Below are 138,230 nucleotides of genomic sequence, written 5' to 3'. Positions count from 1 at the left end.
ACAAAAACATCAATCAAAAATTGAAAGAGAAGGAAAAACTATAATCAGCTGGGTAAAGACGAAAAAAGAAAATCAAACAGCACATTTTACAACAAAGTTTTTAACTTGAATTCCAAAAAAGGAATTACCCAAACTTTCTGAACAAGTTACACTGGTTGTCAGAACAAGCCAATGAGCCTTCCCTCTGCTTTCTCATTCCAACCATCTCACCTCGGCTTCATCTTTACCTGCCAATCACGGTGCGTGGGGGCGGATGGGAGGAAGAGGGAAGGGAGTGTAGGAGCGTGGGAGGGAGGGAGAAAGCATGGGTTTTATTTCAACTAGACCTAAATAGAAATATTGGTCATCTCTGAAGCCTCCAGCGCTGGTTCCTGCTCCCTTAACACCTCTTCACTGCAGCCCCTGTCACCTGCCCCCACCATCACTACGGATGCAGTAGCCTTGCCCAGTCCTGCAAGGAGTGTTTTGCAAATAGTGAGCAGGCTGTATTTGGAAGCTTCCTGGCTACCTCAGGGGAGTTAGCTAGACAAGCACCCCACAGGCATGGTAGGTTCTTCCCTGAATCTGACAGGCCAGGAAGCCACTGCTGTGGCTGGCAGCTCAGCGATGTGCTTTCCGGCTCTCTGCTGGGAGGGGCAGGTGTGTTGGCGGCCTTGTATCTGATTCCTTGGTCTGAACAAAGTTAGAGTAAAAAAACCAGTCCCAGATCTGAAGTTTCTCTGTGGATTTAAAAGTAGAAGGAACCGTGTGCAGGGCAATGGTCCCAGGAGGAGATACCCCGGGGAAAGTAGAGACTAATGAAGAAGCCTTCTCTGATTGCGTCCATTGCATGCCAGCTTGTCTTTCCTAAAGTTCAGCGATTCAGACTTGAAGCTCACCATGTGCACTTTTCAGAGAGCAGCAGGGAAGTTTTTGCCTGGGTGCTGGAGGATTTGAATTCAGGTCCTCATGCTTGCAAAACAAGAACTCTTCCTCACTGAGCCTTTTTCTCAACCCCTGTGTGTATTTTGCAAGGCTCATGTTATTTAAAATGTATTGCAAATGTATGCAAAATTCATAAATCTTACAGAAAACCTTGATTTTCCAGGGCAAACTGGGCCTCTAATCGGTAGGGTGACTACACCTCCTTAGAGAAAGGAAGCTTTCCAGGTGGCCAGGCCCTCGCTGTTTCCAGATACACTCAACCTACAGAATATTGTCTGTTTGTTGCTGATAGTTTTTACCAGTCCTCACTGTAAATGGGAAAGTGCAGTTCCACAGGGGGACACTTGGGTCTCCTCAGACTCTTTCCAGTCTACCTCATCCCTGCTGATGTCACACTCCTGCTGACTGGTGTGTCCTGACCTCCTACAGGACATCTCAGAACCATAGCAACACTGTTCATTTGGCCTGAAATGGGTTTTTCCTTCTATTCTTCCACCCAGAACACCAATGATATAGGCTTCCAACGTTGTCTTAAATGCAAGCTTCTTCCTTTGTGAAGAATTCCTGGAGGGAAAGGCTATAAGTCACATGATCTGGAGCGCCTCCAAGATGCAAAGGGCTCAGTTAAGACTTCTTTTGGGGCTGGGAGCCTTCTGACTGGTGACAATTTGCAAAAAAGATTCAGTTTTCATAGTGAACAAGAACAAAATACGAACATTAAGTGAAGTAATGTCTAAGTGACTTGCAGAAGGAATGGTGTTACCATGCTCAGTAGGCACTCTCTATAATCCCAAGTGTCATTGTTATCGATGTTCCCAGTGTTTGGGACTTCAGCTAGGATCAGCAGGTGGGAAATGTATTCAAAAAAAGACTGATTCAGGAGAAGGGGAGTTCAAGGTTACCCATAGCTACAGAGTTAGTCTGAGGCCAATCTGAGCTATGTGAGACCCTGTCTCAAAATAATCTAAAATCCGAACAAATAGAATAAGCAAGCAAACAAAACCCAAAGTGTATCAAGAGCGATAATCTTAAGATAGTTGTAGGGAAGAGGGTTGAATGGTAAGGCATGGTTGGAAAGGGTGGCTGCAGCCAGAAAGGGCTTTCCGGCTCCCCACATGGACCTTCTGAGGCACAGTAGTTGACATCCTACAGACACCTATATCTCATTCTTCTGCACACAGGTCTTCACGGCTCCTGTCACAATGCAGGAGTCAGCCTGCTTCTCAGGCTTCACATCCTACCACTTGCCCTCTCTCACTCCCCACTCTCTCCTCAACCCGCCTTAGCCACACTGACCTCTTCTTCTGTCATGAGCACACAGGTACACTCCCGCCTCAGGCCCCTGGCACCTGCCTGCCTCTCTTTCTGGGATGACCTTCTTTCAGATACGGTTGGGAACAGAGAAGACCTTCAACTTGTCTGCTGCTCACCTGGTGCTTTTCTCCCCTGAAAACTCCTGTGGTTTTCTTGCTGCTCTTTGGAGTTACAATTTACTGAGACTTTTATCTTGTTCATTACCTATCCCCTCTACAAGAACGTAAGTGCCTTGAGAGTAGAAGCTGTTGCCTGTCTGTCGTAATTACTGCTATACTCCTGCCACCAACAACAGAGCCTGGCACATCTTGAGTACGTGAAATATGTTTGTTGGCTGAGTGGATTCATTTTCTTGATTTGGGAAATATTAAGCAGTGGCAGAAAGCTCGTGAGCTGGAGAATGATGGGCTTGGAGCCGATGAGGGCTAAGGCAGAGACTGGAGTGTGTCTTGGAGGTGAGTGCAGTAACAGGAGATGAGGAAGTGATTGCACTTGCAGAAGAACATAGAAGTGGAGACAGAGAACTTTAGTGGGAACAGAAGACCACAGGAGGGAGGAAGTTTCTCAAGGGAGGGAATCCCCTGGTGTCCAGCAGCTGCCCAGTGACTGTTTCCCAAATGGTGAATGAAGGGATGTGTCATGTGAGGTAAACCCAGGGCTCTGGACTGGTCCATCCGTGAGAGGTCTGAAGCTCTGTAGCTCAGAAGGGTTCACCCAGCCAGGAGTTCTAGGACATCACCAGTGAGCTCCTGTGTTCTTGTGGACTTTGAGACCTGCACTTGGACAAAGCTGAGATTTAGGCTGTAAAACAGGTAGGGTCTGGGTGGGTTGTGAGTGTCTATGGGCGGGAACTAGATCAAATGACTCCTGGAGCACTATTATACTAAAGCTTTCACCAATATGGGGAACAAGAGTCTGGAGGGCTCTCTGTGGCCGTTCCAACAGAGTGGGAAACCCTGCAGACACTGTCTTTGCCTTCTCCATGGAACCTTGAGGTTACTTCTCAGAAGGCTGGAGAGTGGACCAAATTAAGAGAAAGCTCCGAGGTGGAGGGGTGAAGGGTGGGGCTACTACTTGGCCCAAAACCTCTTAGTTATCCTTCTCCATTTCTGTCCTTCAGAAATATTCACTGGGCTCTGAAATTCATGCTTAGGCCCATTCCTGGTCCAATCTACAGAAGCCAGGTACCCCGTACTCTCTGCCCAAGCATCTATGTGCGACTCCTGTTTTGAGATTTCTCAGGTTTTTATTGGACGAAGACTAGAGCCTGGAGCTGTGCTTGTCGTGGCCTAAAGATGGCAGTGTGGATGGGGAACAGTAGTAGTAACGAGTCACATTCGCTGAGCACCATCGTGTTCCAGTTATTCCGTTTGATTCTTTTGTCATCCCCAAGAGACAGTCAGTGCTCTCATTATGAGGAGAGTAAACTGAGGCAGATACAATTAGGAGACACAGGAAAGGGAAGTTGAGGCACATCTGAGCACACTTCATTTTTCTGAGGGTCTCTGTGCTAACTCTGAAATGTAACCACAGAACACATGTTCAGCAAAGGAAATAGAAGTTCTCTTTCTTCTTCCCTAAAAAGGCAATTTTAAGCATTTTGTTGGGGGATGGAGAAATGGCTCAGCAGTTAAGAGCACTTTTGCTCTTGCAGAGGACCCAAGTTCGATTCCCAGCACCCATATGGCAGCTCACAACTGTCTGTAACTTCCAGTTCTAGGGGATCTGAAGCCTTCTTCTGACTTCCTCGGGCACCAGGAATGCATGTGGTGCACATAAATATGTGTAGGCAGTCCAAACACTCACACGCATAAAATAAAAATACATGAATCTTGGGGCTGGAGAGATGGCTCAGTGGTTAAGAGCACTTACTGCTCTTGCACAGGATGGGAGTTTGGCTCCCAGCACTCACACAGCAGCTCACAACCATCTGTAACTCCAGTTTCAGGGGATCCAAAGCCTCTTCTGACTTCCATGGTCTTCTGCACACACGTGACACAATGCATACAGTCAGGCACACACATTTTTGTGTGTGTTAAGTGTTCTGTGCATCGGTGTCCAATAGTACTGAAAGGTTTGTACTCAAGCAGCCTCTTCTCTGTTCTTGATGAAGTAATAGCTTGTAACCTAATATTTGGTTGACATCATTCCCTGTTCTTTTTTTTGTTGTTGTTAGTGTTTAAATCTCTCTGTATGTGTACATTTATATGAGTGACTATTGGCAGGTATATGCCATGGTGTGTGTGTGTGGAGTCAGAGAACAATTTCAGGTGTCAGCCCTTGCCTTCCACTTTGTTTGAAATCTCTTGGTGTCCACTACTGCATATGCTAACCCACGAGTTCCCACAGATTCTCCTGTCTCACTTCACCTAAGGAACATGACCTTGTTGGGCTTTACATGTACTCTGGGGATTTGAACTCAGGCCTTCATGCTTGTATGGCAATTGATTTACCCACTGAGGCACGTCCCAGCTGCTGTGTTTGATTGATTTGTTCTGGTTTTTCTTTTCTTTTCCCCCGCCAAGAGACAGGGCATCATGTAGCCCAGGCGGGCCTTGAACTATGTGTGTGAGAATGACTTTGACATTCTGATCCTCCTGCCTCCACACCATGACCATGAAAGCTGGCATTATAAGAGTGGGCCACCACACCTGGTGTTAGCAGTGCTGAGGATCAAACCCAGGACTTGAAGCATGTTGGGCAAGTACTCTGCCAACTGCGCCATGAGTATAGCCTTTTCCTCTCTTCCTAGCTCCTCTCTCGTGCTTGTTGCTCTGCCCTCACCCTGTGGGTTAATATTTATGTGTCTCTAGTCCTCGTTGTCATTGTACTGGGGAGGTCCAGGGAACGAGAAGAAAGAAACATGTCTGGCTACTCAACTGGACAGATGTCCAGCTTCTTGTTCCACTTCACCACCAAAAAAGTTGGTGTCCACACACACCTCATTTTTCTACAGTCAGTGAACGGCCTTGAGTTATTCAGCTCACACTTAAGTCCAGTCCTATGCCAGGATGGCCAGCTAGAGTTCCCATCTGGTTGTCTTTGGAAAAGGCCTGGTGAGTATGGCTGTATAACAGCTTGCACGGCAAAACAGAGAACAGCCAACAACAGTGAAGGCAACCCTCGCCTCAGCCACTGGCCACTTTCAGGACACTTGCTTATCTACCAGCATCTGGTGATGGGGTAGGTGTTTCCTGTTGACCATTAACCCCAAGTCAGGCCACAGCACTGTCCCTGCGGACGCATAAGCCCTCACACTCACAGCGTCTGTTTGGTGGCTGTAGATGGAAACCTCTCACATTAGGGTGAGCGGGAAATGGAATCTCAGCTTCGCGGGGCGGGGAGGTGGATGGATGGAGAGTCCCGGGGTGAGCTGATTAGCTTCTGGGGGACCCACTTAGTCTTCTTTTCCCCCTGCTCTTCTTGTCCAGGAAGAAAGATGCTTCTCTGTCAGCAGTTGTCAGAGTTGTGCTTAACTCAAGGCTAGAGACAGTTAGAAATGAATAACTGGACACCTTAGTGGGGAGGCCTCCTAGAGCCTGAGCCAAAGTCTCTTCACGGTCCAAGGCAGAAGGTGAGGTTTGTTTGTGCGTTGGCTTTTGCTGCAGCTCCCTGCCATCTTGAGAATTCTAGGATGCTGTGCACAGGGGTCAGAGGGCAGAGGAAGGGGTGGTAAGAGAGATGAGTCATGTGCATCACCGTTGGGAGGGGCTTTGAGGTAAATAAGTAGTCCTGAGACCTTGAAACACCTGGATGGAGGCAGAGGTGGCCAGGGCCAAAAAAGGATTTGGGCACAACCTCACGGGCTATGGAATGCCCTCTAGAAGACTCACTGGGGCCTGTTTGTTAGGAGAGCGCAGAGCTGGATTGCTTAGGTAGGTGTCCTCCTGCAGTCTTCAGCAAGCCACTCCACTGAAGACAGCCTGGGAGAGCGGCTACTGTCACTGACTCCCGTGAGGTGCAGGCCTCCCTTGCACAAGCTTCTGGCTGGGGTCCCAGTTTTACCTCACCCTTTGCTCTGCCAAGAAGAAAGGGAAGATTGGCTCTCATTGCTTTATTGTCACAGGGACAATATTAATAGAGGTTGACGTCTCCAGCATCAAGGGAAACTCCTTCCCACAAGCTGAGAGGTGACAGGAACAGAAGTGACAGGGGCAGGAGAGAGGAGGGACTTCCCCGGATCTCTGTGCAGGGCTGTGAGTCAGGGCCCCTGTGCTGCAGCATCAACTACTGCCTGAAACTCAGACTCACGGGTGAGTCAGCACCACCCCACCTGAGCAGCTACACAGGGCAAAAGGAGCAGGTCAGGCCCAATCACACGGGAGGCGACGGAACCTCCTGGGAGGACATAGCATCCATTCCTGCAAGACCTTGGAGGAGCTCACGAGATACTCTGTCCCTGGCCCACACAGATGAGGCTCGTCTCAAGCGGATTTTCTATCGTCAAAGCCAGGGCTTCTTCCTAGTAGCCGCCCTGGCTTCCTCCTCCTGTCGATTCTTCAGGAGAGTGAAAAGAGAGCTGGAATTTTGTGTTATGCACTACGTTAACGATTGTGCCTCCATCCATGTGTGATTTGTGGTTTAGTAGTTAGCTGATGCAGCACTAGTCGGGATAAAGCCTAGCTGGGGTGCTGAGCAAGGTCCAAGTAGAAAGCACCCAGGTCTGAGTTCTAGGCCTGACCTTGCTGCTCCATGGCTGAATGACTTTGAGAAAACCACTTGGCCTCTCTGAGGCCTCATCTAGGAAGAGGGGGGGATCTTGAGCTCCAAACTTTAACACACAATTTCATATAATTAAGCAAGGGAACCCAATAGGGAATGGTTCTCAACTTGTGGGTCTCAACCCCTTTGGGTCACATATCAAATATCCTGCATATCAGATATTTGCATTACAATTGATAACAGTAGCAAAGTAACAGCTATGAAGTAGCAATGAAATCATTTTATGGTTGGGGGGTCATCACAGCATGAGGAACTGTGTTAGAGAGTCACAGCATTAGGAAGGTTGAGAACCACTGCTCTAGGGTGTCCTGTCCTAACCCTGATACACAGATTTCCCTTTGCATGGGCAGCTCTGGTCAGCTAGAAATGCTGGCTGGGTGTCTGTCCACAGTGTGAACTCCAGGGCTTATGTGAAACTTTCCTGCACTGAGAACACAGTGTGGACCAAACAAACATTCTAAGCCAATCTCACCCCTAAACTAGAGAATTTATTGACTTTTGTGGTGTTAGGGGTAGAACCCAGGGCTCTGTATATGCCGGGCAATACTTTACCAGTGTGTTATGTCCCCAGCCTTTGGACTAGAGAATTTGGACTCTTCCATCTTAAATTTTCCTCACTCTAAAATATGTGTCTTGTTTTTGGGGCTAGACTCAACCTTACTATGTGCCTAAGGCTGGCCTTCAAATTCACTATCCTCCTGCCTCAACTTCCCAAACACTGGGATTACAAACATATGCCATACCCAACCCCCAACACTTCAAAATACTTCTAAAGGAGACTCTCAGGCATCACTTTAGTCTTGGGAGTTTCAGCCAGGGCAAGAGTGAGTGCCATCCATCAGCTCCTGGCTTCTCTCGGGTGACATGCCTTGGGTAGTCTTCTTCTGCACACTCACTTTAAAAAGCATTGCTTGGTCTCAAAGGCCAGCCTCCCCTTCTCTCCACAGGGAAGACCTGAGCTTTCCTGAGCATCAGTCATAGAGAGTGGGTTGGACTGATGAGCAGAGGGAAGAGTGGCCACTGGCAGTGATTGAAACGGAGGCTGGCTGAGTCATGCCTCAGGGCCTCCATGCCTTCCTAGGCCTTTGCACTGGTGACATCCTGAGCTGAGTTGGGACTGGGAGAAAACTAAGTTTATCACCAATCTAGGGCTCTCCAACCAACGTATATTAATTTACTACATTCACCAGAATAGATATCATAGCCAGGTGGCTTATTGTCTTGTCATTCAGGATTTTGGAAGGGCAATGCTGTGGTGTCTTTAAGCCAAGGACTGTAGGAAGAAAGTGATTCCAGGTCTCTACCTTTAACTTTCAATGACCATCTTCTCCTTTATCTCTGAATCATATTCATTCTATGCTGTCTGTGTTCAACTCTCTTCCTTTTATAATGACAGCAGTCATATTTAATTAGGGCCAACCCAATGACCTCATTTTAACTCCATCACATCTTTATGCAACCAAATAAAGCTGCACTTTGATCCTGGGGGCCAGAGCATATGGTTACAGGGCCCCACACTCAACTCCTCACATCACTACTCCACAATTTCTCCCTCATCACCTTACTTTATTTTTTGAAACAGGGTCTCACTATGGACCCCAGGCTGGCTTCCAACTCGCTGTTTTATTTTCCTTCCCATTGTTGTGATAAAATAACCAGGAAAAGCAACTTAAGGGGAAAAGTTTTATTCTGGCTCCGTTCAGGAGTGCATACAGCCTGTTGCTACTGGGATTTCAAGGTCTAGGAGCTTGAAGCATCCTTAGTCAGGAGCACAGAGCATTGAATGCACACATGCTAAAGCTAGGCTTAGCTTCTCCATTTTGTACCGTCCAGAAAACCCTGCTCAGAGAATAGTCCTGCTCACAGTTAAGATGTGTCTTCCCATATCAATAAGTCTCATCAAGGCAATCCCTCACAGACATTCTCAGAGGCTAAACTTAATCTACACAATCCCTCACACATGTGCCCAGAGGCCTGCCCTCTGGTGTCCGGATGACAGTTATCATTAATCTTCACAATATGACGTATCCTGCTCGTTTGAAGTCTCAATCTTCTTGCCTCAGTCTCTTGAGTGGCGGACGTCATTCATTACTGTTATTCTTTTGGTGGTGTAGAAGAGGTTCTCACCCGGGGCCTTGACATACTAGAGAAACACTCTACAAAGGAGCTATGCCCCCAGCCTCCCGCCCAGGAGCCTTTCCCATGTTCCATCTCCTGTGACAGAGGTATTTGGGGGTGAGAGAGTTGCCTCACTGGATTTGACACTACTTCCATGGGTGATCTATGAATGGGGAAGGTGGGTGACACCCTTCAGGCGTACAGGACTTGAACTCCAGGTGACAGCAAAGACACCTTACTCTGCAAGGCACTATGGGATATTCTACCCTCACTTCAATAATAATTGAGAGTGCTAAGTACTTTAGACACTTATTGAGTGCCCACATCATCCACGAGGCAGGCACCTTTAGAAATCTCAATCCACAAAAAAGAAACAGAAGCCCAGACAGTTGAGAAAACTTTCCCAAGTCTCTAGTGCCTGATAAAGTTGGGAGTTTGAACCCCACAGCTGACTCCAGGGTCTGTGCTTTCAACTAGGGCTTCACGGAGAACGGAAAAGCAGAAATTGCAGTGTTCTTTGAATAGATGAGAACATAAGGTGGAACCCGGGTTCACACGAACAGTCCTGGAGGCCTCATTGACAGGTCCTGGAGTAGCTTCTCAGAGTCCACTTAACGCAGGTCTCTGAGCTAGCTGTGGGGCCCATTCTCAAAACCCGCACTTGTGCAGGGTCACTACGGTAGGGGCGACGCCCTCCTATTTCCACGTGACCTCCTAACCTCCCGGGTCCCCAGGACCATCAGACACCCGCAGGGCGAGGCCCACGCAGGCACCGCTCCCTCGATCGGTGGCAGGGGCGTTGGGTGACGAACAGGCAAGGCGGGGCCCGCGGCCCAAGAACGCAGAGTATCAGATTTCTTGCAAGGCACCAATCCTGATCTCCGGGGGATGTGGCCACACCTGGAGGGTGTGGCCAGACCGCTCAGGGGCCGCGGCAACCTGGGCTAGGCGCTGAGCTCCGGGCACCTAGGTGGGCAGGTGCGGGCCTGTGCGGGCCGCTGAGAAGCCTGCGGTTCCCAGGCGCGCCTAGCTGTCCGGGGAACTTCTGTGCCGCGGCGGCGTGAACTCCTGTGCACCTGCTCCTGGACACCGACTGAGGCCAGGTAGGGACACTGGCGTCGGCAGGCCACCGGGAAGGAGAAGAGACACCTGACGGGTGGGGCCGGGCCCACTGGAGTTGATGTGGGCGGGGGAGCTGGCTTGGGGACTGTTTCGTGTCCCGCACCAGCCTGGGTGCTGGGCACCCTTCCCCATGTAGCTTTAGGGCGGCACCGGGTCCCTCCTGATCTCACACCGACTGGACACTGTTCCCTCCCACGGAAAGAGCTCGTTCTCTGCCCCGCCTGCTCTGCCGTTGAATGGAGTGAAGGCATCCCCCACCCCAGCCCCTCCGGTTTTAACTAGCTTGTTCAGTGGCTGGCTCCTGTGTCCCAGCGGGGACTTCCCAGGCCCTGAGGCCCTGGGTCCTAGTGACGGTTTAGGGGAAACTGAGATAAGGATGACCCAGGGCTTTGGCGGATTTGTTTTCCTTTTTCCAAGTGTCTTAGCACAGTCCGGCCTCTCACGCTGGGAGACGTCCGTGGAGTTCCAGGCAGCCAAGCTAGGTGCTGGGGAGGGTGGCGCCAGGCGTGGCTGCTCTGCGGGCGAGGCCCTCTTGGCCTGAAAGGGGCTGGAGGCGTCGCAGGGAAAGCTTCCCATACTTGCCTGGAAGGGAGGCCTGGACTGCAGTGCTTCGCTGGAGCCCGCTTGGTGGTAAAGTGGTCACCAGCCCTTCCTTGTTCTCTTGGTGGGTATCAAGACAGAAGCTAGGGAAGGGAGAGGGCGAAGGTGCTTGGGCAGGGATTGGTGAAGCTGGAGCTGTGTGTCACTCTGACAGCACAGTGGCTTCCACCTAGGCCCTGTCATCCACCAACTCCAAACCCGTAGGGAGGAGGGATGTGAGGATGTGACCAGACGCCCAGATTTTACTCCCAGGCATGGCTAAAATCCACGGAGCTGGCATTTCCGTTCCCACCAGGAAGAATGGGACACTAGGACAGCCCCAACAGCTGCCTTTGAAAACCAGCTCAAACTGTGACAGCCTTCCAGCTCGAGGTCTGTGGTCCCAGAAACTGACCCAGCAGGGGCTGCAGAGGTGGTGGAATGTTTCTTATAAAGGACTTGCTCTTGGAACAGGCAATGAGGGGACAGTTAGTGCCCCAGGGAGCCTGAAAGTGCCCCTGCTTCTCTGCTCACAGTGAGAAGGTGGGTGGTGGCTTTGTCACTTGGATGGTTCCTACCGCTCAGAGGCACAGGGCTTTCATTTTCCTGTGACAGCTGGAGATGGCCGGGCTCAGGCTCGGTGGCATGAAGGTTTAGAGAGGTGTGATATAGGTGTTTTTAAGACTGGGTGTCCTTAATTCCTTGTTGGTTTAGATTTGACCTCTTATGTGTAGAAGAAGGTGTGTATGTGTGTGTATGTGTGTGTGTGGGTGCTTAGAGTGCAGGGCACAATGGCAGGGTTTGGTGCAACCCAGAGGTAAGGAAGGGCCACTTAGCATCCCCGTGCTTCAGTTAACTCAGCTGTCAAATGGGGCTGACACCACTTCTAGGATCCTGAGGGTGATCCACAGGTGACACCGTAAAGCCTTGTTGATGTGGAAGATGGTACTGCCATTCTTCCTGAGATGTGTCATTGTCCCGTGGCATAGAAAAATGCTGCTGCAGTTTTAAAATAATTGGGAATTGAAACATAGTGTCCATAATGTATATAAAAGCATATAGAGAATTGTACAAAGTGCTGGGCATTACATATATTGCATACATTGCATATATCGTGTTGTGTCGCAGTATCTTCCCTGATTCGTGTCTGTGTGTGTTACAGAGTGGAGAGACTGCTGTGCAGTCGTGGCTGTGGCCTTCACAGCCTCTTCCTCTCTGACATCTTGGCTCTTTTTACCTTCCCCCCATACCTGTCTTAAGAATCTCAGATGGCAGATGAGGATCTCTTGGATGACTTTAGGAAAGGCATAGAGGGTTGCAGAGAAGGGCAGCTGAGGAGCCACACTTGTGTGGTCCCATCTGGGGAGAACATGGAGATCCAGGTGCAGATCTTAGTCACCAGTGTCCAGGGGTGGCTTTTCTTCTTGCCTTTTAGTACAGATCGCTGTCATGGGCTGGTTGCCTTCATTTTTTTTTTCTTGATGGCCATGAATCAGCTATCATAAGCCCTTCAGGTACGTGGTCAGACAAGAGGTGGATTTCGCGTGTGTGACAAATCAGAGGAGTCAGAACTTATCAGGCTGCCGTGTGACTGCTCAGAGCCCAGTACTCGGTTAATAGGTCTGCTGTGCCCTCCTTGTTCTGACTCTCCTGTCCTTGCCTCATCCTCTTCTACAAGGAATGGGACCTGAGAGGAGAAGGTGGCACTTGCCGTTGGGGTATGGATATTTCTTTTTGAGGCAGGGTCTCATGTAATCCAGTCTGGCCTTGATCTCCCTTTTCACTGGGTGTTCACATGCTCTCTGGTTTAATGGCTCCATGTGATGCCCTGTGAAGCATCCCAAACCAGGGTCAAGAGCAAGAACTCTAGAAGGCTCTGTGCCCTGCTCAACTGCCCCAGCAAGCTGTACTCCCAAGGGGAAGGTTTCAGTTGCAGGACTTGGTAATTGGGTCAGAAGGCTCAGGTCCTACCTTGCTCTTAAAGTGCCAGAAATTGAGTTGGGTTGAGTTCCTCATATTTGGGGGGAACCTGGTCAGGGAAAAAAGTGGTGTTAGAGGTTCACCCATGGCAAGGCTTCTCTAAAGGCAGTCTTCAGCCGGCTCAACTGGCTTTGCTCCAGAACCATGACCCTGATAGGAGGTTTCTGGAGTGGAGAAGGCAGTATTTGCAGGCCATCATGGGGTTTACGGTTCCAGTATAGATTTCTTCAAGAAGGAAGGACATGGGCTGACAACACTGAGCGATGTTTAGTAACACAGTGCTTGGCACGGGGCCGTTCGTGAACAAATATTTGTGGAATGACTTACTTTTTCCAGGTGTCCATTTCTATCTTAAGTAAAAACAAAACAAGGACACTAAAACACTGGAAGAGTCTGTGGCCATACTGCTCTGAACACACCTGATCCAGCGTCACACCACCAGCAGACGGTTTCCCCTCTGGCACGGGGTCCAGGGCCTTTGTTTTGGGCTGTGAGTGCTGGCTGCTGTAGAATGTTATCTGCAGCGTCCATGTTTCTGGGAGAATCAATCGCAGACTTTACCCAGCCTGGCGCCTGGAACCAGTAGGCTTCCTCCAGCCTCTGTGCGGAGATAAACAGACCCAAGTGAGGCCAGCCTGGCTGTGACAATGGGGTTTGGTTGTTGTAGGGATTCTTAGGGCTTTACCAGGCTCACCTTGGGGAAGTGTCCCCAAGCTGTACCTTGGGCGCTGGAGACCAGCTGGGATTCCTTTTGCTGGGAGCCAAGGGAATTTCGGAAGGCTGTCTGGGCACAGCTCTTCCGATTTCCGCACACAGGCTGCCTGCCCGCTCACCCGTGTAAGCAAGGACTTTGGAACCGGCCCGCCCCTCACCTGCTTCTCTCAAGGAACCATCTCACTCATTTTCCATTGTCTTCTTGGAAAGACGACATGTGTTTAGCTTCTGGCCCATATGCTTTCTGTTTCCAAAACTTGACTTCCCTCTCCCGAGGTGAGGTTGAAAAGAGCAATCGCCTCTCCTTTGCAGAATCCCCCCCACCCCCACCCCCCAGGAAGCTCTGCTCCAGCACAAATGACATCACCTTTTCATTACTCCGCTCAAGGACTTAAACAGAAGAAATGTGATCTGCTCGCATGATAAGTCTGATATGGCTGGAGCATGAAGTATAAACGGCTTTGCAATAAGAATCAAAAGAGCCCTTTTACCTCGTTTCTTTTCCTCTCTCTGGCACAGGTTATTGCCATATTTAATTTCTTTGCTGTAATCTAGTGAAACTGTAGCCGCAGCACATGGGAACAGTGGCTGGGAAAGTTCCCAGTGGTTAACCCCATTCTCCCATCCTCCTTACTCCTAGATCATGGCTCTGCACCCTCGAAGAGTCCGGCTGAAGCCCTGGCTGGTGGCCCAGGTGGACAGTGGCCTCTACCCTGGTCTCATCTGGCTACATAGAGATTCCAAACGCTTCCAGATCCCCTGGAAACATGCCACACGGCACAGCCCCCAACAAGAGGAAGAAAACACCATTTTTAAGGTAATGAACTTCCTTCTGCCATCTGAGTTGAATTTTGTTGAGGCCATTCTGGGTTTGTTTGCTTTCTCTGTTCTGGTACAGTGGGATGTATACAACGAGATGCCCAAATTGTGATTCCTCTTCTCAAGCTGTGTCTATGAGGCTGAAATCTTTTACATTCCCATTGTTGGAAGATACTCAGTTCATATCCTAGTGGATCTGGGTGAGGGTGTGTGTGTGTGTGTGTGTGTGTGTGTGTGTGTGTGTGTGTGTGTGTATGTCTGGTGTGGTGTGTTGGAGGCTCAACTCCCAGAGAGCATAGGATGTGGCTTCTCTAAAAGAACTAAGGTCATCCACCAACTCACCCAGGGCTCTTGCCATGAAGAAAGGTACTTGGGCCTATGGATGGCTGACTTGACAAAGGCAGAGTTTTGGTCATCAGTGGGCTTGTACATCACCATAAGGAAATGCAGAGGCCTTCACTCAGGAAGCTATTCTTTTAATCTTAAATAATGTGTCCCACTAATAACCTCTGCTTAAAAATTAAAGGTGCATGACTTAAATTTTATTCCTTTTTAAAGATTTATTTTTATTTTTAATTATGTGTGTGGGGTACTGTCTGTGTGTGGGTATGTACATGTGAGTGCAGGTGCCCTTCATGGTCAGAAGTGCTGGATTCCTGGGAGCTAGAGTTACACATGATTGTGAGATGTCTGATGTGGGTGCTGGGAACTAAACTTAGGTCTTCTGCAAGAGCAGTGCGTACTTTTAACTGCTGAGCCATCTCTCCAAACTCAGGTTTTTATTCTTTAAATCTCTTCCTTCCTCCTTTCCCCTTTCTTCTCTCCTCCCCATTACCCCCCTCCCCTTCTCTCCCCATTCCTCTTGTTTTTCTTTTTCATTCCTAAGGATCAAGTCCAGGGCTTTGTACATGCAAAGCATACACATTACCATCGAGCTACATCCCAAGCCCTAATTACGTTTTCTTAAATAGCGAGTAATTCTTCTATGATCCCCACTGTAGTTAGCTGAAGATGAGATTAAGTCACACAGTACTTTACTAAATTTAAGTGAAACCAAAACTTGACTTGAGACAGAAGTAGGTGGGCAGCGGTTATGGAAAGGTTTCATTGTGGTTGCAATTCTAGGAGCTGCCTCTCCACTCTAGACCAACTTCTCCCTTCCATCTCAGGAGTAGCTTTAGTTCCTGCAGCTCAAGATGTGAGGTGAGCTTGTCCTTTCTTCCATGCTCATAAGCTAGAAGCTGAGCTGTGATCCAGTCCTGACTGTGGGATCAGGAAAAGGCAAAGAAGGCAGGTCCAGGGCTTTTGACGATGGTATTTCCCACGTATGGTCAGGTGTAGAGGGGGAGAGGCAGAGAGAAAATGGGCTTGAGAGTATTTTGAAAGTGTGTAAATGATACATCTTAATTTAGATACGAAGATTATGAAATTGTTAAGGAAAATACCTGTAGACCAGTGTCCATTACTGGTGGAGCTGACCCTGAGAAAGGGACAGGCTTGCCCAGGCCCCAATGGCATCCCTTGAAGCCTTGCTCTCAGTCCAGTTTGCTGTTGAAGTGTATGGTTGGTCTCAAGAAGAGGCTGATCCTGCAATCCCCGCACATGAGGGTATGAGGAAGCTTTGCATTGGTGTGTCTGTTTGTAGAATGCTTATGGAGCATCCGAGCAGTCAGAAGAGAGAGGATACTGTCACAGATTGCTTGCTCTGATGAACTTTTGGTAAGATACAAAGATGTGGCACCGAATAGGCGCCTGTATTCCCTATGTCCTCTAATTCTCATGATGACCGTGCAAGGGAAGTCTTTCTTCCACCCCATGCTGTAGGTATAGAAGCTGTGAGTGGGGTTGTGAAACATCTCCCACATCATACAGCCAATCAATGGTAGCCCCAGGATTTGAACCCATATCTCTGTCTCTGTTTCCTTTGCCTCCTTCTGATTTTGAGTGGGAGCTGGACTGTCCAGCCTCAACTTCTATAACTACCAACCTTATGGGAGGTCTTGAACAAAGCACACAACCACTTTGGGCTCCAGTTTTCCCTTTGGTAAGCTGGGGCGGAGCCAGTCTGTCTGCTTCTTAGAATTGTCATGAAAATCAAGTAAAGTATGGGAGGATATTTGTAAAGTATCTATACTATAAAAATGTAAAGATAATAGCCATTTAGGAAGACAAAGAGGGCCTTTGCTGTGACCCGGGGTTTGAACAAGTAAGTTTGTATATCACAGCATTTGCCCACATGGTGCTTCATGGCCCTCCCTTCTTGATGCTGAAGATGTGCTTGTAAAGGGTATAGCCCTCTGCAGTGTCAGCGGGGTTTGATGAGGAGATGGCTAGGTGTGAGCAGGAAGCTGGGGCTAGGCAGGGACACAGTCTAGCTGTGCTGTGAAGGAGCAGAGTTTAAGAGAATCACCCAAATGTACAGACTTCTTCCAGAATCTGGCTGGAGTCAGCTGGGTGGAGTCAGCGCCAGTGTGAATACAGAGGGTAAAGACAAGCTGAGGGGACACAGGGGAGGCGGAAGGCCGGAGCACCAGGTAATGGCAGGTGTGCGTCTCAGATACTAGGGACAGTGGAATTGAGACTCCCTGTGGGGGTTAGTTAGATAGATGGAGCCAGCCTTAGCCTCCCTGGTGCTGCTGTGCCACACAGGGCAGCTCAGCTTTGTTGGTATTTTTCATCCTGTACTGCAAAGCACACAGAGGAAGCCAAATCAGAGAAGGTGGCTAGAGGAAGCGAGCCTGAGTCGGAAGAGGAAGAGGACCTAGATGAACCCTGGACCCCACTGCTCTGCAGGGTGGGATTGAAGAAGATCAGAGATCTCTAAAGAGGGTGCAAACGTTCAGTTTCAGCTTAAGGAAAAAGTTTGTGCCTGGCGTGGTGGTACATGTCTATAATCCCAGTACCCTAGAGGCTAAGGCAGGAGTTTTTGAGGCCAGCCTGAGCCACACAGTGAGAGCCTGTCTCAGAAAATCAAAAAGAAGAAAAAAAGTCCTCTGTGGCAAGAATTTGGACAAGTAATCTGTCCTGTCAACTTGAAAAGGTCTAGGAAGGGCTGGTGAGATGGCTCAGAGGGTAAAGGCACATGTCACTATGCTTCATGACCTGAGTTTGATTACCAAGACCCACATGGAAGGAGAGAACCAATTCCCATCTATATACACTAAATAAATTAAATGTAATGAAAATCAAAAATGAGAAAAGGTTAATGTGCTCTTCTTATGCTCTAATGAGGTCTCCTCCTTCCACATTAGAGAGAGAAGATGAAGAAAGCTTAGTGATCAGAGGGCACACGGCCCGTGGGATAGTGGGCAGCCTTTGAGTGGGGCACTCCTGAGGGGCTGAGTCTGTTCCTCAGTGGCTTTGGTTTTCCTCTTCTCACTGGGCAGATGATCCCTTCCTCTTATCTGCAGCGGTACTATGAGAGAGGAAGCTTCAAAGTGGTTTTTAGGCCATGCCACCAGGCCACTGTATGGAGTTTCCAATGAAGAGGGAGTTTGAAGAACCAGGAAGAGATGTGCGTAAATTTGTTAAAGCTTGAGGCCTTCAGGTAGAGGTGGGGGCAGGCTGAACTCCAGAGCATGCTTCCTGAAGGACTTTGGTTTTATTGAAACAAGGCCTCACTGTGTAGTCCAGGCTGGCCTTGAACTCACTCACTACCTTCCTGTTTTGGCCTCCTAAGTGCTGGAGTTACAGGCAAACAGCACCATACCTGGCTCCTGAGAGTCTTTATGTCATTTGCTATTGCCCCTGTCGTACTTATTGTGTGTAAGATGTTCCTGTTTTAAAGGAGAATGGTGAGGTGGAGCACACTTCACATCCATCACTGTGGAGGCTCAGGAGGGAGGACTTGGAGCTGAGACCAGCATGGGGCTACAGAGTGAGATCTTGTCTTTTAAAAAAGAGACAGGCTCAGTGGTGAGGAGAGCATACTGCTCTGTAGAGTACCTAGGTTCAGTTCCCAGCACCCGTGCAGGGCACCTCACAACAGCCGTAACTCCAGCTCCAGGGGATCCTGCCATCTCTTCTGGGATCAGAGGGTACCAGCACATACATGAACACACCCATGTGCCAAATAGACATAATTAAAAATTAAATCTTAAACAAAACCTCAAAAAAAAAAAAAGATGGGGGATGGAGGAGAAAAAGAAGGAAGAAGAGAGGGTAGAAGAGGAGAAAAAGGCTGCCTGAAGCCCTGCTGTACAGTGTTGCCCCAGACTTCAGATTCAGCATTGCTGTCTGGACAGGTGCTGGTGCTAAAGCCTGAACTAAGGCTCCTTTCACAGGTGTGTTTGCATACAGCTTGATTTCCCTTTGGCCTGCCTTGGCTGGTCCTAAAGTCAGTATGTGCAAGTGTGTGTATGCATGTGTGCACATGTGAAAAGGTTGTATACATGCTTGACAGTGGTTCTTCATAGTGGTCAGCACTCACACTGTTTCATTCCTCAGGCTTGGGCTGTGGAGACTGGAAAGTACCAGGAAGGTGTGGACGATCCTGACCCGGCTAAATGGAAGGCTCAGCTCCGCTGCGCTCTCAACAAAAGCAGGGAGTTCAACTTGATGTATGATGGCACCAAGGAAGTGCCCATGAATCCTGTGAAGATCTACCAAGTGTGTGATATCCCCCAGCCCCAGGGCTCTGTCATTAACCCAGGTGAGGCTCGAGGCTTGGACAGACTCAGGGTTGGGCTCCTAAAGAGAGAGGTTGAGATCAGGCCTTTCCCTAGGAAGAGCTCAGAGAGCAGATGGTGTAAAAGGTTACAAAATGAGTGCTTCAAGCAGATGGGGGTACAGTTCTACTGGTAGGACAGCCTCTCTGGGGTGTGAGGGTAGGGGCGAAGGAGTAAGAACTAGAGGGCTTGCATTCCAAACCTGCCTGTATCACTCTACTGCTGTTGGACTTGAGAGTTATTGGGCGTTTGAGCCCGTTTTTTCTATTTCTAGATGTGAACTCTCCTCATTCTGTCTCTTTCAAAGGATCTGTAAAAGTTATTGTGTTCTCTATAGATGATGGGCGAATGGTAGTTTAGTTTGTAGAGTACCTTGGCTGAGAGCATGCCACCCAGTCCGCAATGCATAATGAATACAAAGAACCAGACATTTAGCCTTGTCATCCAGGGAGGCCCAGGCATGATGCAGGGTTTGTGCTTCCCTCATATGTGGCTCACAAAGATGAAAAGTGAATATTCTGGAGCCCTTAAAGGAGATGCTAATGTGTAGAAAGCTACTGTGTAGCTATAGTAATCTCTTATTTTAAAAATGTATTTATTATGTATACAGTGTTCTATCTGCAAGCATGCCTACACACCAGAAGAAGGCATCAGATCTCATTATAGATGGTTCTAAGCCACCATGTGGTTGCTGGAATTGAACTCAGGACCTCTGGAAGAACAGGCAGTGCTTTTAACCTCCGAGCCATCTCTCCAGTCCACATGTATAGGGATTTCTAAGGCAAGATAAGAACAGACTCTGTAGAAGGAATTAGAACTAGCTAGGGCTTGTGGGTGCATACTGAGCCTGAGGTGTCTCTAGCCTGGGTGGTGGGTCAGCTGTTGAGATGGCAGTGAAGCAAACTGCCCTTCCATGGGCTCATGTGTCGTGGGTAGGCTCCACAGGGTCTGCTCCTTGGGATGAGAAAGATAATGATGTGGATGAAGATGATGAGGAGGATGAGCTTGATCAGTCGCAGCACCACGTCCCCATCCAGGACACCTTCCCCTTCCTGAACATCAATGGTGAGTGGGGTGGCTGGTGGTGCTCAGGGGTGAGAAGGATGTAGCTGGCTTTGGCCTTGGGATTGCTGACCTATCAGCCACCACTGCTGGGTTGGGGAGGGCAGTGGCAAGCCCCACTGGCCGGACTGCTAGGGTGTTAGTAAGCAGGCATCACAGGTGGAAGACCTCTGATGCCTCAGTTATTCCAATGCAGACAAATGGGTTCTAGAGAACATTAAATTCAAGGAAATAAAGAGGCATAATTCATTCCTGGTGAATGATAAATTTGGGAAGTTTACTTCAGGGTAAGTGATATATCCTGTTTATGAATTGTAGTTAAAGTCTCAGTAGTTTTCCCTGGTGAATTCTGAGTCACGTCCTTAACAGAATCCGCTCTGTTGAAGCATGTCATGGAAAACTTGATTCTAGCTGATGGCACTTGGCTCCAGTGGGTTTATCTATAAGAGTCTTCTTTTATGGGTTTTTGATTTTGAAAGCTTTTTGACAATTTTATTAGCATTTAAAAGAAAACTCCCTGGACAGGCAAGCTGTAAATCTTGACAGATGCCAGGAGCTGGAAGATGGAGAAGAGGATGAGATTTAGCCATGCTGTTTGAATTGAGCTGGCTTTTTTAGCAGTGGCAAAGTGGTGGTCAGCCACACGGTGGACAAACAGCCACATGGTGGAGGATGAGGGACTTCAAGGAAAGAGTAAGAAAGCCCAGAGTGTTAGGGAGAGTATGCCAGGAGAGAGAGAGAGAGAGAGAGAGAGAGAGAGAGAGAGAGAGAGAGAGAGAGAGAGAGAGAGAGAGAGAGAGAGAGAGGAAAAAGGAAAAAGGTAAAAGGAAAAGTAGATCTTTCTGGGTCCCGCCAAACAGCCTCATGGCAGTTCTGTAGTAACACCCTCTCGTGTTGGACTTTTGAATTCAGCTCTTCGGGAAAGAGGAGTGGAGAGGTTGGAAATGCTGTGTGGCAGCAGGGTCTGAGTCTGTAGATGCTCCTCCAAGGATCCCCAGCGTGCCCTGGATTGCCCTTCTGAAGCATCCTTACTACACCTGCCCATGGAGATGCTAGCTGAATGACTGGCCATCTTACTCTATCTGCATGCTGTGGGTCAGATGAGATAACTTTTACCACCTAGAAAATTCAGTAAACCAAGATGCCACCTTCGGGTTTGGGGGTGGCTTATTCTAGCTCTGCACCTAGAACCAGGAAATAGCAGTATTTGTGCACAGCCTTTCCTTATCCTGCTCCCTCCCCTTCCTTCTTTTTTTTTTTTTTTTGAGATGGGATGCTATATAGCTCCCTGACTGGCCTAAACTCGCCATATAGACCAGGATGGTCTGTAACTCATAGATCCACCTGCTTGTGTCTCCCAGTGCTGGGGCTAAAGGGGAGTGCTACCACTCCTAGCTGCCTTTTAGACCTTTGCAAACAAGTGATGGATAAAGAAAACTTTCATGGGAGCTTGAGAGATGTTTCTGTGGTTAAGAACATGTCCTGACAGACTCCATTTCAGGTGGCTCACAATTATCTGGTTCCAGGGGATTTGATATCTCTGGCCTCCTTGGAGACCTGTATCCATGTGCCCACACACATACACACAATTAAAAAATAATGAAAATAAATCTCTAAAAAGAAAAAAATCCATGGAGATCCAGACAGCTTTACCACATGCTGCTTTGTCACGTAGTGAAGTTCGAAGAGTTGAACATCTATCTGAGGTGAGTGTGGTCGCAAACGCCTGTAACCCCTGTAGCAGAGACAGGAGGATCACTACAGATTCGAGTCTAGCCTGGTCTAGTGAGAGCCTATCTTTAAAAAGAGAGAAAGAAAGTCAAAACAAACAACCAGTTTAGAAGAGTTGGAAATGTGGGGCCCTTTCCCAGACTCTTGGCCCACTAATTCTGCTGCCATTCCTTGAAAGGCTGTAACCTGTTTCCAGTGTCCCGATTTCTTATTTGAGATTAATTCTGCATTCCCTTGTGTTGGAGGCCACCTTGAATCTTTTTGGGAAAATTGTAGACTATACATTAAGAACAGAAATGTAAGATGGTTTCGTATTTAACACAAAGGGTCAAAGAACATCGGCCCCTGATTTCAGACCTGCTGGGGCACAGGAAGACCTAAGAGATGAGGCCCAGATGGAGCCTGTGGGCCTTAGGCAAGCCAGCACTGATGGCAGCAGGAAGTAGAGCTGGGTGTTCTTTCCTTTTGTTTTTACAGGTGGTTCAGGGTGGTTTGGAACAAGTGCCCCTTCTGTGGCAGCCTCCTGGAGCTGGGGCCAAAGATGTGCACCACCGAGCCTGTCAAGGACTAGGCTTTTCATTCTCTTTCTTTAAAAGCTGTAATTGGACTTGGTTGGATGAATAACACTTTTATGTGCTTTTAAAATTTATAACAGTATAAGAAGATAATCAATTGAAAGGCTTTCCTTGCATCCTCCATGAGCCTTCTAGCTCATTCACTGATATAGACAAATCTAGCTAGGTTCTCAAGTATTGATACTTTCCAGGCATTTTTTCAAAAATTTATTTTTATTTTTAAATTTTATGTGTGTCAGTGTTTTGATGGCATGCTTGTGTACCACACATGGACCTAGTAGTGCTTGTGGAGGCCAGAAGAGGGTATTGGATCCCCTGGAACTGGAGTTACAGGCAGTTGTGAGCTGCCATGTGGGTGCTAGGAATTTAATCCATATCTTCTGGAAGAGCAGTCAGTGTTCTTAACCACTTAGCCATCTATCCAGCCCCCCTTCCAGACATTTTAACATTCTATTGCATTTTTTATTTACTGTGTGTGGATGGACACACACACACACACACATACACGGAGGTCAGAGGCCTGCTTGCAGGAGTCACTTAGGTCTGTGGACTGAACTCAGGTTGTCAGGCTTGGCAGCCGGTGATTTTTACCCACTGAACTATCTAGCCAGTCTTCTTTTTAAGACAGTTTATGGCTGTAAAATGCATTTGTTTTACTAGAACAGCATGTTGTACATTGACTGTATATTGACACTCACTTGAAGCCAGTTGGCTGAGTCAGTGGCACTTCCCTTATGATACATCAAGTCACCATGAACACACTGTGAAGTGCTCCCCTTATGAAGACATTGAGTCACCATGAACACACTGTGCGGTGCTCCCCTTATGAAGACATTGAGTCATCATGAACACACTGTGCAGTGCTCCCCTTATGAAGACATTGAGTCATCATGAACACACTGTGTAGGGCTCCCCTTATGAAGACATTGAGTCATCATGAACACACTGTGCAGTGCTCCCCTTATGAAGACATTGAGTTATCATGTACACACTGTGCAGTGCTCCCTTTATGAAGACATCGAGTCACTGTGTACAGATTAAGCAGCAGATCATCTTTCAGTTATGCCTTTCCAATTCAGTTTCCAGAGAAAGCTCCCATATCTCCATCTGATCTTTAGCAAATAAAGAGCCATGAATTTATGGGAGAAATAAAATGATTAGGAAGCAGGAGCTGTGATGGCCACTGAGTCATGAGTCATGAGATCTGTGCTAGGCTGAGAGATCATACCAGGTTTTGGCTCAGTGACTCCTGTCTACTGACCTTGCCTGTTCTCTAATCTTCAGACCAGGTGATATCATGCCTCTGTGTGCTCATTCACTTCTTCTGTTCTAGGTTCTCCAATGGCACCAGCCAGCGTGGGCAACTGCAGTGTGGGCAACTGCAGCCCTGAATCAGTGTGGACCAAAACAGAGCCTCTGGAGATGGAAGTGCCCCAGGCACCCATTCAGCCCTTTTACAGTTCTCCAGAGCTGTGGATCAGCTCTCTCCCCAGTAAGCGAGCCTGCTTTTTATTGCTGGGGCTTCATCTCTTATTCCATCGTCTTCCCTCTCTTGTCTCCCACTTCCTTCTCTGTTCTTTTCCTGAAGTGCAAGGACTCAGACTACAGCTTCTTGCATGCTAGGCAACCACCACGCCGCTGAGTCACACCTCCAGACCTCTTCTGTCTTCGTTTTTTGCTGTGTCTAGAATAGCTACCTGCACAACCTGTGTGCTTTCTGTGTGAGCTGTCAAATGAGTTACCAGGGAAGTAAAGAAGTGCCTGTGTAGATGTTCTGATTGGTAAGAGCTTCAGGTTGATTACTGTTGTTCTGACTTGGGGCTTTAGTGACAAGGTCTGCTATAAGACAGGGAAGTACTAGGCCATGGATTTGGTCACCCAAGGTTTTTGACTTTGAGGGACTTTAGGGACTCTCTTAATTAGGTACACATTTATCTTGGTGAAGAATCAGCCTCACAACTCTGTCATCTTTCACATTCTGCATGATGGGGCATGAACCTGGAATCTTCTTTGAGAGACTGAGTAGCTTTGATGAGGCCTGTTGGGGTCAGTGGAGACTTGCTGAGTGAAAATGTACTTCTCAGTGAGCCTCCTTGTATAGCATGCATAGAAGAGGTTCAGGATGTGTACTAACATGCATGATTTTCAGAAGGATGGCTTGGTATTTCTTCTTGTTTCTCCAGTTATTTATGAAGTGAGATGCAGGACTAAGGGTGTAGCTCAGTTGGTAGAGTGCTTGCCTATGGTGCAGGAAGTCCTGGTTTTGATTTCCAGCACTAAATAAAACCAGGTAAGGTGGCATACACCTATAATCCCAGCACTCAGGATCTACAGGCAGAAGGATCAGGAGTTCAAGGCCATTCTTTGCTATACAGTGAGTTCAAGTCTAGTTTGGGTTACACAAGACCCTGTCTCAGAAAAAAAGTGATATGTAAGCCAGATACTTTAGTTTTTAGCTCCTTGTGTTGCCTAGTCTCTGGAAATATGATTGGTACGATCATTCTCCATCCATTCAACAAACACCAGTTTCTATGCTGCACAATAGAGTAGCCACTAGCTGCGTGTGATTATTAATTAATTGATGTCAAATAGATCCTTGGTCACATTAATTACACATGTGGCCAGTAGCTACCCATTCCCCCTCAAGTGTTGCCAATGTATGTTTAATTTGGTGTGACCTGGGATACCAGGCCTATCAGTGTATGGAGTTAGGTTCTAGCCCTGAGGGTGTGGCGACTGAGCAGAGTGCAGCAGGGCCTTAAGCCCTGCTGCAAGGCATCCTTTTGTGAGGCCATCCCGGGGTATGTTGACATCTCCCTTTATTGCAGGAAGGATAACTATGGCAATGGCCTTCCTGAGAGCTGGTTGAAAGATGGCTTGATCTTGGTGGACTCACATGAGTTAGGGACGGACAGACAAAGCAGAGCAACAGAACTCACTGTCATCTCTCACCTTGTAGTGACTGACTTGGACATCAAGTTTCAGTACCGTGGGAAGGAGTATGGGCAAACCATGACGGTGAGCAACCCTCAGGGCTGCCGGCTCTTCTATGGGGACCTGGGCCCCATGCCTGACCAGGAGGAGCTCTTTGGTCCCGTCAGCCTGGAGCAGGTCAAGTTCCCAGGTCCAGAGCATATCACTAATGAGAAGCAGAAGCTGTTCACCAGTAAGCTGTTGGATGTCATGGACAGGGGACTGATCCTGGAGGTCAGCGGACACGCCATTTACGCCATCAGGCTGTGCCAGTGCAAAGTGTACTGGTCCGGGCCATGTGCCCCCTCACTTGCTGCTCCTAACCTGATTGAGAGGCAGAAGAAGGTCAAGTTGTTTTGTCTGGAAACATTCCTGAGTGGTGAGTCTGTTTTTAGAAGATTGATACTGGGAGATGCCCCTTGGACATTTTTCTCCTTCTGCCTTCTCCTCCTCCCTCCCCTCCTAAGCTTTCCTGGCATGGCAAAACGTCAAGGGAGAAGAGAGCCCTGGTTCTAAGCCAGGACAGGGACTTGGACAGTCACAAAGGGAGGTGCGCTTCAAGGCTGTCTGCATGGAAGGTGTTTTGAGGTTGGTTATGGATCCTTCAGGGACAGAGAAACAGTTCTGCTGGTACCTCCGTCCCCTGGTTCCCTCAGGGACAGAGGAAACAGTCCTGCAGTTACCTCCCTCCCCCAAATGTTAGGTTATCTTTCACTCCAGAAGGTTCACCTTGTTCATCATGGTCCGCAAAACTCACAGTCTTCTTTCAGGAAATATTTGAGTGGTTAATTTAAGGAGGCAAGTTTAGGAAAAGTATTGAGATATCAACTTACAATGTGGTTTGAATCCCAAGTCTATATCCTCAGTGTCCAGTAGAACCTTCTGAAATGATAGAAAAGTTGTATTTTTGTCCTGTCCAATTTGGTAACCATTGGTCACATATGTCTGGTGAGCATATAAATATGAATGATATGACTAAAGAGTTATTTAATTTTAATTAATTTAAAATCAATAGCCCATGTGGCTTGTGGCTACTGTACTGGGCTGCATGAAGGATGACGTTTATTGACACGGATAGAGAACAATCCAGAAGTATTTTCCCATCTTCTACAGAGCTCATTGCCCACCAGAAAGGACAGATAGAGAAGCAGCCACCATTTGAGATCTACTTATGCTTCGGGGAAGAATGGCCGGATGGGAAACCCCTGGAGAGGAAGCTCATCCTGGTTCAGGTGAGGAGATAAGACAATGTCCGCAACTCTTTGTGCTGGTGCTTCAGCCCTTCATCTGGGACGAGTCTTGGCGGAGCATCTGCTGGTGCATGTGTATTAATGCCCTCAGAGAGGTAGCAGATTTATGCTTTGCACAGTAGGACTGTGCTGGATAAGAATACCACATTCTGATCATGGGCGGACAATTTAATGGACACTTTGCCTTTTTTTCTCCTGCTGATGTTAGGGTCTCGCTAAGTTAGTTTTGGCCAAGTTTGTAAGATGTAGCCATGTTCTACTTGGTTCTGGTAGCAAGTCTACTGGGGTTGTGCATGGAGTTAGGCACCAAGTTAGGCAGTAGATGTCACTTGATTCACAGTTTTGCTAAGCAGCTATCTAGTTAGGCATGTGGAATGATGCTTGCATTCAGGTTTCTTACCTTGAATTAACCAATTTCTAGGGTGAACCTTGACTAGGGAAAATACAGCCCTTCACCAGTATCTAGATGTTTGGGTGGGGAGGGGCCTTCTCAGGGACTCAGTGGTTCTTCATCAATGTCAGGGCTCTCCTGCTACTTAAAAATACCTGTTCTTCAGCAGAAACTCATGTGCTCTTGCCTGAACAGGTCATTCCAGTGGTGGCTCGGATGATCTATGAGATGTTTTCTGGTGATTTTACCCGGTCCTTTGACAGTGGCAGTGTCCGACTGCAGATCTCCACTCCAGACATCAAAGATAACATCGTTGCTCAGCTCAAACAGCTGTACCGCATCCTTCAAACCCAGGAGAGCTGGCAGCCCATGCAACCTGCCCCCAGCATGCAGTTGCCCCCTGCCCTGCCTGCCCAGTGATCCTGACTGCCATTTGTGTCCTCTTCTCTCCTCTCTCTTTTTTATATTGTACATATGGATTTTTTATTCACATTTAACCAACTTTTAAGTCTCCTTTCTCTAACATCACTAGAGGTCTGTGACTTTCCAAATATGCCTAGTTTTAAGTTGCTCTAATTTATCGAGATACTATCTCTCTGAGGGGTTCCTCTTAGATCTCCTACAGTGGGTGTAGGAGAGATTTGATTTGGAAGTTTAGACACCAGAGTTCTAGCTGCAGCTGCACTTCCATGAGGCTGGTCATTTAACCTGAGGGCTTCAGATGTATCACATGTAAATAGATAAGGTTTGGGATGATGCCCAGTTGCATTCAGCCTTAAAACTCTGACTTGATTACGTTCCTCTACTTGTATAAAACAAAACTGCCTGGAACAGGACCCTTCTGCATTATTCTTAGACCATGTTTTCCCCCTTCTTGCTTTCATCCAAGTTCCTGAAGCACTGATCTGTCCTGAATTGAGCTCTGTTTGACTTGTTCTGCTAGTACAGTCAGCTGGCGCCCTGCTGGGGGAAATAAGAGGGAGAGGAGCTGACTGGTTGCCTAGGAACCAGTTTGAGATCTAAATAGAAATGGGTGCCAAGGTCTGAAAGTCACCTAACCTGTGGAGTTAAAGCTCATAAAGTGAGTGTCAGAGGGGAAGCTGGTGACAGGGAAGGCCTGGAATTCCACGAAAGAATGGTTGTCAGGTGTGATTTTGTCACCACTCATACTACCTTCTGTGTGGGGTGGGTGAGTGCATGTGACTCCATGGTGGACTCGGGGTAGACGCTCTCCTTTTTCTCAAGTCCTTCTCTGAAGATGACCTGGAGGGAGTTGGGCATCTAGGATACACTCAGACAACAAAAGGGATGGTTCCTGTGTAGAGACTTACAAGGGTCTTCCCGACATTTGTTTTTTTCCAATTGGGAAGAAAAAGGTCTTACGTATGTTAAAGGTCTGGCCAGTGCTCTTCTGGGGAAGGCTCAAACCTGCTTATATGTCTTGCTGTGAGCAATGGAGACTAGCAGTGTAGAGCACTGCACTGTGTCTCACAGAATATCTGCCCCAGTCCCTTCTTATAGTTTGAATTCCAAGACTCAAATGAAAAACATGATGTGTATCTCTGGTTATAGGCCCCAATCCTTTTGAACACTGATGTCCATTTGTTTCATGTAACAGGGCTCATGCCTGTGTGCATAGTCTGCTGCCCTTAAACTAAGAATAACACCTTCTACTTTTCAAGCCACTGAAAGTTGGGATGGATTTAGAGTCTAAAAGTTCAACCCGATCTGGGTGACAGTGAGGCTTACTTACTTAGGCTTACTTTCTTGTCTTGCATCTTTTTTAGAATGCTGGGAGAGTATATGACATGCAGGCATCTTCTCTGATCATATTCAGTAAACTTTCTCTGGTTTTGATACACATCAGGTATCCTTTCTTATGGCTCAGTTTCCTGCCTCTTCCATTCACTTCCTAACTGTCTTCTCCCTTGCTCTCCTCTCAAGACTCAGAAGGGAGGAGGATTTTCCCTAGCTCCTCCTTTTCCTCAATGTGTATTCTAGATTAACTCAAAGTTAAAAAGAACCCACTACAGTTAAACTGGGAAAGCAAATGTCAAATCTGGTCTCTTCACCATAATTAGGTCCCTGGTTGTATGTTTGCATAGCATCTCAAACTTTCAGAATAACTATGTTCTGTGTAAATTCCTCACCATCTGCATCCTACATGACTGTTTGTCTTGGATTTACTGTCAGGTCTTCAGCAGTGTCTGATACGGTGTGTTCTCAGATATTTGTGCTGTAATAAATGAACTAAGTCTTTTAATTTGGAGATTTATTGGTAACTACCATGGGGATATAAAATAAACTTGGAAAGGGAAAAATATAAAGCTAGAGTACTGGTTGTATCGATTTTGAGTATCTGATTCCCTCTGAGCTAAGAACCTAAGTTGGATTGGTAGGCCCTGCAACTGTTCTTCCATAGGTGCTGTTGGTCCTTTCCTATCTGAAGGTACCAGCAAGGCAGAGCCAACCTGCAGTCCAGGTCTCCCTTCTGCTGCTCACAAATGGGAACTATTTTTCCAGTCTAGAGTTTTCTTAAGATTTCCCCTCAAACCGGGCAGTGGTAGAGCACGCCTTTAATCCCAGCACTCAGGAGGCAGAAGCAGATGGATATCTGTGAGTTCGAGACCAGCCTGGTCTACAGAGCGAGATCCAGGACAGGCACCAAAAGCTACACAGAGAAACCAAAGATTTCCCTTCACAGAGATATAGGTTAAATTGCTGGTAGTTTAAAAGGCTTTAGTTTTTTATGTCAGTATTTGTCCTTCCTAACTATCTGTTGTGAGATTTTTCTCTGGGAAAAGGGACAAGGCAACATCTACTTCCCTTCTTAAGGTCTCAGTGACAAATGAGGGTACATTTCCACCAAAGTCAATCTGGAGAACCAATGAGTCTATTAGGCTTACTTACAAGTGAGGGGTTATGGGCAGGAGTGTGGGTGGCCTAAAGCAGCCAAGCTGGGCGCAGGCCTTTAATCCCAGCACTTAGGAGGCAGAGACAGGCGGATCTTAGTGAGTTTGAGGCCAGCCTGGTCTACAGAGTGAGATCCAGGACAGCCGGAGCTGTTATATAGAGAAAACCTGTCTTGAAAAACAAAACAAAACAAAACAAAATGCAGTCTCGTTGGAAGTTCTGCATCCAGTATGGATGTTAACTCTTCTATGGCTTCCTAGATGCCGTTCCCCTCCCTAGTTTTTCCCAGCCTAAATACCTCCTTGAGGCAACATTCAGTTAGGGCAGAATCACACACAACTGGCTGGGAGGAGTGGCTAGATACTCCAGTGAGGGTCCCAAGACCCTCCTTCTATACGGGAATGTCAACAGTTAAGCCTAGTTGCAATGATCTTTTACAAGACCACACAGCTGAACTCATGAAAATGGCAGCACTTTGGCTCCAAGGATAGGTACACCACCATCTGATCCACACGGCCTCTGGATCTTCACTTCTTGTTTGAATCCCCTAATGTGGTGGCATGGTGGCACACAGCCTAACCTCAGCACTCTGGAGGGTGAGGCAGGAAGACTGTCATAAGTTTGAGGGGCACATAGCAAGACTTTGTCTCAAAAAAGCACAACAGTGCGGCTATAGAGATGACTCAGTGGGTAGGAGTGTTTGCTTTTCTTCCAAAGATTTGAATTCAGTTCCCAGAACCCACGTTGGGCAGCTCACAACACTTTTAACTTCAGCTCCGGGTGTTCCTACTCCCTTCTCTGGCTTCCTAGGCACCCGCACATATGAACATATAAATGAAAATAAAAATAAATCTCTTAATAAAATGATCAGCAAACTGGACTCTCAGGCCTTGAGGTCCATTAGATAGGGTTGCTATTTTGTACAATGCATTATCTCTCCCGCCTAGGTACACTGAGAGTGAATGAATACCCAGGGTTGCAGAGGTAGCTCAGTTAGTGTTTGTCTAGTATAAAGTCCAGAGCTCAGTTCCCAGCACAGCATAAACCAGAGTGAGAAGTCCCGTTCCAGGTCAGCCCAGCTACACAAAACGCTGTCAAAGTAAAATAGTACAATAAAATAGTGGGCTAGTGAATTGGCTCTGTAGTTAATGGCACTCGCTAAGCCGGCTGGTTTCCTGAGTAAATCCCCCAACCCACTTAGAAGGTGAAAGCGAGAACTGACGCTGCGCTGTAGCACGCGTCCACACAAGACATTTTTTAGAAAGGAGTGAATATTCACGGTCTCGGCACTCAACCTTTCACGTCCAGGATTTAGGGACATTTGAAAAACAAAACAAAACAAAACAAAAACAACTTTATAGCACTACCCACAGAAGCGGTGTCCCCGCTATACCGCAGAGTGACAGCAGCAGGTTCCGGATACTACCTTCCACTTCCGCCCGGCCGGCCAGTCGGCTTCTGTTCTACCGGAAGGGGTGGGTCTAGGGTGGCTGTACTTCCCATCCCGTTCACGGCCTCGTCGATGGTTCCGGCTTGCGTACGCGCTCTGAATGACGTCACGGAAGGACCGAGTATGGCGGTGCGCATGTGCGTCAGGCTGTCTTTCCCGGGGCTCCTTGTCATCTGTGGGGTTTTCGCAGTTTTGTGTGGGGCGCCTTCCTGCCCGCTGGCAGGGGGCCAGAATGACTTCCTCCTGCGTCCCCGAACCTGCAGCGGGAATGCAAGCCCAGCGTCTTGAGTCAGAGCGCTACCTTATGTAACTAGTCTCTAATAATCTCACGCGTGGGTACATGTGGTGGAGGGAACGAGTCTTCCCAGAAGGGAAGGCGGGCCCAGCAGTGATAAAATGTGGCCCCTCCCCACCTGTAGCTGCTTTCACTTCCTGTGTGTCTAAGGGTGAGGCGGTGGTTACTCCGCATTCTTTCTTATGCTGGTTTGATCAGGCTGCTGAGAGAACTCTTCTTACTGGGAGAAAGGGGGAGTTGGCAGTGGAAAGCTTAGGTTCGGAGCTCAGAGCTCTGTCTCAGAAGGGCAGTTTGGGGAGAAATGGCGGTAACTTTTACCAGAGACCATGCCAGACGCATTAAGGTTTGAATCCCAGAGCATTAATCGAAGTTAGAATCGAAGCCAGAGACAATATAAATGTGGCTAGAAGCCAGAAGCATGGCTTCGGGAAACTTAAGTCTGAGAGAAATGGGGTGTAGCACTGGTATCTTGACAGCGTTAATGACTCCCCCTACCACATTGTTTTTAGGCTCTCCCTCAAGTGTTGGAACCTGAACTGTGGTTCAGGGAAGGGAACCGTGGCTAGCTAAGGAGGCCATGCTTCATGTAACTTCTTCCAGAACTCATGTCAACACCACGCCCTCAGCTGCTGGTGGCGGCTGCTCAGCAGACCCTGGGCACAGGAAAGAGAAAGGGCCCACCTAGAGCTGTCTGTCTTCACCTAGCCGGAGAGGTGCTGGCTGTGGCCCGCGGGCTGAAGCCAGCAGTTCTCTATGATTGCAACTCTGCTGGAGTATTGGCGCTCCAGAGCTATCTGGAGGCGCTGCAGGGCCTGGGCTTCCTGACGCCGGGACTTCACATTCTTGAGATTGGAGAGAATAACCTCATTGTCAGTCCTGAGCATGCCTGTCAGCATTTGGAGCAGGTACTGCTGGGTACCACAGCTTTAGTGGATGTTTCCTGCTCACAGCCCCATCCTTCTGTCTGTTCATTGGACCAGCTCCAGGATTTGAAATCTCTCATCGCTGAGATCATCACACATTTTCAAGGACTGCAGAAGGATGTGTCTCTGGGAGTCTCCTACAGCAAGCTGCATTCCTCAGATTGGAATCTCTGCACTGTATTTGGGATACTCCTGGGCTATCCTGTCTCTTACACATTTCACCTGAACCATGGAGGTGGCAACTGCTTGGCTATGACCCCCTTGCGGGTGTTCACTGTTCAGATTTCATGGCTGCCTGGTCAACCTCCAATTCTGCTCTACTCCTTTAGTGTTCCCGAGAGTTTGTTCCCAGCCCTGAGGGACTTTCTAAGCACCTGGGAGAAGGAGCTCAGAACCCGATTTAGGACTCAGGGTGACTTTGGTGCCCTCAGCATCTCCTCTGAGATAGTCACACTGCCTGCTGTGGCCCTCTGACCTAGCTCTGCCGGTTGAGAAGGTATCAGTGAATGCTCACCTCTGGGTGGAAGATGTCAGTTAGCATCCTCCGAAGTGTTCAGTCACTCGGCCACGTGTGTGAATGGGGATAGCTGTTGGCCGTGGTATGTTTTCCGTTTCTATATTAGGAGTTCACACGTACTTAGCAGAGGTGTCTGTTTGTTAGTCATTGAATAAGAAACAGAAGAAAAGAGTGGGAAAAGGAGCTATGTGGAGACTAAGCAATGTACCCTTGGATGGTGGCATGGCCTGCCCTAAGTGGATATTCCCTCGGGGAAAGGAGGAGGACTGGGTACTTGGAATGTTTATGTAGTTCTAACTGAATTAGGATATGAGACTGTGATGTTTAAGTGTCGTACTTGTGCTGGGTTTTTCAGGAATAGACAGTTCTGAAGAATAGTCTTGTGAGATAAAGTTTATTTACAGTGTGATGAGAAAAATTAAAACTAGGAATCTGGATTTTCTTGGAGAACCCAAGTTGTAAGGTATCAAAACTCAAGTTTTTCATGGAGTTGTTTGCTTCTGAACTTTACCCCAGACAGATGCCAGAAGTTACTCAGATCGCCAGGCTGTCTTTGTTTGCCAGGAACACTGCCAGTGCCGTAGCAATCACCACCATCAGCACTGGGAGCCATTGGCCACATTGCCGCTGTGTGGAAGGAGGTGGAGACAGGAGAGAGCATCTGTGAGTTAGCTGGAGGAAATATGGGCGAGAATAGTCCTTTGGTGTTCTAACCCATTAGAAAACCTCACATCGGTGGCAAAAAAGACTTTTTCTGTGTCTCCCTATGTTCTGTCACTTCCCTTGAGATAAAACCACTTTACTAGTGGCCTAGAGATGCATATCCAATAGGGGACAGATATTTAAAGGCTGATATGAATAGATATAAAGATATAAAATAATTCAGCAAAATAATACTCTCTGTGTGCCTCAGTGCTTTTTAAGTCTTCCTCTTGTCATTTTGTTCACAATAAATCAAAAGAGAACGCTTTCATACTTGAGCCAACACAGGTTAAGTATCATTTTTCTGAAATGCTTGGGATTAGGAGTGTTTCAAAAAAAAAAATTGGCATTTTGTAATATTTGTATAGACTTCACCAGTTGAGCAGACCTAATAGAAAGGCATCCTAAATCCCACATCCCAAATGCGACAAAATCATCTGCAGCCTTTGAGCATCATGCTTGTGCATGAACAGTATGTTTTGGATCTAGAACATGTCAGGTTTTCAGAGTGCGCCCCATCTAGTGTCTTACAGACTCAAGAGATGCATGAAAATTGGGCAGATCCTAGACAGCGGTTCTTTCCCATTTATTCATAAGATTTATATTATTTCATATTGCTATTGTTGGCACAATGTAAATCAGGTGGAACAGGACAGAATGACCAGATGTTGGTGTGGACTGATATAGACCGGGCATTAAAAAGGAAAAATGCCCCAATGTCATAGAGGGCTATAGAGAGGAATGGGCCCCCTTACTTGGGGCAGCAGCTCCTGGCTGTGGCTCAGGGCTTCTTGACAGTGCTGTAACTTTCAAAGACAGGAGAGGTACTTGTCACTGAGGATGTCTAACTCTGAATGCAGCTCTCTGCACTGGGGATGACAGAACAGTGTCACCAATTCAGTTTGGGACATGGCTCTGGAAGAGGACTGGCCTGAGTACTATACTCCTTCACCTGTTTTGAGTGAACCATTCTTCCCATTCTTCTCAGAGGTTTTAATCTTCCTCCCATTACATAGTTTATCTGGAAAATGTTGAGTTATATGATTGGTTATGCTGCATATATTACATTTTACACATGGCAATGCTTAATTTTTTTTACATTATTTGTTGTGTGTGTATGTATGTATGTACATATGCATGTATGTATGTATATATGTATGCTAATATCACAGTGCATGTGTGGGAGTCAGAAGACAACCCTGGGAGTTACTTCTGGTCTTCTACCATGTGGGTCCCAGGGATTGAATTTAGGTCATCAGGCTTGACAGCAGGTACCTTTACCTGCTGAGCCAGCTTACTGGCCCCAATACATGCAAATGCTTTTATACATCTTTGTGAAAGTGCTACAGCACCATAGACTTAAAAGTAGTTGGAGGACAAGCCTCTCTTTCTTGGGGGCTAGTTTCTCTGTACACTACCAAGGGAAGTATATTCCTAGGAAAGTGTTTGCTACTTAAAAGATACGATGTAAGATAAAAGCACTGCCGTACATAGTATGTGATGGAATTTAAGAAGGGAATGTGTTTGCCAACTGTTTTTATCTTCTGGTTGACTTCCTAATAGGCTACCAATATAACCTTGTAGGGGTTGTTATAAATTAGGAAGGAGGAAGATTGCAAGTCTCTCTAAGAGCAAAGACATTTTGTGGAGGAAAATGAACACCTATGGGCATTCAGTCACAATTTAGGCTTGGGAGTTCCTGTTTCCCAGTTGCCTCCCAGAAGGTTTTCCTGCTTCTGCCAGTCTAGATCAGCGGTTCTCAACCTTCCTAATCCTTTAATACAGTGCCTCATTTGTGGTGACCCCCAACCATAACATTTTATTGCTACTCCAAAACTGTATTTTTGCTACTGTTATGAATCATAATGTAAATATCTGATATGCTACCCCAAACAGGTTGTGACCCACAGTTTGGGAACCACGAACCTAGATGAACTCTCACAATCTGGATGAACCCTCACAGTCTGGATGAGCACTCATAGTCTAGATGAGCACTCATAGTCTAGATGAGCACTCAGTCTGGATGAGCACTCATAATCTGGATGAGCACTCACAGTCTGAATGAGCACTCACAATCTGGATGAGCACTCACAGTCTAGATGAGCATCCAGTCTGGATGTGCACTCACAGTCTGGATGAGCACTCAATGTGGATGCACACTCACATTCTGGATGAGCCCTTACACTCTGAAGTCACTTCCTCACCTCCTTTTCCTTGGCCTGGAGCTGAGTTGACTCCTTTTGTAGCTGGTCTCTGAGCTCCCAGTCTTTCTCCTCTCCTGTACTCTCCGGTTTTGCTTCAGCAAGGGAGCGCTTTGGATTCCACACAGGTAAAGCCTGATCTAAAAAAGCAGCCAGAGTCTCAGTGACAGTCTTGTTTGTGAGAGCTGACCCTGTCACTGAGAACCTTAGGGTTTTGAGAATAGGGAGATGGCAGGTTTGTCCTTGTCTTCACTGAATGGAGTAGAACATTCTACATTAAAAAACTCTGATGTGCTGGGCATAGTGATGCACACCTTAATTCTAGCACTTGGGAGGAAGAGGCAGGTGGATCTGTGAGTTCCAGGACAGCCACTCTGGTACACCCTGTGGCCTAGATGCACAGCTGGGCTTGGGCTCCTTGAAGCAAGGTTGACATCTTATTTTTCTTTGAATTTGTCTTAATCTGTTAGTTTTAGTGAGTGCTTACTAATTGAAATTGTTTCATTATTGGCATGAAGTATCTAGTTTCTCATGTAGGTTTGCCAATGCTTCTGTATAATTCTGTGTCCTTTGCACCCTTTTCACCTTTGTGCCCTGAAAATGGAAGTCATTCTAGACCCCCTCTTAATATTTTAAAGCTGGGTTTTCAGCCACCTTGTAGTCAGTTTTGGAGAAAAGAGCACTGGACTAGAGTCAAGTTCTGGGTTATTGTTTTAGTTAAGTCCTTAATTTATATGATCAGAGACCTTTATTTTCTTGTCTGTGCTATGTGGGCACAATCATTTCTACATTCTCCTGTATTACACCCAATAGTTGTGAGAATATAACAACAGACTAGGTATTGTGGATAGCTGAGGAGCCACCGGGGCCTCTGTGTGGTTGATGAGAGGACTCTGGTGTGCTGTGTGGTTGGGCTGAGAAGCTGGATGTGATTTGTAAAGTCAACTGTGTAAAAACTGACATGAAATTCTGAGTTCAAAATCAATTTATTGAAATGTTCAACATAGACAATGTTTTCAGAGAAAGTAGAAACCCTTTCCCACAGTTTATGTACCTCTCAGAGTAGAAGGCTGACTAAAGTGTCCAGGTCAATGAGAGTTTCTCAGAACATTTCCCTACCTCCCTGACTTCACAGACTCTCAGCAGTGGGTAGGACCCCAAGAAGCCATGTAGTCCATTCCCAGACTCTAGGCAGACAAAGGAAGAGCGACATTAGTGGGAATAAATTTGCTGACCTTTCTTTAAGAGTTTCTCCTGTTCGTGATGGTGTAAGGACTGTTTCTGAAGCAGATCTGTTGGGAGACAAAAGGAAATTGTCTGTGCTAGCAGACCTACTGTAAAGACTCATTGCAGATGTTACCATTTGTCAGGGACTGAATATTGTTCCTCAGAATTTTTATGATGAAGTTCTTACTCCTGTAATGTGACCTTCCTTGGAGATGGAGTCTTTGAAAAGGCAATTGAGTAAAAATACGGCCATTAACATGGGCCCTAGTCTGGATAACTGGTATTCTTATAAGAAAGGGGATCCTTAGACCCACATGTGCTCCAGGGAAAGTGATGTGAAGACACATAAGACAGCCGCCTGCAAAGCTAAAGAGAAGCCTGGAGCAGGCCCTCACCTCAGAAGGTGCCAACCCTCTGGACAGCCTTATAGTCCTGTGAAACAGCTCATTTTTGTCCAAGTCACTTAATGTGGTCCTTCATTAGAAATATGCCAGCCGGGCGGTGGTGGCGCATGCCTTTAATCCCAGCACTCGGGAGGCAGAGGCAGGCGGATCTCTGTGAGTTCGAGGCCAGCCTGGGCTACCAAGTGAGTTCCAGGAAAGGCGCAATGCTACACAGAGAAACCCTGTCTCGAAAAACAAAAAAAAAACAAAAAAAAAAAACAAAACAAAAAAACCAAAAAAAAACAAAAACAAAAACAAAAAAAACCCCAAATATGCCATCCTTATATCAGCTCTTACCATGTCTGTGAGTCTGCTTAATTGTTACTTTAGAAGGAACATGTTCTCAGGTGACCTTCTATACAACAATACTAATTTGACCTTTAATCTGCTGCTTTTTCTCTATAGTAGTTATTGTGTCTTAACATACATTGATTTCTTTTTCATGGAACCCCACCCATGGACTTGCTTAGAATGGCAGTTTCTTAAACTATTACCTTTTGCTTATTGTGTACCCCAGTGCATATGTTCAGGATGCCTGCTCTTATATAGGGGTTTGATGAATGCTCATTTTCTGAACCACCTCTAGTGAAAAGATCTGAGTGACATGTTCATGTGAATACATAGAATGTGTAAGAAAACAACCATCTTAGAAAGCTTAACATTTCTTAGAATGGATAGTTCTGGGCCTGGGGCAATGGGTGAACAAGAGTTCTTGCTGTACACACATGAGGACCTGATTTAACTAGTCAGCATCCACGTAAAAAAACTGGGCAACACTACCAATCCCTGTTACCCTAATGCTATCAGGTCCAGGGGCAGAGATCACTGGGGCTTGTTGGCTAGCCTAGCTGGAAACAGAGATATACCCTTTCTCAAGGGACTAAGGCAGAGAGTGAGAGAGGAGATACTCAACACCCGTCAGCCCCCTTGTGCGTGTTTCATGGGCACCCATACACACTACACATATGTACACCACACATATACACCACACATGCACACACACTACAATACACATGACAACCCTCCCCACATACCATACATGCACACGTTACACATACACATCACACACACAGCTGCAGATTCTTGTAGAAATGTAAATGGTTGTCATTGACGAGGAAAACAGAGAGGAAACACAAGAACAGATGTTAATATACAACTTAGGAAAGAAACAAACCACATAACTTGTGAAGAGCTATGCAAATGACCCTGTTTTTGCAGGAAGTGGGCCCAAGAGTGCGCCAAAACAGGACACACCAGAGCCTGGAGCCCAGCCTTCCTTCGAATGCCTTTTGTGGGCAGGCCTGCCGGAAGCCACCTGTGCAGGTTGAGGACCGAAAAGGACACTTACTCTGCAGCTGCTGTACTCTGCTCACCAGGACCTGTCTCTCCTCCTCTGACCTCTTTAGCTGATCTGAAAGTGAAAGAATGGATGCAGACTGAAATAGAAGCGCAGGAGGTTGGGACCGAGAGACGCGTTCTGTCCTCTCTGTGGCCTCTGAAGCGTCAAGTGTCTTTCAGTTCTGAAGAGGAAGGCCACCATCTGCACACAAACATCACAGTGCTATGTACACACACTCGTGGGTCCCTTCAGCCCACACCAGCACTGCTGGGAAACCTTCATTCTGCCAGTGTTTGTGCTAACCTTTCCCTTTCAAATTAGGAATATGGCCTCGGCATATGACTAGTTTGGGAGCAGCTGTGGTCTGGCCCACAGGCATGGGCTGGAGAAGAGAGCGTGCAAAGTCCTAGTGAAGCACAAGTGATGTTCGTTTAGGGGAATGAAGGTAGAGCCCTGCCTTTCCCTCACAGAAAGATGCAATCATAAGGCCAAGCAGAAATGAAGACCAGAGCTTCTCCCCGCAGCTTCCCCTCTCTGAACTCATACAGCTGTGGTTTTCATGATCCTGTGACCCCCAAGAAGTACCTTGTAGGTCCTGGGTGTCAGAGCTCTGCTGCTCTCTGTCCCCTTGCAGGCGCTTGATCTTGGCCTGCAGTTCCTGGTGCTCATTTTCTAAATGTCGCAGGGCCTGGTTCATCTGTGAGTCTCTGCTGTTTGCTCCCTGAGAGGAAAAGGAGGTCAGTGTAGGTGGAGACAGAGCGGGTGCCATGGAACAGAAAACAGTACAACTCTAGAGAGGGGGATTCAGGGAAATGGAAACTTTCCTCCACTTCCCTTTGTTTTCTATCCTACATGTTTCTAAAGTGCATTTGACTTGATATTTATAGGGGAGAATGTCCTGATGCCTTGACAGATCTCCACATCAAGGCATACCAAGTCAGAACTTTTCTAGATATTTCTCTTTGTCTTTACTTTTAGCATGATCAGTTGTTGAGGGAGAGGCGTAGTTAGGAATATTTTCACAGAATTATGGTTTATAAACCTTACAACACTTTCCTAAGAATTGCCTTATATATGATTGGAAGAAGACCGCAAAGGTTGCCATGTGGATGCCGTGTGCTGTGTGGCCAGTGAGATTTGTGCCTTTAAAAGTCTCATACCTTCTCTCATCAACTATGTTTTTCCTGATTCCTGTTTGGGGGAATTTATAAAGATCCACTTTGGGGGGCAGATCCTCAAAGTTCCAAACTAAGTCAGTGAAACCTATGTGTTACTGAAGATTTTGGGGAGCCCCACCTAAGGTGCCATATGTTATTGAGGAAATTGGGGCTTCCTCTCTGAGTTCTTAGATTTGTTAATAAAAAAAAATTAAAGAACACATCAAGGAAACTTCTCTTTCTTTTTTTTTTTTTTTTTTTTTTTTTGGTTTTTCAAGACAGGGTTTCTCTGTGTAGCTTTGCGCCTTTTCCTGGAACTCACTTGGTAGCCCAGGCTGGCCTCGAACTCACAGAGATCCGCCTGGCTCTGCCTCCCAAGTGCTGGGATTAAAGGCGTGCGCCACCACCGCCCGGCGAAACTTCTCTTTCAATAGATGGAGCCCACTACAGAAAACCACAGCCAATCAAAATGCTTCTTGTGGAGCCCAGTCTCAATAAATGTACAAAACAACTCCAGCACCTAAGGAACATTGCAGGAGAGGGGCAGAAATACTGTAAGAGCCAGAGGATCAGGGGGTTTGCCGTGAGAGGGGGCAGAAAGATCGTAAGAGCGAGAGGATCGGGGTTTGCTATGAGAGTCTGTCTCCTAGTAACATCAGAAATGACATCCATGAAGTTTCACCAGCATGACTGCTCGAATGTGAACAGGGAAGACACCAATAGACATGCCACACTGGATGAGGAAAAGCCCAGGAGGCTTCAACCCTACACAAAGAACTACAGGCACCTGAGGAAAGCCTGGAGCAGGAGAGGTGGTTTCCCCCAGTGTCAAATGGTCAGCCCTGAAAACATACATACAAGTAGTATATGGACTCAACAGTTTATATTTAGGAATATATATGCATATACATATATGCATGTAATAATAACTGATGAAAAAGAGGCCATGAATTTGAAGGAGAATATATGGGCGGATTCGGAGGGAGGAAAAGGAAGGGAGAAATGTAATTAAAATCTCAAGAATAAAAAAAAACTGAAGAAACATTGTTACCATTAAAAAAAAGAACAGATTCTGAAGAAAGCTTTTGCTTGGCTAAAAAAGAAAAACCAAAACACCCCAAACAATAACAATGATGACAAAAACAGAGTGGGCATACTGTAATCTCAGCGTGCATAGAGGACAAAGGTGGAGAAGAGGAAAAGAAAGCCATGCCTTTTGAGTTAGGGGTGCAGGTTTGGCAAACAGCCATATGGCAAAGGGGATGGAGAGAGAATAACTTGAGAGAAAAAGAGTAAGAAAGCCCAGAGTGTTCTGGAAGCATGCCTTGGCTTTGGCAAGTATTAGAAAGAAAGAAGAGATGAAAGTTGCACTTTTCTGAGAAATTCAGAAAAATGGGCAGACTTAGCCCAGCAGCGTGGCTACGGCTCCGTAAGTGAGCACACCAGGGGCAGGCTTTCTGGGAAGGGAAAGTGCACTATCTTATTAAAGGGATAATTACTCTTCTTTTGCATGGGTTAAGGTGACTCTGCCTTCCAGAGGGGTGGTTCATTAGCCAAATGATTGACAAGCCCTAGTGGATTAACTCTTAAGTTTTAGGTGGCTTGGAATGTTAGGTCTCCACCTGGAGGCAACACATGCAAAGTAATCGCTAACCTGTATCAAGTGCTCATATGTACCAGAAACTATGTGTGGCTATCCATATTTAATACATGCGACAATACTGTGATATAAAGATTATTACCCATATTTTGTTGATGAGGAAACAAGCTTATGGAGGTTAGATTTTCTAAAGTGACAGATTGAAAGTGTAGAACTTTGGAGTATGCCAAGGGTTTACTGTAATTTGTTAAGAAGCACACTGGCAGGATGTGTTAGCACATGTAAATAAATTAGTAACATTTATTGTGTGTAAAACAGTGGGCAGTTGTGCTCTGTGTACTCTGCTGGGATGGTGTTTGAATAGTGTGCAATTAGTAGGCTGATCAACCCAATGACTATTCCAACCCAGGCATTTGCACTTGGTTAATGTTTTTCCAGTGGGTACTTAGTTCATTTGCATAAGCACTGCAGGCATTATTTCTAAGTATAGAATCATAATTCAGAGGCAAATAGTGAGTCTAGTACTAAGTGGGCAGTACTGAGTCTAGTACTAGGTAGGTGAAGACTTGAAAGCTCCTTGTTGCATGTTGGGCCTTTGGGGCCCAACCCTGGAGCACCTTTTCTCACCAGACCCTTTCTCCCACTTCTTGCCTCCCTGCCCTCCCATGCCCAGGGCCTACTACCTGTAGTTTGGACTGAAGCACATGCAGTTGGCTCTCCAGCTCCCTGTGCTGGTCCCCTAGGGTCCTCCAGTCCTCCTTGAGAGCCTCGTACTGACTCTTCCACTCTTCACACTTCTGCTCTGCCAAAGCCAGGGACAGCTGAGAGAGACCAGAGGAGAGAAGTTTCCCAAGGAGCAGGAGCTTAGAGAAAGGGAGCACACCGTACTCTACATTTGTTTATATTGCAGTTTAAAATACAGGGTGGATTTGAGGAGTGTGCTCTCTGGAGTGTGTAGTTGCCCGCCTTCCCTGCTCTGGGGACTGTCCCCAGGGTCCCAGCCCCCAGGACTGCACAGCATCTCCACCTGTGCATTCTGCAGTTGCCGCTCTGCGCTCATTTTCTCCTCCAGCACTTTCTGGAGCGACTCCTTAGCCTTCTGTTCGTAACTGCTCCTCTGGTCTTCCATCTCCAGGAGTGCCTTCTTCATCCCCCAGGGAGTGTATTTCTGTAAACCAGGAGCAAGTCAGCAAATACACGTTGAAGTCCTGCCTACCCAGCAGCTGGGACACACACGTGAGAAGAATGTGGGTCTTGTCCCCAGGGCAGAGATACCAGTCTGGTAGGCCTTTTCTTCAGGCTGGAGCTGAGCAGAGGAGTCTCTCAGGCTATCTGAGAGGTACCTGCCATTGGCAGGGTACTTCTGCCACAGCCTCCTCTATCCCTTTAGCTGGCTAGCCCTCTGCTGAGCTCCAGGTGGAGAACATGAACCAGTTCTGTTAACTCTCCACTAACTCCTCTATCCCTGGCTGTGGTGGCTTTGCTAAGCACTGACGTATTGGCATTCATGAGACTGGGACCCATGTTTTTGGAATTTTCATTAATGCGAGCCTCCCACCTCCCCACCCTCACCCCACCACTTCCACTGCTCTGCTCTGTGGATGAATCTCCCTTACTCCACTTGAAACAATTTCCAAACGGGGAACACAGAGCTGCCCGAATGAAATCCCAGGAATCTGAGGACTTAGTGCTCTAGAAGTAGTACATTTGCATTGAATGTTCCCTGGTTTTGTTTGTTTGTTTGTTTGTTTGTTTTGTCAAAAGAGGGTTTCTCTGTGGTACAGCTCTGGCTGTCCTGGAACTTGCTCTGTAGACCAGCCTGGCCTTGAACTCAGAGATCCTCCTGCTTCTGCCTCTCGAGTGCTGGGATTAAAGGTGTGCACCACCACTGCCCGACAAGGTGTTTCCCCTGGTTTTAGGAAAATACCTCAAACCAGATAAAATATGTTTGCAGATCCACCAAATCGTCAGCCGCCCTTGTGTTTCACCTTTCGGCTTTGTGACTTGGGGGGAGGCAGGAAGCTTTCTAGACCCGTCTGGCTGAGTCCAGAGAATGAAGATGAAGGAATGGCTCATGAGGAGTCAGTTTTGTTTCACTTTGGGATTGTCTGAAATTTTGTATTTGTGTCTGAAAGGGTGCTCTGCTTTTTGGAATTTTCATTAAAAATCAAACCAAAGAGTGACTGGTTGAAGTCCAACATGGTGGTGTCCTAGTTATTGCACTTAACAATAGTAGTCACCGACCAGCTTCATTTCCAATAGAAAATCAGCAGGGTACCTGGGCATAGTTGCTCATGTCTGTAACACCAGCACTGGAGGTTGGTGGGAGGGTCACAAGTTCAAGGCCAGCTTAATAATGAGACCTTTCTCAAACAACACATTAAAGACTTGTATTCTGGCTTGTAAGCTGGTCTCTACAAGTTTGGTTGGCATATTTTAGCTAATAAGATCCTAACATAGCAGCTCACATGGAAAAACAAACAAATATGTAGACAAGGAAACCTATAGACAATATAAACTATTCCCTGCTGTGTATGAACGTACTGATCTCTCTAGCTCTAAATGAGAGAAGCCCACCTTATCCCTGCTTATCTACATTTTCTTTAATGTTTTTAAAGAAACACCTTGTGTGTGTGTGTGTGTGTGTGTGTGTGTGTGTGTGTGTGTGTATGTGTGTGTACTTGCCACAGAGGGTGTGTAGAGGTCAGAAGACAGCTTGTGATGGGGTACAGTTCTCTCCTCCTATGTGGATTCCAGGGATTGAACTCAGATTGCCAGGCTTGGTGGCAAGTGCCCTTAGAGCCATGAAGCCATCTTGCTGGCCCTGCTCTCCCACTTTCATATTCAGTATCTCTCTACCTGTCATTGGAATTGATTTTTTTTGTAACCTGAAATTAGGCCAAATCAAGAGATTACTGAAGCTGAACATCAATAAGGAAAGCCAGGGTTCACTTTCTTACAAACTCTTACGCTTCTTGCTTCCTCTAAGTTGTTGCTAAAAACAACTTGTTCCTGAGATGAAAATCATTTTTGCAGTTTCCTGTCATGTCCTCTTCACCTGCCCCCGGGTTGGGTCTGTGGAGACCGGTTGTGTGGTGCAAACCTTTACCAAGGAAGGGCCTTTCCCTACAGCTCCCTAGGAGCCAACAACATGTTTAGTGCTGGGATTCCTTCCCAGGGTACAAAGAAGGAACAGTGGAGATAGTGACGTGGCAAATTAGGGACCAGAGTGAACACAGACGAGTGAGGAGTGTGGCAGTCTCCAGTTGGTAGCATTTCTAGAAGGCAGGACTAAGATTCAGACATGCTCATTTTATTGAAATTAATGTGCTTACCTGCATGCAGGTGTAGAGCTGGTTTTCTAGGGACCTTAGTTTGCCCTTCAGTTTGTCTTCATTGAGCTGCCCCTAAGGTAAACAGGGTGAGATAGTAAACTAAGGCCAGAAAATACACAAAGAGACTACATCTTCTCCAGCCCAGTTACACACAGCCAAAGCTTCTGGGGCTCCATGGGGCTGAACCCTTTCAGGTACAGTGGCTTAGGAGCTCTGAGGGGAAATTGGTCTCTCTCTCTCCCCATCCAGACTGGCCCCTCTTTGTACTTTGATAGAGTTTCTCTTTCAAATGGCCCAGGCGGCAGAGAAGGCCACTGACAGGACAGGGAGGTTCCTGAGCTGTCATTTCTCTCGCGGCCCCCCCCCCCCCCCCCCCCCCCGCCCCCGCTGCTCTCCCTGCCCCCGTTGCTCCTGGGGAGAATCTGTATTTGCTACAATTCCTTGTTATGGGCTGAACGAACTGTGTCTGCCCTTCCGGCTTGAATGCGGTGGTGAGCTGCAGTGCCCTGATGGAACCATATTTGGAGGTAGGCCTTCAAAGAAGTGAAAATGCAGTCCAGTGAGTCCTAGTCTAGTTTCCCAGAAGGCCCGGACATGCTGAGGGAGACCACCTGAAGACAAGATGGACATCTGCAACCCAGGAGGGACACGAGGGGAGACTGACACCACTGGTACCTCGGTCTCAGGCCAGGCAGGACAGTGGGGCAGAGGTCTTTAGTGGCAGCCCTGGCATCTCATACCCCTCATATGATTAGTTCCTGGAACCCTTCAGATACGCAAGTTCCTTATATAAATGTGTAGCACTTACTGATGGCCTATGTACATCTTCCTATATGCTTAGAATCATCTCTGGCTCACTCACAGTACACTGGAAATACCGTGTAAGTGACATCTATAATGTATTACTTGGACTAATTACAAGAAAGACAAGAAAAACAGGATTTTTTTCTTTCAATTATTCTTGATCCAATGTTGGTTGAATCTGAGGCTGTGGAGCCTGTGGCTGTGGAGGACTCTGACTGTCCTAGTATGTGTCCTTCCCTGCCTAGCAGAGCTCAAGTGAGAAATGGACCTAGAGATACTAAGCAGAGTAGGAGTGGGCGCAGGGAGAGAGAAAGAGGGCTTCTGGGAAAGTCCCAAAGGTGTTCAAAAGCTGGGTCAATCTAAGGTCTGGTCTGTCTGCTGTGTCGTCCTGTGCCCCCTTCCCCACAGCATGCCCCAGGTCTTGTGGTGCGTGATGGCACTTGAAGACATTCCTTGATCTAGAACCAAGCAGAGAAGGGTGGGTAGAGGTGCAGTTCTGGTTTTCAGGTTGTGTGTGTGTGTGTGTGTGTGTGTGTGTGTGTGTGTGTGTTTGTGTGTTTTCCCCCAGCATTTCCTGTACTTCGTTGCTCCTCCTACCTGAAGACATCCCCTTTGCCAGCCTTGAGTTTTACCTCAGGTGTATCTGTCTGGGACAGTGGGGGTGCCATTAATAAGAGCATGTTTCTCAGAGATAGGGCCATGAGCCTGTAAGTGGTTTTCATATTTTTTCTCTGACTTCTCCACCCGAGTTCTGTGAGACTTGGGGGACCTTTCTCCAGGCTTGGATGCTGTGGCCCCTGTCATAAAACGGACCAACAGTTATGGCAGTTCGTGGCTCTAAAGACTAGGGCCAGAAGAGGGCCTCTGGGGTGAGAGTCAGCGTGCCTGGGGAAGGCAGGAAGTGGTATCACAGAGCTCCCATTTTGATCTTATTTGTCTAATTCTTCTAACTGTGGGGATCAGGGGGAGAACCCACCCTTTCTGCTTCCTGTGTTACTCAGCTGGGCCTTGCAAAAGCAAAAACCTGTGCCAAAAACAATTTTTTAAAGTGCCTCCTGCTATTAATGTTTTTCTCAGTCGCATGTGGGAAAGCGTAGAGAGTAAGGGATTTGGCATTTACAGTAACCACAGGGCTTGGGACAAAGGAAAGAGAAGGACAAAGGATTCCACTGTTCAGGCCCAGGCATAACTGGTAGAGCAGGCGCATTCCCCAAAGGGGCTGTTCATTGTCAGTCTGCAGGCGCTGAACTCAGCTGGCCCCACCTTGCCTCTCTCTGTGCTGGTCTTCCAACAGAGTGCAAGCACTTTCCTTTGCCCAGACTCTTTGGGGCAAAAGCCAGCCACTCCCACCAAGTTTAAAGATTGCCTCCTTACAGTCTGGAAGGAATACAGGCTCCAGACAGTATCTTTGAAATGTCTTCTGGGTAGCTCCCTATTCTGTAGTATCACTTTCATTCAATATTTTTCTCTTCCAAGTGTTTATGCATTTCAGCACAACCCCAGATTATTTTTCCATTTATGTTGCAATACAAGATGATTCATGGTAGCCCCTTCAAGTAGGGATGGGGCTGCCACCCAAGTCTAGAGCATGAACAAAATCTCTGTCCCATAGCTCTGCCTTCCCAGACTCCCTAAGGCGAGCAGGAAAGTTGAAGCCAAGTTGCTGCAAATGGAGCACACCGTCCCCCTCCCCCGCCCCTGCCCCGTCTCCCTTCGCTGCCACCAGTGGTAGAGTTTTGAGAAGCTCTATAGGCTGCTTTGGACCTTATCCCAGGAGCCCAGAGCACCTCAGACAGGCCACCCCTGGTGGAGAAAGGCTGTCGGGAGGCCGCACACACCTGGTGCTGGTCTGAGGCCTTCTGATCCTGTTGCTGCTTGGTCCCCTGCCTCAGATCTGTTTCCAGAAACACCACACCTCACCACAGAAGCCCCATCCCAGGGCTCATCTCTGCTCTAACAGAGTTTGCATAGGGCGCAAAGCCAGTCCCCACTGGGCTGTCATCTCAAGTTCTCAGTTCCGCTTTGCAGATCTTAAAGCCCCAGCGATCCACTCAGGCTTCCTCTGTTGGCAGAGCTCCCTTTGTTCTACTGGTCAGACCCAGCTCTGGGAGTGTCGTGGAGGGCACTGACTCTGGGGTTCTAGTGGAGATCTTGCCATGAACATCTCTACAGGAGAAGCTGGAGACTCATACGTGGAACCAAATGGAAGGGACAAAGTGGACACTTGGCTGAGGTCTGAGTCCCAGTTCTGTCCTTATTTCATTCAGTTATTTTCTCAAAATCACCAAATGGGGCCACTGTTTCACTGATACTGAGGCTTTCTTGGGGAGGGATGGATTTGAAATGTTTTGTTTTGGGAGAAGCAAGGACTCTCAACTGAACTGTTAGTGATGACTTTTCTTAAATACAGGAAGCTGGGAGCTTGGGGTGGGAGGAAGAAGAGGAGGGTGGATGTGAGACCTGGGAAGGGTAGGACGGTGGGAGAGAGGAAGTGACAGCCAGAGGAACCTCAGCTCTCTGTCTGGAGCCTGAGCTAAAATAACACCCCCCTCCCAAGTTTATCGAAGAAATGATTTAAAACAAAACAAACACCAGGGTCTCAACATGTAGCCCAGGCTGGCCTGAAGTTTGGAATCCTCCTACCTCAGACTCCTGAGTGCTGCATAAATAGCTCTTAATGTGTCTGCCTCATTCCCACTAAGCACAGCTGACCTAGGCTCCTCTAGGCTTCTGTAGGGTCCCACTCCTCATTCAGAGTCGGGCCTTTGCTTAGAGAAACCATGCACACAGACCTTTCGGTTCAGTTTTGTAGTGACCAAGCTGCTCTAAAGACAGGCAGGCATTTCAGAGTGCAGGACTTGAACTCTGCTTAACTTCTGCCCCTTTCCCCTGTAACTGTGTTTCTCAGCCTGGGGCGGCATGCAATCCCATGGGTCCTCCAATGCAAGATGTCTGCTGTGACACACATGCATACACACATACAAATATGTGAGTGTGTTTGTGTGACTTTTCCTTCAAAAAGGAGTCTACACATTAAATCCGAAACATACCTTGACAGAGAAGGCTCAAGTCTCTTATTCTGAAAGTGTGAGAGAGGTCTTTCTTTGACGCTGTTCAGATAGGATCCCTTCCTGTCCATCACATTGGGCTATATCCAATGCTTTGCCGCACCTAGGCCCACAAACACCCTAACTCCTTAAACACTTTTCTTCATCAAGCTACTTCTGAACTGGTGAGCTTCAGCTCATCCTTTAGGACCCAGCTGAAACGGCCTCTTTCCACAGAGCCTTCCTTCCTCCACCTCAGGCAGAACCGTCCTCTCTCTGTGCCAGGCTGCACACATACTTGCAGCCTCGTCTCACTGGGGTTGTCTGTTCTGTCTCTCCCTTGCTGGACTGTGAGTTTTTCAGAGCAAGGACTCTGTTGCTCCGTGTTCCTGAACCCCCAGCATAGAGTGAACGAATGGGTGAGATGATCGCAATTTAGCTCAGTACTGGAAACTACCTGGCATGCCCTCTGTGGGCTCAGGCCCCTGCTCTGCCAGTGGCAATGACTTGGCAAGCTGAGGCCTTACCAGAGAGACTCCTGAACCCAGGTTCAGTGGCTGATGTAAGGAGGATGGGTTTGCAGGGTGGGAGTGCTGGTCTTTCGTGTCTCTGCAAACTTCTTGGAGTGTTCCACCCCCACTCTCCCTCCCCACTGCTTCACTTCTTTAAGCATAAACCTTCCTACGGTGAGGTGCATGGAGGCCTGTGAGGCTGCCTGTTCTGGCTCAACACACCTTCTGCTTTAGGCTTTGGTGGCACCAACCTGCTTATCATCGGCTGAACACATGAGGTCCTAGGGACTCTTTCAAGGGATCTGCAAGGCCTTTCCCTTTCCAGCACATGTCTCCGTGACACTGACAGATTTCAAATGCTTCAACTAAAAGAGTGATCACAAGAGGCTGAATTTAGAAGCACATAGAGTTTAGCTGTCTTTTGTTTAGATATTGAAAATGTACAGCCATGCAAGAAGCACTGCCTCCTTCTGATCATATAGCCCAAGGTCATGGGCAGAGCAAATACCGCTACACATGCTGCTTCTCTATTTTTCCTTTTGAAAACAAAGATTTTCATTAAAATACATAACTTAAGTTAGCACATGGTGCTTGACTATTGTGATTTCTCAATTAATATTTCTAAATTTCTGTTTTAATTTTTAACATGGTAAATTCTAATATGGTATGCACCAGAAGTTCTTCGGAATTTTTAGTTAAAAATTAGTATAAAGATGGGTTGCCCCATCCAGACTTAATAGGAAAGGAGGTGCCTAGTCTTTCTGCAACTTGATATGCCGTGGCTGGCTGACATACATGGGGAGACCTGCTGTTTTCTGAAGAGGAAGGAGGAGGAGTGGATGGGGGAATGGAGAGGGGAGGTTGTGTGTGTGTGTGTGGGGGGGACTGAGAGGAGAGGAGGAAAAATGTGATTGATCTAGGGAAAAGTTAATTAACTGAAAATTAATAAAAAGAATCCTGAGATAAAAAAGAGTTAGAGAGCCACTGTCCCAAACCAAGCCATGCTCTGGCTCTTGCCAATTCTGTATTCTTGCTTGACAATTGTCCTTGTGTCCTCGTTTGCCTCAGTGCTTTGTAACTGTCCACAGGCCCAGCTCCTTTCTCTGGGTTGTTTGTTCTCTCCTGTAGCCTGCTCCACCCTGGAAGCATTTCTTTTATTTCTCATGTCTGTATTATTTTGGCATGTGACTTGTTTATAAAACTATGAGCTCTCTAAAAAGCAGGAGCCTGAGCTAGGTATGGCAGTGCATGCCTTTAATTTCAGCACTTGGGAGGCAGGTGCATCTCTGTGAGTTCAAGGCCAGCCTCATCTACATAGAGTTCTAAGCTATCCAGGGAGTCATAGTGAGATGGTGTTGAAAAAAAAATGCAGGTGTCTGCCTAAAGAACAAATTTGCAGTGCTCTGTAGCAGGAGCATGGCCTTTGGCTATCTAGAGAATGAACAGACCAACATTGGAGACCTGGACCTTGCTAAGTAGTTATGTGATGATGGGCAAGGCCTTGGCCCATTATGGCAAACAGAAAATCAGACTAGGTCACCCATGAAGTCCTCTCTCGGCTGAGTATTGTTCAGGCTGGCTTGTGTGAGTCTTGATATGGATCTGTGATGATTGAGTTTGATTGCCTGATGGCATTTAGAGTCATATTGAAGACGAACCCCTGGGTATGTCTGCAAGGGAGCTTCTAGATTGCAGAGGTGGTTAGACCCACCTGGTATAGAGGCAGTGTTATTCCACCAGCTGGAGTTTCCAGTGGGGGAAAAGAAATTGGGAAGGGAAGCCAGCTGAACACTAGCCTTTCTCACTTGGCTTCTTGTCTGTGCATGCAATGTGACCAGTTGCCTCACAGTCCTGCAGCCGTGAACCCCCACCATGATGGACTCTACCCTGGAACCATGAACAAGATAAGCCCTTTCTTAAAAGTTGCTTTTGTCAGGTATTTTGGGGCAGCAATAAAAAAGTGACTAATACAGAATCCTGTGTGAACGTCATTGCCTTGACAATTCTCAGTAACAACACTGGGCTGGGCCTTCCTTTCTTCTTTCCCATGGTTCAAAAGCAGGCCTTCTGTCTACTTTCAGTTCTGGGCCTTCCCCAGGGATACACTTACTGTGACCCTTTGGCCTCTGCATCCGAGCACCTCTACCTTTGCCTCTTCCCAGTGGGACAGCCCTTCCCTTGCTGGATGGTATGCCAGGGGAAGAGAGGTGGGCATGCATAGAAATCTGCATACCTTGTCTGAAGATTTTACTCTTACCTTCCAAGAGCTGTCAGAGGCCCGGGTCAGAGCAGGCAGCAGGTCCTGGAGAATCACCATTTTCTGTTTGAGGATCAGCTCCCTTTGTAGGGCTTCCTAGAAGGAAAAATGTAAAGGGAAGGATTAACCTGGAGGAAGAGTGGGTGAAGATGTGTGCAGGCGTCACTGTGCTACTTACTTTGAGGTACTCGGAGAGCTGGATGATGTCCTAGAGAGAAGAAAGAGATTCAGGAGGACTGAAGCAGAGAACCAGAGAGCCCTAGCTGGCTTGCATGTAGCAGATCTCTTTTGCCTTGGGTCTGGCAGGATCCTCCTAGGCCCACATCTATGCTCAGGACCATCTGGCTGTCCTGGAAGAAGGTGTCCCTCCACCCCAACCTGAGTTCATCATGGAATCCTAGAATGCTAGAGCTTAGGCTCCATCTGGCCCAAACCCCTCCAAACGAGGGTCCTCTTACCTTGTCTAGGACTGCAACTCCACAGCTGGGAAGAGAAGGAAAACATGACAATGGGCCCCAAATGAAACCTGCGAGCAGGCAGGATGTCAGCTGCAGCTGGCATCCCTGCGGAAGAGCAGTGGGGTGGGGAGGGGCTTCCTCCTCCTCAGCTGAGGTGGGCAGGATTCTCAGTGGGTCCATTTGGAGGAGAGGAATAAATGAGACATGAAGCGTTGGGGTCAGGAACACGAAGGAACTCACTTGGTTTGCTGACTGGCGTCATTTTTTACTGTTGGCTGTGCCTCTTCTGCCTTTGTCTGAGTACCTGAGAAGTAGGTAGGTGATTCAGCATTCAGGGGAGGAGGGAGAACGAGGAGGGGATGGGAGAGCTGGGATGCCATCTCAGGTCAGGGCTGCGCGCTCACCCCGGTGCTGTCTGAGTGGCTTCTTGCTGGCAGAGTCCTGTGGTGGAAAGGCTGTCCCGTGTGAGGAATGGAGGCCATCCAAATCTCTCTGGATGCTTGAGGAGGAATGATGCAGGCTTGGGGAAACTGCAGAGCTTGTCCCTGTTACCTGGAAAGCAGATGAAGGTTGCTGAACGCCACTCTGAAGGGCCTCTTACGTTTCCCAGACAGAGGCTGTGGCTGCAGCTCAGTGCTAGCGGGCTTGCTGGGCACATACAAGGCCCTGGGTTCCACCCTCAGCACTGGGAAAACAAGCCAAAGTAAAACAAAGCAAAGCAAACTGTTAATCACATCTGTGTGGACTGAGTGGTTTTCCTGAAACTCCAGTGTTGAAATTCTAACGGTGTTAAGAGACGGAGCCTTTGGGAAATCCTTATGTCTGAACATGGCTGCCTTGTGAATGAGGTTCGTGCCCTACCAGAAGAGCCGTGCAAGAGCTCGCCTCTCTGCCTGCTTTCTGCCATGTGTGGACACAGGGAAGAGTCTCCTCATCAGATTCCAGACTCACTGGAGCCTTGGGCTTGGACTTCAGCTTCAAAAATGACAAGAAACACCCTTCTGCTGTTCAAGCTACTCTCCGCGTGGTGAGTTGTCACAGCAGCAAGTGATATTTCCTTCCTAGAAAACCAAACCGCCCAAGGGTTCCCAGCTGTGAGCTGACCTCTGCGCTTGCTCTTCCCTGTCCTGGACAGAGGGAATGTCTCTCCACAGCCCAGACAAGGGACTGGTCTTCCCTCCTTCTTTGCTCTCAGCCACTCAGCCATGTCCAAGAATGAATGAGTGACGGGTGTCAGATCTGGCCGTTTCTAGGCCTCTGGCTCCTGCCTGTGAGGAAGGGCCCAGAGGGACTGCCTGCCTCTCCCTAGAGCCACAGAACCACTGAGCTTTTGTGTTGAAAGAGGACAGAGTAGGGACCTGTTGGTACAATGGGGTAGTGGTAGTCACAAGTTTCTCTGCTCTTTTTATGTTTTCTTCTACAAATAAAAAAGTCTATGTTGGTGACCCGGTACTCAAAGGCTAAGAAATATCTGTAGGATTCCATCACGGGCTGACGTGATAACCATGACACGCAGTTACTTCACTGTCTTTTCTGTTTCCATCTCGGTATCTCTGCCCCTCTGCAGGCCTTTCAGACGCCTCGTTACCATGTAAACAGGCAGTTGGTTCTTTTGAAGTTTTGTTCCAGGATGGTTGTTCTAGGCACAGGCACACACACACACACACACACACACACACACACACACACACACACTATACATGTTGGGACACGAAGAACATTGGCTTGTGTTCCTGGCATATTAAAAGCATTTAGTCAGTTTCTAGCGAATGATGGATAGCTGCAGAAGATGTCACAGAGCTGGGGATGTGACTCAGTGGCGGGATGCTTGCCCACTGTGCATAAGGCCCTCGACATTGAGAGAACAAAAAGAAGTAGAATCTGCGAATTATGGTGCACCTGTAATCCCAGCACTCAGGAAGGGGAGACAGGAGGATCATGAGTTTGAAGCCATCTTGAATTACATGGCAAGGCCCTATCTCAGAAAAAAAAAAAAAAGATCTTATACTAGTTATTGGCTTGGAATTGTTTGTACAATTATTTCCTTTCTCCTAATAGGTAGGTGTAGGACCACCCCCCTCCCTTCACTTCAAAAGAAGTTGAACAAAGACACAACAAAATCCCCGAAAGAGCAATGGGTAATGGAAACTTGATTGCATGGTTGAGGAAGGGACTTACAAAAATCACTTGTTAATGACCTTCAGCCTTTGTACTTCCCAGACCCCCCACCCCTGGGCCTGCAGCAGTGTTTTCTCGGACATATCCCACCTGCTGTTCAGGGAAGGAGGTCTTGTAGTCACCAGGCAAGGACTCCTTGAGGACAGTCACCTGGCCTGTCCCTCCATCTATCTTGCTGGAGGGCCCTTGCTCCCTGGACTGGCCTTTCTTCTCCTCTTCCAGGTTTCTCCTTCTGAAGAACTGGAGCTGCCGAGCTCTCTGAAGCCGCTCCCTGTGCTGGGTCCTCAGCAGCTTCCCTGGCTGGCGGCAAGTGGTCTCATTGCGGCGGCAGCGGCGGCTTTCTCGGGTCTCCTGACGTCGTTCACACTTGGCCTCATAGCTCTCGGCCCACCGAGCCAAGCCAGGGGAGGACTTGGGGTCTGAGCTGATCATGGTGACCTCCCGAGCACCTGTTGTGCTTGGCTTCCAGTTCCTTGAACAGCTGCTTGGATCTGCCAGATGCCAAGAGGGAGGAGTCAGAAGATGGGCTGAAAACTGACAATCTATCTCCCTGGGTCAGGGCAGAAATAGCACAGGGCTCCATCCATGTGTGTTGAGAACCCAGAGCCAGGACTCCCGGGCTCAATCCTGCATGAACTGATGGAATCCAGCAAGGCCAGGTTTCTGCCATTCTCTAGCACTAATCCCTAAAGTGGGCAGGTCTCTCTGGAGCCCCTTCTTCCTTGCTGCCTCTAAGTGAGGGAATACAAGGAACAAATTATAATCGTCATGAGCTTACAGCTGTTTGAGTGGCTTGTAGAACTGAGGACACTCCAGCCCACTTTATCTTCTAGTCTAAAATGAAAGATGTCATCTTTACTGCTCTCTTGCCCACATTCTTACTAAAATAGCTAAGTGGCACTTCTTGAGACCTAGAGGGTTAGCCACAAGCCCTTAGGAAGTGATCAGGTTCGTGACTGGCACCCTCTGCTCCATTCCTAGCTCTCAGCAGTCATCTTGTGGCTCTGGACTGGCATGGCTTGGGGAAACCTGCCCTGATTCCTTCATCACCACATCCTGACCTTTCTCTCTGTCATCTACTGTGTATCTAGGGCTAGGCTCTGACTTTAGTTGCTGATCAAGTCAGTCTATTGGCTGAGGACCTTCAAAACACTTAGTGTTGGTCCATTTCAGAGAACCTGGCTCAGTGACTCAGAGAGGAGGGCTCTACCTTTTTAGGACAGCCTCCCTGCCAGGCTCAGTCTGTTTCCAAAGCTGCCATCTAAACTAGCAAGCATGCAGAGTACTTGCAACAGGAGTCTTACAAAGAAAGCCCTAAGAAACCCGTAATGCAAAGTCCCCAAGGAACTTTGGGGACTGTCTTCAGGACAGGCTTGGTGTCCCACTAGGTGGCCTTACCTACCATCCATATATACCCAAATTCTTATCTTCACCTACCTGTTGTGGGTTTGGCTAGTCTCATTTTGGTCTCTGGCAGCTTGGTGAAGTCAGGGCTGGACTCAGATGGGCTACATCCTAGCACCAGAAATTGTGCCCTGCCTCCTCTGCCCTCTGGAGTCAGACTGGGGTGATGAGGAAGGTCCTCCTCACAGCTGCTGTCTCTTCTCTATTACCCACTCATCCTACTGCCCAGGAATTCAGTTCCTGGGTGGTCAGAGGAAGTGTCCCAGCCTCACTGACTAGCAGGCACTGGCCAGCTCTGACCCCCAAGGCTTGTTTATAGGCGGCACAGACTCTGCAGGCAGAAGCCCTGTGCGTCTTTGTTGGAATTTTGATCCCTATCCTGGCACAAGACAGAATTCTGTGCAGGGCTCCTGCTCTGTCTCTGGTCACTATACTTATTCACAAACCAGTGGGTGGACAGTCTCACTTTCTGAATGGCTCTTATGTGGCCAAGTTCCGTATGGTTTTGGTTATCTGGCTCTTGAGGGCAGAGGGACACCCTCTGCCTTGGGCAGAGCTTACCCCAAGGACTGTGAGGTAGTGTTCGTCCTCTTCCATCACCTCTGAACGTCTTCCTTCAGGCTTTTGCCCTCACTCTCACTCTATGGGGTTTCCTAGACTTCCCACATGTCACTCTGTTTATTAAATTATGTAGAAACGGAGGAAAAGGCCTACACATGTTCTGTGATGGATGGAGGGGACTTGGGATCACACACATGCACCTCAATGCATGTTCTGTGATAAATGAATGGATGGAGGGGACTTGGGATTCCACATACATGTGCACCTCAAAGCCATAGCACCTTACTATTCGGTCTTCACTGGAGGAGGGGAACTCTTGCTTTGGGGACAGACTGTGACTCACTCCCAGGCTGTCACTGCCTACCAAACAGAGGAGAAGGTGTTAAGTGTTGCTAAAGCCTCAGGGTTCTCATTTTTGAAATGGGGCTAAAACTTCCCTTGAAGGGAGATGAGTATTAAATAACAATATCCACACCATACACCTAGCACATGGCATATGATAAATTACAGCTTTAAAAATATTAATATAAAACAATAAAATATTATTTTTAATAATAGATATAAAATATCATACTTATCCTTGCTATGCTAGATACTGAAGACTTGGTGATATGAATCAGATGCCCCAGGCAAAGCCAGACTCTAAGACCAAGAATGCTCAATTTCACCCTCTGATTCCCCTAATTCCTTCTCTCAGTTCTGAACAGGGCTTGTAGCTCCATCTTGGAATAATTTTACTACTCTGGTTCCTGTGGCCTCTGAGTTTTGGTTACAAGGACAAAGCACTTCTCTCTGGTCTGGACATAATCATCAACTCAATTAGGTCAGACAGGAAGGCGAAAAACAGGTGGATGAATAATGGGTACTGTGTTATGAGTGTGAAGGGTTAGGTTCCTCCATGTTGGGCCCTAGTTACATATAGGCTTTGTACTGGAAGTAGCTACCTGGGTTGAGGATCCTCCTGCCTTCCAGATGGGAAGAGGAAAGGTCTTGTGGGGTTGAGGCAAGCCTGTGCTGATGTCTCTTCCTTGTGGAAGGCCTGATGGACAGGGATGGACTGCAGAAAAAGGAACTGGGTCTGTAGTTCAGAGAAAGGTCACAGGGCCACTGCCCAAGGCTTTCTGGAGTCTCTGAGGTATTCTTTGGCAACAGGAGAGGGTCCAGTTAGAGCTTTGGAGGAAGACTTAATACTGGCTAGGGGAGGCTCTCCTGCCCACACAGGAAGACAGCAGGGCACTGTCCCTCACCTACAGACTTGTTGGTGCCTTTCCAGAACTTTGCTCCTACCTCCTGGCTGTGTATGCAGAAGAAATGATGGGTGGTATCCTGCATGGATCTGGCCTTCCTAGTCCAGAGTTCTCAGTGAGAGTTGAGGGAGAAGGGCCTGTTACAGGGATCCCTGCTTTAAAGGGATCTGGAAAAGGTCATTTAATTCATGGCATGGATGCTGAGCACCCCAACACCAAGTCATGCGACTCACATCTAGTGTAAGCTAACAGGTGGAGCAGAATTGGTAGCCGTATCCTAGTGGTTACCCAAGGAATCCAACACAGGATGCCTTCTTGGTCACATAAACCCCAGCACTCAAATTCTACCACCTGCTGCTATGTAGGAGGCTGGCATGGCAGAGAACCTTCCGCTCCACCCCAAAGTCAACAGATCCAAACCTAGATCCCAAAGCATATTCCTCCACCGTTACCTCTGGTCCCAGGTTCTGTCTCAAGGGTCTCAGGAGAACCTTCAGCCCTTCCCGGGTCTCTCTGGTCTCAGATGGTCAGGGAAGCCGTCAATCAGATGTTCTCAGCCCCCTCACCATTTTCCTCTTGTACTGACATTCTTTTTTGTACAGCAGCTTGATGAAACAGGAAATACACAAGCCACAGTGCTTGCAAACCTCAGTTCCTCTCCTTGCTCTTAACAATTTGAGAGGGCCCCTTCACCCTTGGGGCCTCCCCGGGTTGGTGAGGAACTCCACCCAGCCACCCACTCTCTCACTACCTGATTGGTCTGTGCTCCCTAGCAGTTTTAAGCTAATATCCATTTCCAGGGGTTGGTGATGTAGCTCAGGAGGTAGAGTGCTTACCTAGATGTGTGAAGCCCGTATTCTATCCCCAGAACTAAAAGCCAGACCTGGTAGTGCTTTCCTGAAACCCCAACATCAGGAAGTGGAGGCAGGAGAACCAGGAGTTCAAAGTCATCCTCAGCTACTTATTGAGTTCAAGGCAGCCTGTTTCAAAACCGTTTTTTTTTTTTTTAAATAGTTTCTAGGACTACACAGGGATGGGCTTTGGACCAGATCCAAACCTTGCCATTTCTGTGGTAAGATCCAGGAGGGATGTTCCCTATGCCATCTAGCTATCTGTTTGGCAGTCTCTCTTTCCTTTGGACACCTCAATGTTGGTGTTGGGTAGTGTTTCCTGTGGTCTGAAGGCTCTGTGTGTTTTGTGACGTTCTAGACCCTTAAGGGTGTGTGTTCTGGATTCATTTCTTTATGAAGCAATGTGGAGGGGTGACAGTCTGGGCTGCTGGAAGGCAGAAGGCAGATACTTAGCAGAATCTGAAAAAAAAAAAAAAAAAGAAGAATCCCAGTAAGTTGAACTGAGACATTTTGGGAAAAATTAAAGAGAACGGACACATTAAAAAGAAACTATTACAAGTGGAAAATTCCAGAGTGGCTCAGGATAGATAAGCAGGAAACTGGGTTGGTGCAAGTTCACGAACACCTCTGGAATCTTCTGAGCAAGCCCTTGGTATGGAGGGGTTTGGTGGTTGATGTGGCTGCTGTGAATGCAAGGTTTGATGTCTGCGAGGCAGATGTGAGGCAGATGTGAGGCAGGCCATGAGACACTCAAGTAGCTGTGGTAAGTTTTGTTAACATGGAGAAGTTATCACAGTCCTCTTCATGACTGCTACTCCTCTCTTTGAAGAGAAAAAGGGAAGAAACAGGTAAGAAGTGCACAGGCTGGATTCTTACACTGGAACCCAGATCAAGGTAGGACGTGCCCTTAGGGTGGGAGACACTAGAGAATACGGGAAGTCAGGAGATTGTATTGAACTGCTGCAGACTCTTTGGACTCTATTAAAAACTGTACAGAAATGTGTATAGAGATCAAAATCCCTTCTAGGGCTGGACACTCTTTGGGGGCTACACGTGAGAGGCCACAGTAGCACCATGGTGGGCTTCTCCTGGCCCCAGCCTCTACTAGGCCTAAGTTTCAGTTTCTGTTTTGATTTCTGATTAGGCAGGTGTGGGAGAAATTGCAAAGCAGGAATGATTTAGCACTCAGAGCCCCAGCCAATCAGGAACATTAGTGCTGCTGCTTGCTTGACCAATCATGTTTAGGATGACCCAATCCCCTCCTGGTTGTCTATAAAAGGAGCCCGTGAGCTTGTCTGGGAGTCATTGCCATTTTGTTGTGTGGCTGACTCCAGCATGCAGGAATTCTTTTCTTGAGAAATAAACGCTCGGGGTTGGGGATTTAGCTCAGTGGTAGAGCGCTTGCCTAGCAAGCACAAGGCCCTGGGTTCAGTCCTCAGCTCCAAGGGGAAAAGAGAGAGAGAGAGAGAGAGAGAGAGAGAGAGAGAGAGAGAGAGAGATAGATAGAGAGAGAGAGAGAGAGAGAGATGCTCTTGCTTTTGCATATGTGAGTGATAGTCTTTTGTGGGGTGATCTGTGGACCCTAACACACTCATACTATTTGGGCTAATAGGTTTTTATGTGTGCTCAAATTCAGGTTGCAAGGGCTGGCCTAGAATATCAAGGCCAGAACTCTTTTTATTTGTTTGTTTGTTTTGGAGACAGTGTTTCTTTGTGTAGTACTGGCTATCCTGGAACTCTGTAGACCAGGCTGGCCTCAAACTCATCAAGATCCGCCTGCCTCTGCCTCCTGAGGACTGGGATTAATGTTGTGAGCTACCGCCACCAGAGGCAAAGCCAGAACTCTTAACATTGCTCTGAGAATTAACAGTTCATGAAGTTGCCACCGCCTACCAATCTATCTACATTGAAAAAGAAAGGTGTGCCTATTCGTAATAGCCATAACCTGGAAACAACCTAGAAGCCCGTCAACTGAAGAATGGATTAAAAAAATGTGGTATATATACACAATGGAGTACTACTCAGCAGAGAAAAACAATGGCAGCGTGAAATTTGCAGCAAATGGATGGAACTAGAAAATATCATCCTGAGTGAGGTAACCCAGACTCAGAAGGACAAACATGGTATGTTCTCACTCATAAATGGATACTAGATATAAAGCAAAGAACAATCAGACTGTAACCCACAGAACCAGGGAGACTACATAGCAGGGGGGACCCTAGGATGACTGTGGCTTATAATAAGTTTTGGTTTTGCTCCATCACTGGGCAAGCCTCAGTGAAACATTTCACTATTAGGATAAGAATTTGTACTGTATCAAGCTGATAATAGAAAAATAAATAAATAAATAAATAAATAAATAAATAAATAAATAAATAAATAAAAAATGAAAAAAAAAAGAAAGGTGCGCACCCACATGTGTGCACACAAACATACACTATCCCCGAGAATAGAGAATATATCCTATTTTCAAACATGCACGAGACATTACAAGACTGACCATGTTGACAGAAAAAATGTCTTAGCTGAATGTGGTGGTACATGCCTGTAATTCCAGTACTGGCCAGGAAGAAAGTGTGCCTGAGAATAGCCTGGACTAGCTAGTGAGATTTTCAAAAAAGAAAAAGCCTTTGGAACAAGATTATCTGACCATAGTACAATGAAATTAGAAATTAACAACAAAAGTTGGGAATTAAAAAAAAATAGATGAAAAACTTTTCCCAGCTCAGTATTGAAATATGGAGAGAATTGAGTTTTAAATGAAGAATCCAGTGGACATGGTGATAATGGGAACACCAAGACAGAAGCCTGTGAGGCATTGCTGAGGCATGCCTCAAGAGGAACTCATAGCTACAGTCATACCATTGTTTAAATAAGATTAAAATGATTTTATTTACGTTCAAGCAGACTTCTAAAAATAATCAGAATAACCAAGGAAAGTAGGTGAAAATTAAAAAGGAAAGAAGAAAATGTTAAGTTAGAGTACTGAGCAATGAGAATTCAGAAGTTTGTGCATATGTGCAGAGATGCTTGTGTACATGGGTGCATGGATGCTTGAGCATTTGGGTACTTGGGTGCCTGGATGCATGGGATGTACATGGGTACATGGGTGTATGGGTGCATGGATACTTGGGCATTTGGGTGCATGGGTGCATGGATACTTGGGCATTTGGGTGCATGGGTGCTGTGGTGTAGGGGATGGTGGTATAAGTACCAATAGAAAACAAAACTTAAAAGTGAGTTACTGTCTGGTCTGAGCAATGAAAATAAGAGTAAGGACATATATAAAACCCTAGGAAGCAATTTCCAACTAAGGTGGAAATTAATACATTGAATCATTTTCATCTTATTTTATTAACTTTTTAGTTAGTTAGAATGATGTTTCATTATATCATTTTGATATGTACATAATTTCAGTTTGCTCACATCAGCCCCTTGATTACTCCTCCTTGGTTCAACCCCTCTCCTTCCCAGGGGTTGCCCTCTTCCTCAGAAGTAGCCTCTTTCTGCTCTCATGTCTTATATAGAGTACGTGTATTGTTAAGTCTAGATTCTACATGTGAGAGAAAACATGATACTTATCTTTCCTTTTCAACAGTCCCCTCTTTGCCCCCCTCCTTTCAGACCCACTTCCTCCTACTTAGTTCCCTTCTACTTTCATGTCTGTCTGTCTAAACCTAGATTCCAAAGCCAAGTAGAATGGTTCGCACTCTATTCTAAGCACCTGGGAGGTAGAGGCAGGGATGATTGGCACAAGTTGGAGGCCAGCCTGGGATATGAAGTAAGACCCTGCCTCAAAAAAAGAAAAAAAATCTCACAGGAGAGGAAACACATGGTTTTTGATTTTTGAGTCTGGCTCGTTTCACTTGTTTCGTGATCCCTGGTTCATCAATTTTCCTGCAAATGACATAAGAGTCGGTTGTATAACTGTGCTGATGGCCTTGAAAATCAGAGTCAAATGGATTTAAGAAAACCATACGCACAAAGAGATCGTCTCATCCCCAGCTGGCCTCTGAGGATGGAAAGGGATGGTTTAATCAGTGACTCCTGAGCCCTATGTGTCCCTTCTCCTCTCCCGGATCACTGGGGATCTCCACTGCTGGGTGGTTGTTGCTGGAACTTGCAGTCTCACAGCGCAGTCACAGGGTCCACAACACTTGAATACAGACCTGTTGCATTAGTCTGATGTCAATAAGTGTGTTGGGACCATCAGATTTTATGGTGTGGTTCAGGAAGCTAAAGGAAGCCCGTTGAGGAAAAGAAAAGCTCTGCATTGTATTAACACTGGACATGCTCAGATTGCTACAAGGGGCTCCCTTTCCAGGCACTTCTGCTCGCTGCTTGCATCTTTCTCGGAAAACCATAATGTTAATCAGAATTGTTCTTTCTTGGAGTTTCTCCCAACTGACCCGTGTTTCTCAGCAATGCATTCTCAAGCCCAAGTAACTTAGTCTATAATAAATTTTATTAGCATATTAGTATACATGTGGCACTTGCTGTAGTTTGGATCCCCCCAAAGACCCATATCTCAGAGCACTGTTAGAAGGTGGTAGAATCTTCAGAATGGGCACATCACATAAATTGGGCATGGTGGTATACACGTGTAATCCTAGCCCTCTGGAGGTGGAGGCAGAAGGATGAGGCTCAAGATCATTCTCTGCTACATAGGGAGTCTGAAGCCAGCCCAAATACCCTACTTAAAAAAAAAAAACAAAAAACAAAAACTACATCAGAGCTAGAGCCACAAACTTGCACAAAGTCCACTGCAACCTCACACACACACACACACACACACACACACAGACATACACACACACACACACACAGAGTCATACACATATACACATATACACACCCAGTCTCTCTCTCTCTCTCTCTCTCTCTCTCTCTCTCTCTCTCTCTCTCTCTCTCTCTCTCACTCTCACTCTCTCTCTCTCTCTCTCTCTCTCTCTCTCTCTCTCTCTCTCTCTCTCACACACACACACACACACACACACACACACACACACACACACACACACTACAGCTACTGCAAGGGCATCTGCCCTGGTGTTTGTTTAATCTTGGACAGATGCCACCCTTGTCATTGGCCTTTGGCACTAGGATTTTTTTTCAGGGGTGTCATCTAATCCTCATTTTGCTTTTAAAGATTCCGCTTGCCTCCCCTCCAACTACCTCCCGATTTACATGGTTTACTGTTCCCACCACAATGCTAGTTCTGAATCAGCGGAGCTAACTAACTTCTCTCTGCTCTTCAGTGCTGAAGACCTGAAGGCTTGCCATAGTGCACCAATGGGTCTGTCCTTAGGGTCCAGCATTGCAAAGGAGGATAAGAAGGGTGAATTCTTAGCCTTTAATTTCAGTATCCTGCAGGGTACAGCCTCAGGCCTGGGGTGGTGTCTGTAATATATAGATGGGCACACACATATGTATGATGCAATATAGATTAACTGATGGAAAAACAAAGTGTAAGGTAGGCTGACTAAAGTAACCATCTGGGGACCACAGGACAAGGCTGTTTCAGTTTTCAGAACAGCTCAGTGTCTTCGGCACCTCCCCCCGACCCCGGGGGTGGGGGAAGGGCTGGCAGAAAAGTACAGACTTGCTCATGAGTTAAGCATTCCCCCTCATTCTGCACACTGGAAAATACCTCCCCTCTTCTCCAGGGCTGTGTGAGCTCTCCAACAAGCAGCAATTGAAGACCGAGTTAATGAAATTATTTACTTAAGGACATGTCTATATAAATTACCAGGTTAGCAAATCATCCTTTAATCAGAAATCAAAGCTATGAAGTGCTTCCACTTGCTCGTCTCGTATGAGCCGTTTTTCTCATGTGACCCTCACTGGTGGCTTCAGCTCAGAGTCCCAGGGACTCAGCCGAGGTGGCTGCTTATGTATTTTTTGGGGCTGGAGACGTGGGTTCTAGTGTATGATGATGTTTAGTGGTGTCAGCACTATTTATCTAACAGGCTCACCCTCAGTTAAAACTATCTTAATTATGTCACAAATGGTGCCCCACTCCAGATGGAGTCCCCTTCCCCAGAGCCTTTTCCACGTTTTCACACATACCTTTCAAACCTTATTCAGCAAGATCTGTCATGGGTAGCAACATAGGGGAGTTGCCCTGAACTGACCCCACCAAAGCACAGGGGTCATAGACTGTAACTGTACTGTCAGCTTGTGTGGGGGAGGAAGACACACTGAAAAATGGCTGGGAAACATTCAGAATTTCTCTCTCTCTCTCTCTCTCTCTCTCTCTCTCTCTCTCTCTCTCTCTCTGTTTTATGAAAGTATAATGTAGCACCATTAAAAGATTTCTTTTTACAATCTCATTTAGCCCAAGCTGGTCATGAGCTTCTGATCCTGCCAAGCAATGGGATTGCAGGTGTATACCACCATGCTTGGCTTTAAAAGATTTTAAACAGAGAAGTGATGGCACAAGCCTTTAATCCCAGCACTCGGAGGCAGAAGCAGGTGGATCTCTGAGTTCCAGGATAGCCTGGTCTATAGAGCAAGTTCCAGGACAGCCAGGGCTACACAGAGAAACCTTGTCTTGAGAAAAAAGTCCTACTACCCAACACAGAAAGTCCCATGCCTTTGTCACTGTATTTTAATTTCAGTTCGTAGTCACCTGTTTTTTGTTTTCATGTCTTGAGACCCATCATTGCTTTTGTTGTTTAAACTTGGCACTAAGTTATAAATATATTCCATGTCTTCATAATTTTCACCTTTAGGGATGTTTAATGATTTCTTTATTATTGGGCAGCTGCCATGTGCCGTAGCATCACTCATGGTAATTATTAACCACTGGTGAGTCCAACACAAACGCATCTTAATTCACACAGTTAAGGTGAACATGAGCTTTAGCGTTCTAAGGGTACTGTGATGATATTTTATTTGTGCTGAAATGTGGTGATATTTTATTTGTATGTTGATAATAAAGCATGCCTGGAGATCAAGGGGAAAAAGGCCAGCCCTTTTTAGGTAAACATAGAAGTCAGGCAGTGGTAGCACATGCCCTTAATCCGATCACGTGGCAGGCAGGGTCTCTGTGTGTTCAAGGTCACACTAGGGAACAGAGCCAAGTGTGGTGACACAGGCTTGATATAATGTTGTAAGAACCAATCACCTGGAAGATTCATAAACATGTGGCCTCTCATTTCATAGGATGATAGCAAAAGTTAAAACATACTTTTTAAAATTCATCTAACACAACTCAATTAACCAAGTTCTTGTTTTCTCTTAGACAGGATCTCATGTGGCCCAGGCCAGCCTCAAACTCACTCTATCGCCAAGGAGTTTATGATGCCCCTCCTCCCGAGAGCTGGGGTATAGGTGTGTACATCACAGCAGGTTTTATGTGGTGTGGGGATGGAACCCAGGGCTTTGTATGTGCCAGGCATGTGCCTTAGCATCTGAGCTACTCCCTTGCCCCCTAGCAAAGATCTTTAAAGGATGTGTGCCATATGATTGTGTATGGGAGAAAGAGATTTGAAATGCTTCCCAGTGTCTCCTAAAGAAGAGTTTGCAAGAGTCAACTGAGGTAAATCCCGGGGAATCTTGATAGAAAGATATTCAGATAACTCGGGTGGGCAACAGGGATGGAGAGTGGTTTGAGCAGAGGAGATGGGGGTGGCGAATACTGACAGAGGAACACAATTTCATGTCCTTGGAGAGTCAGAAGCAGAGCAGGCGGCCTGGGATGTGCCTGCAGGTGCCTGATGTTCCATTTTGCTCAAGGTTGGCTTTGGATAGAAGCCAGCCTCCTCTCCCAGCAGAGAATCTGTCAATTCTCTCCCCCGGCCTTTTGCTTTTTCATTCTTTGTCAGGCCCAGCGTGCCTTTCTGAGAGCACCACTAAGGGTCGCTATTGAACAGAACTAGCTCCTTCCCACAGCTCCAGGCCAATCTCCTGGGTGGCTGGGGCAGGAAAGTCAAGGTGTTGGAGCTGACTCCCCTCTTCTGGTCTGGTCGTGGTCCACAGACCATGACTCCTTCATGAGCTTTGGCTTGAATGGTGGTAAGTTTTGGAGTAGAACCTTGTCAGAAGGATCAATGTTGTGTGGAGCCACTGGGTGGTGCTGCTGCCCCTGTCTGCCATCAGGAGGCTGGTGATAGTCTTGGTAGTTAATGCCTTGCGCTTTAGGCATGGTGGTGATTTAGGGGTTCACTCTTGAACCTGCTCCCTGCAAGTCTATATCCAAGGACAGTGAGAGAGCCTTGAAATACGCCACCCACCAGGTAGTCACCCACCAGAGACTCAGGAATACTATTGTTTGCTCTGTCTTTTGTAATATGGTGTGGGTGGTTGTGTTTTTTTGTTTTTTTGTTTTTGTTTTTTGGTCTTGTTCCAGTTTCTAATCTCTAGCTTCAGGTCATTCAGCATACCCCTGAGCCCTCTCCTGTGACTCCTGCTTCCTGAAATCTTCTCTTCACAGCCTTTCCTGCTCAGCTCCTGTACATCTGGTGCTTGATTTATTTTTTTAAGATTTATTTATTTATTATGTATACAGTATTCTGCCTGCATGTGTCCCTGCAGGCCAGAAAGGGCACCAGATCTCATTACAGGTGGTTGTGAGTCACCATGTGGTTTCTGGGAATTGAACTCAGGACCTCTGGAAGAGCAGTCAGTGCTCTTAACTGGTGAGCCATCTCTCCAGCCCCCTGGTGCTCGATTTTTAAAGCATTCATTTGTATATTGGCTGAGGATGGCTTAGTTGGCAGAATGCTTGTCTAGCATGCAAGACGTTCTGAGTTCCATCCCCAGCACTGCCTAAGCCAGGTGTGGTGGTGCCCCCCCCCCCACACACACACAAAGGGCAAAAGCAGCCAGACATATGCTGTCTGCAAGGCTGTTTCAGTTAAAGGTACTTTGAAACCAGGGGTGGGTGGGAGGATGGGGGTGAGTGAGAGGTGTGTGTTGGGGGGACCTTGGAGTTTGCCCCTGCCCCGAGTTTATTTTGGCTCACAGTTTCTGTGGATTCAGCCTCCGGTTTCCTGGCCTTATGGCTTTTCTTTAAACCCAAGTTGCCACTCCTGTGCAGAGGACAGCTCGCCTGTGCTGGGGAGAAATTGCCCTTCCCAGATAGAAAGGAAGACCATGGGAAGCCCTGCAAACCAGACCAGTCCTGTCAACACCACCCTCCCTTGCCTCTCTTCCTAGTTAGAGCCCTTTGCTCACATCTGCCACTCATGGATCAACTCCATGCAGATGGAGCTGACTCTTGGAGGTTTTTGTTTCCTTGAGAGGCTCCTGTGCAGGCAAATCCTGTACCAAGTCCAATGGTGTAGGTTTCTTCTGTGAGTCCACCTTATGGCCCCAGCAGGGACCCCAAGAACTTCAAAGTGTAGCAGCTCTCAGGCCTGCTCACCCTGCATAACAATCCTGTGTCAGTCTGGGACTAAACCAAGTTGCTAGTTGTGATCAGTGCAAGCCCATGGCTCTCCCCAATTTATTTACCTTTTTTTTTTTCTAGGTTGGCACAAATGGCTTCATTTTGATTCTTGCAACTTTCACATTCCTTACTTTTGATCCAGACTTTTCTATGAAAACACTGCTGTCCGCTGTCCTGTAGTGAGAGTCTGATTGTTCTTCTCTTGTACCTGTCTTGGGTGGTAGAGTGGGTGGGTGGGGTGTGCATGACTCATGGGTGGAGTCAGCATCGAATCCTTTTGCCCACACTGGATCAACAGAGCGCAGGATGAGCACCTCTCTGCTCAGCTCCTGAGGGCTGAGGCAGCGTTATTTTGTCAGGAATTGTACTTCATTCAGCAGAGTTTTGACTGACAGCAGGTGCAGGGATTTAAAAGGAAAATGCAAAATAAAAATAATTTTGAACCAAGAAACATTTTTTCTGCAGCCATACCAATTTTTTTCAAAGATAATCAAAGAAAAATCAATATATTTATAAAAAAGAATCTAGTTTTACCAGAAAGCTATATTTAAATATAGCTTGGGATGTTTTTAATGAATCTGATTGTAGATGTTTCCAAGAGAAACTAAAATTACATAACAAAAGACTTTGAATAGCCATGGGGAAAATCCTTAGTGAGTGTTCGGCAACTACAAGAAAGTAGAGTTATTTTCATGACCTACAGGATTTTAAAGGTAACGGGCATGACCAACAGCATCATTTCAGGGCTGTCAGACTTTTGTAAATTTTATGTAAACTTTACCTTATGTTTTACCTAAACATTTATATCAATAATCTATGTGATGTTACTGTAAAGTAATTGTCACCCACTTAAACTTTTATTAAAAGCAAATCAACATTAAAAAACATTTTATTCTTATAGAGAATTATAGTCTTATATCACTTTAGTAATATTCAATTTTTAGTTTTTTTTTATAATTTGCTCTAATTGTAGCAAAATTTATACATACATTTCTTTCCCAAGACTCATCCTTTGCCAACTTCTGTGACTTGCTCAGAAGGCACTTTGAAAAATGTCTCCAAAGTTAAAAGATCAGTGATTGTGTGTGTGTGTGTGTGTGTGTGTGTGTGTGTGCAAGGGATGCCTGGATGGGGCACAGGGATTTATGAATGAGTCTGCCCCACATGCTGGTGGACACACATCACACATTTGTTGAGACCTACAGACTATACCACAAAAGAGTGAGTCCAAGTGTGAGTTCTGGCCGCTGGACCTGCTGCTGTAGGATGACTGGTTGTAGCAAGTGGAGCACTCCAAGGGAGAACCTTCCTCGGGAAGGCTTGGGGGTTGGGGCATGTGGAAATGTGGGAGTTGTGCTATGAACCCCAAGCCTGAGCTAAAAACAAAGTTCATTCACAAAGGCACAGACTTCCTGATGTTCTCATGTCCTTATAGGTTTCACTCAACATTACTGTTTTAGGACCAACAGTTCTACACAGGCCAACCCAGAGCTCCCCCCACCTCTTAAGAACTGGGACTGCAGGAATGAGCACCACCATGCCAAACTCAGGCAGGTTTAACAGCTGGGCTTGGGGAACACATTCAAAGTGTAGCAGCTGTGCTTCGGTGGGTCTAAGACAATGGTGGCCCAAAGCTCTCGGGAGAAGTTGGTGGTCAGGTGAAACCTCACTGTCCTGAGGAGTAGCTGCTTGTGAGAAGCAAGTGGGGAGCTGCGAGTCTCCTCCTCAGGGCTCCCCTTCTACCCATGTGTAGGCCCGTGATGAGCCCGTTTCCCAAAGGCAGTCTGAGACCTGGCCTAGTCCCCAGCATGTGCTGACAGCTGGTGTGTGTCGAACATGTTAGGATCCTAAGCACTGTGTCCTGCTCTGGCTGTCTCTCTGTGTCTGTGGTTATTATGAAATCAGCCCAGGCTTGTTATGAGTTGAGTATGAATGTCCCCATAGGCTCTTGCTGACAGCCTGTTCCTCAGCTGCTGGTGCTTTTCTGGGAAGTGTTGGAATCTTGAGTAGGTGGGGCCTGGTTGGAGGAAGTAGGTCATTGTGGGTACACGAGACAGGGTCTCATGTAGCCCAAGCTGATCTGAACTTGCCATGTAGCCAAGCATGGCCTTGGATTCTTGATCTTCCAGCCTCACCTGCCCAAGTGTTGCAATGACAGGTGTCCTGTCCTGAGGGGCACCTCCTGTCGCTGGCCTCTTCCTCTGTGTGTGCTTTCACAGAGGGTAGGCAGCTCTCCTTCCAATACTTGCACCATGATGCTCCACTTCCCCACAGCCCTGCATCGAGGGCCAGGTGCTGTGGATGTGAATCTCTGAAGCTGTGAGTCAGAAGAGCTCCTCCCACTCTGAGGGCCTCCTTCTCGATTTCCTTTCTCTTCCTCCCTCTGCTCCTCCTCCCTCTGCTCCGCCTTCCCTTTCCTCCCTCTGCTCCTCCTTCCCTCTCTTCCCTCTGCTCCTCCTTCCTCCTCCCCCCCCCCCTTTTTTTTGAGACAAGGTCTCACATAGCCTGGGGTTGGCCTTGAACTCCCTGTGTAGCTGAAGATTACCTAGGACTTCTGATCCTCTTCTCTCCCCCAAGTGCTAGGATTACAAACATGTGCTACTGTACCCAGTTTCTGGGGCTGTTTCTGTCATGTGTTGTATCACAGTGATGAAAACTCACACCCAGGAAGGCTTGCAGCTGGCCAGCTGATCCTGGGAGCTGAGAGCAGATGAGAAGGAAGCAGGATAGTTCAAAGGCCAGCGTGTGAAGGGGCCTCTAAGGGCCTGTTAACTTCTTAGCTCCTTCTCAAACTCAAGAGCACAAAGGTCTCCTTTTCAAAGAATGTTATCTTTGGTGAAACTGTTACTTTCTTAATAGTTAACACAATAATTCCTTTGTGCAAAGAAACTATATTTCTGTTAAAAGATATGGCTGGTAACCTCAAGGTATGATCAGCACGGTGTAATGATAACTAAGGGAGAAGGAGGGAGGCTGGACTCTGAGAGGCGCGACCAGAAGGGAGCCCTGTGGCCCAGAGACATCTTCCTATGTTTCTCACAGGCAGCGAATGAGGGCAGTCTCACCTTCCCTTTTCTCTGACATACTAGGAAGATGCTGCATTGCTCGCTGATAATTTCAGTAAGAACTAAATTACTTTCGGAACCCACAAAGTGAGGTTGAGTTTTTATGCCAGTGTAGGCAAGAGGTGAGTGATAATGTGCCATATGAGGTACACACATCCTCACACACTGGTCCCTGTGGTGACAAGGACTAAGAAGGACAGGTCCTTTTGAGCTGAACCTGACTAATGGCAAGGGCTTTTGTGAGCTGGTACCGATGGAGCTGTCACAGCCAGACCCTAGAAATGGGGCTGATAGTTAAAGGGCTGGGAAGCATACTAGCAACTGAGCGAGGACTCTTATGAGGACGCCTCAGGTGCTGGGGCATATAGTTAAGGTGGGAGAATGCTTGTCTAACATGCACAAGGGCATGAGTTTGATCCCAGCACCACACACACTGGCCATGGTGGAGGCAGGAGGATCAGAAGTTCAGTGTCATCTTAAGTTATGTAACTGGTTTGAGGCCATCATAGTCTAGAGAACCTGTCACAAGAAGAAGGAGGAGGAGGAGAAAGGAAGAAGAAGAAGAAGAAGAAGAAGAAGAAGAAGAAGAAGAAGAAGAGGAGGAGGAGGAGGAGGAGGAGGAGGAGGAGGAGGAGGAGGAGGAGAAGAAGAAGAAGAAGAAGAAGAAGAAGAAGAAGAAGAAGAAGAAGAAGAAGAAGAAGAAGAAGAAGAAGAAGAAGAAGAAAACCACCATGCCTCCTGGTATGGGCCTATGGACTGCCTGCTCCCTAAGAAGACACAGAAGTGACTGTTGATCAGGCATACCTGGTGTATTGCCTGGACAGGCAAGGAGAGCATGCCCAAGAGAGTTTACTGCAAGGTTTGGTGTCGAGGCTCTGTGAGGATTGGGTCAGATCACCACACAGTAGGTTGGGATTGGTAAGCACAGGGCAGTCAAGGTTTTGGTTAATTAACTTTATTCTTTGACAATTTCATGCATGTATGTGGTGCATTTGATCACACCCTAACCCTCTCTTATCCTTCTCCAGCTCCCTGCCAGTCCCTCCCCTTCCGAACAAGCCTTCCTCCCACACGCATGTCCTCTTGTTCATTTTTGTCTTGTGAGCTGCTGAGTTTGATTAAGGCTGCCCACATGAGCACGAGCATGGTGTACTCAGTAGTAAGCTACACCACTGAAGACGATGACTCCTCTTCCACAGCAGCCGACGGTTCCCCCATGACCCCATCCCCAACCCATGCCTGAATGTTGATAGGCCCAGTCCTGGGCGGGCCCTGTGCAGACAGCTCTTAATAAGGGCAGTGGCTATGCCATGCCCAGAAAGTGACATTTCAGAGCCCCCTCTCCTGTCCTCTGGCTTTTACATTCTCTCTGCTATGTTTTCCACTGTCTTTTCTGAGCCTTGGTGGTGTCCCTTTTAAGGCTGAGCCTTTGGCAGTCACTTATTTCTATCACTGACAAGTTATGAGTCTTTGCCTTACACATTACCCACTCCAGAGAAGCTTCTTTTACTAAGGCTGAGATCAGCACTGATCTATGGGTATAAATATAAGTATTCAGAAGGAGGTCTGGCTATGTGTCCATTTAACAAAACAACAGTAGTATATAGTGGTATTTGCTCAGCCCATGACCTTGGACTGTATGGCCCAAAGGAGGTGGTGCTTCCTGCCATTGTACGAGACCTCTTATAAGGAGTTGGAGAAGGGTCACATGCCCCTTTTCCCTGCTCCTGCCTGCGAGGTGGATTCGCTCCCGGTCAGATCAGAGGACGACTTCAGCTGTCCACTCCATTCTGTATTTGTGAGTGTATTTCCTCAGTTTATATCTTAATAAATTCTGTTATCCATTTAATAGACTCATGTGGATTGATCACAATAGTAGTAGATTCCTCAATAGGGCCTATGATCTTCCCAGTCATAGGCTTTTGACCAGCATTACAGCACCAGGCATGAATTCCCTCCTGTGGACCAGGCCTTATATAAATATAGATATTTATATTTACCTTAAATCCAACCAGAAAGTGGTTGGTTCCCTTCACAATAGTCAAGTCTCTATTGCACCAGTGAGCACACATTGCCTGGCACGTTGGTGTTGTAACCTCCAGGGTTCGTAGCTGGAGGGACCATTGATGATCCCCCTGTTCCCCACAGCTGTGTGCATTGCACTTCCTGGCACTATGAGAGCTAGCCAGCAGGGAAGAAGCCTCCAGATCAGTTGCAGCTTGATTTTTCTGTGTCCTGCGCACAAAAGTGTCTTATTTTCAGCGTAGAGTCTTCCCATGTAGTTCTGGTGGGCAGCATAAGCAACGGGAACAGCCTGTGTTGTTTGGGGAGCGTCTGGAGTTTCCCTGACCAACAAGTCATAGGGGGGATCCCACACCTACACTGAGGGTTCCAGCATCTTTGGGAGTGACAGTCAGTGTCACTGAAAAGTTAAGCATTTACAAATGGGCTTGCAACATTTAAAAATGGGCTTGCAACATTGATCTTTCTGGACAAGAGTGTCCTGGCATGAGAAAGTGTGCTGATAAAGATGGTGGAATTTTAATGGCATGCTAATAAATACAGCAAGCAATGGAATGTGGATGGTTTTGTTCTGGGATCTACTTTTTGAGCCCTTCCTTCTGGATTCTGGGGAAAAGCCTCATTAAGAAAGAAATTTCTTCTGTCAGGTGTGTCGAGCCCATCTGTCAGGGCTCAGGAGGCTAAGGTGGGAGGATGGGCCATCTAGGTGACAGACATTGTAAGACTGTATCCCAAACAAACATATAAACACAACAACAAAGTAAAACAAGGGGCTGAAGAGATGGCTCAGTGGTTGAGAGCATGTGTTACTCTTGCAGAGGATCTGAGTTCGATTCCTAGCATCCATAGTGTCTTAAAACTATCTGTAACTCCAGTTCAGGGGATCCAAGTACTTCTTCTGACCTCTGCAGGCACCAGACATGCATATGATACACATACATACAACAGGAAAAATACTCATACACCTACAATAAAAAATAAAATTTAAAACAAATAAAAAAATTTAAATTAAGAAAGGTTTCAAGGGGCTGAAGAGTACGTGTTGCTCTTGCAGAGAATCTGGGTTTGATTCCCAGCACACACATGATGGATCACAACCATTCGTTACTCTGATTTCAGGGGATCCAACACCCTCTTCTGGCTTCCGAGGGCACCACATGCACATGGTGCACATACATACAGGCAAAATACCCATATACATAAAATAAATACATCTAAAAATTAAAAGGTAAGAGTTTTTAATCTGTCTCCAAGCAGATCCTCTCTCAGCGATCTTGTCTCATCCTTCAGAGGAGTCTCCGTGCTCTGCCTCCTCACCGTGAAGGGGAATCCTCATCTGTCCAGGAGGATCAATAGGTTGGTCTGATTGGTGTAAAGTGGCAATTCTGTTATTGGGGTAAGCAATCACTTTCTGATTGGATCTGGAGCCCACACCACAGGGGGAATTCACACCTGGTTCTGTAAACTTGGTCAAAAGCCCATGGCTGAGGAGGTCACAGGTCCTAGTGAGGAAGTGACAGCTGCTGTTTTGCTGAGTGGATGTGATGCACCTATCACATTGCCTTCTAAATAATTATATTTACCCTCATAGATTCGTACTGTTGCCTGCTTTGATCAAAGAACTTCTTTTTGTAGTGGGCAGTGGTAACTGAAGAGATTCGAAACTGGTCAAAATACTGAGGACAAGAGATTCTGTCACCTGTTCCAGTGCTCAGAGAGCATCAGTGAAGAGAGGCCAGAAGGACACTAAAGCCAGAGGACAGTCTGCAGTGGTGTAGAGTGCTGTCTTTCATCGGTGAGACGGCCATGGTGTTCTTGAATTCATAGCAACTGTGATTTCCTGCACAAGATATGCATGAGACTGGGCCTGACACCACCAGCCATGGAGGGAGGAAGGGCTCATGAGATCACCATTCCTTAGGATTTATACAAGAGAGGGACAGACATTTTCTTCACTGGGATAGCTGAAATGGGGGTAATTGGTGAGATGTACATGATCCTGTAAATAACCTCTCACTCACAATTCTGTAGGCAAGTCTGATGAAACTAATTGGAGAGGAGAGGGGAGGGGAGGGGAGGGGAAGGGAAGGAGAGAGAGAGAGAGAGAGAGAGACAGAGACAGAGAGAGACAGAGAGAGAGAGAGAGAGAAGTATAAAGGGACAGTTAGGAGGAAGGGGTCTGTGTGAGTGGGAGAGGGACAAGAGGGAATAATGGGGGTGAATATATATGATTAAAATCCACTATGCGCATGTATGAATGTCATAACCAACTGTATTACTGTGTTTAAAACATGCTAATGCTCAACCATATTTGAGACCACAATGTGCTGGTGTGGGTGATTTGTGCTTGTGGATTGGTATGTGATCTATCTATCTAGTCAGGTCCCAGACCTCACATTGGTCTAGTTATTCACACACAGGTGCAGTTGAAGCCCTCCTGCTGACTTACATAGGAAGGGCATCTCTGTATGAAGAGGGTAGACATATACACACTCTTATCTCCTTGTCATTGGGGCTGGCAGGCACTGTTGACTGTGGGTTTTTCTTCTTTTCCTTTTTTAAAAAACTTGAAACAAGTTCTTACTGTGTAGCTCAAGCTGGCTTCCAACTCACCATCCTCATGTTTCCATCTCCTGGAGCTTAGATGACAGCCACACCTGGCTTCTTATATGTTCTGACATATCATTCTGCTTAGATATTGGGACTGAGGCAGGAGAATGAAATTTCCCCCAAGCTTCCAGGTTCCAGCATCGTTTACCAGGGAAGCCCCACGCTTGGGAGAGTTGAGATTTTACTGATTCTATATGCCCACTCCCTCCCTCAACACCTTCCATCTTTCACCGCCCTGCTCAGCCCCCAGGTCAGGAAGGCTGACCTGCACGTCCTACAGTGGTCTGCTCCTTTGTCTCCTCTGCAAATGGTCAGCACTAGCCAGGGATGACAGGGAGAGGAAGGAGTGAAGTCATGCATTTGTTCCCCCAGCCCCCGCTGCTTCATGGACCTGAGGAGGGTGACTGCTTCCTCCAGGGACTGTCAGAGATCCTGTCCTGTGACCTTCTCCAAATGGTCTTTCTGTCTCCGGTCACAATTTTGTTCTCTGGGTGGAAGGAGCTGGAACTGACTGCAGATACTGCTCCGTTGTTTGTACTTCCACACGACTTGCTTTTGTTTTTCTAAGTCCATAAGTCACCCCCAACCTTTAAAACTGTTTATTTTTTAAAACTCTTCTGTGTGTGTGTGTGTGTGTGTGTGTGTGTGTGTGTGTGTGTGTGTGTGTGTACGTACACGCATGTGCACACCATAGCATGTGTGTGGAGCTCTGAGAACAACTTTATTTGATTTGTTTGTTTCTTTTGTGACAGGGTTTCTCTGTGTAGCCCTGGCTGTCCTGGAACTCACTCTGTAGACCAGGCTGGCCTGGAACTCGGAGCTCCACCTGCCTCTGCCTCCTGAGACAAGGGATTAAAGGCATGGGCCACCATCACCTGGCCTGAGAACCATTTTTGAGAGTCTTCTTTTTTCTGTTGTGCACTTAGGGTATTAGGCTAAGGTTGTAATGCTTGTGTGGTGAACACTTTTACCCATTGAGCCATCCCGCTGGCCCAGTGGCCCCTGTTATTAGATGGCACTGAAATTATCCACCATGAGGTGCCATCTCTTCCTGTTGTAGCCTGACCAGTTGAGGGCTTTGTGGAATCATTAATATGGCTAGTGTTTTGTCTCCCACTTCACTGTAGTCCCACAATGCTTGGCAAGTATTTGGTGAATTTTTATCGAATGAATGACAGGACCCCTCCTCTCCACACTTCTGATATTCACCTGAGCATCCTCATGCTATGCATAGATGCCCAGTAAACTCTAGGAGCTGTTGGGTTAAGTGGCATAGAGCAGGCTAAGCTGAGACTCATATTTCCCATGAGCTCCAGCCCCCTGAGTCACCTCAGTGGTTCACGCCCAAATGAGCAATATGTGAATGTATGAGGAACATCTGAAATACACAGAGACAGTAAAGATAGGATGCTTGCCAAACAAAGGATGATGTGATTTCTCTAATTCAGATTAAAAAGTCCAGACCACAAAACAGGAAATGAACATGGGAAATTTTCATTTGTTTAGGTGTTGGTTTTAAAGGAAGCATGTTGAGCCGGGCAGTGGTGGCGCATGCCTTTAATCCCAGCACTCGGGAGGCAGAGCTAGGCAGATCTCTGTGAGTTCAAGGCCAGCCTGGTCTACAGAGTGAGATCTAGGACTGGCACCAAAACTACACAGAGAAACCCTGTCTCAAAAACAAAACAAAACAAAACAAAACAAAAAAAGGAAGCACGTTGAGAAAACTCAATTTATAGTTACCAGTTTTGCATTTATAAAATTGACATTACCTTTATTATATTTAATGTTATATTAGGCACCATTGTATTGTTTAATGTGAGGTAAAGTTGATATAACTACCTTGTATTTATATCCATGCTTACTATCAAGTTCACAACTTCAGGCTCCAGAGTGGTTCGTGACATTTATTATAATTATGGTTTCACTGTGCAAGTGTCAGAGGAACTTCTTCTCATGATGAGGGGTACCCCACGATTTATATATCTCTGGGAATATTCTTTCATGGGTAGGGCTCACAGAAATATCAGGTAGAACTGTTCCAAGACCTTTACTAGGCCTCAGAAGTTCCTAGTTGCTTACAAATCTAAGTTATAGTTCTTTTTTGAAAAAAATTCCAGGATCCTCCTTCCTGGGTTACTAAGTAGGATAGGGCTCCATCTCCAAGTGCCATAGTACACATCATTTTTCCGCAGAGCTGCGCCTTTGATGATCTCCAGGGCACATTCCTCCTTGGGAGCAGCTTGCATAGTTAATACACCAGAGGTTGCCTTCATGGCTGTTTCTGTAGGACCACAGGAAAGACTGGAGTTATCCAGGGTTAGCAGAGCTTGTGTGATGGAGAATCCCAGACCCCTAGCTGTTAGGTACTCTGTGCCTATGTCTGAGCCCCACAGGCCCTCTGGGGACCCTTGGACAACAGGATATGTCCAGTGTGGACAAAGGAAAACTGGCTGGCAGATGTCTGACTCCCTGAATTGGGGATCTGTGTGGCAGTGGAGGTGACAGCTTGGGGGTCCAAATGATCTTCTCTGGGTACTTTGGTTGGGGTGACACATTACCATGGGGGTGATGCAGAATGAGGACTAAGTAGCTGATGTAAAATGTAGATGGCAAAGGAGAATGTGATGAGGCTGTGACCCACTGCTTTACAGATGGGAAGAGTAGAACCAGGCTTTGGCTCCCTCCCAGCACTGACCACTGTACAGAGAAGGAGCTGGCAGGAATTATGGTTTGTCTTCCTCCATGGTCATGTCCTTCAGACATGCCTTCCCTCTCTTCATCTCCATGCTGTTTGACTTCCAGTTTTGTTCTGTAATCACTACTTAATTACTTTTTTTTTTTTTTTGACAAGGTCTCATGTAGCCTAGGCTGGCCTGGAACTCAATATATAGTTGAGAATGACATTGAACTTCTGATCCTCCTGTATCTACCTCCTGAGTGCTGGGATTACAAGTGTGTCCCTCCATACATAGTTTAGGTGGTGCTAGGAAGCAAACCCAGGGCCATATGAGTACCAGGCAAGTACTCTAGCAACTGAGCTACAGCCCCAGAGCATCAATCACTCCTTAAACAAGATTTTCTCACAGTCTTAGATGTATGCTTTAGATAAATGTGTAAACACTGTACTCACTGTTCCCATACACACCTCACCTTTCCTGATTGGTCACATCATGCATAACCCTGTGTAATGGCCAGAAATGATGCATCACAATGTTGCTGGCTTTTTTTTTTTTAAACTAGTGTCCCCTTTATACTTGGATTGTGTCCAGGAGCATACTCGATACTAATTTCTCCTATTTTTTCTTAGTCTGTGAAGGTTCTTTTCTTTTTCTTTTCTAGTCTTTCATGGCCTTGATTCTTTGAAGAGTACTAGTCATTGTTTCTAAGGACAGTCTCTCAGTTGGATGCTGGATCCTCTCAGTGTGCCACATTGAGGGGCTCATGAAACTACCGTCTCCTTACTGTTGAGTCTAGTGAGAAAAGTACACAGGTGTTTAGTGTCTTTTATTGAATAACAGTGGTCATGGGGAGTTCATGTGGACATAAGGAGCTCAGAGTAGAATCTGCTGAGTGTGGTGTTCAGACTAGAAAGGAGGGTCAAAGCTGACTAGCTCCACCAGTGACAGAAGTGCCTCGCTAAATGACAGGACTGATGCTTCTAGCTGTGATCTCTAGTGTATTGCCACTGAGAAGGAGAGAACCTCAGGGAGACAGAACCCCTCTTTTTCTACACGGTAAAGCTGACAGACGAATTTAAGGCCATTTATTCCAGGGTCTTTTCCTTACCTGTATTTATGAGGCCAAGAACACAGAGAGTGATGGACACGTTGACCTTAGTCAATAAGTATTCTTCTCTAATGGTAGAAAAGAACCCGTCCAGAGCAAACTTGCTTGCAGAGTAGGGAGCCATCATTGGCTGGGCCATTTTCCCTAAATGACAGGTGGAAGAAGTTTGTTAATGAGGACCCAGTTTGACCTCAGACAGAGCAGGGCTTGACTTGGAGGGGGCTGGCAACCCTTGAGGGGTCTCCTTACTCACTGAGTCTCAGTTTCTCACTGTTCCCTGAATTATCCTATGGCATTATGTTTCTGAAGGAATAGAAATCAAGTTTGTGGTTTGGATGAGAATGCCCCCACCTTACCATCAGCTCAGTCCCCAGTTGGTGAAATGCTTGAAAGGGTTAGGAGGTGTGGCCTTGTTGGAGTAGGTGCTACAGGGGGTGGGCTTTGAGGTTTCAAAAGCCCATACCAGGCCCATTGTTTCCCCCTCTAATCTCTCTCTCCTCCTTCTTCTTCTTCTTCTTCTTCTTCTTCTTCTTCTTCTTCTTCTTCTTCTTCTTCTTCTTCTTCTCTCTCTCTCTCTCTCTCTCTCTCTCTCTCTCTCTCTCTCTCTCTCTCTCTCTCTCTCTCTCTGCCTGCCTCAGGATCAAGATGTAAAGCTTCAGCTACTTCTTCAGCACCATGCCTGCCTGCTCCCACCATGATGATAATGGACTAACCATCTGAAACTGTAAGCAAGCTCCCAATTAAATGCTTTCTTTTAGAAGAGTTGCATTAGTCATGGTGTCTCTTCACCACAATGGAGCAGTGACTAAGACAGGAGCAATAGTGTATGGGGTGAGCTGCAAGACAGGTTTCACTGGAGAGAGGTGCTAAGTAATGGTAAGAAGTGAGCTGGGCTTCAATACAGCTATGTAGTCTCACAGCTGCTATCTCCAGCTCTGATCCTAGAGGGCCAGCTCAGTGACCTGTCTTCTCTCTGCACAAAGGGGATAAAACACTTGTGTTTGAGTTTTACACAAAACTGGAATTTTCATCACATCAGTCAAGACAGGTTCCAGTCTGCCGAGGGATATGTGGACATAGACATAATGGGATGAGCTTTTCACATGCTCTATGAATAGATAGAACAGAAGTGAACGAGACCGTATGTGCTTCTAAACACTGATAGAAAGACTATAAAATCTTTGTCTGCTAGGTCTGGAAGCTGAGTCAGTTTAGGGTCCATTTCTGTGGACAGCTTCCCTCCTCTTGAACGTATAACACTTTTCCCTTGTATCCTGAAAACTGTGATCAGTGCATTTCAGACTCTCTGGATTTTGTCTCATTCCTCCAAAGAGGGTTAACTGTTCTGTTAAAGTAAGCAGTTAACTTGGTTGAAATATATCTGGCCACTTGGTATCTGCACCACTGTGAACAATCAGAAATCCAGGGAAAGTAATATACTACAGAGACCCAGGATTTTGTGATGTTTCTCCAAAGAATACTCATTTTTTTTCTTCAAAAATTATAACAATTACAGACTTCTGACAAAATGTAAAATGCAGCCATTGAAAGCACTAGCAGAGACTAACAGCAGACAGTTTGCTGCTCTTCCTGTCTCATAGACCTTCTAATAAATGCACGTTTCTACTGGTCATGGTGCTGCTGCTGTTCTCTCAGTATGCCTCTGCCTTTTCCAAGGCAGTGGAACCCCAATTCCTACCTGGGTACAGTTATCCAGAGTGAGGTGGGTGCCTCACACTCCTCTCAGCCAGTTATTATTGGGTGGCTAAGCTCTGTACAGTGGTAGGTAAGCAGAGGCAGAAGGAAGTCTCTCTGTCTTCCACTCTTTCTTCTTAGGTGGCTGTGATAGCCACGGTTCCTTGAACCATGAGGTAGAAAGGCACACACTGAAGAGGACAGTGTGGAGACACAGGGGAGACGCGGTGGCCTGGAGCAGCCTCGCCAGCTCTGCTCCACCGTCAGACAGCCCTGACTTACTTCTCATCTGCTTAGCCCACTGTTGTTTTTAACTTTCAACACCTGAGAGCTGGGCCCAAACCTCGTTATAGATAGTGCTGTGGGATGTTCTGTATGGCAAATGTGTTGCTGATTAGTCAATAAATAAAACACTGATTGGCCATTGGCTAGGCAGGAAGTGTAGGTGGGACAAGGAGGAGAATAAAGCTGGGAAGTGGAAGGCTGAGTCAGAGAGACACTGCCAGCCGCCACGATGACAAACAGCATGTGAAGATGCCAGTAAGCCACGAGCCATGTGGCAAGGTATAGATTTATAGAAATGGATTAATTTAAGACATAAGAACAGTTAGCAAGAAGCCTGCCACGGCTTGTAAGCAATATAAGTCTCTGTGTTTACTTGGTCGGGTCTGAGAGGCTGTGGGACTGGCAGGTGACAGAGATTTGTCCTGACTGTGGGCCAGGCAGGAAAACTCTAGCTACAAGATAGACCATGTGAGAGAAGAAACCTGACATCCCTGTGGCTCCATCCCTTTACTCAGGTCTGCTACAGGAATGGGTATGTGACCCAGTTTGGACCTATGAGACAAGGAAATTTTTGTTGAGTGTCTCAGAAAGTTCTTTTCCCTCCTTGGGGTTTCCTGAGAGTAGCAGTCCTTTTTTCTCTCCTGATGGGCACTTGGTGCATTTATATGGGGCTAGAACTACTGCAGCTAGCTCATTGTCAGCTGAGTGGGAAACCACACGGGAAGGTGGGGACACAGCTTGAACTGGGTCAGCTGTGAAGCCTGCCCTACATCAGAACTCCAATTCTGTCAATAATTTCCATTAATGTTTAAGCCAAAAAGAGATCCAAAATGTTTATAGGAATAGTATATGATTAAAATATGAGCTTTAGAGACAGGTGGCATGGGTATAAATGGGTATAAATCCCAAGCATGGCATTTCTTAGCTAATTGTGGATAATGCCATTATCATGCTGGAATAACTACATAATATGCTTAGCACAGACTCTGACTCCGAGAAGGCATTCAGAGAATGCTGTTGTTGTCAACAGAATTAGTATTCAAATCAGCAAGAAATGTATGAACTATTCAAAAAGTCATGTTGGGACAAATAACTAATTACTCAGGGGAGTGGAAAAATGCCACTCTAATAAATTAATTCAAACCACACTAGAGAATGTGTGGAAAGTAAGATCATACAGTATGAGAAGGATGAGTTTACCATTTCAAGAAACACTTAATCCAGGAAAACAGGTGCACTTGGGGAAAGGAAGGGTGGGTGGATGGAATGCAAAACTTGAAAAGCTGCTTGGTGCTGGAGACGCCCACCCACCTTGCCCTTTTGTATGTACATCTTTCAAAGACATCCCTCTTCTAGCCTTAGAGGGCTGTCCAGCCACAGACGTGTGCACACCAGCTTGAACACATGCCATGGCCTCTTTCAAGAAACTGCAATATATGACAGAAGGATTCTAGTTACTGCCATTTGGTTTTGAGCTAAAAGGTTATATAAGGCTAGGACTGAGAGATCCACTTCCAGGCATTATGAAGGGTAAGTCAGCAAAGATCACTCATACAGAGGCCAGAGATGTGGAGCAGAGGAACACAGAAGCTGAGCTTAAATAGGTGCTAACTTTCTTTAAAGCTTGTATATCTCACTCTAAAGTTCTAAGGCTGAATAATTGTTAAAAGTTGAAGGATTGGTGAAAAAAACAAGATTCAGATCTGTTTCTAGTGGCTCACTCTTACACTCTTGTTTCCTCTATAGTTGCCTCTACTTTCCTCCTCCTCCTCCCCACTCCTCCTCCCCCTCCTCCTCCTCATTATTATTGTTATTAGTCATTGCTGGGCCCCCTGTTCTTTATATTCACATTTTCCAGGAATCATGTGTCAAATCTAGTTCCAATGCCCCTGTGTAGATGAAGTTTTCTTTGGTCTGATGTTCAAGCCCCAAACAGACAAGCTTCATAACTACCAGTATTATTTTTACTTTCAGACTGACAGGTGAAGGTGTCCACAGACAGGCTTATCACTCTTAGCCCTTTAGATTTGTGTCCCAGGGCACCATAACAAATCAGTTACCACAAGCATGATATGATCACAGTATAATTCAGTGGTTCTCAACCTTCCTAATGCTGTGACCTTTTAGTACAGTTCCTCATGTTGTGGCGACCCCCCGAACCCCCCCTCCGCCCAATCATAAAATTATTTTGTTGCTACTTCATAATTGTAATTTTGCTACTGTTATAAATCGTAATAGAAATTTCTGATATGCTACCTCTATGAAAGGGTCATTCAACACCCTCAAGGGGTCGTGACCCACCACAGGTTGAGAACTGCTGGTATCATCCCTCCTCCTACAGCTCAGTGGGCCAAAGTCCAGGTGTGGTCCAGCCCCTCGCATAGATGCTGTTGTTGGTGCTCCCGACTTGTAGATACCCTGATCCCATTCTGCTGCCTTCACATGCTTTCCTATGTGCCTCCTCTTGCTCTGCCCCTTTTATGTTTCTACAAGGACTCTTGTTATTGGAGTTTGGCTCACTGAGAGAATCTGAGATGATTTCATCTGGATATCTGAGTTATGTCTTTGAGGATCCTTGCTCAGGTAAGGTCCTGCTCATGGGTTTCAGGGGGACATTTCTTCTGGGGACACACTCTTGTCACCCACTACACCTTCCTTAGTGTAATGAGGATACGGACTGTGGCATCTGATGTTTATTCTTGGATGGTAACAACTGAGCTATAGAAACAAGAAGCCATGCACAGCTGTTTTTGTTTTGTTCATGATACTCCATCTCATGCCCCATCTTTTAACAAGCTGTAGGTTATACTCACAGTACAAAGTTGCATCCCACATGAGGAGAAAAGGAGGGAGGTGAGAAAAAGAGGGGGAAAGGAGAAAGGAGAGAGGCAGGGAAGGAGTCAGAAGTGGCCTGAGTTTTCCTGAAGGAGTCACAGCACCACACATGGTATCTTATTTTCTTTTTCTGTTGCTGAGATGAAACTGACAAAAGCTACCTGAGGAGAAGAGGCGTGTTCCAGCTCACAACACACTAGGAAGTGTCAGGAACTCGAGGGAGCTGGTCACTTTGCATCCGTAGTCAAGAATCAGAGATGGGGAATACACACATGCTGGTGCTCAGCTGGGTTTTCTTTTTGAGCAGTCCAGAACACTCTGCTAGGGAATCTTCCTACCCACAATTCATATCAATATGATCAATCCCACACAGACTTGCTCATCTCCCAGGTAATTCTAGATTCTGTCAATTAACATTAATCATCACGTGTGGTTTATAATGTGCCTTTAAATGTTAAAAAAATTATTAAGCAAGGGTCAAGATGAGGTGAAAATTGCTGAACATTTATTAGCCATTATGACGAAATGAGGTTCCCCTGTGCTGTGGCCACTGTGGCCGCACCTATCACTGACATCTACTATAACCACATTTTGCCTTTTGGGTTTCACAGCTCACCTTTGATCTGTTAAAATAAACAATTCTCAAACTCAGTGTATGCTCACATGGATCAGGTTGGAGCCAGTTAACCCCAGGACTCATGCCTGCAGCTCCCCTGGTTCTTCCTGAATGTTCCGGAGGGAGAATGGTGTTGGACAGTTCTGTAGGAAGTGATGTGTGTTTATGAACCATAGTTGTGGTGGGTTTTGAGGGTGAAGATGGGAGCAGGAAAGCCACGTGGCACAGGTTTGTGGAACCTGGTCTAGGGACCATGAAAGAAATCGTGAGGGGAGGCCGGGGTGGGGGTGGGGTTGCAGCGCCAGCTGAGAGAGTTCCCAGTCACTAAGTTGCTCTCAAGCTCAGACAGGTTTGTCAGGAGCTAGTGTGCTCTAAATCCAAAGGGCTCTTCAGGACTAGACTGCTGGGAAACTCAACCTGGAGGAGGCAACTTTCGAGTCTTTGAAAGGTGAAATGAAGAGCACAAAATACACAGGAGGAGGGGAGCAGGGCAGCTGCGAGCACAAGAAACAGCAGCAAACCTCAGGCATCCTCCACACCAAAGACCAAGTATGCACCGAAAATGCTCAGAGACCAAGCACACACCTAGGATGTTAGGACAATCGATAAAAGTGTCTGGATTTGAGAAGGTGACGTGGGTGCATACTGAATGCTATACCCCACCCCCCAACACACACACACACACACACACTGTTCCTGCCCTGGAGGAGCTGGAGACACCTGGGAAACCAGTGTTATTATTGCTGCACTTAGATAAAGAGGTCTCACTTCAGGTCAGCTTAATTACAGAGAGGAAAATCTTGATTTCCAGAGCTTCAATTCTTTTCCCCCAGAGGCTCATAAAAGAAAAGCTGGGGCAGACCACAAAAGCAGGAAAAAGAGAAGACAACCGCCCCACCCCCAGCACATCCATCACAACCTTGGGCATTTAATTAAAGTTTGTTCCTTATCCCAGGAACTATCTTACATATTTTCCCATGTAATACACCACGTAAACCATATATGGTGGTATACATGCAACCTCAGCACTCAGGAGGCCAGGGGTTCAAGGTGCTCCTTAGCTACATAGCAAGTGTGAGGCTACCCTTGGTTACACAGGACTCTGTCTCAAAAGAAAATGAAAGAATCTAGATTTTTCAAAGGAGTTTTGCCCTTTCTAGCTTTCGGAAATGTCTTAATGTATTTTACTACATGTATATGTGGACGTTTCCTCACACAAACTGATTAGCATCCTGTGGGAAAGGCATTTGCTAAAGTTAAGTGACACATGTCTTGACATTTTAACTAGCCAAGTGAGACCATTCTTGAGACACAAAGCAGCCAGAGAAAGGGCTTTATCATGTCAGAGTCATCAGGTCATGCGTGTTCTGGGAAGGACAGGTTCCCACTGAACAGGGTTGGGTGGGCAGTAGAGGGAAGCGTCACATTGTTCCCAATGACACCCTGTAGGAGCTTCTTGTATAACTTCCAGTCAATCAGAACCTCATTAGAAGAGGTAATATGTGAAGAGCTCATTCTAAGAAGCTCGGAGCGTTGTAACAGTGATGGTCTGAGGAGCCTGTGAGTGCTTTGCTCAAGGTCAAGTTTTAGTTGACACAACAGCAGAATAAGCTGGGCAGTGGTGGCGCAGAGGCAGGCAGATCTCTGTGAGTTTGAGGCCAGCCTGGTCTACAGAGCGAGTTCCAGGACAGCCAGAGCTGTTACATAGAGAAACCCTGTCTTGAAAAACACAACACAACAAAACAAAAACAAAAATGACATAAAAACCCAGACAAAAACAAAATACCCCAGAAAACCTGAGCAGAATGCGCCCGCGCACCAACACACCAACGCACGCACGCACGCACACGCACGCACGCACGCACAGTTGATTCTCTTCCAGGAAGGTCTAGGCACGAAGAGAGCTGTGGTGACCATATTGTCTGAAGCAAAATATGGTACAAGGAGTCTGATGTCTGAGTGCAGATGTGGTAAACGGGACAGAATGTCTGTGATTAGATCTATCCCCAAACACTGGGTTTCAGCCACTGCAGAGCAGCTAGAGTGGGCGAGCTGGCAGACAGGCTGTGCACACAGGCTTTTTAGCTGAACACCAGAAGTCAAAGGGAGGCTTGGAGTGCAGGGTCTAGGAGGATTCTAGCTCGGGCCATGGAAGTGCTGTAGACTCCAAGAAGGAACTTGCTCAATTGGCGACTGAGCAAATGATTCTGGATCATTTGCCTGGACCCCTCTAAAAGTCTGAAGAAGGGCAGGAATGAAGCTTTTTGGTGTATTTATTTTTCTTTCTGAGCATTCAATTACAGCAGTAAAAAACTTGCCCTTGAAATGGAAATCATTTGAAAATCCAGCCAGGCAGTTGTTGATGGAAGGCTAGAGAGGTCAGACCAAGCACACCTGGGAACCCTTGGGATGGATGGAGTGTTTCCCATAGGGATCACCAAACAGCCCAAAAGAAAACTCCCAAAGAATTCACCCCTACACTTCCTCCACTTCAGTAGGTTCCTAGGATGGAGAATACTTTTGTCTTTTGAAATAATTTCAAACTTTAAGAAATGTTTTTTTTCCCTGAGCCTCCCTTTAGACAGGGTCTCATATAGTTCAGACTGACCTCAAACTATTGTGCATTGAGGGTGACCTCCTAACTCCTGATCCCCCTTCCTTACTCCCAAGTGCTGGGATGACAGGTGTGCACCACCGCACATGGCTTCCACAAGTAATTCCTACAACTGAGGTCAGGGCTGACCCCATGTCCCACCACCTTGAACACTCCAGTGTCCATTTCTCCCACAGAGGGACACTGTCCTACTGGTCACAATATGAGCATGACAGTAAAGAAGTCATCCATCCAGTTCTTAGGGCTTCTGTAACAACTAGTGACAAAGTGGGTAGCTTAAGATAGCAGAGATTTATTCTCACATTTGTGGATTAGAGATGTGTGAAATCAACAAGTTGAGAGGACCATTCCTTCCTGGATGTCAGCATTGCTGATGGAACCTCTGCTCAAGTCTCTGATAGAAGATACTCACATAGCCTCTTACCTCCATCTTTTGTTCTCTGTCTCTTATAGGGTGCTTATTGTTGGATTAAGTGCCCATGTGGGTGTGGTGATGTTTTATTTGTGCTGAAATGTGGTGATATTTTATTTGTGCGTTAATAAAATAAAGCTTGCCTGGAGATCAGAGGAAAGCCAGCCACTATAGTAAACACAAAAGTCAGGCAGCACATGCCCTTAATCCCTTAGCGGCAGGTCTCTGTGTGTTCAAGGCCACACTAGGGAACAGAGCCTAGTATGGTGACACACGCCTTTAATCCCAGTACCAACCATAGAGACCTGGCAGTCTGTACAAACAAATAGAAAGTGACAGAGCTATGTAGGGAGAGGAAGTGAGGTAGCTGGGCTGAGAGTCAATAAGAGGGCAGAACAGCAAGGCAATAAAGGTGTGGGTAGACAGGAAGTAACTCACACTTGGAAGCTGCAGAGTTGGTGAGGTGAGGTTGGCTTGTGGCTTTCCCTATTTCTAAGGCTTTCACCTCTATATTTGGCTCCGTGTTTTTTATTTAATAAGACCATTTTAGAAATTCATCTACATTTGGGTAATCCAGGGTGATTCTAGCTGAAGAGTCTTTATTCAGTCAAACCTGCAAAGACCCTTCTAAATAAGGTCATATCCATAGGTTCATAGTGTTGAGATGTAGATGTCTTTCTGGGAGCCACCATCTAGCCCATGTCAGGAATGCTAATGGATTCTTGCTATATAATTCACAGACCCCCACAGAGAGCCAATGCTTGTCTCTACCATACCTTTTATAGCAAAAGCATCCCAAAGACCACAAGTTGCATTACATGTTGGAACTTGTCAGTCCATTTGTATTTGAAACAATTCCTCAGTGTCATTGGATTCCACGGCTTTAACACTGTTGGGAGATACAAGTGCTTGTCCTGTACAGTATGCTGTGTCTGGCTTCTGCCAGATACCAAGAAATGATGGCTTAATGCTTACAAATTTTGCAAGCAGGTTGGTGTCAGGCTATGGCAATCATGGGACTATTTACAGTACAGAAGTGCTACCAATCAGGTTTAAAAATTTTTTCCCTTCTGGGAAGCTGGCCACTGAATATACACTAGCACACTTCTGGCACCTGTCCTGCCATTTGGATTTGTCTGATATTCTGGCATGATATGATTTGAACTATGCAGTTCTGGTAGTCTCAGGAGTAATTCTATGCTCTTCACATCCAATCCCACCAGATTGATATGTGGTTCCAGTTCGTTCTGTGGCTGGTCATGTGAATCAGGAGTCATTGGACTCAAGAGGAACACTGAGGTTTCTCTAGCATAGAACTGTTCTTTCTCCTTGCAGTCAGTAATTATGTTAAGTGGATTTTTTTTTCAAACGTGTACTAACCATCCTTAAACACACTGTTCAGTGGCATCAGGCACATCTCTGTTGTGCAATAGCTTCTACTAACATCTACAGAACTGTTTATGTTGCAAACTGAACTCTACACTATTAAACAATAACTCCCATTTTCTCCCTCCCCTAGACCCAGCTGCCACTAGTCTACTTTCAGTACACGGCTTCTTACTTAGTTGCTGCCTGTGTATGTCAGGATTTCCTCCAGGTTAGGACCACACACCATCCTATTGTTTTGTCATGCTCTCGTCTGTCTGTGGAGGCTTGGGCTGCTCTTGCATTTTAGCTGTTTTCAAATCTCTAAGACTGATTCTAACCCTGAGTATCTACCCACAAGGAGAGCTGTGGGGTTATGTGCCAATGGTGTTTTTTAAATGTTTTGGGGAATGACTGTGTTTTTTCCCCCACATAGCTGTACCATTTTACATTCCCACTACTATTATACAGGGCCTCCAAGTTTTCTGTATTTCTCCCCCTCCATCTTTCTCTCCTCCTTCCCCTCCTTCTTTTTCTTTCTATCTTCCTTCCTTCCTCCTTGCCTGTCATGGTAGCAACATGCCAATGTGTATGGGTTGATGCCTCCTTACACTTGGGTTTTCCCTAGTGATTAGAGATGTTGAACTTCTTTGCATGTTTCTGTTGGGTGTTTGAATATCTTCTTTAGGGAAGTATCTTTTCAAGTTCTTTGGCCAATTGAATTTATTGTTTGCTTTTTTGTTGTTGAGTAGGTAGCACTTTGAGATTAATGCATATTCTCTGTTTGTTATTTAAACATTCATCCTCTGGTTTTTAACATTAATTAATGTGTCCTATATAAATGATTACCATGATGGTTGCTAACTGGTGATTCTTCAGTGTCCTTGTTCCCTTTGTGTTTATCATTTGGCCTTCTACTATGTAGGGGAAATGCCTCCTCTCTCTATTTGTTTAGTCATGTGATTATGTAATAGTGAACTCATTGTTTTCTGTGGCTTGTAATAGATTATAATTCATTTTTGTTATTGTTTGGAGTTAGGCTTTATTTTTTTTCTATTTTAATTGTCCAGTCTTCTGTCATTCTAAAGCAGCTTGATAATGCATATAAATGACCTTAAAATGTTCCCATTGTTCCACTCATCCCATATTCCACTCAGATGAGTGCTACAAATCTATAAAAAACTATCAGTTCAGGCTCAGGTTCAGAAAACTTTATTCTCTCTCCCTGTGTAGCAGAGAGTAGCTTTGAACTTCTGAACTTCCAGTTAAGATTACAGGCGTGCAGCCCACACCTACTTTGTACAGTGCTGGGGATCAAACCCAAGGCTTCTTGAATAGAAGACAAGTACTCTGCTGAGTTACAAGTACTCTAGACATATTTTTTGGTTTTCTGGTTTTTTTTTTCTGAGACAAGGTCAACTTGACACACAAATACATCTCTATTAAACCATAACCTTTCCTTTCTTGTTCATTTCCAAGATCTCATGTTAACAGCAATATAAAACACTTAAAAGTCCCATAGTCCTTTCCGAAGTCTCAAACTCACAGTCCTCCTGTGTCAGCCTTCTAAGTGTTAGGGTTATAGGTCAATGGGTGGAGGCCCAAATTTCTCAGGGTCAGAGAATCTGAAGGGGATGATTTGACCACAGGCATGGTTACCAGGTGTTTGGAAGGGTCTACACTTGGCTGTATCTAGCAAGGGGGAGGTCTTTTGCCTTGCTTCTTGGCATTGTTATAAAAAGCCCTTTTGAATAAGTTCTGGCTGTTGGGTATTGAACCAGGTCCTCCCGAAACTATCCTGTGTTTCTGTCTTTCTTTGTCTGCTAGGCCTATCATTCTTATATTATATTATATTGTATTGTATTGTATTATTTTATTTTATATTATAATATTTCATATCCCTCTCTCCTCAAGAGTATCCTGGGAAAAGTGGGGAAAGGTCTCCCACATCAGCGCTACTACCTGTGGCCCTTACAGGAATTTTAGGATGCCAAAGCTTGTTTGGGACCGTCTGGACATTCAGGACAACCATGAGTTGCAGTGTCCTGTCAGTCTCTTTACAGCACTGAAGTTTGTTCCCTGTGGTTATGTGGATCCTTCAAGGGCACCACTGACTTCTGTTTGTAGTTTGTAGCTTTAACATATCCTTCTTTTTTTTTTTTTTTTTTTTTTCCCAGAGCTGAGGACCGAACCCAGGGCCTTGTGCTTGCTAGGCAAGCGCTCTACCACTGCGCTAAATCCCCAACCCCTATCCTTGGTTTTTACTGTGTGCATGCCATCACTTTCATATCATAGAAATAACTCTCAATGTTGATGGTATTGCTTTTCCTGTTGCTATTGCCTTCTATTCTTAATCTTCATGAGGAATTCATTTCAGAATTCCCTTGTTTCCCTCTCTGCTCCCTTTTTGAGGACAGTCTTATTTCACAGCATACGTTTTGTTGAGAAATTCAGGAGGCAGATTTTAAGCCTAAGTACGCATCTGTGTTGAGTTTGCTTTGGGCACATGCATCTTCTATTTGTGTACCTCCAATAAGATGTATTTGCTGGCAGCATTCTCACACCCCTCACCCCTGAGGAGGAGGTTGATGTCACCTAGAAGTGACTTTGAATAAAGCCATGGCCACAGTGAGGCAGCTTGGAGGGTTTCAGTTCCACCGTACTTTTGTTTGTTTTGACTTTGAAACTTGCAATGTTTCAGACCAGAGTCCACACCCTGCCTCTACCTCCTAAGGTCTGAGATTGCAGGAATGCGTCACCATACCAGGCCACCCAGCCTTGTAAAGAGAAAACTTGAAGCAGTCATGATAGATAACATGTTGTCCTTAACCTACAAAAATTGTTACTATTTTCACCAGAGAGACTTTCTGATTTCAAATCTCCCTGTCTCATTTTAGGGGCAGATAGGACATGATTCATAATTCAGTGGGTACTGCCTTAATCCTTCAGGTCTTGCCCAAGTGCAGCACCTTAAAGTCTATCTACAGTGACTCTTGGAGGCGTTAGGTCCTCGCTGAGTCTCACTCTGACCTCCTTGGCGTTCTTTCAAGCCCTGTAGATGACCCAGCTACTAATACACAGCTTTTCCACCTTATATTTCTAGCCCCCACAATACTCCAATTCCAGAATACCCCATAAGGGCTTCCACTCACTTTTACAATTATTTCTGGGTTAATTGGATTGAAAGGTAAATGGGAATATTTTCTTAGAGCAATCAGAACAGGTTGGGTGAGGGGGGAACATGACTTCCTACTCTGGTACCCACACCCTTTTACATTCTCCTTTGGATCCCTACCACCTTCCCAAGCTAGAGCTACAGCAGCACATTGAGGAGCTGGCTTACTTTCTGGAAGCCATAGTAACAGGGCTGTATGAGATTCACATCTGTACATTCTCGTCTTTATGCAAAACATTATGGAGATGCTGAATCCTGCTAGGTGATCTGTGCAGTTGAGAAACTTGTTTTTTTTTCCTTCCCTCCCTATAATGTTAAATTCTTGAGCTCGCTTTAGACCACACAGGCAGCCCTCAGCTGACACAAATGTTACAGTCCAACAAGTGACCTCATTCTTACTAATGTACTGACCTGGGGAATATTTAACCTTGACAGTGTGCCTGAAGTACTTCACAACTACAGTTAAACATTGCTAAAATCTCTGTAGATAGTTGAATAAGCCAGAGAACAAATATGTTTGGATAGGATGGAAAAGTAGATTTGTCTCTCCACCCATTCATCAATCCATCCACCCATAGGTATATTAAAAATTGATTTTTAAAAAATTAACAGTTAGGAAGCTTTGAAAGAAGGATCTGAGTGTTTAGAGGCCATTGACAAGGTCCAGTGTTCTTTCAGTGCATTTTCATTTTGATCTAAGAAACCCAGTCCTTTATTATCATGTCTGGTTTCAGTTTAAGCTCTTCTTTTGTTTTCCTTGATATGAAGAATTTGTATCTGTTCACTTATATCTACTCAGGTGCTTATTTGTTTTATGGATAGTGGTAATGGGACATTGGGTAGGGGGAGAGATGGACACACACACACACACACACATACACACACGAGAGAGAGAGAGAGAGAGAGAGAGAGAGAGAGAGAGAGAGAGAGAGAGAGAGAGAGAGAAAGAGAGAGAGAGAAACAATTTCTGAAGGTAACCTTTCAGAATGCAATGAAGACAGGATTTGTTTAAATTTCTCTGGTGCCGCCTGAAAAGACTCCCTGAGACATGGGTGTAGACAGACTTAGGGGTAGAGGGAGGGTTGGAGGGAGGAATGATAGGCCTGTCCCTGACTCCTCTGAGGGACCACACATTGAGGAGGGGTAGGAAAGCCACACAGATGCCCAGTTCCTGTGCCATGCAAGTGACTGGCACAATGGGTCATGGTTATGGAGCCCATTGAACCAGGGGACTCAAAAGTGGAATTAGCTTTACCTTCTAGAACAAAACAAAGAAGGGACATTTTAACCAAGGGCAGACAGGCTTTTCCCAAATATCTTCTAGTGTTTTCTTCAAACCCAGTGATTTTTTATTTTAAGTAAAATTCAGTGACTAGTATCTCAGTTTCAGAAATACCAGCTGAGCATGCTTTTTCTCCTGCCTGCCTGTCCTCTGCACCATGTTTGGTGGCAAGGATTCATTCATGTGGTAGTCTTGAATACAATAGAGTGGGTGTGGGAAGACATTTTTTTGTAGCTAATTTTTCTTTTTCTTTTTTCTTTCTTTCTTTTCTTTTCTTTTCTTTTCTTTTTTTTTTTTTTTAGACCAAGTGTCAGTCTGTAACCCAGAATGGCCTGGAACTCATGGCAATCCTTTTGCCTTGGTGTCCTGAGTGCTGGGATTTACAGGCATGCTTGGATCATTTTCTTCTCCTCTTATGTGTTTCTTGGCATGGATGGTGTGGGAGGGAATGATTCAGCAATGTTTCTGCTCTTTTGTAGAAAGAGAAGCCCTGATTTTTAGTTAAATATTGTTCAGATCCCATCTGCATCCTGCTGTGGTTGACAGTTACAGGTTTCAGAAAGTGTCCTTCATTTTCTGTAGCTAGAATTCAGACATAACAGCAAGCCTTCTTAGACATGCTGATGAATGTAACACCACAGGCCTGGTAGTCTTGACCCAGTTGGTTCTTGGACAGCTTCATGGGGTAGGGACTATCCTATCAGCCTTGGCTTCCTACCTTGGGCTGATCACAGGAGAAAATGAATTTAGATTTGCTTAAGGCATGATAAATTTGGGCCTTAGTTATAGGAGCTGAAATTATGTTCTAGGAGCCCATGGTGGGAGGAGGGAAGACTGATTAATAAAACAGCATGTGATAAAGACAAGAACTTGTTCAGTGGGGCCAGAAAAGGTGCTGGGCTGTGTGTGCAAACATCAGCACCATCTCAGAGGACTAAGGAGGTAGCCAAGCTTGAAGAAAGAATACAAGCCCTCTGTGAAGTATGATACCCAGAAATGCATCAGGAAAAAGACAATTGCTTTGCGTTGTAACTTAGCGAACCGTCAAAGGCAGTGGAAGTGAGAACAGTTCTGACTCAGTGTATTTTTTCTGACTCAAGATCAGTTTGATGTTTAGTGAGATGTTTGTGAGATTCAGATTTTTAAAAGTAAAGATTACTGAACATACTTCCTGATTGCTTTAAAGAAGACACCAGGGTTGGGGAGACAGTTCCATCAGTTCTCATGCTTGTCACTCAAGCACGAGACCCCGAGTGCAGGCCCCCAGCACTACATTAAAGGGAAAAAAAAGCTGGGCATACATTTGTAACCCTGATACTGTGGAGGAGAAGGCTTGCTGGCCAGCCAGCCAGTCAGTGAGCTCCAGGTTCTGGTGAGAGACCCCACCTCCAAAAAGAAGGTGCAGAGTGATTAGAGAAGGTGCCTAGTGTCAGCCTCTGGCATCCATACACTTGTTCATGTACTTAAACACTATACACATGCATAAAATGGAAACATAAATAAAACAATACACCATGGAACATAATACTCTTCTTAGGATGAAAAATTAATTTGTAAATTCAGAGATATGTTTTAAAGCAAGAAGGCTGAACTCTAGGCTACACAAATGACAGACACAGGAAGAGCTACACAACTCTATTTCTACCTCCCAGACCCCATGGAAATTACTGTGTCATTCTGTAGATGCCCATGATGTACAGAAACATAAGTTATCAGAATTCCATTAGACCCTTAGGGTCTGTAGTAATCCTTGCTCCTTCCAAGCACATCTGGATTATATACATTATATAAGTTAAATTCTCTAGGCAAAGGTGAAACAGCTTTTGCTTGGACTGCATGTTTCCATTCATCAACAGAATCAGGAATCGTTGGAGCCACCCACACTATGACCAGTGTGTGTGTGGGGGAGCTGGCCAGTGCAGAGGATTCACTGGGTATGTACCCAGCACCCTCCCACTCAGTATGCATCTGGAAACTCTCCTTTGCTTTCAGCCCAGCATGTCTGTGGGTGAGGAGGGGCCAGAGTCTGTGCTGGCTGGAAGCACAAGGGTGCATATCAATCACCGTGCTCCAGGGTGGCACAGACACACTGTCCCTTTATCCAGTCACCATGCAGGCCTTTCCTGGGCCAGAAAGGAGAGTGCTTTACTGCATCGATGGCCTTATTCATCCCTAGGAGAACTGGCATCTTTGAAGTATTTAACAGTCCATGGTCTCCTAGGTCACTTGTTGTTTTGTTTTGTTTTGTTTTGTTTTGTTTTGTTTTGTTTTGAGACAGGGTTTCTCTGTGTAGTTTTGGTGCCTTTCCTGGATCTCGCTCTGTAGACCAGACTGGCCTCGAACTCACTGAGATCCACCTGGCTCTGCCTCCTGAGTGCTGGGATTAAAGGCCTGTGGCACTACCACCCGGCTTCTATTCTAAGAACTACACTTATAAGACGGGTTTATATCTCTGTTCTGACCTTTCAACCACATCTTTTACTAATCAGCAAACGTGTAGGACTTCTGCCCTAAATCCAGGAGGAATCCTCACCTCTGGAGACTCTCAGTGATGTTGTTGGATGCTGCCACCATACAAAACATTGAGGACCCCTCCATGCCACAGAGCTATATCTATGAGATTGTTTCTTTGCATATATTTCCTACCTGTTTAAATATCACTTTTTTTTGAGACAGGATCTTTCTTACTATATAGACTAGAGTGGCCTGGAATTTGTTTTCTAGACCAGGCTGTCCTTGAGTTCACAGAGACCCACCTGTCTCTGCCTCACAAGTGGTGGGATTAAAGGCGTGTGTCACCACACCCAGCCTAAATTTCATTTTTAATGCTACAAATTGAGGTTAGAAGAACATCCTCAGTATACATTGATATCCCTGCCCCTCCCCACAGTACTGGGGATTGATACCAGGGGATTGACAGAAGTGCTGTGCCAACCCTAGAGTGGCAGTTCTCAACCTGTGGGTCACCACAACTTTGGGAGCATGGGGTCACGTATCAGGCATCCTGCATATCAGATGTTTACCTTGCTATTCATAACAGTAGCAAAATTACAGTTATGATGTAGCAAAGAAATAATTTTATGGTTGGGGTCACCACAACATGAGGAACTGTATTAAAGGGTCACAGCGTTAGGAAGGCTGGGAACCACTGGTCTGGAACAGTCTTCCTCTGTTATTCTTCAGTTCGTTTTCTAGCTAACCATCTTACTGTATGTCCTTAAGGTGTTCTATTCTTACTCCTGTTTTTGTACCCACTGACCTCACCACCCTGTGGCTTTGGGTTATGATGGAAGCAAAGTCTTTTCTATCCAATAGGACCAGGTTTCTTTTATGAAGAGACTAGACTAGCGGTGCAGCTCTTCCTGTCCCTGTTGTCTCCCAGGTGTGGCTCATACATCAAGTTTCCCATGGGCATCCCGGACTGTGGCGTTTGTGTCTTCCTTTCTGGGATTTTGTAGTCCTACTTTGACCAATCCTTACTTTGGGGGCCACTAGTTCCTCAGTGTATCTTTTCTTCAACATATATGTCCCTAAGTTGATACCCCAAGTCCCTCATGAGTGAACCTGCCTGTGTATAATATTACTGTGAGCTTTCAAGTTCATGCAGTGTGACTTCCCCGCATGGAAATGGACACCAACATGTGCCCACCACAGAGCCTAGCATAATCCCAGCATTGCTTTGTTCTGGACTTCCACCCTGGCCGCTGGCCCACTCACCGGCCATGGAGGAGATGACGACAATGCTGCCATTGCTCTGCTTCAGCATGGGCAAGGCAGCGACGCTCAGGACCACATAGCTGATGAAGTTGACCTCCATAATTTTTCGCAAAGAGTGGATATCATTGTGGAAGAAAGTCATAGAGGAGTAAGTGATGTGGTTGAGAATGAGCATGTCCAGTCCACCTGCAAAGAGATGGCTGGGTTGAGAGAGACCACTTGGAGGCAATCCTGTTCCCTCCCCGCTCCCGAACTCTCTAAGACCAGAGGAGGAAAAGGGAGGGGAGCCTTACCCATGAGCTTTCCTGCTTTGAGAACAAATTGCTCTGCAAATGTCATGTCTTCCATGGTGCCAGCAATGTAGTGAGCAGAGGCTGCTCCAAGTTCAAGGCAGCGAGACACCACCTAGAGAGACACAGCAGAAATGGTGGCCATCTTGGCTGTGGGCTTTCATGTGTAGTTTTGGAGTAACTGGGGCTTACATGAGAGTTTGTTCACAGAGCTGCTTAGAAGAAATTGTGTGTGTGTGTGTGTGTGTGTGTGTGTGTGTGTGTGTGTGTGCACATGCATGCATTTGGAGGGGTGCTTAAATATTCTTAGATGATCATTGTTCTCTGACATATCTTAAATGGATAAATCATTGTTGTGTTAGAGTTTAAGTCCATGATTCATCTCTGCAGAGTTTATGAACAAATGTTTCAAAATGCATTATGGGCGTGGTTGCAGGTTTCTATGGGGATAGATTAGGGTTTGTTAGTGTTGGTATGACCTAGAACTTTCGAGTTCGTGAGTCTATGGAGCATGACAACATAAATGCATGAGCAGGTATGGGAATTCCAGTTCCCGGATATATGCATCTATACAGGTCTGTGTGTGTGAACAGGTATGACTATGAACATATACAACCAAAGAGCTCTGTGGCTAACATAGTGCACATGTGAGAGAGAGAGAGAGAGAGAGAGAGAGAGAGGAGACAGAGAGAGAGAGAGAGAGAGAGAGAGAGAGAGAGAGAGAGAGAGAGAGAATGCATGCTTAAAAGCAGCAGTTTTATACTCCTGGGAATATTTGTACCTGTATATGGGCATGCATCCCATAGGGGAGGGGGGCAAGCCTTTGTGTATATGTGTGAGGCCATAAGCTGGGTACAGGAAGGCACACTTATTTGTGGGACAGAATGCTCACCTTCTGGAGACCTTCCTCAGACCTTGCAGTCAATACCACATGGGCTCCCATCGTTGACAGATGATATGCCATTTCTCTCCCGATCCCTTTGCTGGCCCCCGTGACAATCACTTTCTTCCCTTGGAGCATTTCTGAGAACCACAAAGGCTGTGAGTACCCCAAAGCCTTGTTGCACTGTCCAGATCAGTTTGCCTCACATTGTAAATCACTGAAGCAACACTCGGGGTTGTTAATAGACCGGCTCTTAAGATGGCTTTGGCCTGGATGTTCAGAGCCAGGCCTTCTTGCCATTATTCTTAAAAACCTCCATGTGCAAGAATGTAGAGACAAGGCCAGAAAGATCAGAGTTTGGCTAAACTGCCAGAGTTCGACACTTTTGACATGATCTCATTTTGCTATATTGAAAGGGAATTTTAAAAAGCATCACAAAATTTGTTCAGAGAGATTTCAACTGTTCTACTTAGTCATCAACTTCATAGCCTTTTTTATTTATTTATTTATTTATTTATTTATTTATTTATTTTTATTTTGGCCTCTCAGCTATCAGTATCTCCATGGAGCACAGTATCTCCATGGAGCTATCTGGTTGAGCTGCAGATCTGGGTATTCCTACACTTCTGTGGATCTGAAACTGCTTTCCAGCCTGGGTGCCAAGTGAAGCCTGGCCTACTTGGCTATGTGGCTTTCCCCTCTCTGCCCCTTCCTTCCCAATACTTGTAGCTGGAGGATACAGACTTACAGATCCACAGTAGGGTTCCCTCTTTCTCAGTGACGTAGGGACCAAGAACATAGCTAGGTCTTTAGGAACATTCCAGAACCCCTGTGTTTTAAGCCTGTTCCTCCAAAAGAGACACATTTGTACTCACCTGGTCTGAACTCTTCTTTTGTAGAATAGTAGTAGCCCAAGAAGAGCACCAGAATGGGGAGGAGGTATTTTTTCATAAGCGCCATCAGACAGGGACCTGGCTCAGGGAGCCCTGTAGACACACAGAGAAAACCTGCAGAGCTTTCTACAACTTCCCAGGCAGGCAGCAGCCTCTGAATTGTGACATCAGGGACGGGGGAGGCTGGAGTAGTCTCAGGCAGCACTAGCCAACTTCCCTGTCAGAGCAGCGATTGGCTTTGGGTGGGATCCCATTCGTCCCTGGCAGCCTGTGTGGTGGATTTCATAATGGACAATGTTTACTCCATTTCATTGAGTAAGAGGCGACTTCCAGATGGCCAGGCTCATGACTGCGCAGGGCTGAGTTCCTGAGCATCTCCTACTGACGTCTTCTGCACATGGCATCAGTGGCCTTGCAAGAGTGGTTTGTCAGAGAGAAGGGGGGATTGGAGAAGGGAGAGAGGAGAAGAGAGAGAGGAGAGAGAGCAAGAGAGAGAGTGCGAGCATGCACCTAAGAGCTCCTAAGAATGTGGGACTTTGGAGGGGGAATGTGAGTAATACCAAACAGAGGCAAACTCAAGCCAAATCTCACCCTCAGCCCCACCCCCCGACGGAAGCAATTAAAAATAACAGCACAAAACAGCAAAATAAGCTCAAGAAAAAATGTGCTTGTCTTAGGAGAAAAAAAAATAAAGCAAACAAGCCATGTAAGTGCCACACTCAAGTTCAATGAAAAAGCCTTACAACATCAAAGAGAAGCTGCAACCCAGCCAGACCCAGATGGCGGGAAACCCAGGCTCAGTTCAAGACTCTCAGGCAAGTGCAATGGAACATACCCTTATTACTTTAACAGAGAATAAAGAAGGGACAGAGGGTGCCAAATCAGGGAGAAAGGCAGCAGGTTGTTAAACTGGGTTATGTAAATGCTCTGGAGGAACAGGGACCACAAGAGGATGCTGGGAAAAGGAGGCCAGACCAGAAGATCTAGACTACCCGAGTGCTGGGTTTAAAGGCCTGCGCCACCACTGCCTGGCCCCCAGCCTTCTTTTTAACCTCTACTCTGAGACTGGGTTTCAGTAAGTTGCCCAGGTTGGCCTTGAACTTGCTCTGTAGCCTCAGACTTGTGATCCTTCTGCCTCAGCTGCCTAAACAGCTGGGATTTCAGGACTGTTACCATAAGGTCCTGAGGGACCCAGTGTGCTTGAAGCAAAACTAGCATAGAACATCCAGGTCCCAGGTCAAAATGATCCAAAAGAAGGACCAAGAGGGGAGACACCCGAGCAAATAAGAATGGATTGTCATGACGAGACAGAAATAACCACCTTTGTATATCTGTAGCAAGATTTTATTAAAGAATTTAAGACTTGTCATTGTTAAGTTTTTCAACATAAAACCAGTCATCCAAATTATGAAAGTCATCCCAGTACCGAGCAAGTCCTGAACTCCAAAAGTTACAATAGGTCTAGAGTGTAGGAGAGGTGGGGGTCGAGGGTGGGAGAGACTGGAACCACTCAGAGTTTGGAGAAATCAAATTATGACCCTAAAACAGTGTCTGGAAATATCTAGTGACTTTTCACTTCAGAGAAAATAATTTAAGGCCCAGAGGAGATGAAACAATTTGTCAACAAAAGCCACAGCTGTGAGGGTTGCTTCCAGAAGACAATAATGGTTTGAGAACAGCAGAGAGCTGGAGCCAAGGGCGCAGCAGACAAAAATAGAAAGGCTGAAATGTAAGTGGGAGTGGTGTTCAGCTGTCAGGACTGCCAGGCATCTGAGCGCCTTCAGGAAAAGAAGCTTTATGCTACCAAGACTCATGACGGACAGGCCTCCTTTTTCTTCCCTACAGCAGAAAATAAGGCCGATTTCTTAGCCTTATATGATTAACAGTGAAATCATTGAGTTGGAGGTAGAAAATAAGATAATATATTTAAAAAATATTTTAAAAGTGAAATTATAGGGAACAAGAGAGTTGCTTAAACGCATCATTATGCTGATACAAATGGAAGGCGAGGCTTTTGAAAAAACCAGAAAAACAAGAAGGAAAAGAAAAAAAGAAAAAGAGAAAGGGAGAGAAGAGAAGGAGGTGAGAGAGAGAGCAAGTGGGGAGAAGGGAGGGCGTAGTTTAATATGTAAACACAAACACAGGCTGAGTGCGGCAGGCTGAGGGCGCAAAAGTCCAGGGGTGCAGCAGGCCTGGCTGATCAGTGGCTCCAGTCAGTGAAAGTCCAACACGGTTGTTTAGAAGACACGTTAAAACCCCAAACCACAATCGGATCATCAGACAACTTAGTAGCTACCATGAAAACAGGAAAACACCCACTGCTCTGGTTTCTATGACTTAAAGAATTGTCATATAAGATACATTAAATAGAAAAATATGTGACAACAGAGATACATCTGCCCTGAGCTGTTCTCAAACACTTGAGTCACAGAACCTCTTTACACTCCCCCCTAAAATTTATCAAAGAAAGTTTTTTTATTCTGTGTGTGTGTGTGTGTTATCTGGTACTTTGAGACAAGGTCTCGCTGTGCAACCTAGGCTGACCTTGAATTAGTGATCCTTCTGCCTCAGCTTCCTAAGTGCTGGGGCTACAGTTGTATGCCACCACATTTGGTGCCAAAAAGTGTGTGTGTGTGTGTGTGTGTGTGTGTGTGTGTGTGTGTGTGTGTGTGTGTGTTTACATACAAGAGCCTGGGTGCAGATGCACATAGAGGCTGGAGATCCTTCCTCAGGAGCTGTCCACTTTGCTTTTTGAGACAGGATCTTGCTCTGAGCCTGGAGCTCACCAGTTTGGCCAGGCTGTCTGACCAGAGAGCCCTGGGATCCTCTTGATTCTGCCTTCCTAGCACTGGGATTTCAAGCACAGGCAACCACACCAAGATTTTTATGTGGATTCTGGGGATCAAACTTGGGTCCCATGCTTGCAAGTCAAGCGCTTCACCAACGAAGCTGTTTCACAAGTCCCCAGTGTCAAAGAACTTTCACATGTGATTTCCCTATTTGTACTGATGCAGAAATTCAGTCAGTGTTGTTTAAAAATAACAAGGCTGGCTTCCACTCACAGTCAGGGCAATAATGTTACAGTTCTTGCAGTCTTTGGAAAAGTTTAAAGTCTCAGCATTGTAACAGGTCCCCAGACTCTTGCATAACTGACTCCATGATAGAGATACCATTCAGGCCATAAAACTTAGCACGTAGACAGTACCACCTGCCAAAATGAAAACAAAGACCTAATCCATCAAAGTCCATAGTTCTGGGAAAATCTTTAAATGTGCTAATCCTGCCTTTTGGCTTCTGTACTTCTGCTTCTTACTAACTGTTCTTGTTAACTGAAGTATATAAACCCAAGATACAGTTTTTGTGCTTAAAGGCTCACTCTGAGAAAAGCTCAGTGCTACACTGGGATCCCAAACACCCAGTGTAGTCACTGGATGGCTAATAAAGACTTTCTGTTGGCTTAAACTTATGTTTGAGCAGTGCTCTTTGGTGAATACCCCACAACATTTCTGGAGGTCCTACCAAGGTACCCAGATATCAGAACTTGCGTTGTGGAATATTACTTTAAACCATGTAAAGATGTGTTACATTTGTTTATGTTGTAGAATATTTAACTATGCAAGGTGTGTTGATTTGTTTATGTTTCATTTGTTTAACCAGGCAAAGATATGTTACATTTGCTTATGCTGCATTTGTTTAATTATGCAAAGATGTGTTGCTGTTTTACCTTGCCTGCCTAAGGCACTGGATTGGTCTAATAAAAAGCTGAGCAGCCAACAGCTAGGCAGTAGAGGGATAGGCAGGGCTGGCAGACAGAGAGAATATGTAGGAGGAGGAATTTAGGCTCAATGAGAAAAGAGAATGAGAGAGAGGGAGATACCCAGGACTAGCCAGCCAGGCAGCCACCAACCAGCCAGACACAAAGTAGGACATACAGAATGAAAGAAAGGTAAAAAAGCCCTCAGGCAAAATGTAGATGAAGAGAAACAGGTTACATTAAGTTATAAGATCTTGTGGGACAAGCATAAGATAAGGCTGAGCATTCATAACTAATAATAAGTCTCTGTGTCATGATTTGGGGGCTGGCAGGCCAAGAAAGCCTGTTACAACCTTGAGACATTGGAGGTCACAGAGTCCCCAGGGTGAGGGAGAGTGCAGTGATCAGGGAACTCCTCGGGGGTGTGCAACCTGGTATTTAATACATGATTGATAGAGATAGACAGATGATAGATAGATATAGACAGACAGACAGACAGACAGACATCATTGTTCTCTGTTTCCTGACTATATAGCTGCCTCAAGCTCCTGCTACCAGTGCTTGCCCACCATGACGGACTGTACCCTGGAGCTGTGAACTGAATAAACCCTGCCTTAAGTTGCTTCTGTCAGGGTGTTTTATCTCAGCAGCAGGAAAAGTCACTAAGACAGAGTTTTGGCAACACTGAGAAATTATGCCTTAGATGTGGGCAAAAAACATTATGGGCCATGGCTTCTAAGAACATCTCAGCTACCTTTGCCATACTAGAGCCCAACAGTGTGGCCACAGACAGGACCTCAATAGGAAAAGAGGAAGTGGGCACTTTGCCCATGGAGGCTGACATTTATTAAGGCGTTTTACCGTGTGTGGTGGTTTGAATGAAAATGCCCCCCATAGGCCGGCCCATAGAGAGTGGCATTATTAGGAGATATGGCCTTACTGGGGTAGGTGTGCCTTTGTTAGAGGAAGTGTGTCACTGTGGGGTAGGCTTTGAGATTTCAGAAGCTCTAGCCAGGCCTAGTGGCTCACTCTTTCTTCCTGCTGCCTGCAGATCCAGATGTGGAACTCTCAGTTACCACTCCAGCACCATGTCTGCCTGCATGCTGCCATGTCCCACCATGGTGATAATAGACTCAATCTGTGAACTGTAAGCCAGCCACAATGAAATGCTTTCCTTTGTAAGAGTTGCCATGGTCATGCTGTCTCTTCACAGCAATAAAAACCCTAACTAAGACAGAAGTTGGTATGAGGGACTTGGGTATTGCTGTGATATGCCAGACCATGTTTTTGTTTGGAGGAATGTGGACTTTGGGACTTTGGGTTAGGAAAGCAGTGGAATGCTTTAAGTGTGGCATAATAGGCCATACGCATAGGAGCATGGAATACAGTGGTGCTGAGGGTGATCTGAACCTATCTCAAGAGATTTCAGAGGAGAAGAATTTTAATATGTGGCTTAGAGATAGTTCTTGTGATATTTTGGTGAAGAATGTGACTGCTTTCTGCCCTTGTTTAAAAACAGCTACCTGAGGCTAAATTGAAATGTTATGTATTAACAGCTTTGGCAGAGAACATTTCCAAACAACCTAGCATTGACTGTGTTGTGTGGCTATTATCTTATGTAGATATACAATGAAAATATATTTGAATGAGGGGGTCGTGTTTCAGCCCCACCAAGCAGCAGAACTTGACAGCTGCAGTCACATGGTTCTGGCTTTAGAGTCAAGGATACAGGAAGGGGCTATGGAATCTCCCTCTGTGACTGAAGAAAGCTGCTGAGGCCAGGCATGTGTCAGGGGTGTCCCTGCATGTAGGCCTAGAGAGGCCACTTTGTGTAGCTGTGACAGTGAAGCCTGGATTGCCTTGGAGCCCCCAAGATGTTGGAGATGCCAGAGCCATAGGATATCTGCTGAGGAGAGCTGCTAACAGGGAGTGGAACCAGTCCACTAGAAAGAAGTGTTCTGCAGTGAACAAAGCTGAAAGGAGTTGGAGATCTGAAGAGTACTTTGACATCAGACATAGAGATGCAGAGTTTGGAGTTTTCCTAGCTGTTTTTGGGTCTTGCTTTGGTTTAGAATTTCCTCACTATGCTCGCTTTCCTCTTTTTTGGAATGGTAATGTATATCCTGTGCCATTGTATGTTGGAAGTATGTGATTTGCTTTTTTCATTTTGATTTTACAGAGAGTTACAGGTAAGAGATTGCCATGAGTACCAAAGACCTTGAACTGTGAATTTTTAAACACTGTTTAGACTGTGGGGACTTTTGAAGTTGGACTGAATGCATTTTGCATTATGATATGGCTACAAGCCTATGGGGGCCACAGAGTGGAATATGGTGGTTTGAATGAAAATTGCCCCCATAGGTCCATAGAGAGTAGTGCTATTAGGAGGTGTGGCCTTATTGGGGTAGGTGTGGCTTTGTTGGAGGAAGTGTGCCACTCTGAGTGGGCTTTGGAGTTTCAGAAGCTCCAGCCATGACTAGTGGCTCATTCTTTCTTCCTGCTGCCTGATGATTCAGATATGGAACTCTTAGTTACCTCTCCAGCACCATGTCTGTCTGCATGCTGCCATGCTTTCCGCCGTGGTGATCAAGGACTCAATCTGTGAACTGTAAGCCAGCCCTGATTAAATGCTTTCCTTTATGAGTTGCCATGGTCATGTTGTCTCTTCACAGCAATAGAAACCCTGCCTAAGATACCATGAGTCAAGCGCTATGAATGAAAAGACCAGGCCTTACAGGAAGCCAATGCAGAAGATTATATATATAAATGATTATTTATATGCACTGTGGGAAGTCTACAGTGCAATGGGCTATCAAGAAGGAAGCAGATCATCCATGTGTGGGGTTGGCAAGCAGGAAAAGCTTGGAAAGAACTCATCCTTGATCCACATTGAATTGTGTGTATGCAAAGGAAGAAGGGTGAATATGAACACTGAGTTGGTGCCCAGAAACATGTGGGGTAGAGGGGAGACTTGTTTTGAGAACACTCCATGTAAAGGAAGCTGTGGGAACAAACAGAGGGAAGTGTGAAAGAGAATGGCATGTTTGGAGAACTGCAAACAGCACCATATGTTGGACCATTACATTTCACATGGTGGTTCCAAGGTGAGAAGCATGACTGGAAAGGAAAGCGGTGGCCAGACCTTTGAGGGTCTTAAGTAGTCACCTCTGGAATGCATAGTTCTGGCCATTTCTTTCCAGTTACATAGATGTGAACTCAGTGCCTCTTCATCTCCACCGCAGGGTGCTGCTGGTCCCCTGTCCCTTTGTAACTCCTCATTGTTCTTCAGGCTCATCCATCCCTTCCCTGCTCTCTGGAGTTTCACTCTGCCCACCGTGCCATCCCTGTGTGGCTGTGTCCCTGGGGTATGCAGCCTCCTGGAGCTATGTCCAATCTCTCCATCAGGATCCCCAGGGCCCACCAGATTCTGCTGCCACACCTTGTTCTGTTGCCTGACTCTTGGTGACCCTTCTTATCTCTCTCTTTCCTCCTTTCTCCCTTCCCCTTCCTTTGGCCTGGGTCAGTTTTCTGCTGGTTTATCTTCCTGTCTCTCTGACCCCCAGCTTGCTCTATAGACTTTCTTCCCTGATTTCTTATTTTAAGGCTGTTCAGCTCCCTCCATTCTGATGGCTTTGCTTGCTGTCATTTTTCTCTTGTGCACTTTCTCAGCTGTAGGGAGCACAGCCCCTATTCACACAGCATCTGTTTTAGAATGCCTCATCAACACCTCAAATCCAACATGCTGAAACTGACCTGTGTAGCTAGAGTTTTCCTGCCTGGCCCACAGTCAGGACAAATCTCTCTCACCTACCAGTCCCACAGCCACTCAGACCCAACCAAGTAAACACAGAGACTTATATTGGTTACAAACTGTATGGCCATGGCAGGCTTCTTGCTAACTGTTCTTACAGCTTAAATTAATCCATTTCTATAAATCTATACCTTGCCACATGGCTCGTGGCTTACCGGCATCTTCACATGCTGTTTGTCATCGTGGCGGCTGGCAGTGTCTCTGACTCAGTCTTCCACTTCCCAGCTTTATTCTCTTCCTTGTCCCGCCTATACTTCCTCCTGCCTGACTACTGGCCAATCAGTGTTTTATTTACCAACCAATCAGAGCAACACATTTGCCATACAGAACATCCCACAGCAGACCTGTTTTTAATTTTTTACATATTTATTTAGTGTGTGTGTGTGTGTGTGTGTGTGTATGTGGGTGTGTGTATGTGGGTGTGTGTATGTGGGTGTGCATGCCACAGTGCACATGTGAAGGTCAGAGGACAATTTGTGAGAATCAGTTCTCTACCATGAGTCTTGGGAATTGAACTCAGGTTGTCAAGCTTGGCAGCAAATACTTTCACTCACTGAGCCATCCTGACAGCCCAAACTATTTTTTAACAGTTCTACTGTTGAAGTACAGTATTTATCAGAAAACTACCTCATTTTATGTTTATGACTGGATAATTTTTAATAATCTGTTAAGAAACTATCATTTTGTGAGGCATGGTGGCACATGCCTTTAATCCCAGCACTTGAGAGGCAGAGGCAGGAGGATCTCTGTGAGTTTGAGGTCAGCCTGGCCTACAGAGTGAGATCCAGGACAGCCAGGACTATACAGAGAAACCTTGTCTCAAAAAACAAAACAAAACAAAATAAAATAAAACTAAAGAAAGAAAGACTGTCATTGCAACAACCCAACTTTAGAACATTACTATTACCTGACAGACCTTCTTCTGCCACTCATTGTAATTGATAGTCCCCAGCTTGGACTGGGTGACCATGGCCCCTCTTTCCACCTTTGTGGGCTTGTCTTTTCTGGACCTTCCCCAGCAGCGGCAGCAGGGCCACCAGATAGGTCCTTTCTGTGTTTGACTTCTTTCACCTTGTGTGATATTCTGAGGGTCAGGGCTCAGCACCTTGTCCCTTTGTGCTGTGGTGACTCCTGCTTTTGCTTGCACTCAAGAGAGTATAGGCCGATATTTCTCTCCCACCTGGCAGTTCCCAAATAACCACTCAGAGGCTTAAGATTACTTGTAAATGCTCCTCTGCCAATAGCTCAGGCTTGTTTCTAGCTAAATCTTACCCTTAAATTAACCCATATTTCTAGTTATGCTTTGCCACATGGCTCATGGCTTATTACTTCATTTTCTACACGTTCTGCTTGCTGGGTGGCTGGCTGGTGTCTCTCCTGACTCTGTTCTTCCTCCTCCCAGAGTCCTCTGTGTCTGGCTGTCCCACCTAAACTTCCTGCCTGGCTACCAGCCTGTCAGCTTTTTATTAACCAATGAGAGCAATACATATTCACAGTGTACAGAAGGATTATTCCACATCAAGAGAGGACAAGTAGTTGGAGCTATCCACTTTCTGTCTGCCAGGAGCAGCCCAACAGGGAATTGGCATGAACATGTGTGGCCATTTGGTTTTATGTCCTGGCCTGTGGAGTGATGTTGCCTGCATGGCCAACTTATGTCTAATGTTTTAAGGACAGAAGCCTGATCTCCATCATCTTGTAGTTCTCTGGTTCCTAGTGATGTTTGTTTTGATGGATGGCCCTATCATCCATACAGTTAATTATCTAGATCTCCATGAGTCCTTTTTATACCCTCCTCTTCATAGCCTCACATTTCTTCCTGCCAACTCTGCCTCCCAAGTATCTCTAGAACCACCTTCTAATTCTGCTTCATGGGGATTGCTCTAACTCAGACTGCCACTCTTTCTGCTTATGCAAACTATTCTACACTCTGATATGTCGTCCTCTCCAAATTCAGACCATCTCTCTTATTTAAAAGATGATTGCAAAATACTTAGTATGTGCCCCCAAATACATAAAAACATAACTTATGACATCTAAGAATACAAAGGAATCCTGTGGACCTGTCAGCTTGCTACATAAGCATCATCAGTTCCCTGATGTTCCACCCAGTTCACACTGACCCATCAGTGTGTTTCTTGGTATGAAAGGATCCAGTGGTTCCTTGTGGTTCTTAAGATAAAGTTCAGAAGACCCATCTTCTCCCCAGGAGCTTCTTTTCCACTTAGTTAGTCTTGTCCTTCATACACTACCCCTCAAAGTCCCATGAGGAAGCTTGCCTCACCTTTCCTGGGCCCAGACAAACTGTACCCAGAACTGGCCACTTCTCCTCCCAGCCAGATCTCCTTTCATTCCTAGATCTCCTCCATATCGATAGCTGAATTTCTGGGAGGGCCAAGAGCCAATGCCCAGCCCACCTCGCTGGCACTCATCTCTAGTGTTAGCACCCTGCTTAGGCTTGTCTTTGGTGTACTGATGTGTGACATGGCTCAAATGCCAGGTATCTGGTAGATATTTTGAGTTTAGCAAAGGTTCAGTCTACAGATATAAATTTGGTAGAATTAACAGGCTGAAGTTTAAACTACAGGCATACCCAAGACAAACAGGAAGAGAGAGAAGGCTGAAGGGTTTATTATATGAACATTTAAAGTCATGAGAAGAGAGCCAGTGAAGGAAAAAAGGGAGAGCCAGGAGCAGGTGGACTTGAGGGAATACAGACGGTAACGGTGACGAATCTCAAGGAGTCACGGAGTTCAGGCAGAGCGGGGCAAGACAAGATCACAAGATCATAGTCCACAGAAGTCACTGAGCATCTGTGAGGGGAATTCTGAAGGCACTAACGGAGGAATGCCAAGCTGAGGAGTGAAGGGGTGTGAGGAGATATGATAGTGTGTGAGTTTGTGTGTGAGCCTTGTGTTTGTGTATGTGTCTATGTGTATGATTGTATGAGTGTTTGTGTATTGTTTATATTAGGAACATGTGTTTTTGTGTGTATGTGTATCAGCATGTGTTTGTGTGCATTGTGTATGTGTGTGTATTGTGTATGTGCGTATGTGTGTGTGCCCTTTAAGAGACCTTCAGAAGCAAGAGGCACTAACAGCTAAGCTTTCATGTGACTATTTCTGGGCCACAGGCTGAGCATCTTCTAAGCTGAGAGAAAAATCCTGTGGAGCATGAAGTCAGAGCCCATGGTAATGATTTATGGGTCTGATTCCAGCCGACATGGTACATGGCGCTGGCAAAGAAGCCCACTTCTAAGTGTCGAGGAAAACAAGTGTGGACATTGAACCTCCGCTTCTGCTTCCAAGTCTAGGGAGCTTCTTGGCTTAACTCATTTGCTTCCTCCTCTTTTTGGAAAACAAATGAATGCAGCTTCCCCAGACACCCATAAATCCTGCAGAGAGTGAAGAAAGGAGGGAGAGAAGTTCTTCCGTGTTTCCTCCTTCGCCCTGACCACCGCGTGGATCTTTCAATCCTGTTTCTGCTGTGTCCCTTGCCTTCCCAACCTTAATGTGCTTTATCTGGAAAGAAAGTCTTTCCCATGTTTAATTTTCCATTTTATGTCTGACAGGAAGGTCCGTGAAGTTTGAGAGCCTGGCAGCAACCCTGAGAAATGACCTAACAGGGAGAGAAGTAGGGGCCATTTCTGGGCTAAGGATGCTGGAGATTTAAGGATTTTTTTTGGGGGGTAGCATACAAAGAAATGGGTTTCACTGGGTCATTTTTATACGTCATTTTATACATGTCATTATAGTTTATTCTTATTCCACTCCCTTCTCTGCTCCTTCCGCACTTGCTGACCCTTCCACATTTTCATTCCCCAAAATGTCCCCTTCCGTTTTCATGACACATATTCCATTACCTTCTCCTTTCAACCTCTCCTTCCCTTTAGACCTCCTTGTCTCTTCTCACAGCCCCTTTCTACCTTCATGTCACACACACACACACACACACACACACACACACACACACACACACTTCTCTCTCTCCGCTCCCCTCTCTCTTTAACTCTCTATTCCACATATAAGGTTTTGAAAACCTGTTGTCTCTCTGATGGTTTATTTTATTTAACATAATGCTCTTCAGTTCCATCCATTTTCTGCAGATGCCATAATTTCATTTTCTTTTTGGGTAAACAAAATTCCACTGTGTCTTTACCCATTCATCACTGACAGACATCTAGGCTGACTCAGGATATTGTGTATAGCACAGCAATGGACATGGGTATGCAAGTGTCTCCCTGGTATGCTGACTTAGAGTCCTTGGATAAATACCCAGAAGCAGGATAGCTGAAGAACTACTACCCTGTTACTTTTTGAGGAACCCCCAAACTAATTTCCACAGTGGCTACACTAATTTACATTTCCACTTTCCCCCACAACCTCAACCAGCATTTGTGGTATTTGTTTTCTTTACGATAGCCATTCTGATTGGAGTGAGACAGACCCTCAAAGCTGTTTTAATTTGTATTTTTCTCACACCTAAGGATATTGAGGGATTTTTAAAGTATTGACTCGTCATTTGTATTTCTTCTTTTGAGAATTGTCCATTCAGTTCACCATCCCATTTATTGACTAGATGACTTGTTTTTTGCATGTTTATTTTTTGTAGTTCTTTATACATCCTAGATGTTGAGCACCTGCCCAGCAGATTCTCTCCTATTCTGTAGGCCCTCTTCATTCTTCTGATTATTTCCTTTGCTATACAGAAGCTTTGAAATTTCATGCTACCTCACATGTCAATCTTGGAATTATTTCTTGAGCTATTAGAGTTATTTTTAGAACGTTCTTGCTTGTGCCTATATCACGAAGTGTTTTGTTTATGCTTTTCTTGAACATTCTTGTAGTCTCAGGTCTCTCATCCATCATTTCGTTTTGCACACGGTGAGGGAGAAATCTGTTTACTTTTATTCTTCTGTGTGAGCTACCCAGTTTCCCCAGCACCGTTTGCTGAAGAGCTGTCCCCAGCGTACGCTTTTTGTACCTTTGTTAAAAATCAGGCGGTTGTGGCTGTGTGGGTTTGTACACGAGCCCACTGGGCCACCTCTGCGTTTGTGCTGGCTCTGTCGCTGTGACCGTGATGTGATTTGAGATCAGGTGTTATGGTGCCTCCTGCTTTGTTCTTTCTGCCTGGGTTTGCTTTGGCTTGCCTAGAATCTTTTGTGGTTCTGTATGAATTTGGGCTTTAGGGGTTTTTTTTCTAGTTCTGTGAGAATGTCATCAGGATTTTGATGGGGATTGCATTGAACTTGTAGATTTCTTTTGGTAATAGCCATTTCACAATATTAATTCTGCCAGTCTATTTCCAAGGGTCTCCTTCAATGATTTCTTCGGTGTTTTGAAGTCCACATCTTGTTGTGCAGGTTTGTTCTTAGGTGTTTAATGTTTTGGAACTATTGTGAACGTGTATTTTGTTTTTCCTGATTTTTTTTTTTTTTTTTTTTTTTTTTAGCAAGTTCATTATTGGTGTATTGAAAATGGTTGTTTTTTCTAGGCTGATTTTGGATCCTGAAGGTTTTAACAGACTTCTGGCAGGAGAGGGCGCCCAAGGGCTGGAGGAAGAAAAAGACTGTGGCAGTTTAAAGCCAGAGACAGACACAGGGACTTAATTTCTGGCGATAGTTCTGTAATCCAGAGGGACTTATGGGTTAAGTCAGGACGAAAGAGGATGAAAGAGAAGGGAGGAGAAAGACTTATAAACACTGACACATGCTCAGAAAGAGCCATGTGCAGGGAACCAGTATCTCTGACGCCCTCCCTGTGCGCACGCGCGCACACACACACACACACACACACACACACACACACACACACACCACAAAGCCCACATCACACCACACCTGGTCTTTTGGAAAGTGGAGGACAGATTCTCAGACCCTAGCAGGCCTGCTGAATTATATTAGTCCAGGGTGGGACCCAGGAATGTGCATTTTCCAAGGTTCCTGACAAAGAGGCTCCTGTTAGGCTCAGCAGGCTCCTGTGCCTTCTGCAGGGCCCATTTGTGCACGCTTCTTTGCAAAATCCAGCTTTAGCAAGATCCTGCTAATTCACTTGGCAAGAACCCTGCCCTCCCCCAATATCTATTCAACCTCGATATCTGATCAGTCTTTTCGTCTTCCTCCATCCCCAGGTGATGGCAGTTACCTTGGCCAGCCTGCAGCGAGATTTCTGCCAGGTCAGTTCCACTGGAACCATCTTTCTTCCCTCACCCTGATGTTTCCTCATAGTACTTTTCCATCTACCAATCTTCATCATGCAGTTGGCTGCAAACCCTCACTTGTCTGGTCTGTATTTGGAACTGAGCCCAGTTCTGTGCAGAGTTCTTCCTTCACTGATGGCAACAGTCCTGCATGGGATCTGACCTCTTTAATTAGGTTCTAGTTCCAGCTTCCTGTAATATTGTCCAAAGATGTCCAAACCTGCTCAACAAACTGAACTCTGCATTAACTAATTAGGCAATGCCTTAGCTTTAATATAGCTAGTTTGAGGCTTAACTTAGTGACTCCAGGTACCAACATGTGGCTGATAGAACACAACTGAGCCACTTTTAAATTTAATTCTTGATGCTGACAAGTTGGTTCAGTTGGTAAAGAGCCTCTTGTGTAAGCATGGGAGCTGAGTTCAGTCCCAAGCACACATATAAAAAGCTGGGTGTGGTGGTTTTGTGTCTGCAATCCCAGCTCTAGGGAGGTGGACACAGGCAGATCCCAGGGCCTTGCTGGCTAACAGTGAGAGACCTCTCCCAGTGAGAGACCTTGTCTCAAACAATAAGATGGACAGCTCCTGAGGAACCACACTGGAGACTGACTTCTGGCCTCTACACAAGCATGGACACAGAATGATCCATACACACACACATACACACACACACACACACACACACACACACACACACTTGTATAATACACTAAATAAATTTGTATAACTGTCAATATAATGCATTGGAATCTTTAAAAACTCTCATGGTTTCTGAAGACTCTTGAAGCCTCCAGGCCATAGTCCTATTCATAGGCAAAAGCTTTTAAAACTTATTATAGTCCCTGTCCTCTAGGAGGATTCAACTGTATATTTTTTAAACAATATTCTTTTAAGTATTTTTTTGATTTTGCAAATTTAGAAGTTATTTACTGGGGCTGGAGAGATGGCTCAGAGGTTAAGAGCCCTGGCTGCTCTCCCAGAGGTTCCGAGTTCAATTCCCAGCAACCACATGGCTGCTCAAAACCATCTAAAATGAGATCTGATGCCCTCTTCTGGCATGCAGGCAAACATGCAGGCAGAACACTATACATAATAAATAAATACATCTTTTTTTTTTTTTAAAGAAGTTATTTACTGATTTCTCATAAGGAAAATCTGTTTTTTTTTTTTCTTTCTAACAGCACATTCATTTGGTGTCTTCCAGGCCCTAATACTGTAGCTTCACAGTCTCCATGGGATTGTCAATCAGCATTCATGTTCTTAGGCCACGTCAAGGCCACGCCAGTGCTGTGGTTGCATTTCTTTTCTTGTGTCCTTTGCCGTCCCTTGGGAGTTAATAAACATCTCCATCTTTATTTCTCTACTTTCTTAGTTGCTCACATTCTCCAGACTCTCGGATAAGAAATACACACCGAGTAGACAGGTAGTATGTAGTAAGTCCTATTTTCTTGTCTTCCAGCCTGGACAGAGCTTTACAGTTTGGCAATGTGGGGACCTCCCTTTGCAGATACCTGGGGATCCCTGTTTTTCTCTTTCTTGGTGTACCTCCCAAGGATGCCAAAGGATTTTTATGTAAAAAGGACTCTTACATTTGTTTACATTCTAACATTGCTGTGTGGCATGAATCTTCCGTCCTCAGCTGATGTAGCAGTTCCCATATGCGAGCTCGTCCTAACTCCCCTTCACTGTATTTGGCTGAGCAAGGAACTCTAGGTTGGACATGATTTTCTCCCCCTTTGGAGGACACTGCTGTGCGGCTTTCTAGCCTCACTGTCAATACTGAGCAGTGTTAGATCCAGTGTTGATCCTAGCTGTTCTATTGTGGGCTGTCTCTCTAGGACTTCTCAGTTCCGTTCATTCCTGGGGTCTCGCATACCTGGTGTTATATTCGGTGGGGATTTGGTTTCTACTTTGTAGGGTGTGTTGAGAACCCTCCTGGTTGCTCAGATGGAATCTCAAGTACTTTGCCTTAGGAAGCTTTGGAGGAAGTATTTCCTCTTCCACTTTCTCTGTTCGCTCTCTCTCTAGTTCTTATTAAAAGGTGTTAGAGATTCTAGGCTGATCTTTTTATATTTATCTCTCACCCCCATTTCCCCTCTTTCTGGGAGAATTATCTTATCTTCCGATGTTTCATCATAATTGTGTGTGCAATTGTGGGAGTGTGTACATAATGTGTGTAGGTGTATATACATGTGGGTGTGTATACATATATGTGGTTGGGCATAGATATACACACACACATATATACATATACATATATGTACATATATGTGGGTGGATATATATACATGTGGGTGGGTGTACATGCATGCACATTTGGAACTAGGAGAGCGACTCCAAGTAGCTTCCTCTATCGCTCGCTCTCCACTCTGGTATTTGAGGCAGCTTCTCTCACTGAACTTGGAGCTCTCCAACTCAGCTAGGCTGGCCAGCCAGAGGCTCTGGGGACCGAGATTTGGGCACATGCCACAGTGCCTAGCTCTTAATGTTGGGCTGGGAATTGACCTCAGGCTCTTGAGCTTGCTTTGCTTCAAGAAGTTTTTTTCTTGTTCTGTGTGGTTATAAAATGTGTCCTTTTGGTCCTCATCGGTGGATACTCTGTTGTCCCTAATGTCAGAGGACACTGATGCTACTGGGGTGATCTCCCTGGGGGTCTGCCGTATCCGGAGCTTTCATCCTACCCTGGCAACAGTCACGGCCAAAGTCTCTTGCATCTTTCCCTTTCACTGTTTTTTTTTCCCCTGCTGTGGGGTGGGGTAAGTAGGTAAAGGCACACAGGCCAGAGCCAAGAAAGGGGCTGGTGACTTCATCTTTCATGTCGATCTTATCAAATCCCACTGTTTCTAGCTCTGGCTGGTGTTTCAGAGTCTGTTCCTCCTGTGTGTGTCTCCCAGGGGTGGGGTAGCATCTCCCCACGTCTCTCCTGAAGCTTTGTGACACTTTTGCTTCATGGGCATCTGGGCTTCCTAGGCTCAGGCCATCTTTGGAAAGGATGTTGACATTTCTCAAAAACTATTATCTCTGTCTCCACTTTTTCTCTCTTTCCCTTGTGGTACAGCAGGAACACTCTTCTATAACCAGAGAATTTTGTAAGGAGGTAGAAATATTTGTTCAAGTTGTCATGTTTAATCCTGAGTGGTCTTTTCTGAATGTCCCTTTAGGCCCAGAGGGAAGCAAATGTGTGTGAGGGGCCCATAAATCAAAAGCACAAGAAGGAGACTTTGATACAACAGCATCGACAGAGGAAAAGCGTCTGCGTCTCTGGTCCAGGCCGACCTGGGATTTGTTATGTAGCCAAGGATGACTTTGAACTTCTGACCCTCCTGGCTCTACTTCTCAAGTGGTGGAATTACAGATATACATATGCTCCCTTTATGCTGTGATGGTGATCAAACATAGGGCTTTATGCATACCAGGCAAGTACCCTAACAATTGAGCATGCCCCCCCCAGGCTTCATTCATATTTTTTTTTGTTGTTGAAACATTTTTGAGCCCTAACAACTTTCTGAAACTGCTTGGTAATGGGAATATAAAGATTGTGATGTATGGCGCCCACTCCAAAGTACATCATAGTCCAGTATCATGGAAGTGTGTGAGTGGATCCAAGCTCACAGGAGTGAGATGACAGTCTGTACCAGGAGTCTTCACAGAGGGCACTGTGGCTCATGCCAGCCCAGGGTGGCATGACGTACTTCTGGGAGGAGGTATCACCAAAGCTAAAGTGTGATGGTTGTGATTTCTGGATGTGAAACTGGGGGAAAGGCATTCCAAGCAGAGAGACCTGTGGGTGCAGAGCAGGAATCTAGAGACTGAGGAGAAGACTGAGGCAGCCAGAGCAACGGAGAAGTGGGGAAGCCGCTTGGTTATCACTGTCCGTGCTAGGGCACCTGTGAAGGAGGCCATCCCAACAGAAACAACAGCATCTTATTCCCTCTGAAAAGCTGAGCCAACTCAAAATATTATAAAAAAGGACAATTTGAAGATTGCAGAGAGACAAGACATATTAAACGCTGGCTCAATGATAAGAATGGGACTGTTCTAGTTCCCAAGTGACAGCCGCTTCCTGTCCACTTCTGTCCTCTAGTGTCCAAACACTTATGAAACAGGCCTTAGAAAAGCTCACAGTGAAATCTCGCTGTGCTCTTCCTGCCAGCCAAGAGTGTTTACATATTATAGCTGGGTCTCTTACCCCACCGGCGGATGCAGTGTTCACCAGCTCTGGAGATGTGTGAATTTGGGGCAGTGTTTTGACAGATCTCTGTAAGAACTACTGAGGCCCAGTCTCCCTTCTGCCGCAGGCACAGATGTGGCCTTCAGGAAGGCCCTGCCCTGTCTTGGCTCCCGTTGCCTCACTTGGCAAATAGGAGGAGCTGAATTAGATTACCTTCAAGTTTGTTCCCGAACAGAAAGTGGATGCAGGCAGCCTTAGCTTTACAAAGGTGAGTATTAAGAAAGAGGTAAGGTTTTATTTGATTTTGTTTTTAAATCACGCTTTAAACTCTTGATGAGCAAGCAGAAGGGAGACTGCTCCATCTTTCCTTACCTCTCCCATGGTCTGTACAGCTTTGGATTCACAAACACAAGAGAGAAATATGTCACTGAAGGCATACACATGTCACAGACACCCACCACGAATATATGTCACACTACACACACACCAACACACAACATGTAGACCCCACACACTAACATATCACACATACATCATATACTAAATACAATAGCATAATACAACACACACACACACACACACACACACACACACACACACACACGAGTTATAAAATGTATCAGATTCTGTTACACTACTGAAAAAGTTGAGAGAACAGCCCTTCTAAGAAGCCAACTGCTGTGAAGACAACGATGCCCTGTCTAGATGTTTTCCAAAGCTCTTGGTATTTTGAACCCCTCCCCTGCCCCCCACCACCAAGTGACTGGAGCAGTAACATAAGCCCTCTGGACTGGCTGGCAAGTGACAACCAGGGAGTCTGGGTAACTGTGAGGTGAGAATGGCATTTCTTTTTCCTGCTAGGGGTTCTCTGACTCCCTGAAGTGAAAGAAGTACCTTGGGATGCTCTGCGAACAGGCTGTGTGAAGCCTTGGGTGAGCAGAGGCTGGACTGGTGCTTCAGGAGAAGCTTTGGGAGGCTCGGGCCTCCCATGGCTATGAAACCTCACTTCTCACAGCTCGGATCTCAGACCACTGGCCCAGAGGCCCAGTGGGTTGGCTGCAGCGGGACAGCCGCAGACCTTTCAACAAGCCTCGGGAGGAGATGTGGCATTGAGCTTGTGTCTTTCATCAGCTCAGAAGTCCTTATGTCCCGCTAGCCTTGTGTGACTCCAGAAGAACACTCGGAGGCTTTGATTCTCCACTGCCGTAGCAACTTTTTATTCCAACTAACGGTCTGTTCCCAAGTGATCATGCTGCTCATGGTGCCAGCACCAGATGTTCCATCCGCATTTTATCTCATCCCTCCCACGCCCGAAAACTCCCCCAGGATTTTTTACAGCGTTTTTGACCAGCAATTGAAATTGACATTGAAGTTGGTTTCTTTTCAGACCTGATATCCTGTTTCAATAGACCCACTGTTTTTTGGAGGGTGTGTGTGTGTGTGTGTGTGTGTGTGTGTGTGTGTGTGTCCCTACTATGTATGAAGACCTGAATGGTGATAGTACCACACACAACACACAATTTCATGAAGTCTTACCTTGAGGCTTCCGATCAATGCGGCTCCTTTTTATTGGCTGCTTGTTTCCTGTTGTCTTCTCTCCTCCTCTCTATCCTTCTGTCTCATCTCTCTTCCTCTGTGGTTTCCCACTCTTTGAGGAGGGGCAGGATTTCCGGCTCACAAGTTGGTTGGTTTCTGGGAGGAGTCAAAAGACCTGGTTCTAGACTGGAACCAGCTGGTCTGCCACAGGGTACAACATGTTTGAGACCCGTGTGTGAGAGACCCAGGCGGGGAAGAGGACGGCCCAGCCCAGGCCGGGCCACACCTGCAGGAGGGAGCCAATCAGGCAGAAGCATCAGGCTCCCCGAAGGACGGGGACCCCAGGCAGCCTGGCATGGAGATGTTGGAAGTGGTCCTGGTTGCCCTGGAAACTTTCCCGTTACTATTGTTAGCTCCAAACTCGGTGAAAACAGCCCCGGCAGAGCCATGTTCCACCCAAGCAGGTGCACACTTGAGTCTCGGCTTTGCCTCAGAGGAAGTTACTGAACAAGAACTGCGTTTGGGCAGATTTCTCTTCTTCCAGGAGAGACTAGTGACCCAAGGCCTTCCATAAGTGTGTGCTACCCACACTTGAGGTGAGTTTCAGACCCTCAGTATAACCACAGCCGCTAGGGGGTAGAGGAGATGAAGAAGACCCAGAGGAACAGAGGCTCCATTAGCAGAGACACATGACCCCAGTCTCTCTCTCTCTCTCTCTCTCTCTCTCTCTCTCTCTCTCTCTCTCTCTCTCTCTCTCTCTCACACACACACACACACACACACACACACACACATGCAGACACACAAGCACAAGCAGACACACACAAGCACACATGCAGACACATACATTTAGACATACTTGGACACACTCACATACATACACAGGTACAGACACATGCAGACACACATACATGAAGACACACATACATAGACACACAAACAGACACAGACACTCACATACATGTAGACACACACAGACACACATGCAGACACATACACATATATGCAGACACACACAGGCAGACACACACATACACACAGACACACATGCAGACACATACACATACATGCAGACACCTGCAGACACACACACAAATGTCCACTTTCTTACTATTTTTTTAATTCATATATTTAGCAGATATTTGAAGCACACCTACTTGGTCCCAGCACTAAGCCATGTGAAAATCAACTCTTTTCTTCAGGGTGACTTAGCACAGTCGCAGACTGAGCACAGGAGTTAAACAGTATGGCGGCACGCACTGGGCGCTGAGGTGTGGGGTCCTGACCTCACTGAGAGGATGATGTCTCCTATGGGGAAGGGTCCTTTGGGACAGCCCACCTTCTCTTTCTCAGCTAACACGGATGGGCATTGGCTTTTTTCACTGACACTTCATACAAGAGGACAGGACCTTTGTCCTGTTTTCATTTCTGGGGCCACTTATTTTCTCCAGAGTTTTACCTTATTCTATGCAGCACTCTGAAAACTTCTGACCATATATTGGACACTTTCCATCAGGTCCACATCTCAATATTTTTTTAATTAATTTCCCTAATTTATATTCGAGTGAATTAAAAGAAAATGGGTTGGGACGAGATCTCCTTTACTTCAGCTGTTGGGTCCACTCCAGTGTGATTTTGGAAAGTTTCTTAAGGACTATTTTTGTTTTTATTTGTTTTTTTTGGTTCCTATTCTTTTTTTCGGTGGGTCTCCTATTGTCTCAAGGTAAGGTGGCAAGTGGGCATGTTTCAGAGAGACTCTTGGGGTGGGGCATCCTCATCGTGAAATTGCCCACTTCAAGTCCTGAGTGAACATCAGTACAATGCCAACCAGGTTTTTGACATTTGATTTGAAGGGCCAAACCATGTTCAAACCACTGCTGTCCTTCCTTCTGCGCTGGGGATGGAGTCCAGGGAGTTGTGCATGGTGTCGCAGCAGGAGGGCTTCTAGTCTCTGCTACGATTTGGGGGCCATCGTGGCACATGCGGCTTTGCTGGCTGGAATGCTGTTCTGCTGCACACGATCAGAGCAGCACATTTCTGCCTGTCCCCCTGAGGTTTAAGAAAAACCTGAAGTTGTAACCCTACCAAGGTTTAAATCCTGTTTCCTTAGGGCCGCTTTCTGGTTTACTAACCGCTCATTTCCAGGGCAGTCTCTGAAGAAAGGGGTGACTTGTGTGGAAGGTCGGGTAAAGCCGCACAAAGAACGTGGAAGCAGGGTGGGCGCCTGTGGTGAAGACCTCTGTGGTGAAGACCTCCTTGTCAGAAGTGTGCTGACCGCTCCGCCAGCCAGCCAGACCATTAGCCAGGCGTAATGTTGCTCACCCACAGTGCACAGGCTGGAAGCTTACAGCTTGAGAGCGAGGCCAGCCAGAGCTACCACAAGACCTTGTCTCTAGATAGGGGCTAATTATTGACTCAGATTTCACTCTCCAAATTATTCTGAAGTTCCACTTCTCTTTTTGTTCTCTTTTTTTCTTCTTTCATCCACCCTTTCTTTCTTTGAGATGCAGTCCCATGTAGCTCAGGCTGGCCTCAAACTCAGTAATAGATACTGGCGTTGAACCCTTGACCCACCTGCCCTCATCTCCATATCACCATGATTAAATGTATACACCACCATGCCCCCTTTCAGATTTTCTTAGATGTATAGTAATTTATTGATTCTTTTTAAACAGATCAAAAGTTCTATAGCAGTGAATGTGGTATTGTGTTCCCCCAAATATTATGCATGCTAATAAACTTATCTGGGGTCAGAGACAGAACAGCCACAATATTAAACATGAAGGATAGGCAGTGGTAGCACACACCTTTAATCCTAGCATTCCAGAGGCAGAAATCCATGTGTTCAAGGATACAGACAGGCATGGTGACTCACATCTTTAATCCCAGGGAGTGGTGGTAGAAAGCAGAAAGGTATATAAGGCGTGAGGACCAGAAACTAGCAGCATTTGGCTGGTTAAGCGTTCAGGCTTCTAGCAACACAGTTCAGCTGAGACCCATTCTGGATGAGGACTCAGAGGCCTCCAGTCTGAGGAAAGAAGACCAGCTGAGGATCCGGCAAGGTGAGGTAGCTGTGGCTTGTTCTGGTTCTCTGATCTTCCAGTTCACCCCAATACCTGGCTCAGGTTTGATTTTATTAATAAGAACTTTTAAGATTCCTGCTACAGCAGTGGTTTTCAACTTTCCTCATTCTGCAACCTTTTAATACAAATTCTCATGTTGTGGTGACGCCCAACCATAAAATTATTTCACTGCAACTTTGAAACTGTAATTTTGTTGCTGTTATGAATTGTAATGTAAGGGTTTGATATGCAGGATATCTGATATGTGGCTTCAAGGGGGTCACAACCTACAGGCTGAGAACCCCTGTACTATAGGATGGCTGTTGGTATTCTGACTCAAAATTTTTACTTTACCAATGTAGTAGAATATTATTTTAAGGTGTGTTACTTTTGTTTATGTTGCATTTGTTTAACTCTGTGAAGCTGTGTTACTGTGCCTGTGTAAAACACCTGATGGTCTAGTAAAGAACTGAAAGGCCAATAGTGAGGCAGGAGAGAGAAATAGGCAGGGCTGGCAGGCAGAGAGAATAAATAGGAGGAGAAATCTGGGAGGAAAAAAGGAAGGAGAGAGAGAAGGAGGAGGACATCAGGGGCCAGCCACCGAGCTACACAACCAGAAATGGAGTAAGAAAGAAAGGTATACAGGGATAGAGAAGGGGAAAAGCCCAGAGGCAAAAGGTAGATGGGATAAGTTAAGGAAAGCTAGCAAGAAACAAGCCAAGCTAAGGCTAGGCATTCATAATTAAGAATAAGCCTCCGTGTGTGATTTATCTGGGAGCTGGGTGGCGGCTCCCCAAAAGAGTAAGACAAAACAGCATACAAAGTGAGAGCAAGAATCTGGATGCATGCAGCTTTGCATGGAGGGAAGATCTTCACCTAGAAGAAACTGAGCCTGGCTGCAGAGGCAGAGGCAGAGCATGTGCTTGTGAATGGTGTCTTGGCTTCCATTTCTGAGCAAAATGTACAAAAGGCCCCTGACTCAGTACCCTGAAATACAGATGAACACACCCTTGCACATGTGGGTGAGGCACCATCCATGCAGTGCCCCTCAAAGCAGATGAACATAATCTTCCACGTGTGGAAGAGGTGTCATCCATTCAGTGCCCCTGGAACACAGATGAACACGACCTTCCACACGTGGATGCTGAAACTTTCCATAGCTCAGCATGACCAATAGCCTGCCCAGGAATTGGTCATCAGTCAGGGTATACTGTCCTTAAGGATCAGTTTCGATCAGATTGGTGATTTATTTGTCCTTATCTTTACCCATTCCTATCAAACACTCTTATATATCAGATTTAAAATAGCCAAGAATAGATTTAAAAAAACATAAAACAAGACTTAATAATACAGACAAAAAGCAAAGTGAGCAGCAGGAAAATGAGCAGTTGGATGGTTAATCAAGTGGAGAACTTCTAGCTGGGTGTGAGGACACACACCTTCAATCCTCTTCCTTGAAAAGCTGAGGCAGAGGAACCTTGAGTTCAAGGTCAACCTGGCCACATAACTAATTTGATGCCTGTATTAGTTACCTTTCTGTTGCTGTGAGAACACAGCATGACCAGGGCAGTTTGTAGAAGGAAGGGTGTGTTTAGGCTCAGGATTCCATGATGGCACCAGACAGCAGGCCTGGGGGCAGAAGCTGAGAGCAAGCATCTTCAAACACAAGCAGGAAGCAGAAAGATCAAACTGGAAACAGGTGAGGCTCTCAGTTCTCAAAGCCCACCACCTCCAGTGACAGACTTCCTCCAGCAAAGCTCCACCTCCAAAACCTCCCCAAACAGCACCTCTAACTGTGTCCAGACACCTGAGACTATCATTTAAACTACCACAAGGCCACACTGAGTTACCATCTCAAACAGGCAGTGAACCTCTGCGGGGAAAGGTCTAGTGGACTATGTATACCAAGACGCATGTTGAATTAGCTAATGATAACATGCTTACCACACAAAGTGCCAAATGCATTTATGGAGAGATCTCTGTCTGGTTACTCAGTGGGGTATCCCTTAAACAAAAGGCCTAAGGACCTTCCATGAAGGTCTAGGTGTAGTTATCAGAAAGTGCACCCCTAAATGGACCAGTCAAGCTCAGATTACTCATTGAGATTTAATAGCCCAGGTATAGATATGAAGACAAATGTAATTTAGGCACAAGGAACCCAGAGAATATGCCAGGTGGTCCAAGGGGCCTCTGAAACACTCTCAAATGGGTGGACCCTCTAGAATTGTCGAAGAATGTGAAACCATCATTTAACGTATGAAATAAAGTTTAAAAGGTGAGTTACTGGCTGTTTACAGTGAGGGTGAGCTTTATTGAGCAGATTGTTGGATTTAACACTAGAGCACTTTGGGAAACAAGAAGATTGGGCACTGGTGTACCTTCCCAGGCACAAGTGGGTCTGCTGGGTGTTGGTCACTTGTTTTGTTGTGATACCAAGATACTTGACAAAAGTGAGGGAAGAAAGGGCTGGCTTTGGCTCGCAGTTGGACGATGCAATCCATCTTGGCAGGGAAGTTATTGGAGCATGAGGCTGCTCATCTACAGTCAGGAAGCAGAGGCAGATGCCAGTGTCCTGCTGGCTGCCTTCTTTCTCTTTTATACAGCCCTGGACCGCAGTCCACCTCAGTTAACCCAATCTCAAACCTCCCTCAGCCAAGTCTGGGATGTGTCTCCTGCTCTGTGGTTATAGAACTGATCTGTGGGGCTTGAGTTCTCATTAACTCTCTCCCATTCAGTTTCAGTTTGCTTCAGTGCCTGGCTCTGCAGTAGGTCTTTCTTGTCAGACTTTCTTTGGACCACAACCCCAAAATAATGACATGAAGACTTACTACTATTATAAAAACTCAGCCTTTAGCTTAGACTTGTTTCCAACTAACTCTTATAACTTGAATTAACCTGTTTCTATTCATCTATGTTCTGCCATGTGGCTCTCTACCTCTCATCCATCCTGTACATCTGACTCCCTGCATGTCTCACTGGCAAAATCCCCCATGCCAGATTCTAACCTAGATTTCCTATCCCTGCCCAGAAGTCCTGCCTAACCACTCCTGCCTGGCTATTGGACATTCAGCGCTTTATTAAACCAATCAGGTATCTTAGGCAGGCAAGGTAAAACAGCAATATATCTTCACACAGTGTGATAAAATATCCTGCAATATTTCCCCCTTTTTTTGTCTAAATAAAAAGGAAAGGTTTTGTAACTCTAGCACAATAAAACTATATACAATAAAAACAATTATCAGGTAAGAATTACATTTACAATGTCCAGTCCATTTGTATTTGGCAAATTTAAAGAAATTACTCTATTATCTATCCTATCTTGATGAGTCCAAAGTTTTATATCTAAACCACTTTCTATTATAACTTGTATTACCATCCTAAAATTTTTTTTAGACTTAAAACATTTTCTTAGATAAACAACTTAATCTTCTTTGCCTCTCAACCTTATAAACTTTACATCTCTTTTGTAAGTTTCCTTTTTAAATTTGGTAACAAAAAAAAATGGTATAACTATCTAATCTCATCAGAGACCGGAGAAGGATATTTACCTGAGTAAACAGGAAGTGCAGAGCAAGAAACTTCCAAAACTATAGGAATGACAGAAACAGTCTATTGCCCAACCTTCTTGTTTCCCAAAGTGCTCTAGTGTTAAATACAATAATCTGCTCAATAAAGCTCACCCTCACTGTAAACAGCCAGTAACTCACCTTTTAAACTTTATTTCATACATTAAATGATGGTTTCACATTCTTCGACAATTCTGGAGAGTCTACCCATTTGAGAGTGTTTCAGAGGCCCCTTGGACCACCTGGCATATTCTCTGGGTTCCTTGTGCCTAAATTACATAGACAGTCACCAAGGGTTCCTCTGCAACATTGGGCATCCATCTTTAGCCTACAGGCCCAGAATATTTGACAGACTTTTCTGTGAAGCAGGAATTTTAAAGGATTGTCCCACCTTGTTTTGACAAAGCTCAGCAGTCGCCTTCTTTTGTGTCCTGCTTGTCCAATTTGGACAACATACTGTCATCCGTAGAGGTAAGGGCACTTTCCTACTCAGTGGCTAACTTTTGCCACAAAGAAAGTAAACTCCATATTGAGGTTTTTTTGATGTTCATCATCTCTGAAGTAGATTGGTGCTGCCAGGAGCAGACATGTCTCACTGTCATGAAAAGCCTTATGTTACTGAAACATCTTAAATGCCATATTCTGTGGATCTCTGAAGGGTGTGAAGACCACTTATCTATCTAAAATATATCTGTTTAGCCCTGAAAACATGCCTAACATGACTACAGGTTTGATTATTATAGATGACTAACTACTAATCTGCATTTCTTAATTATCCTAAATAGTTTATAATAATAGCTTTCAAGGAATAGGACTTCACATTACATTTTAAATGATCTGCATACCTTAGATATAATACCTTAAACAAGGGTAGAAATATATATATATATACACACACACACATATATATACAGTATGTTATAACAAAAAACCTTAAATTTGTATCAATATACAAAAATCCATACCAATGTAAAATATTTAAGACTAGTAGTTGCTTTTTAGTTTAAAAGTAAATTTAATAATCTGTTCTTATATCCTATCATTCCTATACCCACCTTTTGTCTTTTCAGAAAGAGATTCCTGAATCTAAGCTCCTTTGCTTAATTTCCTTCTTGACTATGACCAATAACAACTTACAGCTACCCTCCCCCCCTCAAAAAAACCCCAAACATCCATAACCACCCACCCTACCTCTTGGGAATGTAGGTGTTGTGCTGTCTAGACTGCTTCCTGTTGTGTTTGGGTGATGGCATCTTTGGGGACCCTGAGACAATTGGGATAATGTTCAATCCTGGGAGAGCTAGCTGTATCACTTGTTGTCCAGTTTCTATGTAATGGGAAAGTACAGGGCTTATCTGAAGTCCTGGTTAGAGTAGTCAATGAGACTGGACCATCTCAGCTAGTGGTTTTGAAGTTGTTCTGGATGCAAGTTTTTGAGGAAACTGCAACAGATGCATTCTGAGAAGCTGAATAACCTGAACTACTTGTCTATATTGGTGTCTGGTCCTTTTATTCTGAAAACACATAAACTTTTAAGGGTGACATATATATCTGCATTAACACAAATAGGGAATGTGCGGTGTGCACAAATCAGCTGAAGATGATTTTCTGTTTTCTGTTTGAGCATCTGTCAACTTCATAAGTCTGTTTGGACTGCATAACCAAACTATAATATAAATCTCCATCCATGCCATATGAAAGGATGATATGTAATAACAAGTCACGAGGACTCTGTAGCCAACAAGATTTATCATGTCTCACCCAGTCTCAGAACTGTTCCTATAGTAGAGAGATCAGCTTATGTATCACCTATCTTGTAGTTTTTTTCTTGGTTTCTTCCTTCATGTATGCACCCAAGATTTTCAGGAGGTTTCCTCCAATTAAATCTGGTCTTTATTAATTTTGAAGAAATCCATAGCTTTTTGTTTCTGGTGGAAACAAAGGCATAACCTCTTCCCCAGTGTAACACATTTTCTGACTTCCATTCTAAAGTTAAGACATCCTTAAAATATATAGGCTGGTTTAATTTAGTAGTTTTTTTTTTTTCACAATCCATTATTTCTCAACAGCTGCTGTTTTTTTTTTTTTTTTTTTTTTTTTTTTTGTTCATTAGCCTTAAAACAATTCAAAGTCAACAAAGCACCATACAGGATCCAGACACCCTGTGTATTTCCCATCTTTACGTAACTTACTCTTCCTATATTACTTTACTATTTCTTTAAAGAATTTATTGTTTTTAAACTATTTTTTATGACTGTCTATATTCATTTTCTTTTTTTCTTTAGCATCTAAGCATATTTTCAAGCACACTGTACCTGTTTAGAGGTTTTCTTGGCCTGGATCTGGCTTTTTTTTTTTTGCATGTCGGCAGCATTTCTCTGACCACATGAGCCAAACCTTAAACTACTAGGCTACCTGCCACACAGCTCCATTTAGCACATGGCCCTGTCAGCTGGCACTGGTGGCTGGCTCTGCTGCCCCTTGGGTCGGTGAGAGCCCAGCGTCATGCCCTCAGGCCCTGGCTGGGAGCCACATTTACCTGCCCCAGCTCTGGGAAATTACTGGGTTTGTGCTGTGGCAGGCGTTTATTTTTAGAATACCATTCTATCTAGCCATTTGAGTGCTCAGCTTCGTAGCAGGGCCTCTTAGAGGATTCTACTTCTGTACACCACAAGTAGTAGGTTCTGTGTCCAGGATGTTTCTTAGCTTTCTCAGACCCTATGTTTGGATATATGGGCTGGGCCTCCACATTGGATGCCTTTAGCTTAGGCTTGTTTCCAACTAGCTCTTATAACTTAAATTAACCTGTTTCTATTCATCTACATTCTGCCACATAGAGCTCTACATCTCCTCTATTCTGTACTCCCAACTCCCTCCATGTCTTGCTGGCGAAATCACCCATGCCAGATTCTAACCCAAAGTTCCTATCTCTGCCCAGAGGTCCCACCTAATCTCTCCTACCTAGTTATTGGCCATTCAGCTCTTTATTAAACTAATCAGGTGTCTTAGGCAGTCAAGGTAAAACAGTGACGTATCTTCACACAGTGTGATAAAATAGCCAACTCTTTCCCATTTAGTTTCAGTTTGCTTCAGTGCCTGGCTCCAGTCTGGCAAAATATTATTATTATTATTATTATTATTAATTATTAATCTTGACTCTGCTGTGTCAGCCCTGTGTTGTTGACAGAACCAACAAGCATTCCTCTGTTACCTTCCCTAGGTGGGTGCTAACACTGTCAAATAAGACCAAGAATAGTTTCTGTGTCTATGTGGGGTGAGGGGCTTGTTCTGTGTGGCCATGACCGAATGTCTCGTGAGACCACTGCAAAACTTGATTCTGTTGCAATCAGGCAACACCCTTCCCTTGTTCCCCTCTGGAGCATCCTTATGGGACAAATATGCTCCCCTCCCCAGTCCAGTTGAGACACTAAATTAAACATCTATGAAAAAGTCATGATCTTCCAGACCTTGATGATTTGTGTGAAAATGAAGAAGATATGATCCTTTCTCTCGGGAAGGTCAGGCTAGGAGGGTATGACTTGCCCACAGTGCAGCTGAGAGGAAAGTCTGCTAGCATGGACCAGCATGAGACCTAGACTTCACAAGTGTAAATTCTGAGAGGTGAGAAGACTCCAGTAGCTCAGGCTGACAGGCTGGGCAGTGTGAAGGAGAACCTGGAAGAGATATTACACTGTAACCTGAATAAGTTAGTGTTATCTGTATGCTTGGGCACTTGTGTTTTCAGATATAGCCAAACTCTCTGAATAGAGATATAACATAACTTTCACACTAAAAAGCAAAAGAAAAACAAAAACAAAAAACAAACAACAACAAACCCAGAGTACACAGTTTAACACATAGTTTACTGATGGGCAGAAAATTTGAAATCCTTGGAGCACTAAGGTATATCGTCCTCAGAGATATAGAGACTGTGGGTGTGAGGAGATAATATCAAAGAGAATACTATTATCAAAGGATAGAAAAGGAACCTGAGGGTACCAGTGTCCATGCTGGGCAGACAAAAGGTAGACAGAAGCAGGTCACAGAGACATTGGAATCATGCAGGAGTTTAGTGTCTGACACTTTTGACGGAGGAACAGCAAGGTGAGAGGTACTGAAGGGGACAAACTTGTGAGGCAGGCAATGTAGGAGAAGAGCTGGTGTAGCACGAATCTTAACAGGTCTTATTAATAAAATCAAACCTGAGGCCAGTTATTGGGGTGAATGCTGGAAGATCAGAGAGGCAGAACAAGCCACAGCTACCTCGCCTCGCCAGTTCCTCAGCTCTGATTCTGTTTCCTCACACTGGATGCCTCTCAGCTGAACTGTGTTGCTCAAAGCCTAAAAGCTTAACCAGCCAAATGCTTGTAGTTTCTGGTCCTCACGCCTTATATACCTTTCTGGTTTCTACCATCACTCCCTGGGATTAAAGGTGTGAGTCACCATGCTTGGCTGTTTCCTTGAACAGATGGATTTCTGCCTCTGGAATGCTAGGATTAAAGGCGTGAGTACCACCATTTTCTAGCCTTTGTATCTAGTGGCTGTTCTGTCTCTGACCCCAGATAAGTTTATTAGGGTGCACAATATTTTAGGGAACACAGTACCACCACAAGCTGGACAAGGTGTTGAATGGGCAGAGGAGCAAGCAGCCTGTGGAAGAGGCATCTGGAAGAGGGACTGAGGATTGGCTGAGCTCCTGGGAGCTTTGGGTCTATTAAGGATAGATTTTAGAGAGAGCTGACAGTTGATCAGAGGCAGAAATGCCGGGGAGTTTGGGTTTGGGGACCTAACTGTAATGGAGGTATCTGTGTGTCGGGGTAGCTTGGGAGGACGGAGAATCAGGGTAACATGCCCACATCTGGTCAGAGTAGGTGACATTGGAGATCCTGAGGGAATGGCATCAGGCTGTCCTCTTGGCCCTGCAGAGGTGGGGAGGGGTTACCTCTGGGGAGTCCCACAGTGTTACTGAATCAGCTGTTGGCACACTGTCAGCTGTGACAATGGGCTTTTCTCTTTCTAAGCTGTGACTTCTCACTGTGGTCAGAGTCTACCTGGCAGTTAGGCAGTCTCTGCTCCCACCCTGCCTCTCCCTTCTCTCCCCCTCTTCTGCACTCTCTCTCCTTTCTCCTGTCTCTCTCATTCTCTCTTTTCTTCCAACTTCCTCCCTTCTCCTCCTTCAGTCTTCTTTTTCTCCCCCACTGCCCATTTCCCCTCCCCTCCTCTCTCCTCTCTAATAGTTAAGCAGAGATCAGCCACAGGAATCGCCAGCACAAAGGGATAAAAGACAAATCACATTTTCTTTGCCCTAGAAATTCAGTGGTTATCTCTCTCTCATTTATTCTAGGTCATAAATTCGTTTATCTTGTGATCCAAAAATGCTAACACCTATAGGATTTTTGACAATTTCACTCTTCTGTGAGTAGACCTGTGCCAGGACTGTCCACAGTGCTGGGTGAGAGGGTCATCACACCTCCAAGGAATTAAATAATGAGATAGAGTATAAAATGTTTTTATTTCAAAATGAAAAACGGTAGTCACTGTAATAATAATAATAACAACAATAAAAATAACAGTATAAAAAGCATGTCTCCTTCCCTAATGCAAAGCGATAGCTCCTTGATCGCTCGCACAGCCTTGGACAAATCACAGTGCATGCTGCATAGCAGCAAAAGTCAACCCAGACCCCTTGGGTGATCTGTGCAGGGTCAGTTCTGGATTCGGTGGCTTCTCGGAACAGCACGCGCGACTCTGCTCTCTCCCACCGGGCGGCGTCATGGTCTCTCTCTGTTTCTCTTTGTCTAGCTCCCTCCTCCCTGCCTTAGGAGGCATGCTGCCTGAGTGACAGGGCCCGGCTGCTCAGGGTCGCCTCCTGTGCCTTGCCTCCGCCCAGCAGGGCCTGCTTGTGGAGGGACTGTTGCTCACAAGCGTCCCGAAGCTCGGCCACTGCCGCTTCCTGGTCGCGCACACGGCTGGCGGCTGTGAAAGGGCTGCACACGGTCTCCATCAGGCCGAGCACCACACTGAAGAGCGCCAGCACGCTGCCCAGCACGTACAGCTTCACCAGCTTCCCTCGAGGCCTCTGCGCCATCACCTCCTTGGCCAGAGGGATCAGCTCCTGCACACTTTCCATCTGGGCTCTGGGCTCTGCGTGGCGCGGCCTGCAGAGGTAGCAGAGAAGAGAGGAGGTTGAGCCTTCGGGTAGGGGGACAGCAGCAGAGCAGCGGGTAGGCGGCAGAGGGGAGAAGGCAGCTGGTGAGGGGGCCTGCGGTCTCCCGCCCTCCCTCGGTTCCCGGAGGCTTACCTAGGGTGCAGTGGGAACAGAGACAGCACTTTCTGGCTGTGGTCTGGAGTAGGTGCGTCAGGCTGGCCTTGGCGTCCTTCTTCCCGCAGCTGCCGCTCTTCGGGATGGACACTCCGCAGCTGCAGCGCTCAGCGTCCAAAGCCCTTATATCTTTTGCCTGGGATCCGCCTCCTGGCTCACTGACCTGGGCCCTGTCTGCACCCGCCAGGAAAAGAAGGGGGAGGAGGAAGAAGAACAGCAGCGCAGCAGGGGACTCGGGGGAGGTGGCCACGAGCGGTGCACGCCCCTGCCATGTGGGGCCCCGGGGTCCCTGCTGCAGAGGCTGAGAGACCAAAGCACCACTTCAATGTGCAGCCAAGGAAGAGGACCCACACCAGGAGCTGATGGCATGCTTTCCTGACAGGACACACTTTTTTCTTGTCTGTAGGTGCCCAACTCCTGTAGTCCCGGAGGAACCCGAGAAAGACCCTAGTGAGGAAATCCGGGGCTCCATATAGTTTAAAATTTTCATTTTCATTCAGAAAGGTCACCTTCTTTCCTGTTAGGGAAGGTATGAGTGGGAGGGAAGGGAAGGGACTCCTGCAGTGAGCAGGCAAAAACAAACAAAACAAAACAAAACAAAAAACACATCTCCAGGGAGCAGATAAGGCAGAATGTTCTTCCAGAGTGCTGCTTTCATGGCTGACTGGTGGGTTTTACTAAAATATGGGAACATTACTAGTCATCTAATAGAAAGCTGTTCATTGACGGTTCCTTCTAACGCAGAGGTGTGTGTGAGTGTGTGTGTGTGTGTGTGTGTGTGTGTGTGTGTGTGTGTGAGAGAGAGAGAGAGAGAGAGAGAGAGAGAGAGAGACAGAGACAGAGACAGAGAGACAGAGAGAGAGAGGAGAGAGGGAGGGAATTAGTCTCTCTGTGTAAGGTACTTTCATAGGTATTTCTGTGTAACAGGGGACAGCCATTAAATCCAAAGCACAGGCCTGTAATCCCAGCTACTGAGGCAGGAGGATGGCAAGTCCAAGCATATCCTGGGTAACTTACTGAGACCCTGTGTCAAAAATAAAATTAAAAAGAGGATTATAGATATGGTTCAGTGGTAGAGTGCTTGTCTAGCATGTGTTAGGCTGTGTGGGTCACATATATTTGTATAATACACACATTATCCTCTCTTCTACATTCATTTAAGAAGTGACATTGGGGGCAAGTCTTGAAGAAGGCCTGTGGTAAAAATTAGTCTGCAGTGAAAGTGTTCTTGCAATGCTTCCACACCACCCTGCCCAGGTTTGGGAGAGTGTACTGTAGACTCCAGAGTGAGGGTCCAGGGTGGAGAGCACTCTTTGAAGCTGGTTAGATTAAGATTAAACAGGATCCCTGGGTGGCTCTAATTTAGCTTTGGCTATTGGTATACCTGAGTTAGCAAAGTAGGGGGAAAGGAGAGGCAGGTAGGCCAAAGGGCTTGAAGCAGGGGGTGGGGTGGGGAGGAAGGGGAACCAGCTGGCCAGAAAATTGCAAAGGTCACTGACGCAATCTTGGAACAGCCGGCTCAGCCTTCCCTGTTAGAGCCCAGAGCCAGCGGGAAACGGTGCCGTTCTCAGGGGCCCAAGGTCAATTGTCCAGACTCAGAAGGCAGCATTAACGACCATCCCTTGGTCGGCTACTAGTCCTCCAGGTAAGGACTTGTAAAGGTGGGGATTGGCCAAGGCCACGGCAGTTTGGAATTTAAAGTTTATGCTTTAGTTGATACATAAGTGATCAAGGTAACCACAGGCCCAGTGGGGATTATTCTTGGAGGAGCCTGGCTTGGCTGCTTATCCTTTTAACCGTGTCAAGCCAGAAAGTTCTGTGAGGAGGGTCTGAGCCAAGTTTAACTGCAGTCTTGGCACTGTTCCTAAGTCTTCCAGATAATTTTGGAGCACTCTTAGTAGCTGGCAGCAGTAACCACGGAGCTTCCCTAACAACCATGGGGGTTCCAGACGCAATGGCTCCTGGGAAAGAATATGATGTATACCTTGATAGGAGAGCACTCACTTGGTTTCCCCTCAGAAAGTGAGTCAGCCTAGTTTCTTACCCAAAACTCTGAAAATGACTGGGCAACAAGTGTTTCCTGTGTTTCTGTAATTTAGACCTCAGACACAATCTTCCTCCGCCATAAAGACGTAAATCAGCCGGGGTTCCCCCTTCCCAGGGCTGTGTCAGATGAACATCTCTCTTCCCTCTAAAATAACCTGACCTTGACCCCTGACCCCACTAGCTTGCTGTTGGTGGCTAGGCAGCAAGTCGTGCAGATTGGGGTCACTGGTGGGTTTGGTGGTGCCTGTTGAGGGAGAAGCAGATCTCGAGAGTAGAAAGGCAAGGGATCTAGTGTTGGCCGTGTCCAGAGGCTTTTCAGCCCAACTGTCTGCTGGAGAAAGACCCCTTGGCTTTTGGATGGGCAGTGAAGAAGCCAGGGAGAGCTTGGGAATGGAACATACTTTGACTTGGCTGATACCAGTTTTAGAAGGACAGGTGTCTGCTGCATTTGGGTCAGACACAGGCTTCAGTTAAGAATATCAAACCAAGCCCTAAGGTGACCAACCTTCTATTTGGCTGAGGACTGATAAGGACTTTCCATGTTAAAGCTGAGACAGTCCTGAGCAGGATGGATAACTATCCCCCTTTCCGAGTTGGTTCATTTTCTGTTACTAATATGTAGTACCTCAGAGTGGGTAAATTTAGCTCACGGTTCTGGAGCTCCAAGGTCAAGGGCCTCATCTGGTCCTTTTTTTTTTTTTTTGTGGTAGATTACAAATAAAAGGTGGGAGTGTATATGTGTGTCCATTTATAAACCTTGTCTAATCCTGACCACTTATTTAAATGCTATATTCCCTTAATTTCTCAAATGTGGGTTACATTTCAACACCTAGAGTCCTGGTGTATCAAACCTCACGATCTACCCTGATATTCAGTTCTTATCCTTTCTAGGGATGCTAGGAGAGGCAGTTTAAATTTTATCTCATTTATTTTCTGAACCCCTTCCTCGATAGATACAATGAAACATCAGTAGCATCTGGTGAGGGAAAAACCAGCAGCATGTCATCCAAGGGCGAGCGGAAGAGCAGGAGCTGTCCACACAGCTGTGTCTCCACTGCTGAGGCAGGGGATAACAGTCTCTCAGACGGGCTGTTGTGTTATGACTGCTGTTGTTCTCCTTGTCATTATTTCCCACCTGCTTGCTACCTGCACAAAATCACTGTCTGCCCCTGGGATTCCAGAACCTGGAGGAAATGGACCATCCGTGGACATAGTACTGAACTATTTTTGTATTTTACACCCAGCTTAAAAAACCTTTGTAGTCCTTGAGTCTCAACCCCATCCACTCGTGTGTGTGTGTGTGTGTGTGTGTGTGTGTGTGTGTGTGTGTGTGTGTGTGTGGTGTTGTGTGTATGTGAAGGCCAGAGGTCAACCTTGGGTGTCATTCTTTGGGATGCTATCCACCTTGTTTTTTTGAGACAGGGTCTCTTATTAGGCTGGAATTCACAAATTCTACCAGACAAGGCTGGTCAGTGAGTGCCAGAGAGCCACTTACCTCTGCCTCCTCAGTGCTGAGATTATGTGAGCGCACTGCCACACCTGGTGTATTCTTCTCCTCCTCTTTTTCCTCTTCTCCTTCTCCTCTTTTTCCTCCTCCTCCCTCTCTTTTTCTTCCTCTTTCTCTTCCTCCTCCTCCTCCTCCTCCTCCTCCTCCTCCTCCTCCTCCTCCTCTTCCCCCTCCTTCTTTTTTAGAAGCTTCTGGAGTCAATTTCAAGTCCTCACTTACAAGTCTGGCACTTTACCAACAACTGAGCTGTTCCTCCAGCCTCCTTGAGTCACTGTTCTTTCATATCAGTTTTAGAGGGAGGGCTTTATGGCACTCAAGCCTCAATGGATAACTTAGGACTTGGTTTGCAGTAATGGGATTGAACCCAGGTTCCTGTGTGGGGTGAACATGTGCCTTGCTACTAGCCCACAGGGCAGTTTTTAAATGTATACTTCTGACCTTTATCCCCTCTGGGTTTGCAGGGGATAGAGCTGTGCAGTTTAGACGTTTCCATGTTGATCCCTGCAGTCATTACTTAGGATGCTCGATCAGACACACTCACCTTCCTGCACTCTTCCAAACCCAGCCATTCTCAGAATCCACATTCCCAGCAGATGTACTTCCATGTATTGCTTCTTTGGCTTTAAACACTATGCCACTTCCTTGGCGAGGCCTTCCTCAAGCTCCCCACCTCATGAGACCCATTCAGTGCCTTTGCTTGTTGGGTTGATAGAATTGTCATCTTGGTTTTGTATTGTCTTTCATTCCGATTGGAGGACACATGTCATGAGGGCTGGAGCTTTGTTTTGCTGCTCTTCAGTAGATCCTCAGTGCTTAGCACAACCTTTGGCACATAGTAGGTCCTTAGTAGGTAAATGTGGGTTTAATGAATAGTTTCTTCCATGACTATGAAGCTCAGCAGGGAGGGCCTTATGTTTATTAAGTTTACACACAGTCAGACTTTTGGTCAATACTCACAAAAAGCATTTGGGTTTGGGGAGAATAGCTTTTGGCATTAGTTCCATCTAGTCCATCCCAGACATGATCACCAAATGAATTATTTCCCTGAACGCTCATTTTTTATTTTTAGTTGCCTGATTGGAGTGTGAGCTAGTGAACTCCTGGATTCTGCATGCTGACTTGGCATGTCCTGATATTCTGGTGTTTGGGACCTCTTTGATGTGGTCACTCTGCTGGTCGGACTTCCCCTCTTGTTCTCCTCCCATAAGACCCCTGTGCTCCCCGGGGGGAGCTGAGAGAGGTTTCTCCTCAGGCCGAGACACAGTCTGTTCTCGGTGCTGCTGCAGTCAGTGCCTGCCAATCCTCCCTGTCATTTTTCTCAGATGGCCCTCTGCTTTCTGCTTTCTTCTTGAATCAAAGCTGGGGCCCGTCTATTCTGCCTCCCTCTTGAGCTCCTAGAAGCCACTCATTCCCTTGCCAGCACACTGTGCTCCATCCTTTCTGTGAATCTCAGTTGCCTGCATGGCTCCAACTGCATAGCTTGGCACTAGAACACACACTGGTCTATACAGTGCTCTCATTGTTTTTTTTTCTTTGTCAGTTTGCCTCCTGTCTGTATATAAGACAAAACTTTTGTATTGTTCATGGTGCGAACCTATAACAGGGGCCCAATCAATATTAATTGCATTGACCTAAAAGCCAGTGCTGGAATAAATTACAAAATGACCTGTTAGACCCTCTTGGGAGGTTATTTTAGGCTCAGTGGCCCGTCCTTGGCTCACAGCCTTGGGGTTGAAATTGCCCAAGAGCTGGCAGTTTGCCTTAACTCCTTCAACTCTGGCCTCCTCACCTTTCACTTTTATCCCCAGCCTACTGTCTGGCATCCGAATTGCTCTAGGGCACCCCTCCAGCCTGCCTTGGGACTGTTCACTGAGGGAAGACAAGGCACTGAGCTTCAGTTCCTCATGGTTTGAGTCAAACAGAGCCACCAGCTGCTAGAGCAGGCAGGCTGTTCTGGGACCCCCATACTGCTTAGGCTAGCCTGGCCTCTGCTGCCAGCATGGTTTGAATGACAATAGGAGGCTTTACAAGTATGAGTCAGCTCCAGTAACTCCCCTAAGCTTCAGTGGGAGTGAGATGTAAGAGTGTGGGGATCTGGGGTTGAGCAGCCTTGGGTTCATTCAAGTCCTGCCTTTTCCACTCACTGGAGTCTGACCTTGGACAAGTGACTAACTAAGCTTCACCAGCTTCTGTGTTCTTGTCTGTAAAGTGAGAGTGAAGATAGCGCCTGTGAAGTGGGGCATGGTGAGGGCTTGCTACAAGAGGTCTGAAGCCATCTGTACACCATTACTACCTAGCAGTCTTTCCTCCTGATGCAGGTTTGCAGGTCCCACAACCCCATATCCAAGCCCAGCACACCTTCACTTCTTGCGTGACATTTAGGTAGCTTCCAGAAACATTTGTTGAAGTCATTCACATATCGAACACTGCCTTATGCATAGTTACAGGAAGCAAGAAACAGACTGTTCTTGCTCTCCAGAAGCTTACAGTCCAGCAGAGGACAAGGACATGCACACAGGCACTGCAGTGCACTGGACAGCACAATGCAGCAATGAGTGTCGGGGAGACAGACAGACGGAGAATAGATTACCTCAGCAACAGTCAAAGAAGCATAAGAATGATCTCTGAGCAGCTTAGGTCTTCAAAGGTTGGGCAGGGACTTATCAGGTGATTTTGGAGGGAAGAGGTAGAATTTGAGGCTGGGGCATACCTTGAAAGGACTACACATGAAGGGGAGAAGGGTAGGGAAGTCTTGTGTAGTCAATGACCAGTCAAGAGCAGTCAGGCAAGAGGAGTACAGCAAAGAGAGAGGGTTTGGAAATTCCAGGAAATGAGGCAGAAATCATGGGCAGTAACCAGATAAAGAACAAGTCACGTACAGAGTTACCTATGTGTGTCATGTGTCACACACAGGAAACATAGCTTCTGTGCTACACATTCTCCTAGCTTTTCTCCAA

At 46.1% G+C, this 138,230-nt stretch overlaps 5 protein-coding genes across 6 annotated transcripts; 2 read left to right on the top strand and 3 right to left on the bottom strand.

The window, feature by feature from the left end:
- The first annotated feature begins 10,006 nt into the window (after positions 1-10,006).
- Irf6 (interferon regulatory factor 6) lies at positions 10,007-29,204 on the top strand. Its single transcript, XM_059280737.1, has 8 exons — positions 10,007-10,181; positions 14,114-14,290; positions 18,739-18,943; positions 19,896-20,024; positions 23,661-23,819; positions 25,287-25,679; positions 26,414-26,532; positions 27,137-29,204. Exons 2-8 carry the CDS (start codon positions 14,117-14,119, stop codon positions 27,359-27,361), a joined length of 1,404 nt encoding a protein of 467 aa, XP_059136720.1. The 5' UTR covers positions 10,007-10,181; positions 14,114-14,116; the 3' UTR covers positions 27,362-29,204.
- A 2,787-nt stretch (positions 29,205-31,991) lies between these two features.
- Positions 31,992-35,068, top strand: C15H1orf74 (chromosome 15 C1orf74 homolog). Its single transcript, XM_059280619.1, has one exon. The coding sequence runs from the start codon at positions 32,205-32,207 to the stop codon at positions 32,994-32,996; it is 792 nt and encodes a 263-aa protein (XP_059136602.1). The 5' UTR covers positions 31,992-32,204; the 3' UTR covers positions 32,997-35,068.
- Traf3ip3 (TRAF3 interacting protein 3) lies at positions 33,363-54,780 on the bottom strand. Its single transcript, XM_059280620.1, has 14 exons — positions 54,390-54,780; positions 52,526-52,673; positions 52,362-52,425; positions 52,122-52,146; positions 51,842-51,871; positions 51,664-51,759; positions 45,044-45,115; positions 42,736-42,876; positions 42,392-42,529; positions 39,537-39,672; positions 38,961-39,023; positions 37,178-37,234; positions 35,946-36,082; positions 33,363-33,666 (listed from the first exon to the last, which is right to left on the bottom strand). Exons 1-14 carry the CDS (start codon positions 54,729-54,731, stop codon positions 33,574-33,576), a joined length of 1,542 nt encoding a protein of 513 aa, XP_059136603.1. The 5' UTR covers positions 54,732-54,780; the 3' UTR covers positions 33,363-33,573.
- A 22,384-nt stretch (positions 54,781-77,164) lies between these two features.
- Hsd11b1 (hydroxysteroid 11-beta dehydrogenase 1) lies at positions 77,165-118,949 on the bottom strand. Of its 2 annotated transcripts, none has more exons than XM_059280401.1 (7): positions 118,771-118,949; positions 99,284-99,569; positions 98,418-98,548; positions 97,529-97,640; positions 97,236-97,421; positions 79,240-79,383; positions 77,165-77,734 (listed from the first exon to the last, which is right to left on the bottom strand). In XM_059280401.1, the coding sequence occupies exons 2-7, from the start codon at positions 99,366-99,368 to the stop codon at positions 77,529-77,531; spliced, it is 864 nt and encodes a 287-aa protein (XP_059136384.1). In that variant the 5' UTR covers positions 99,369-99,569; positions 118,771-118,949; the 3' UTR covers positions 77,165-77,528. The 2 variants fall into 2 exon arrangements, with proteins under 2 accessions (XP_059136384.1, XP_059136383.1); XM_059280400.1 differs by having other exon boundaries at positions 99,284-99,394; positions 118,771-118,947.
- Positions 118,950-130,891: 11,942 nt separating this feature from the next.
- On the bottom strand, positions 130,892-131,867 carry G0s2 (G0/G1 switch 2). The gene is made up of 2 exons (XM_059280974.1): positions 131,700-131,867; positions 130,892-131,556 (listed from the first exon to the last, which is right to left on the bottom strand). Exon 2 carries the CDS (start codon positions 131,526-131,528, stop codon positions 131,217-131,219), a length of 312 nt encoding a protein of 103 aa, XP_059136957.1. The 5' UTR covers positions 131,529-131,556; positions 131,700-131,867; the 3' UTR covers positions 130,892-131,216.
- Positions 131,868-138,230: the final 6,363 nt, after the last annotated feature.

Source organism: Peromyscus eremicus, chromosome 15 (genome assembly GCF_949786415.1).
Source record: "Peromyscus eremicus chromosome 15, PerEre_H2_v1, whole genome shotgun sequence".
Lineage (NCBI taxonomy): Eukaryota > Metazoa > Chordata > Mammalia > Rodentia > Cricetidae > Peromyscus > Peromyscus eremicus.
The sequence above is the reverse complement of the archived record's forward strand: the minus strand, read 5'-3'. Positions and strand labels throughout refer to the sequence as shown.

Excerpts from the sequence above, each read along its gene's own strand:
- Irf6 (XM_059280737.1), top strand. The coding sequence starts at position 14,117 with ATGGCTCTGCACCCTCGAAGAGTCCGGCTGAAGCCCTGGCTGGTGGCC. Across the intron at positions 18,944-19,895 it reads GGGCTCTGTCATTAACCCAG|GCTCCACAGGGTCTGCTCCT; the intron begins GTGAGGCTCGAG and ends TGTCGTGGGTAG. Across the intron at positions 20,025-23,660 it reads CCCCTTCCTGAACATCAATG|GTTCTCCAATGGCACCAGCC; the intron begins GTGAGTGGGGTG and ends CTTCTGTTCTAG.
- Traf3ip3 (XM_059280620.1), bottom strand. The coding sequence starts at position 54,731 with ATGATCAGCTCAGACCCCAAGTCCTCCCCTGGCTTGGCTCGGTGGGCC. Across the intron at positions 51,872-52,121 it reads GAGTTGCAGTCCTAGACAAG|GACATCATCCAGCTCTCCGA; the intron begins GTAAGAGGACCC and ends TCTTCTCTCTAG. Across the intron at positions 37,235-38,960 it reads CAGAGTACAGCAGCTGCAGA|ATCTGCTTCAGAAACAGTCC; the intron begins GTAAGTGTCCTT and ends GTCTCCCAACAG.
- G0s2 (XM_059280974.1), bottom strand. The coding sequence starts at position 131,528 with ATGGAAAGTGTGCAGGAGCTGATCCCTCTGGCCAAGGAGGTGATGGCG.
- Hsd11b1 (XM_059280401.1), bottom strand. The coding sequence starts at position 99,368 with ATGGCGCTTATGAAAAAATACCTCCTCCCCATTCTGGTGCTCTTCTTG. Across the intron at positions 97,641-98,417 it reads CTGAGGAAGGTCTCCAGAAG|GTGGTGTCTCGCTGCCTTGA; the intron begins GTGAGCATTCTG and ends GTGTCTCTCTAG. Across the intron at positions 77,735-79,239 it reads TCTTGGCCTCATAAATACAG|AAACAGCCATGAAGGCAACC; the intron begins GTAAGGAAAAGA and ends GTGGTCCTACAG.
- C15H1orf74 (XM_059280619.1), top strand. The coding sequence starts at position 32,205 with ATGTCAACACCACGCCCTCAGCTGCTGGTGGCGGCTGCTCAGCAGACC.